This window comes from Mesoplodon densirostris, chromosome 15, assembly GCF_025265405.1.
Source record: "Mesoplodon densirostris isolate mMesDen1 chromosome 15, mMesDen1 primary haplotype, whole genome shotgun sequence".
Classification (NCBI taxonomy): domain Eukaryota; kingdom Metazoa; phylum Chordata; class Mammalia; order Artiodactyla; family Ziphiidae; genus Mesoplodon; species Mesoplodon densirostris.
Window position 1 is genome coordinate 18,809,021 of NC_082675.1, and position 115,227 is coordinate 18,924,247.

The 115,227-nt window shown below is 48.2% G+C and overlaps 1 protein-coding gene across 3 annotated transcripts; it reads left to right on the forward strand.

Annotated features, from left to right (window-relative positions):
- The first annotated feature begins 61,736 nt into the window (after positions 1-61,736).
- Positions 61,737-102,432, forward strand: CMKLR1 (chemerin chemokine-like receptor 1). Of its 3 annotated transcripts, none has more exons than XM_060119480.1 (3): positions 61,737-61,999; positions 97,931-98,006; positions 98,647-102,432. In XM_060119480.1, exon 3 carries the CDS (start codon positions 98,650-98,652, stop codon positions 99,745-99,747), a length of 1,098 nt encoding a protein of 365 aa, XP_059975463.1. In that variant the 5' UTR covers positions 61,737-61,999; positions 97,931-98,006; positions 98,647-98,649; the 3' UTR covers positions 99,748-102,432. The 3 variants fall into 3 exon arrangements, with proteins under 3 accessions (XP_059975463.1, XP_059975465.1, XP_059975464.1); XM_060119482.1 differs by lacking the exon at positions 61,737-61,999 and adding an exon at positions 70,138-70,246; XM_060119481.1 differs by lacking the exon at positions 61,737-61,999 and adding an exon at positions 70,263-70,340.
- Positions 102,433-115,227: the final 12,795 nt, after the last annotated feature.

Sequence of the window (115,227 nt, forward strand, 5' to 3'; positions counted from 1 at the left end):
CTAACACATATATATGGAATTTAAGAAAAAAAGTGTGATGAAGAACCTATGGGTAAGACAGGAATAAAGACACAGACCTACTACAGAATGGACTTGAGGATATGGGGAGGGGGAAGGGTAAGCTGTGACAAAGCGAGAGAGAGGCATGGACATATATACACTACCAAACGCAAGGTAGATAGCTAGTGGGAAGCAGCCGCATAGCACAGGGAGATCAGCTCAGTGCTTTGTGACCGCCTGGAGGGGTGGGATAGGGAGGGTGGGAGATGCAAGAGGGAAGAGATATGGGAACATATGTATATGTATAACTGATTCACTTTGTTATAAAGCAGACACTAACACACCATTGTAAAGCAATTATACTCCAATAAAGATGTAAAAAAAAAAAAACCCCATAGGATCCAAATAAAGCCCATATATTATGTTTGGTTGATATGTCTCTCAATCTTTTAAAATCTATAGATCCCTCCTCTATAACTTTTTCTGTCCTTGCAATTTATTGTTGAAGACACTGGGTTCTTTTTCCTATAAGTTTCCCCCAGTCTTTATTTTGCTATATCCTAATGGTTTCTTTAAAGTATTCTTCTGTTCTTTGTTTTCTCCTGTAAATTGGTAGTTGGATCTAGAGGCTATATTAAATTTATGTTCATTTCTTTTTGTAAGACTACTTCATAGCAGGTACTTTGTATTTTTTGATGATATTAGTAGCTATTGGTGCCCAGTGCCTAAATCTATTAATTCTCTAGGGGCTGCAAAAAGGGTGATATTCTAATTCTATAATTTGGTGTTTGTTCATTATTTGGAATATATCTACAAAGTGTCATCTACTACTTGGCTAGCCTGAGGTACAGTTCTTTTAGAAGAGCCAGGATAAATGCTGGCTTCTTTCCCTTTGTCTTCTATTTCTCACAATAAAGAGTTGGTTCACTTGCATCCTCCACCCATGACCAGTGAGTTTCCTTTTGAATATAATTATGAAATCAAGGATTTCAGCATATTTGCTGTCAAACCCAGATCTATATTCTGGTTTTAGAACAACAGTTCCCAAATTTCCTCTCACCAAGAATCCAACTATTTTATCCCCAAGACTCCTTAACTGAAAATATTTTGCTCACTAAATCTACTGCAGAAAATAATAATTTATAAGTTGCTCAAATTTTAATAAATTAAAGATATAAGTGGGGCTTCCCCGGTCGTTCAGTGGGTAAGACTCTGTGCTCCCAATGCAGGGGGCCTGGGTTCGATCCCTGGTCGGGGAAGTAGATCTTACATGCAGCAACTAAGAAGCCTGCATGCCGCAACTAAAGATCCCACATGCTGCAACGAAGATCCTGAGTGCCGCAATGAAGACCCAGCACAGCCAAAATAAATAAATATTTTTTAAAAAGGTATAAGCAAGAGTCTGATAACGTGATGATTAGCTGGGGAGTCCCAATGTGACTGTACACTGCGTTGCCAGCATTCCGGCCAAAATAAAAGATTCTTTAGTCAATCTGGTCTTGTCCCATACCATGAACCTCTCTACAATACCCTTGCTCCCATTACTGGCTATGAGAAACCCTTGTTTAAAACTATTGACTTAAAAACAAAACAAAACTGTTGACTTAATAACAGCCAACATTACTGAGTTCTTACTATGGGATGGGCAGTGTTCTAAGTACTTCAATGTAACAACTCATTTAATTTTCAGTCACCCTAAGAGGCAGGCATTACTATCATCTCCATTTTGTTAATGTGAAAACTGAGTCACAGAAAACCGAGAGGTGAAGTGACTAGACGGAGGTCACACAGCTGCTAAGTGATGGAGTTGGGGCTCATACTCCCATGTGGCAGTTATTGGCTGAGTAGTAGCCACCTCCTTGAGACTGGGCGTGTGCCCTACAATTCACTCGGTACCCGTCTGGCCTCTTCATTCATTGCTAGTACTTGCCTGGCCTCTGCAGACATCTGAGTTTGAGATCTCTGACATGCATCACCACCCCTTTACAAGTCTTGGGATTCTGGGGAACTTTAGTTGGGTTGGTAGTAAGAATGGATGCCTCGTCCAAACCTGTCCGGGGAATAGAGTTTTATTTGTCCTGGATCCCACGCTGGGCTGGATTTATAAACGCAGAATCCCAGGGCCAAATTTAGCAGAGTGAATTATTTTGTTTCCCCAGTGTAGGGCACAGCATCTAATTTGAGCTTATCTTAGTAAATGCCTGTGCAATTACCCAGCGAGGTGATGGGTGATGGACACAGTCAAGATGGGATCTGGGAACACTGGACCAAATAATTTCCTTTTTTTCTTTCTCCTGCCACAGGAAACAATTTTCTTCCCTGTAGACTGTCTTGGTGGATTCAGTTCTTCCTTTGGTCCCTGGAGACCACATTGAAGGTGTGGCTCAGAGACCAGCCAGCCAGAGAGAATGAAACTCAAGCCCTGCACCATGGTTATTTCTGTGTGATTTGGGGTTATTTCCTCAGGCATCCTGGGCCTGTTTCCTAAGTAACATAAAGAGCTGGGGGCCTCCCTGGTGGCGCAGTGGTTGAGAGTCCGCCTGCCGATGCAGGGGATACGGGTTCGTGCCCCGGTCTGGGAGGATCCCATATGCCGCGGAGCGGCTGGGCCCGTGAGCCATGGCCGCTGGGCCTGCGCATCCGGAGCCTGTGCTCCGCAACGGGAGAGGCCACAACAGTGAGAGGCCCACATAACGCAAAAAGGAAAAAAAAAAAAAAAAAAAAGAGCTGGAAGTGTTTCCCAGAGACGTTTGAGTGTATGCATAAGTGGGGGCTCTGGGACCAGGTCTATTTCATTTCCATACAAGTGATGGTAACTGCCTTTAATTGAGCACTTACTACCTATCATCTCATTTAGAACATACCACAATGTAACACGCATAAATTGAGGTTTGGGGGAGTGAAGTGTTTTTTCCAAAACCCATGCAGCTAATAAATGGCAGAGCTGGTCAAAACCCACAAAAGCAGATTCTCTGGGAGGCAGAGGACTTCCCACCTAGAAGGCTGGACAATGTCTTGGCAGGGGCTAGAGGATTTTCTCAGCAGGGAGGGAACTGGTCAATAAAATCCCTTCTCATTATAATATTCTGTGAGTTCAAAGCCCTGTGACAATGGAAGCAAAGTCTTTTTGGCTACTTCAGAGCTTTGTTTCCAGGTGCTGGCATGTGAAATGTCGGACACTTGTATCATTGAACTAACTTGGGCAAAAACGAATGACAGGAAGAACTCATAGAACCAAAGAATAGCTGAACAACAGATTCCATGGATGAAAAGGATTTGGGCATTCTGGGTGGAGCTCCAGGCAGCAGTAGAAACCAAGGGCTTCAGGTCTTGGTGGTAACGATGTATCAGCTCCACCTACTTCTAATCTGTCTTCACTGTGCTTAAGAGCCAGATTCCTAGGAGAGAATACTCGGTACAGATTGGGTCATGTGCCTGCTTCTCAATCAACAGATGATGGGGTACTCTGACAGCTCCCAAAGAACAGTGTTCAATGTTGATGGGTGGGCGGGAACAGGTCCCTGTATAAAAATGAAGGTGCTGGTAGCAGCTGAAGAGGAAAGGACGCCAGCCAGGCAAAATTCAGCAGAGGTCCACTGCAGAGGTTATCCCGGGGAGGGACAGGGTGCCATGGGGTCCTGGGCAGCTATTTTAGGAGCTGGGATTGCGACTGCTGCTTCTCCCCATCTGTAGAGTGACCTCACTCTTGCCCCTTAAGACCCTCTGACTCCTTCACCGAACCCCACTCCACCAGGGAGTGTTAGTTTTTTTCAACTCCTGCCCAGGTGTAGTCCTGGGAAACACAGCTGTGTCTGTCACTTCGTTCTTCCCCTCTCCCTCTGTTTACCAAAGATCTCAGTGAGATGCAGGAAAAGGATCTTTACCACTGGACGTTTAGGGGCTGTCATTACACGCGCATGGAAATCCTCTTCTCACTTTCCCTCCATCACTGAGTACCCATCTTAATCCTCGTCAGGCTTCATTATGCATGGATAATAAAGAGACCTGGGGATTGTACAGTGATATGGCTGATAAGCTGAGGAAGTGTGGGGACCGCCTTCTTGGCCACATCACACCTCTCTCCTGTTGAGTCTTTTGTTTCTGTCAATTGCACCTTCCCCCTTAGCAGTCAGAGCTCAGGCCCTAAGCCAGCGATTCTCTTCCTTGGCTGCAAATTGGAAATATTTTGGGGGAGCTGAAGATACTGAGATCTGGGGCCCTACCTCCGGAGATTCTGATTTAATTGGAAGTGATTGTAATATGAAGCCAGGAGTAAGAACCACTGACAGGTTAAGGGCTAGTACTTCAGGCTACTGGGTCTCCCTCCCCTAGGAAAGTGCAGATTCTGGGACAGCAGCCTTGTCATGGGCCTTTGGAGACATTTCATAGTGGTGAAGCATACACAGCCAGATATCCCTGGGTTCAAATCCCAGATCTTCCTCTCACTAGCTGTGTGCCTTTGGGCAAGTGTCTTAACCTCTCTGAAATGTAGCTCTTCATCTATAAAGTAGGATTAGTAATAGAACCTCCCTTATAAGGGTGTTAGGATTAAATTAACTAGTGTAGAAGAAAGCTCTTGGCACAAGGCCTGGAACAGAATAAGCCCACAATAAATAGTAGTTGCTGTCGTTATCATCATCATCATCATCATCATTAATTATCTGGCAGTTCCTCACACTTAAAGCCTCAAAACAGCTCTATATGATTGGTACTATTATTACCTCCACTTACCATATAAAGAAATTGAGACTCAGAAAGGTTAAGGAACTTGCCTAAGGTCACACAGCTTGTATAGTATAGGGTCTTTTGCAGCCTGCTCCAGGGCTCTGGCATGTCCGCCTCTGCTCTTAGCTGCTTGGAATCAGGCAGTAACCTCCAGATAATCCCCTATTCCCACTCTAGGCAAAAGGGAATGTGACCATTTTGCATCCCCTCCTTCCTTCTATTCTCTTTCCAGCTGGAGCAGAAACATGCCGATGAGAGACATTCCCAGGGGCTGCTGCTCCATGCTGTTGTACAGAAACAGCTTGATCACAGTGACTTCTCTCCTCTCTATTAAGTTAATAGATATTCACATGGAGGCTTGATCCTTATGAGTGTGCAGGCTGAGTGTGTATGCGACCTGACAAGAGCACAGCAGAGATGGAACAGAAGCGCTCCCCAAAGCACGAGGGCTGTCATGCTTTCACCAATCTTTCTTTAAGCAAAGAACAAAAACCTCACACCATCTCAGTAGAAGGGCTGAAGGGTCCTTTAAGGCACAAGGAGTATACAGTGAGGGCTGCCAGCCTTCTCCAAAGGGGACTCACATCATTTGACTTACAGGAGTATTAACGGAGTTGGGGGTGAGAGAGAAGTAAACCCACAGCAGATGACAACAGTGGAAGAGGCTGAACAATGGTGTCAATCATGATTAGGGCGTGAGAGAGAAGCTGGGGACCATGAGCGCCTTGTCCCCTGCTGTTGGGGGAAAAGCAGGGATGATCCTGAACAAAGGGGAGAAGTAGATGGATTTTTTTTTAATTGAAGTATAGTTGATGTACAAAATTATATGTTACAGGGCTACAATATAGTGAGTCATAATTTTTAAAGGTTATACTCCATTTATAGTTATTATAAAATATTGGCTATATTCCCCCAGATGGACTTCGATGATGATGAGGCTGATGATGGTTAGTTCATACAGAGAGCTATTCTGTGCTGGGTGTCATGTGAGTTCTTTATAAGCACCATCCCACTGAATCCTCTAGACCTGCACCATTCAATATGGCAGCCACTAGCCACACGTGACTTTTCAGATTGAGGTTTATATCAATTAAGATTAAAATTAAGTTCTTCAGTGACACTAGCCACACTGCAAGTTTTCAGTAGCCACGTGTGGCTAGTGGCTACCATACTGGACAGTGAAGATACAGGGCATTCTTGTCATCGCAGAAGGTTCTACTGGACAGTGCTAGTCCAGACCCTATCTACTCGTCAATATCACCTAGGAGCTTACCAGAATGACAGAATCTCAGCCCTTCCTATGGACCTACTGAATCACCAATTTGGAAAGTTTGGTGTTTCTTCAAATACATTTTTTTCTGCCTCATTTTCTCTCTCTCTTTTCTTCTGCGACTCCAACTGCCCTTATTTTAGACCTTCTGATTTTGTTCCACGGACCCCCTGAGGCTCTGTTCATTTTATTTCTCAATCTTTTTCTCTCCTTACAAATGGTTCATTTCCACTGATCTGTCTTCAAGTTCCCTTATCTTTCCTTGCGTATTTCAGTTCTAAAATTTCCATTTGGTTCTTTTTCCAATTTTCTATTTCTCTGTTGAGATTCCCCATCTTTTCATTCGTTATGAGCATATATTTTTAAAACATAATCAGACATAGTTTTATAGTGGTTTTAAATCCTTGTCTCATAGTTGCAACATCTGGGTCATCTCAGGGTTGGCTTCTATTGTCTTTTTCCTTGAAAATGGGTCACATCTTGTTGGTTCTCTACATGTTGGGTAATTTTGAATTTCATCCTGGATGTTGTGAATGTTTTGTTGTGGAAGATTATCAGTTCTGTTATATTGCTCCAAAGAGTGTTGCTGTTTTGGTTTTAGCGGGCAATTGCATTTTGTTAGACGGCAAACTCTGTCTTACCTGCATGGGCAGCAGTGGAAATCTTAGTTGAGGTCTTTAATAATTAGCTGTAAGAAGCATGCTTGTGCACGCGTGGTCTAGGGGTCAGCCAGAGATTTGGATTGAGCCTATATCCAACCCAGAATTTTAAGGTATCCCTTCTCTGTTCTCTCTTTTCTAGGATTATCCCTCGTTTTGACTGTGGTTGCCAGAAATTTGGCAAGATTTTCTAAGCGTTTGAGCTGCCCGGTGTTGGGCCACAAGCGTGGCCTGCCCTCAGACCAGGATAACTCAGTGAGAAACTATCCTGTGCTAGTCCCTTCCTCCAAGATGTGACTTCCTCCTAAATCTACCTGGTTTCCCCACGACCCCACTCCCCACGCAGAGACCTAAGGTACCTTTTTGTATTTTGTTCAGAGTTTACAGTCATTATATATGGCATGGTTAGTCTGTTAGGCTCTAACTCTGCTGTATGCCAAATAGAGCCCTAGGCTTCCTGAATCAGATTCATCTTAACAAGGTCCCAAAATGATTCCGGTGCAGCTGAGAAGCTCTAAATCACCCTAAGAGGAAGGTACTTCTCTTTCTCATTCTTGTTTTACAGATGAGGAAACTGAGGCTTAAGAAGGTTTCTTAAAATGGCAGAGGACACAGAGTGAGGACATATCGGATTCAAACCCATCAGGAGTCTGACTCCAGAGCTTAATCACAATGCTGTAGCCTCTCTCCTCCCTAGAAACGGGGGTGGAAGTAGGGGCTTGAGATACAATACTTTGAAGTGTGGTAGGAGTCGAAAGATCAAAGAGGCAAGGAGAAAGCTGTAAGTTACTGCATTTGGTCATGCATTGGGAGACAGATGACCCATCACAAAGTTTGAATTAGATGGATCTCATTCATTCATCAATCTCTGCTTGGTCCTGGATCATGGGGATTTAATATCTTTGAGTCCCCAAATCTGGCATGAGGTGATATCAATCCTGGGAGCCTTGTGTCTTGAAAACCTCAAGCTGGAGACCTACTTCATTTTTTAGTTGATGCAAGTGACTTGCTCTCCATACAAAGTAGACATTAGGCATTAATTGAACGTGAAAATTAAATTTCATTTTTATCATTTCAAGGAGTTCCAATAGGACTCCTGCCTTGCAAGTTAAGAGGACTTTAGTATCCTAAATGATCACCCTCTTCTTTTGCATTTCACAGCTGACCTGTCAACTGTAAAATGGGGTTACTGTTTTCAGTATCCTATGTAGTGGTCCAACTCATCAGCCAGAAAATGTGTAGAGGGCATGAAATATATGTCAGCAGCCTTGTGGTCTTCTCTCCATCCTTCCTCTAAGTTTCTGTCCTAAATAGAAGCCTACTGACAGGTCATCTGGATTGGTATTTAAGTAACATCTAGAATCTATGGAGAAAGATGGGGTGTGAAACTGGCCTGGACATGACTTCAGAAATTATCTGCTCCAAACATCTCATTTTATGGACGAGGAATGGAGGCCAAGAGAAGGTAAATGTCTTAGCCCAGGTTACACAGCTGTTAATGGGCAGAGCCAGAGGCTTAATTCCAGTCCTGGTCCTGCCCACCGTAAATCAGACGAACTAGGGCTTGGGGAAAGATGTGGCTGTTTGGGTAGGAGTCAGAACTGACTGTTGATGCTGGCAGGAAAAATACATTGCCAGGGATTTAGAACAGGGGGTGGGAAATGGGCATCCGGGTGGGATTGTGGCAGCTGAGGAAAAAGTCAGGAGCAGCTGGAGAAAAGGAGTTTCACCCTCGAGAGCTCCAGGACACACAGACCCAGAAGCATGGATAGTACCAGGGATTGTTGGGACCATAAAGAACAGATGGGCATTTGGTCTGGAGGATACTGAAACTATCTTAAAGGGCCAGACCCCAATTGTCTGTGGCCCTTGATGTTCATGGTTGGAGCAAATGCCATAACCTCTGGGAGGAGCTTTCCTTGGAGACTTGGGTGTCCCGTGGACTCAAGGGGCCTCAGCTCCTCCTAATCTGCTCTCTGGTCTGGGGTTTTCTTCTCCTTTACATTTCCCTTGGTGCCTTGCACAGTGCTAGACTGTGTGCAGATCTCAAGTTTTTCTGGAAGGTCAGAACTGTACATTTCAAGTTTTCTCAAATGTCTGCCCTCGTGCACACACTCGGACACCAGATAAAAGCAGTTAGATGGACCAGTATTGTAGTGGGTGCTCATGTCCCTTAGTCAGACCACCTGGCTTCAAATCCTGGCTCCACTACACACTGGCTGTGTGATCTTGGAAAAGTCACTTAACTGCCCTGTGCCTCAGTTTCCTCACTGTAAGATGGGGAAAATAATACAATCTTCGTACTTGAGAAGGTTGTCCACAAAATTAAGATGGGTTAGTTTATGTCGAGTACAGTCCGTTCTCATGAGCTGTGGCAGTTACATTCTAGGAGTCCCTGCAAACATCGAATTAGTGAACACTGGACCATTGCTCCTGGGGGAAATACAGGATTGGGTTCTTGCAAGTCTCTGGTCACGACATTTTCATCAACCGATGAATACATAACCTTGTTTGATGTATGTTTCTGTTTAAAGACACCTTATTGGGGACTTCCCTGGTGGTCCAGTGGTTAAGAATCCACCTTCCAATGCAGGGGACTCGGGTTCGATCCCTGGTCAGGGAGCTAAGATCCCACGTGCCGTGGGGCTACTGAGCCCGCGTGTCATAACTAGAGAGCCCATGTGCTGAAACTACAGAGCCCACGTGCTCTGGAGCCCACGCGCCACAACTAGAGAGAAGCCCGTGCTCCGCAACAAAGAGCCTATGCACCACAACGAATAGATCCCGAGTGCCACAGCTAAGATCCGAGGCAGCCAAAAATAAAAAATTTTTTTTTAATTAAAAAAAAATAAAGATACCTTATTTAATATATATACTTGATTCATTAACATTGAACTCACAGCCAACGACGCTATAATTCACGCCTGAAGGAAGCTTATGTAACACGTATTTTCCTCCGAAGGCACATCGCAGCTTTCTTGTACTTAGGAACCCTGGATGGCACTTCAGCACTGCGCTTGGGGCCATTTTTTAAACTCAAAATCACCAAACAGAAAGCACAAAATGCAAAATTGTCACATTAAGCGGACGGCAAAAAAGAACACTTGTTTATAGTATGAGAGCAGATACAAGAAGGCAGCCGGGAACATGCATGTCCGGTGACTCAATTTTTTTGCTACTCGGTGCATGCCTGTGAAAGTGCTGCAAATATTGATTTTGGGGTTACAAATAAATTTTAGCAAGCAGGCGAATTTTCAAATATGGACTCCAGAAATAATGAGGATCAACTCTACTTAGCTAGCGCCTGGCATACAGCAAGTACTCAATAAAGGTTTCTTATAATTATTAAGAACTGGAAAGTAGGTGGCTCATGGAGTTCATGTCTTTGTGGGAAAAGAAAGGGCGAAATGGAGAAAAACCTCAAGGCAGACTTCCTGACACCCAGAGGAAGGGGTGGCTTATAGTGGAGTCACCTATATATCATTTAGCCTCTAGAAATTCAACTCTTTGGGTATGCCAGCTAGGCATCTTGATTCCCTTCCTGCTGGGGAGGGAAGGGGGGAGCAGCATCAGTGAGTTAGAGCAGTGGTTCTCAAAATGTGGTCCCTGGACCAGCATCAGCACCACCTGGGAATGGTTAGAAATGTGACTTCTTGACTGTCACCCCAGACATCCTGGATGGACAACCTGAGGGCATCATAACAAGTCCTGCAGGCGATTCCGGTACTCAAGTTCGAGACCCCTTGCTTAAATAAAGGGCTGGTGTTTGCTGCCTGGTGGCAAGCATCAACTGTTTGTCATCCTCTGCATTATTTATGAGGTTTCGTTAATGTGTAAATTTCTGCCAGTTGACTGGCTTGCCTGGCATGGTTCCATGCATCTCATAAACCAGAGGCTGCTATGCTTTCTTGTTTAGTAATTCTCCATCTGTGGACCATTCTGTAGCTGCCATGAGATTAACAAACCCTCCGCTCTGAGGGAAATGAACCAGGCTGACTCCCATATTCCCAGAATTCCTGCCGCCTTTAAGCTCTGCTGGGGCCCATGGAATTACAAAGAGGCTTGGGCTCTGGAGTCCATGGGTTGAGGTTTGCATTTCAGCTTTGCCAATTCCTGGCTCTGTGATGACAGCAAGCCCATTTCCGCATCTGTGTGATGGAGGTGGTAGGATCTTAGGACTTATTTGTATAAAAAAGATTGGTTCTTGACTTTTCCCAGTCTTGGCCTCCAAGGAGTTCGGTGACATGCCCAAGGTCACACAGCTCTCTTGTAGAATCAGGCTAGAAACCAGGTGTCCTAGGTCCTTGTCTAGCTTTCTTTCTCCCATACAAAGACTCCTAGCCCTTCATTAATTCATCTGGTGGCCCGTGTTGTACGCAGCATTGCCGATTCAGTTGTTCTGCTGCCAACCGTTTGGGGCAAGGGGTCAGTTTCAGGAGTCTGGACACGTGGCCACTAGCCTGGCCCTCTTTGGAGACTGAGGGACTGGGCAGGTAGGACACAGAGCTAGCTGATGAAAGTAGTTATGGCCTCCACCTTGGAATATGAACCCTGGACATGTGCTTTGTTCTCCACTTGTCTGCAAGTTGCCTGGTTGGAGGGGGTAGTCAAGCCCCCCGCTTTGCATGCCCCATTCTGTCCAGAGAGATATTTCCAAGCTGGTGAACTTGTGGTTAAGAGCACATATGTTAGAGTCAGACAGAATAGAGTCATATTGTCTGTGTGTCCTTGGGAAAATTGCTTAACCTCTCTGAGACTCAGATTCCTCATCTGTAAAGTGGGACTAATCATAGTATCCACCTTACAGCATGGTGATCAGGATTGACTGAGACAATCCTTGGCACAGGGCCCGGCCCAGAGTGCCCACTCAGAGGTAATCATACATAACTTTCAGATGGGCATCCACCCTCTCAGTATTTCCCAAAGGGCAGGATAGACCCCAAACGTGGAAAAAGTGGAGGAGACGGAAGAAACTGTTCGGTCACATAGAGTATCTGTCGAGGTTGGACCAGAGAAGCAGAACCAGTGGGAGGTCTATATTAAGGGATTGACTGCAAGGAATTGGTTACATGATGGCAGGGGCTGGCTGGCGGGCTGGGCAGGTCTGAAATCCACAGGGCAGGCTGGAACTCTCGGGAAGAAGCTGGAGTTGCAGGCCACGCGCAGAATTTCTTCCTCCTCCAGGAAACCTCGGTTCTCCTCTTAAAGACTTTCAATTGACTGAATCAGGTTCTACCCAGATGATGAAAGATAATCCCCTTTACTTAAAGTCAACTGGTTATGAACACTAATGACATCTACAAAATTCCTTCGCAGCAAACGGCAGGGCTTGGGACACCTGCCACCCGGGCACCCAGGCTGTCTCTTGACTGACAGCTCCCCAGACTACTCAGAATGAGGGAGAGTCATTCCTCAAAAAGGCCAATGCAGGGTTCCACAGAGGATTGAATTTGGAGCAAAGAAACAAACAAGAGTTCTACTACTAAAAGCAAAAAGAAATGATTCCCAGAGGCCTCTTATATTGTGTAGAGATAAATAAATTAGGAAAGGAGAAAAACAAAACCAACAAGCAAATACCTTCACAGCAACACCTAGACTGGGTGCTACTAGATTTGGTCTGAAATAATGAAGTACTGTAGCTTAGCCAAGTTGACCCATAAAACTGGTATCATATGTCAAACACTATATCTGTATGGATTACATGCAGGCAAACCTGCAATGGATTTATACTCTGCCTCTTACCCTACAACTTGCCTGTTAAAAAAATCAGCGGTGGGGCTTCCCTGGTGGCATCGTGGTTGGGAGTCTGCCTGCCAATGCAGGGGACGTGGGCTTGATCCCGGGTCTGGGAGGATCCCACATGCTGCGGAGCAGCTAGGCCCGTGTGCCACAACTACTGAGCCTACGCTCTGCAGCCCGTGAGCTGCGGCTGCTGAAGCCCACACGCCGAGAGCCCGTGCTCCGCAACAAGAGAAGCCACCACAATGAGAAGCCTGCGCACCGCAGTGAAGAGTGGCTCCCACTCGCCGCAACTACAGAAGGCCCGCGCGCAGCAATGGAGCAGCCAAAAAAAAAAAAAAGAAAAAAATCAACGGTGCATTATGGCTATTTTTCCTAACTTTTTTCATGTCAGCACTACCTTATTCTTTCTATATTAGCGTAATCTTCCTTGGGAAAGTGATGGATTCCAGCCCACCCCAGACTCAGTGTTTTCATCTGTAAAATCGGGGTAATGACAGAACCTGTCTTAAAGGGTTTGCTGTGATTCTCGCTATTGTTAAGGCTATTCCATTGTTTGGATGGGTCCTAATTTGTCACCTAGTCCTCTATGGGTGGTCCTCTGGGTTGTCTCCACTTTTTGCTAGTACAGCTCCACAACCCCTTATACAAACCTTCTGGGGATGCCTGTGTTCTGGGACTCGGGGTTTTTTTTTTGCTTTGTTTTGTTTTGCTTTTTAACTACTGGAGTATAGTTGATTTACAATGTTGTGTTAGTTTCAGGTGTACAGCAAAGTGATTCAGTTATTTATATATATATATATGATTCTTTTTCAGATTCTTTTCCCCTGTAGGTTATTACAAAATATTGAGTATAGTTCCCTGTGCTATACAGTAAGTCCCTGTTGGTTATCTTTTTATATATAATAGTGTGTATATATTAATCCCAAACTCCTAATTTATCCCTCCCCCTCCCTTTCCCCTTTGGTAACTATCAGTTTGTTTTCTACATCTTGGGACTCAGTTTTTTAAAACTTCAGACAGGTTTTGGGTACATATATCACACACTATGTAATACTACTAGGGGAGCTTGGGGCAGCACCCTATAATCCAATATGCTAATAAATTCTTCAGTGAAACACATAAATGTTCCCACCAAGTGTGATAAATATAGACTATGAACAGCCTCACGTTGGTACAGGGCCAGTTTTGCTGCCAAGTGAGTGTCAGCTCCAAACTTCCGGAAACGTGTTCAGTTTTCAAAGCCTCTTGGATTTTCGAATTACAAATAAATACAAGACCATGAACTTGGGCAAATATTTCTGGAAGATAAATTTCTAGCCAAGATGTTGCTGGGTTGAGGAGTCTGTATGTTTTAAAACTTTAAAACTGAGGAGGAACCAAGATGGCGGAGTAGAAGGACATGCTCTCACTCCCTCTTGTGAGAACACCAGAATCACAACCAGCTGCTGGACAATCACCGACAGGAAGACACTGGAACTCACCGAAAAAGACACCCCACATCCAAAGACAAAGGAGAAGCCACAGTGAGACGGCAGGAGGGGTGCAATCACAGTAAAATCAAATCCCATAACTGCTGGGTGGGTGACTCACAGACTGGAAAACACTTATACCACAGAAGTTCACCCGCTGGAGTGAAGGTTCTGAGCCCCACGTCAGGCTTCCCAACCTGGGGGTCTGGCAACGGGAGGAGGAATTCCTAGAGAATCAGACTTTGAAGGCTAGCGGGATTTGACTGCAGGACTTTGACAGGACTGGGGGAAACAGAGACTCCACTCTTGGAGGGCACACACAAAGTAGTGTGCGCAATGGGACCCAGGGTAAGGAGCAGTGACTCCAGAGGAGACTGAACCAGACCTACCTGCTAGTGTTGGAGGGTCTCCTGCAGAGGTGGGGGGTGGCTGTGGCTCACCGTGGGGACAAGGACACTGGCAGCAGAAGTTCTGGGAAGTACTCCTTCACGTGAGCCCTCCCAGAGTCTGTCATCAGCCCCACCAAAGAGCCCAGGTAGGCTCCAGTGTTGGGTTGCCTCAGGCCAAACAACCAACAGGGAGGGAACCCAGACCAACCCATCAGCAGTCAAGTGGATTAAAGTTTTACTGAGCTCTGCCCAACAGAGCAACAGTCAGCTCTACCCACCACCAGTCCCTCCCACCAAGCCTCTTAGATAGCCTCATCCACCAGAGGGCAGACAGCAGAAGCAAGAAGAACGACAATCCTGCAGCCTGTGGAACAAAAACCACATTCACAGAAAGACAGACAAGATGAAAAGGCAGAGGGCTATGTACCAGATGAAGGAACAAGATAAAACCCCAGAAAAACAAACTAAATGAAGTGGAAATAGGCAACCTTCCAGAAAAAGAATTCAGAATAATGATAGTGAAGATGATCCAGGACCTTGGAAAAACAATGGAGGCAAAGACCGAGAAGATGCAAGAAATGTTTAACAAAGAGCTAGAAGAATTAAAGAACAAACAGAGATGAACAATACAATAACTGAAATGAAAACTACACTAGAAGGAATCAAGAGCAGAATAACTGAGGCAGAAGAACGCATAAGTGACCTGGAAGACAGAATGATGGAATTCACTGCTGCGGAACAGAATAAAGAAAAAGAATGAAAAGAAATGAAGACAGCCTAAGAGACCTCTGCGACAACATTAAACGCAACAACATTCGCATTATAGGGGTCCCAGAAGGAGAAGAGAGAGAGAAAGGACCAGAGAAAATATTTGAAGAGATTATAGTCGAAAACTTCCCTAACACAGGAAAGAAAATAGCCACCCAAGTCCAGGAAGCGCAGCGAGTCCCATGCAGGATAAACCCAAGGAGAAACACACCGAGACACACAGTAATCAAATTGGCAAAAATTAAAGACAAAGAAAAATTATTGAAAGCAGCAAGGAAAAAATGACAAATAACATACAAGGGAACTCCTATAAGTTTAACAGCTGATTTCTCAGCAGAAACTCTACAAGCCAGAAGGGAGTGGCATGATATACTTAAGGTGATGAAAGGGAAGAACCTACAACCAAGATTACTCTACCTGGCAAGGATCTTGTTCAGATTCGATGGAGTAATCAAAAGCTTTACAGACAAGCAAAAGCTTAGAAAATTCAGCACCACCAAACCAGCTCTACAACAAATGCTAAAGGAACTTCTCTAGGCAGGAAACACAAGAGAAGGAAAAGACCTACAATAACAAACCCAAAACAATTAAGAAAATGGTCATAGGAACATACATATTGATAATTACCCTAAACGTGAATGGATTAAATGCTCCAACCAGAAGACACAGGCTTGCTGAATGGATACAAAAACAAGACCCATATATATGCTGTCTACAAGAGACCCACTTCAGACCTAGGGACACATACAGACTGAAAGTGAGGGGATGGAAAAAGATATTCCATGCAAATGGAAATCAAAAGAAAGCTGGAGTAGCAATACTCATAACAGATAAAATAGACTTTAAAATAAAGAATGTTACAAGAGACAAGGAAGGACACTACATAATGATCAAGGGATCAACCCAAGAAGAAGATATAACAATTATAAATATATATGCACCCAACATAGGACACCTCAATACATAAGGCAGCTGCTAACAGCTATAAAAGAGGAAATCAACAGTAACACAAAAATAGTGGGGGACTTTAACACCTCACTTACACCAATGGACAGATCATCCAAAATGAAAACAAATAAGGAAACAGAAGCTTTAAATGACACAGTAGACCAGATAGATGTAATTGATGTTTATAGGACATTCCATCCAAAAACAGCAGATTACACTTTCTTCTCAAGTGTGCACGGAACATTCTCCAGGATAGATCAAATCTTGGGTCACAAATCAAGCCTCAGTAAATTTAAGAAAATTGAAATCATATCAAGCATCTTTTCTGACCACAACGTTATGAGATTAGAAATGAATTACAGGGAAAAAAAACGTAAAAAACACAAACACATGGAGGCTAAACAGTATGTTACTAAATAACCAAGAGATCACTGAAGAAATCAAAGAGGAAATCAAAAAATACCTAGAGACGAATGACAATGAAAACACAACGATACAAAACTATGGGATGCAGAAAAAGCAGTTCTAAGAGGGAAGTTTATAGCTATACAAGCCTACCTCAAGAAACAAGAAAAATCTCAAGTAAACAATCTAACCTTACACCTAAAGCAACTAGAGAAAGAAGAACAAACAAAACCCAAAGTTAGCAGAAGGAAAGAAATCATAAGGATCAGAGCAGAAATAAATGAAATAGAAACAAAGAAAACAATAGCAAAGATCAATAAAACTAAAAGCTGGTTCTTTGAGAAGATAAACAAAATTGATAAACCATTAGCCAGACTCATCAAGAAAAAGATGGAGAGGACTCAAATCAATAAAATTAGAAATGAAAAAGGAGAAGTTACAACAGACACGGCAGAAATACAAAGCATCCTAAGAGATTACTACAAGCAACTCTATGCCAATAAAATGGACAACCTGGAAGAAATGGACAAATTCTTAGAAACGTATAACCTTCCAAGACTGAACCAGGAAGAAATAGAAAAGCTGAACAGACCAATCACAAGTAATGAAATTGAAACTGTGATTAAAAATCTTCCAACAAACAAAAGACGAGGACCAGATGGCTTCACAGGTGAATTCTATCAAACATTTAAACAAGAGCTAACACCCATCCTTCTCAAACTCTTCCAAAAAACTGCAGAGGAAGGAACACTCCTAAACTCATTCTATGAGGCCACCATCACCCTGATACCAAAACCAGACAAAGATACTACAAAAAAAGAAATTTACAGACCAATATCACTGATGAATATAGATGCAAAAATTCTCAACAAAATACTAGCAAACAAAATCCAACAACACATTAAAAGGATCATGCATCACGATCAAGTGGGATTTATCCCAGGGATGCAAGGATTCTTCAATATACACAAATCAATCAATGTGATACACCATATTAACAAACTGAAGAATAAAAACCATATGATCATCTCAATAGATGCAGAAAAAGCTTTTGACAAAATTCAACACCCATTTATGATAAAAACTCTCCAGAAAGTGGGCATAGAGGGAACCTACCTCAACATAATAAAGGCCATATACGAAAAACCCACAGCAAACATCATTCTCAATGGTGAAAAACTGAAAGCATTTCCTCTAAGATCAGGAACAAGACAAGGATGTCCACTCTCACCACTATTATTCAACATAGTTTTGGAAGTCCTAGCCACAGCAATCAGAGAAGAAAAATAAATAAAAGGAATACAAATTGGAAAAGAAGAAGTAAAAGTGTCATTGTTTGCAGATGACATGATAATGCCACCAGAAAACTACTAGAGTTAATCAATGAATTTGGTAAAGTTGCAGGATACAAAATTAATGCACAAAAATCTCTTGCATTCCTATACACTAATGATGAAAAATCTGAAACAAATTATGGAAACACTCCCATTTACCACTGCAACAAAAAGAATAAAACACCTAGGAATAAACCTACCTAGGGAGACAAAAGACCTGTATGCAGAAAACTATAAGACACTGATGAAAGAAATTAAAGATGATACCAACAGATGGAGAGATATACCATGTTCTTGGATTGGAAGAATCAATATTGTGAAAGTGACTATACTACCCAAAGCAATCTACAGATTCAATGCAATCCCTACCAAATTGCCAGTGGCATTTTTACAGAACTAGAATAAATCATCTTAAAATTTGTATGGAGATACAAAAGACCCCAAATAGCCAAAGCAGTCTTGAGGGGAAAAAACGGAGCTGGAGGAATCAGACTCCCTGACTTCAGACTATATTACAAAGCTACAGTCATCAAGACAATATGGTACTGGCACAAAAACAGAAACATAGATCAATGGAACAAGATAGAAAGCCCAGAGATAAACCCACGCACCTATGGTCAACTAATCTATGACAAAGGAGGCAAAGATATACAATGGAGAAAAGACAGTCTCTTCAATAAGTGGTGCTGGGAAAACTGGACAGCTACATGTAAAATAATGAAATTAGAACACTCCCTAACACCATACACAAAAGTAAACTCAAAATGGATTAGAGACCTAAATGTAAGACCGGACACTATAAAACTCTTAGAGGAAAACATAGGAAGAACACTCTGACATAAATCACAGCAAGATCTTTTTTGATCCACCTCCTAGAGTAATGGAAATAAAAACAAAAATAAACAAATGGGACCTAATGAAACTTAAAAGCTGCACAGCAAAGGAAACCATAAACAAGATGAAAAGCCAACCCTTAGAATGGGAGAAAATATTTGCAAACAAATCAACGGACAAAGGATTAATCTCCAAAATATATAAACAGCTCATGCAGCTCAATATTAAAGAAACAAACAACCCAATCCAAAAATGGGCAGAAGACCTAAATAGACATTTATCCAAAGAAGACATACAGATGGCCAAGAGGCACATGAAAAGCTGCTCAACATCACTAATTATTAGAGAAATGCAAATCAAAACTACAATGAGGTATCACCTCACACCAGTTAGAATGGGCTTCATCAGAACATCTACAAACAACAAATGCTGGAGAGGGTGTGGAGAAAAGGGAACCCTCTTGCACTGTTGGTGGGAATGTAAATTGGTACAGCCACTATGGAGAACAGTATGGAGGTTCCTTAAAAAACTAAAAATTGAATTACCATATGATCCAGCAATCCCACTACTGGGCATATACCCAGAGAAAACCATAATTCAAAAAGATACATGCACCCCAATGTTCATTGCAGCACTATTTACTATAGCCAGGTCATGGAAGCAACCTAAATGCCCATCGACAGACAAATGGATAAAGCAGATGTGGTACATATATACAATGGAATATTACTCAGCCATAAAAAGGAACGAAATTGAGTCATTTGTTGAGACGTGGATGAATCTAGAGACTGTCATACAGAGTGAAGTAAGTCAGAAAGAGAAAAACAAATATCGTATGTTAACGTATGTATGTGGAACCTAGAACAATGGTACAGATGAACCGGTCTGCAGGGCAGAAGTAGAGACACAGATGTAGAGAACAAACGTAGGGACACCAAGGGGGGAAAACTGCGGTGGGGTGGGGATGGTGGTGTGATGAATTGGGCGATTGGGATTGACACGTATACACTGATGTGTATTAACATTGATGACTAATAAGAACCTGCTGTATAAAACAACAAAAAAACCCACCTAATACTAAACTTTCTTTGGGTTACCTGTATGGAAATATGTTAATATAAATGTTTCAGATATTACATGAAATTTCTAAAAATCTTATATGTGCTGGTATAATGTTATAAGTCATAATTCTAGTTATTACTTTAAAATGTATATCTCAGAAATAACTAAATTTCCTTGTAAATTGCATTATTATGAACTTTCATCAAATCTTTAACTGTGGTCATTTTTAAGTCTTTTGTCATTTACAGACAGTTCTGGGTGTACTCTGATGCTTCTGCAAAAATGTTCCTATAAAAGGGTTTCATCTTCAAGGAATTCATGGAAAAGACTCTGACAAGTACAGGTTTCTGGTAACTATGTTACTGATGAATTCATAAAAGTGCTAACAAAAGATCAAGATGAAAAAATAAATTAATTACATGGGACTGAGTGAACTGATGAGGATGATTATAATTTTTGTGACTTTCTGTTTGAATAAAAACAAACAAACAAAAAACTTTAAAACTTGTTTATAAATTTCCATCCCCAACTGTCCTCTGAGCCCTTGGTTCTGAGCTGGGACTGCTGTGGAGCTGGAGGCCTGGCTCCTGCATCCCCGGCTGAATGGAGGACTGTGGGGTGGGGTAGGGGCTTGGAGAGAGAGTGGCGGCCGCTCTGTGCACCTGCCTGGGAGACAGACGGAGCTGTGCCAGCAGAAGGAGGCGCGAGGCCTGGAGCAAGCAGGGCTCAAGGAAATAGAATGTGAGCTCCCCGCAGCATGCCGAGAGGCAGGAAAAGTCTCCAGGGAGCTAGCCGCAGAGCCTGGAGCCCGGGAGAGGCAGCTGGTGTTAGAATTAGCTCTGGCCCTCTTCCCATCCCAGAGCCATGAGTTCCGGGACAGGGCGGGGCTGTGTTTCCCTCCAAGTCTCTCCATCTGTCCTCATCTGAGGGAAAAATGATCGTGAGTGGAGACGGAAGGCCTCCTGTGGCCACAGCTCTTGGAGCGGGTGGCACAGGGATGGCGTTGGGTGGGAGTCCTGGGTGAGCTTGGCAGGTGCTGGGCACCCCTTGAATTTGTGGCAAAATGCAGGGACGTGAAAGAAGTAGGAGATGGTGCTTGATCTTCTTCGTGGTGGGGTTGGAACCGGCACAGTACCTAGCGCTTAGTGGGAATTTCATATGTGATTAGATGGAAGGAAGAACAGAAAGAAAAAGAAAGTAAAAAAGAAAAAATAAGAACAAAGAAGAGGGCTTCCCTGGTTGCGCAGTGGTTAAGAATCTTCCTGCCAACGCAGGGGACACGGGTTCGAGCCCTGGTCCAGGAAGATACCACATGCCGCGGAGCAACTAAGCCCGTGCGCCACAGCTACTGAGCCTGCGCTCTAGAGCCTGTGAGCCACAACTACTGAAGTCCATGCACCTAGAGCCCGTGCTCTGCAACAAGAGAAGCCACCGCAATGAGAAGCCTGCGCACCACAAGGAAGAGTAGCCCCTGCTCGCCACAACTAGAGAAAAGCCCACACGCAGCAACGAAGACCCAACGCAGCCAAAAATAAATAAATAAAATAAATAAATTTGTTTAAAGAAGAAAGAAGAAAGTAATTTTAGCAGGTCAGAGTGAAAACGATCTTTGATGATCGTCCTATGTCCCTGTTCTACAGGTAGGGAAGTGGAGGCCCAGAGGGTCAAGGAACTTGCCCAAGGTCACCCAGCTCATGGGCCCCTCCAAGCCTCCCAGCCTCTTCTGTCAAACAAGTGTTTTGCTCTTGACCTGCTGTTTCTACTGGGTGGGGTAAGAATCAAAGTTCATCACATCCCTCCCCTGCTTAAAACCCTTCTGTGGCTCCCCACTGCCCTCAAAATAAAGACACGTGCCCCTGATGGGACAGACGCATCCTGTGTGGTCTGGCCCCAGCTCCCACGCTCCTTCCTCCCTGCATCAGCGTGTACCCCACCTCCTCCATCTCTGCCTCCAGCTCCCCTGCCTGCTGGCAGCTCCTCCACCCCTCACACTCCTTCCTTCCACAGGGCCTTTGCACAGCCTCTGCCTGCTGGCCAGGCACCTGGGTTGGAGCACCCGCTTCAAATCCCAGCTCTGTGGCTTCTCTGCTGGGTGACCTCGGGAAAATCACTTGCTCTCTCTGGGCCTGTTTCCTCATCCACAAAATGGAACTGACAGTAAACAACAAGGTCCTACTGTAGAGCACAGGGAACTATATTCAATGCCTTATAATAACCTATAATGGAAAAGAATCTGAATAAGTACACATATATCTGAATCACTTTGCTGTACACCAGAAACACAACACTGTAAATCAACTATACTTCAATTTTTAAAAAAATTTAAAAAGTAAACTAAAAAATGGAACTGACAATAATAAAACCTGTCTCATTAGGTTGTTATAATGATTAAATGAGTTAATATATGTTCGGGACAAACACTCAGTTATTACTCTTCCTCGTGGCCCTAGGATCTCTTCCTTGCTGCTTGGCTGTGATTGTTATTTCTTTTCCCATGTGATCATTTGGCTAATAACTGTCACTCTGATAGACTGTCATCTCTGGGAGGGCAGGGACAAGTCAGCTTCATTCACAGCCGTGTCCTCAGTGTGCATCACAGCATCTGGCCCATAGCAGGAGCCCTGGAAATGCCCAGTAGATCTTGGCAAACTGGGACATGACTTCGTGATTTTGTCCATGGAAATCTGATTTCTCCAGGTTATGTGTGTCCAACAAGCCTCAGCCACACTCCCCCTGGCCCCCACCCTGATCTCTTTTAAGAAAGACAATTATCTCAGCAGAGACCACTCTGGGTCCCTAGGCATCTGGCTGTGGCCTCCGTCTGCCAGGCCAGTCCATTTAGCCCGCTCACAGCTTGTCTAATTAGATCCATCAAGATGAGAACAGAGCAATGGCTCATCCTGCGTGCTCCCAATTAAATCAGGAGCACCCCCAGCGGCCACCTCTAGGTCTCCCTCATCTGGGTTGGCTGCCTGGGGGAACCAGGAAGATGTGATCATTTCCTGGTGATGTGGCTGAAGGGAGGTCGGTGGCCTGAGCCAGCCTATCCCATAGGTCACCCCAGGCAGAGCCCTGGGTAGGGAGGGGGCACAAGAAAATGGACCAACGTCCATTGGCCAACATCTCCAACACGAATCTCCCCATCGCCTATGCTTTAGTTTATACAAACAATTATGACCATGGATTTAATTGATTCTCCCTGGACTGGCTGTTGAAGGGCGGGATCCTCTGGCCACCTTGCCATGTTCTTCCAGCCCTTCGCCACTCTAAGCTCATCACCTCTAACTGGCTGTGCTGTCTGCACTGTTGCCGCCTGCCATTCATGCTCCACCTTGCAGCCAGGGTGATCTTCCTAAGGTACACGTTTATCCCTCTGTCTATACCCTTCCACGGCTCCCCACTGCTCTGGATAAAGCCCAAACTTCTGATAAAGGTCTATGAGGCCATTGGTGATCCAGCCGCTCCTGACCTCTCCAAGCTCAATTCTCACCCTCTCTCCACCTTGGCCCCAGCTCCTTACATTTTAAGAGTCAGGCAAACAGAATGTCTTCACTTGGACTAAGCTCTGCCCATTGCCACCTCCAGGCTCTTTGCACCTGCTGTTCCCTTTGCCAGGAACAGTCCCCCCGTTCACCTGGCTGAAATCAATTCACCAGAAGCTTTCCCTGATGTCCCAGCGTCTCTCTCATCACGTCACACACCACTGAATCACCGGTTCAGGGCTCTGTCCTGTTTCCGACTTTAACTTCGCAAGGTCAAGGGTCAAGTCCAGGTCAAGGATCAAGTCCAGGTCAAGGATCAAGTCCAGGTCAAGGATCAAGTCCAGCTTATTCATGCAAATATCCTCAGTGCCTGGCACACAGTAGGTGCTCAATAAACATTAGTCAAATGAATGAGTGTGGAAAATGGACGTTTTGCGTTGTATGATCGTGAAGGGTCCTGAGGATGATGATGATAAAGCTAAGGTGGGTGTTATCAACCCCATTTTACAGTCAAGGAAATGGAGGCTCAGAAGCGTGGAGTACTCCAGTGCAGGGACCTTACACAGTTAGGGAAAGGCAGGAAATTCACAGAGCCAGTCCCACCTCCTCTGGACATACTGATCTGGGAGGTCCCTCACCACCATGGTGCGGGTGAGATCTGTAAAATCAATTGCCTAGGGTCTCACAGCTAACAAGCTGGAGGAGGTCGGATTCGAACCCAGGTTTGTTTGACCACAGAGCTCCAATGCATAGGCGCTACCAGCATCATTCCTTTTCCTGGAACTTAATCTCCACTGTCCCTGTCAAGGTCTGAAGCTGTGCCCATTTCTTCCTTGAAATTCTCTGGGAATCAAGCTTTTGGCTTTCCCCTGTAGATGCATATTTCTCAGGCAGTGCTGAATAAAGTTGTGCGTTTAGGAGGGCGCCGGTGGCCAGCACTGTTTCTCACATGGGGGCTTTGGGAACTCCTCACAAGACCTCACTGTCCCCCCGTGCTCTACTCGCTAAACAGGAACGTTGGAGGTGTCCTGAGCGTCCCCTTGGGAGGAGAGGACCGTGGCAGCTTCTACCGCAGTCAAGCACCGAAGTCATTGACTTTTGAAGGACGCTTGGGGAAATAGACAACAATTCAGGCAGAAAAACTAAATTCTGTGGTCATAAATCCTCAGGAAATTGCTATTTTTCTCTCTCCTCCCCCATACCCTGCCATCTTACGAAGTCACAAGATGTTCTCCCAAGCTTCGTTAACACCAAAGGATCTAGGGGCATGATACGTGCTTAAGGGAGCACAAAACTTGTTCCCTGGAGGCTGTAAAATGGGCTGCAACTCCTTGATCTTGACCTTGGGTTAGAAATACGGGCATCTTTCATATGTTGCAGAAAATCTGTTAGTTTTCTGAAAAGAGGAAGGCAAATGAAAGTCTTGAGAGCAGCCTGACAAATACTCATTTTCAGCTGCATATGTGGGATAAGCCTGCAACTTTTGCAGCTGTCCACAGTGCAGAAAGCCTGAGGCTGATGCCTATCAGTTTTGAGGACACAGGATGGGAGCCTCTCACTAGCACCTTCAGTTTTCTGCTGGGATTGTTTGAGATACAACCTGCTTGCCAAGACCCTGAACGACCAGACCCGTCTCCTGCTCATGCCTCATCTGCTATTCTCCCCCCTCTCTCTGCTCCAGCCACACTGGCCTCTTTGTGATTCTTCCAACATAATAGGCTCTTTGCAACATCAGAGCTTTTGGACCTTCTGTTTGCTCTGCCTGGAATGCACTTCCCCACTTTGTTCTACAAGTAGTTTCTTTTTATCCTTCAGATGTCAGTTCAATTGTTACCTCCTCAGAGGAGCCCTACACAACCACCTTATTTAAGATGACACATGTTCTCCTGTTGTCTTTTTTTTTCTTGTGATGAGAACTTTAAAGATCTACTCTCTTAACAGCTTCCAAATATGCAATATAATGTTGTAAACTATAGTCACCATGCTGTATATTACATCCCCAGGACTTATTTTATAACTGGAAGTCTGTGCTTTTTTAACCCCTTCACTCATTTCTCCTACCCACCATCCCCTGACTGTGGCACCCACCAATCTGTTCTCTGTTAGTTCACTTAGCATAATGCTAAGTGAGATCCGTCCACATTGTGGCAAATGGCAAGATTTCCTTCTTTTTTATGAAGGAATTACATATATATATATATAAAATTATATATATAATATTCCATTCCACGTATGTACCACATTTCTTTAACCATTCACCCACTGATGGACACTTAGGCTGTTTCCATATCTTGGCTCTTGTAAATAATGCTACAAGGAACATGGAGATGCATATACCTTTTTGAGTTAGTGTTTTTATTTTCTTTGGATAAATACCAAGAAGTGGAATGGCTGGGCCATATGGTAGTTCTAGTTTTAACTTTTTGAGGACCCTCCATACTGTCTTCCATAGTGGCTTCACCAGTTTACATCCCCACTGGCAGCGCACAGGGGTTCCCTTGTCCAATGCACATGTTCTCCCACTATCTTTAGATCATATCCCCTGTGTTTTTTCATAGCACTTATAGCAGTCTTTAATTTTTTAATTTATTTTATTTGTTTACCTGTTCTTTAACCTGTTCACTACTGCGTACCAGAAGAGAGAAGAATAGAGGCCTGTCCCTGGGCTCTTCAAGTCTAGAAGGATAGTTTCAGGACAGGGACTATGAAGGTGACCTCACACATGCACAACTCCAGGGAGTGCTATTCACTTAGGTCAGTGGTTCTCAAGTGGAGCTATCTGGCAATGTCTGGAGATATTTTTGATTGTCATGACTTGGGAGTAGGTTGAGGCAGGTAGAGCCCAGGGATGCTTCTAAACATCCTACAATGTACAGGACAGCCCTCTACAACAATTACCTGGCCCAAAATGTCAACAGTGCTGAGGTTGAGAAACCCTGATTTAGACTACAATGTGAACGTTACTCTTAAGTGTACCTGGACCTTCACACAGATGCAAGCAATTTCCCCATATAAGCCCATTGGTTTGGCGCTGTCTGTGGTGCTGAAGAGGACCCACCCTCTTAGCTCAGTCCCTACAACTTGTTCAAAACCCCCCCTTTCTTGGTCCTGTTTGGATCCCTGTTTCCGACTTCAGATGGTTGTACACAGAATTATACAATATCAGAGCTGGAAGATTCTTAAAGATCAGTTACTCTAACCGTCCTCTTTTGTACAGAAAGGAAACCGAGGCCCAGAGCCCAGATTTGTCATTGCAACAGAAGAAGATGGTGTTGCAACAGGATATCATTTACCTGCAGCTTATGAAATGCAGGTATCATTTACCTGGGGCCCTCCCTGCCCAGGACAATGTGGACAATGACATTTTGCCAACTGAGGATTGTTAATGGAATGGTCCCCTGATTGAGAAGCTCTGTGAAGCGATTTGTCCCTTAATCAGGTGGGAACTAGAAAGAAAACCACTTGGAAGATTTGCTCCCTTGGTGCCCTGAAGCGGACATTATTTTCCCCATTTTAAGATGAAAAATATGGGTCTCAGAGAGGCCCAGTAGCTTGCCCAAGGTCACAGAGCAAGGAAATGGCAGGGCTGTGATTTTAACTCCATCTTGCTCGCCTTCCCTCTGGATTTGTTGTTCTCAAAGTCTGTTCCCCAGGCCAGCAGCATCAACATCAGCTGGAACTTGTTAGAAATTCACATTTTCAAACCCTTTCCCACACTTAATGCATCAGGAACTCTGAGGTGGGACCGGCATTTGTGTTTTAAGAAGCCCTCCAGGTGATTCTTTTTTTTTTTTAAGTTTCTGCTTTATAACAAAGTGAATCAGTCATACATATACATCTGTTCCCATATCCCTTCCCTCTTGCATCTCCCTCCCTCCCACCCTCCCTAGCCCACCCCTCCAGGTGGTCACAAAGCACCGAGCTGATCTCCCTGTGCTATGCGGCTGCTTCCCACTATCTATCTACCTTACATTTGGTAGTGTATATATGTCCATGCCTCTCTCTCGCTTTGTGACAAAGTAAGAAGCCCTCCAGGTGATTCTGATGCTTATTCAAGTTTGAGAACCACTGCTCTAGTGCTTTCCTCCCTTTTACTCCTCAACAGAATTTCTGCTATGGAGACAAGCCAGTAATAAGGAATTATCTGCTATTTCCTGAGACAGGAGAGTTTGGTCATTCTGCACCCCTTTGTCCCAGGAACAGGTCACTGGGAGTCTTAGCCTTCTCTACCTTGTCCTGAGGGGGAAGCCTTAGAGTCACTAAGCTGCCTCAATTTCCCCAATGTGACTAGCTTCTGAGAACAAAAGGAGGCCTTGCCTGAGCTCCCTGGGGGCTGAGAACATCCTTGCTTGCTTTGCCCACCACTGGGTCTGGCTCATGCCAACGTTCAATAAATAGCTGATGGATGCAGGTGGGAAAGACCAGCCTTGGGGACTCAGGGGGCTGCAGCCACAAGGATATTTGGCCCCTATCAGAATGGCTTCTGACTCAGAAATCCTACAAGTGCAGTGGCCCCAGCCAGTACATCATTCACTGTGTGACACATCGCCAGAACTGCAGTGAGCGTCCCTCAAACCTTGTTCTGTTGTATAAATCAAGGAACCTCCCACTTCTCTCCTCCTTCACGGAGCCCAGAGGGTTTGTGGTGGCAGCTCTCCCCTTCCTGGCCAACACAAACCCTCCCTAGGTTGGGGAAAAGGTGACCATGCAGATCTTCCTATTTCTCAGGCCAGCTTCTCATCTTCCAAGATCCTTTGCAAAAATGATGGTAGCAAATGGAAACTTCGATGCCTAATACTAACGGCATCCACTTTTTCATGTACCTGGCCCTGGGCTAAGGGGTTTTCCAACATTAACTTTTGGGATCCTCAGCACCAGCCTACAAGGTTGGGATGATGATTTCCCATTTTATAGATGAGGAAACTGGCTCAGAGAAAACCACTTGTCCAAGGTTCTGCGGCCGGCAAGCGGCAGGGCTGGGGATCAAACCCCGGTTACTCATACCCAAGTCTGCTCTTGATTCCTGTGTAACTGGCTGTTTCATCCTATTTCACAGCCAAGGAAGCTGAAGTGAAGGACCCTCCTCTACTCACACAACTGGGGAGCAGCAGACTCAGGATGTGAAGCCAGGTCTTTCTCTTGGAAGCAAGGTCTGTGTTTTGGAGTCTGTTTGGCCTACAGAACTTGGGACTCACTCTCAAGAGCTCCGTTAGGGGAGCCTAAGTGGATGTGAAGACAGAGCAGTGTCCTTAGTATAAATGTGTACAGCCTTGGGCAAACCATTTACCTCACTCTCTGCCTGTTTCCCCATCTATAGTTACACAAGCCCATCAACCTCACCTGTTGGTTGTTATACTCAAATGAGATAATGACCTTAAAAGACATTTTAATAATAACAATAGCAGTGGCTGTGCTTTATTGAGCACCTACTGTGTGCCAGGCGTAAGGTCAGGAGATCTGTAAGCTCAATCTCCTTTAATTCTCACCCTATGAGATAGGTGCTTTGATTCCTTGGGGTGAGCTCCTGGGCCTCAGTTCTTTCACCTGTACAGTGGGAATGATGTTGTAAGTACCATGTAGGGTCATTTGGGTATTAAATGAGTTAATGTATACGTGATTAGAATGGAGCGCTCTCTCTCTCTATATATATATATATATATATATACCCAATCAAAAAATGGGAAGACCTAAATAGACATGTCTCCAAAAAAGATATACAGATGGCCAATAGGCACATGAAAAGATGCTCAACATTGCTACTTATTGGAGAAATGCAAATCAAAGCCACAATTAGGTACCACCTCACACCAGCCAGAATGGCCATCATCAAAAAGTCTACAAATAATAAATGCTGGAAAGGGTGTGGAGAAAAGGGAACCCTCTTGCACTGTTGATGGGAACGTAAATTGGTGCAGCCACTATGGAGAACAGTATGAAGATTCCATAAAAAACTAAAAATAGAGTTGCCATATGATCCAGCAATCCCACTCCTGGGCATATATCCGGAAAAGATGAAAACCCTAATTCCAAAAGATACATGCACTTCAACAGCAGCACTATTTACAATAGCCAAGACATGGAAGCAATCTAAGTGTCCATCAACAGATGAATGGCTTAGGAAGATGTGGTATATGTATATATACAATGGAGTATTACTCAGTCATAAAAAGGAATGAATAATGCTATTTGCAGCAACATGGATGGACCTAGAGATTACAGTACTAAGACAAAGACAAGTATCATATGATATCAGTTGTATGTGGAATCTAAAAAAAGTGATACAAATGAACTTATTTCCAAAACAGAAACAGACTCACAGCCACAGAAAACAAACTTATGGTTACCAAAAGAGAAAGGGGAGGAGGGGTAAATTAGGAGTATGGGGTTAACAGATACACACTACTATATATAAAATAGACAACCAACAAGGACCTACTGTATAGCATAGAGAACTATACTCAATATTTTGTAATAACCTATAAGGGAAAAGAATCTGAAAAAGAATGTATCTATCTACATCTGAATCACTTGGCTGTACACCTGAAACTAACACAATATTGTAAATCGACTATACTTCAATTAAAAGAAAAGAAAAAAGTGATTAGAACCAAATCTGTCACACAGTAAGTACTTATGTAAGTGTCCTGTCACCAAGCACATCTCATAGTTGGGGAAACTGAGGCTCAGAAATGACTTGCTCAAGATCACACAGCTGAGAAGTGGCTGATCAGGTCTTAAACCAATGTCTTGAGACTCCAGTGTCTGCTCCTTTTCCCCCCTGTTCAGAGGCCCCCATTTGGCAGTGCCCCTTGTTTGGGTCCCCTGTCGTGCCCCAGACATCTGGGTGGGATACCCCAGCCTCTATGGCTTTGGCCTGTCCTGTTTTGGTCCATGGAAGACCCATGCCCAGTCTGAGCCTCCAGGGGCATGGAAATAAACCGCAGAGCCTGAGAAATAATAAAAAATTAGCTTCACGCTCCCAGTGTCCAGAGGCTGAGGCGGGTGTCGAATTATTCAGGCTGTTTGGATGAAGTGTTAGTTTTCTGCTACTCTCGCCTTGACGGCTGCCCTGACAGACTGATGGATGAGCCAGTAAAATACTCGGAGCCCAGGAGGAAAATTCATAATCATAACTCACTGACGGGAGTGAGCGTCTTTTCTGCACTGGTAGCTCCAGAGGCTCAGCCTGGACTGGACCCTCCCCTGTCTTCCTCTAATGAAGCTGGAGATGCCAACTGCACAGTCATCCTCGGTGATCAGGTGAGCACTTAAAGGAGGCCTTTTAAGAATGGAGCTCTTCCTTCATTTGTTATGTTTGTATTTTAAAAAGGAAGTAGTAATTTATGTAAAAGGAACAAAATCTTAAGTGTTGAGCTCTATGAATTTTCACCTTTGTGAACACGGTGTAACTACCCACTCAGATCGAGATATGAAACATTCCTATTCTTCTCGAAGTTTCCCTCATTCTCCTTTCCAGCCAATACACCTCTGCTCCCAGACAGTGCCTATCCTGATCTTTATCAGATTAGTTTTGTCTTCTCTAGAGTTTCATACAAATGGAATCATATAGCTGGTGTCTAACTTCTTTCGCTAGCATTTTTTTGCGATTCATCCATGCCATGGCATGCCTCAGTCATTTGTTCATTTTTATTATTGAGTAGTATCCCACTATATGAATATACCACTATGTCTCTATCCATTCTCTTATTGATGGGTGTCTGGAATTCTCCAGGCTCTATTATAAACAAAGCTGGTATAAACACCTGTGTACCAGTCTTTGTATGGACGTGTGTTTTTCTTTCTCTTGGGCATACACCTGAGACAGAGATGGCGGTGCCTCAGCAAAGTGCTTGTTTAGTTTTAAAAGAAACAGCCAGACGATCTTCCAAAGTTGTGCCATTTTACAGCCCCCATCAGGAGTCCATGAGTTTCGGCTGTTCCACATCTTCACTGATACTTGGGATGACCAGTCTTTTCAACTTCAGCCATTCTGATGGGGATGCAGTATCATCTCCTTGTGGTTTTATTTTTGTGTGATTAGTGCTGGCGAACCACTTTACATGCACTTAGTGGTCATTTGCATATGTTTTGGGTTTTTTTTTGGCTGTGCTGCATGGCTTGCAGGATCTCAGTTCCCCAACCAGGTATTGAACCTGGGCCACGGCAGTGAAAGCCTGGAATCCTAACCACTAGGCCACCAGGGAACTCCCTGTATATCTTCTTTTGTGCAGTATCTTTTCAACTCCACCCATGTAACTCTGCTTCTCTGCATGAGGTCTTCTTCCTGGACCTGGGAGCCTGCAGTGAAGTCTGGAGATGTGAGAGACATAACACCCCAGGGGCAATCTTCAAACAGGAGAGATGGAATTTCATAGATAAATGACACAGCTCTCATCCCTCCAGCAGGCTGATTCTAAGGTATGATTCTTAGAAGGGCCCCAGTGGAACCGAGCCCAGTAGTCCATCAAGGTCACCAGCTAATTCACATACTCTTTATTAGCTTTGATTCCTTCCCCATCTCACTCCCTCCCTTGTTCTTCTGGGGTTGCCTCCCAAGTAAACTGCACGTACCCAGGTCTTTGTCTTGGGATCTGCTTTGAGGGTAACCCAAACGCAGATGGCAGGTACCCCAGAGATGAGCAAGGGCAGGAGGCTGTTACCTCCCTGGTCAGGAGCTGCAGGAGCACAGGGAGGGGCTGGTGTGACTGGTGTCCAAGGGCTGGGGCCCCGGCAGAAGCTGGAATAACAGTGGCCTTTTCAGGGGAAACTGATGCCTCCCCTTAAGGAGTCCAACACTGTCAGACACGTGCCCAAATCGGAGACGGAAGGGGAGAAAGGCCGTGGCTCCTCCTCTGTCCCCCACCCTCCAATCTCCTGCCCGAGCTTCTCATTAGTGGAGTCCAGACAGAATCCAGGTGAATCAGGAGCCTGGGAAATGCAGCCTGCAGCGTCAGGACCCTGAGATTCAGAGCTGAGCCAGGGAAGGACGAGGCACGGTTACAGGGCGAGCTAGCCCAGACCCAGAAGGAAGCAAATGGGCGGGGGGCCTCTTAGGTACTTAGGGATGACCCACTCTCCTTTTTCCAGTGGATACCCACACCAGATCCAAGAATCATCCTCTTTGCTGCTTTCTTCTCCCCAAGGCTCTGTGTGGATGCTCTTTCTCAGTCACTTAGATCCTGAGCATGACAGCTGCCCCTTTTGCCCAGACACAGGGCATGATCTGGAGCCCCTTCTTCCGGGGCACTTTGAAATTTTGCTTCCTCCGGGGTGATGGGCTGCATAGGTATCTGTTGTCTGCAAGATTAAAACCTACCCAGGTGGAAAATGGCAGATGGGATGCTAAGCAAAAGGATTCCTTCCGTCCGCAGCGGGAAGGCAGTCCTTTGAACCAGTGCCAGGGATGTCGGATGCCACTGCTGGCAAGGCCCGCCCTGGCAGATGGAGTCTACAGACCTCGGTGCCCTGCAAGGGAAGTCAGACCGAGGAGGAAAAAATCCAGACTGGAGCCTGCATGCTCATCCAGCCCATCCACCAACTGGACAAGTGACCTTGGGCAAAGCATCTCAACTCCCCCAGTCTCTGCTTTGCCGTCTTGTAATACAGGATCATGATACTCTATTACATTTCTCATGGCATGTTGAGTGGACTCATGTCCAGAGAAAGTACCTGTCAACAGGATGAAGGGAAAGAAGCTTGTTTCTGCCCCTACACAGTCTCCTGCTCAGAAAAGGGGACATTGAGGACGTACACCGGCAAGTCCAGTTTGTCTTTAGCACAGACACGTGATGGGAAAACCACTAACGTGGCCCCCAGTGATCAATGATCAATTAAGCAGGTGCTTAATAAATGCTTGCTAAATGCATGAATACATCAACGCCAGCCCCTTACCCCTTATTCAATCAGATCTAAACTAATATCTGGTGGTCAAAGCTCCTAGGTCTTGCCACAGCCCTTCCCACCTAACCTCCTTTCCCGCTGCTTCCCACTATGCAGCTTGCATCCTACTGATGCCTGTCTTCTCATCCTCCTGCTGGCTTGTGACTTGGCTACATCCCTCTCCAGAAGGCCACGGCTTCTGTTACACAGTCCTCTGAGCTCTATACCGCTTCCCCCATGCCTCCTACTTTTTCTGCCCTTTCCCAGGCCACCTCGGGCCTCTGGACCCCTCTAGCCCATCCTGGCACCTGACAACTGGGGAGGATTGGGGAGCACAGCATAAGCAAGGGCCCAGGGGTGGGAATGAGCAGGCCCTGAACAGAGCAGGGAGGCGATGGACCTGATTACAGGGGTAAGTTACCGAGCACATGTTCTGTGCCAGAAACGGTGCCAAGCTCATTACACACATTCTCATTTAAGCTGCTTATGTGTCTTATGACCCCTGCTTATGTAGCTAAATCCCAGGCTCTGGAGTCAGACAGCCTGGGCTCAGAGCACAGCTCCCCGACGTCCTGGTAGATTGAACTTGTTAGAATGTAACCTGGCTGCCCCTCAGCTTCTCCAGAGGGAGCACCGGGGATCTAGCACCTACTCATGGGGTTCTTATGAGAATTAGGAGTTAATACATGGGAAGTGCTTAGAACAGGACCTGCCACACGGTCACTGCTCGGTAGATGTTATCATCAGGGTCTCCAGACTCGTGCTGTCCAATACGGCAGCCACCAGCTACATGCAGCTAATTTAAGTGAATTAAAATCCAATAAAATTCAGAACTTAGTTCCTCAACACATTAACCACAGTTCCAGCGCTCAATAGCCCATGATTCAGAGAACATAGGTATGGGACATCTCCATCACTGGAAAGTTCTTGGATGGAGCTGCTTCAGAGGATGCATAAGCAGTCCATATTAGTGGTTACATCTGGTGTGGGGAGGAGTGGAGATGGTGGAGACAGGGGTGGGAGAAAGACTTTCCTCTTTTGTACATTTGGAGCTTTCGTTTTATCTTGAGCACTTATTTCTTAGCAAAACAAAAAAACACCTTATGAAGCAACCCTCTTTGTAGAGGAGAATATGAAGCTCAGAGAATGTCTAAGCCCACAGCGCTGGAAAGTGGAGGGTCCGAGGGTGGAACCTCCTGTCTGACCTAGACCTTGAGCCCTTGACCACCAGGCAGCCGGGATGCAGATTTGAAGGGAAGTGGGGAAGCCCCAAAGGCAGGCAATGTTTCAAAGGGGTCCAGCCCTGGAGACTCCCAGGACCTATTTCCCTCATTTAGTCTTAAACAGGGACCACCTTGTAACACCCCTTAGAAGGATGAGTCAGATTCGTGGAGCCCATATTACAGGGACTGTGGTAAGAGCTCTGGCTCTGGTGTCAGGAGGTTCTGGTTCAAGTCCAGCCTCCTCCACTAAATTGCTGTGATCTTGTGCCTTGGTTTTCTCATCTGCAAAATGGGCACAGTAACTGTTCCAAGCTCACAGGGCTGTTGCCAAGATGAAGTGCTTGGCTCACAGCGAGCCCACAATATGGGTGAGTAATTATTATTTTATTCAACTTTTCAAGCTGGCCTCTGAAGAAGGAATACGTGAAGAGGGAGCCATTTGTGGGCCCCCTGAAGCAGCTTCTCTTCCCACATCCCTGGGAAGGGCCAATGGAAAAGGGAGGAGGGAGCCTGAAATTCTCTTAATTACCAATGGGGCCCATTCCCTGGCATGTTCCCCTCAGCCTTGCAAAGCGTGGACAGAAAAAAACTACCTTCTGATAACAAAGGGTGTGGCAACAGGCAGGAGTGGCCTCGAGGAATATTTATGAGGCTGTCGCACAGGTGTTCTCCAGGTTTCCAACAGTTCCAAGGTGAAGCAGCAATTTTGTATCTACCATTAATCTGGCAAATAAATGCATGAAGTGGCCGCAGCTGGGAGTTTTCCTATTAATTGATGGTAGCTTCAGAACCGAGTTCAGAGCTCATTAGGCAGGGCTTTTGCAGGTGGTAGTTGCCACGTCGCATGTGCAGCCCGCCGTGGCCCTGGCTTAGGGGTGGGTGATGCTCGGGGCTCCCCACAGCACCAGGACTGGTATCCAGGAGCCCAAGGGGAGGAAGAAGGGGCTGCGAGGGTGGAGAACAGTGTGGTTTCACGGAGTGATCTTGGGGTTGTGAGAGGGTATGAGGTTTGGGAGACAGGGGTCACGTCTGGGCGCCCCACTCCCCACTAGTCAGAACTCGGTCACTGCCCCCTCTGAGGCTCAGATTCTTCATCTCTGAAATGGAGGTGATACCAATGCTTCATATAGAAATTTACTCTGAGGGTTACGTCAGTGCTACCATTATTGTGAGCAGCATTTACTCTGACCTAGGATGTGACTACTGGGTTCTAGAAGAATCTTTCCTTTAAACCCCAATCCCATCTGCTATGTTTCAGGATGGCTGAAATACTCCCCTTCATGCTCCGTCTCTCAAAGATATATATTCAAACACGCTGAGCTGTGATCCATCACTGACAGCCCAGGGTGAATAAAGGATTGAAGAGCACGTTGCTCGGGGGAAGGGATGGCGGAAACCAGGAGGCGCTGGGAGCCTGGGGAGGGGGTGGGGGTAGGAGAGGACCCCTGACGCGCGTAATGGGCTTTACAGCTTTTATAGGATGCGATGCGCATTTGTTGCCTCATCTGCTCACCTCCCAAGCCAAAAAGGCAAACAGGCATCTGTTGATGTCTCTTTGCTACTTTTCCAGCCTTCAGTCCGAGTACATATCACTTCCCCCTCCGTGCCACAGGCCATCTGCTTGGTGCCTCTTCCCTCAAATGTCCACTTCACGTCTCAGAGCCTTCTCCAGAGCACTACCACGTGAAACCCTCATTGGTTCAACCAATCAGTGAACCAACCAACCATCTAATCAATCATCTTATCAATGAACTGGCCATCTAACTAGCTAACTAACCACTCAACCCAAATAATGGAACCAACCAACCATCAACGGACTGACTAACCAATCAAGTAATCGGCAAACTAGCCAACTGATCAGTGAACGAGCCAACTAGCCAACCAACTACTCAACCATTCAATGAGCAACTAATCAATCATCCAATCCCACAAACCAACCAACCAAACAACCAAATAACTACTAACCAACAAGTCAACCAAAATTTACTAGTTTCAGGCAAATACACACGACAAGACTCTGGCCCAGGGCGAGGGCTGTCTGCCTCCTGTCTGGGCTTTCAGCAGCCCTCCTGGTTAAGGGGCCTCACCTGGGCACTAACCTCCCTGGGTAACCCTGAGCCAGGCATTATCCCTGAGCCTGACTAGAACTTTGCCAACGGGGTTCCTTGGGGCCCGGGGTTCTGTGGAAGGGCCCTGGGGCTCCCTTGGGAGGCAAGAGGCAGCCATGTAGGCAGGGACCTGGATTGTCATCTCTTTTTTCTCCTTTTATCCATTTTGTGTTGGGATTTTGAGTAAGTCTTTCTTTGAAGAAAGTCTTACATGTCTTAAAAACCATTGCGTTGGGTCACCTTTTCAACTGTAAGGGGGAAACGAGAGTTTCCTTGTGGTTGTAGGGGGAGGCGCGAAGGAGACCCTGGGCTCCAGACCTGGAGTTTCCAGTGGGAAGAATGCAGCGAAAGCACAGAGGTGGCCGCGTGGGTCTCCCTAGGACGTGGGACTGCCGAGTTCCGGGATCCCGGACAGCGCCGTTGGGAACCCGATGTACTTAGAAGCATTCAGAGACCACATATCAGTGAAGGGCTGAGTATAAACAACGGCTAACTGCATTTTCTCACCTGTTTCCAAGCAGAGCTGCTTCCCATGACCCAGGGTCCGCTGCAATTTCCAAACAGCCCGTGGCAGGGCGTGGGATGTCCTTGGACGCACCACCCACCAGGAACTGACTCCAAAGGATCTGGATCCACGGCTGCCCATCTGCCTGGTTCTCGGAGTCACCACAGTGGGAGGGACGCAGAGCCGGGGCGTGTAGGAAGATGGTGTGTATCACAGCAGCCCACGGCAACCGGCCCCCAGAGGCCCCACGGTGGGCTGTGCAGCTGGGACTTCCCAGGGGCTTCAGCCCCCAAAAGTGAAAAGGCAGCCAAAGAGTTCCCAGGGCTCCCATGGTGGGAGACAATGGCGTCGGGGGCTCGGGCATTTGCCTGAATCCCGATTTGCTGTGAGACTTCATCTTTCTGAGCCTCTATTTCCTCTTCTGTATAAAATGGGGCCGGTCAGTGGTTACCACTGAGACGTGCAAGGTCAAGAGTAGCACACGTCTTTGTTTACTGGGACCCCCAGTTTCTAGATGAATAAACTGGCCAAGCAGCGGATTCTGAGAGGAGCTGGGATTGTAACTGAGGTTTCTAAATTGATGTCTTTCCATAATCCCATGTTGGGCTGCACCCCGTGGGCCCGCGAGCCTTGGCCCAGTCTCGAAAACGAAGAAAGAGCCTGGACACAGTGACAGGGACGTCAGTGGTTTGTTGGACGGGGGTCTTACACGTCTGAAGCAAGGTCTTGGAGCGACACCCCACCGTTCGCAGCAGACAGCGAGCAGAACATGGCGGCACTCTTTTCACCACGGGGAGCGGGGGGAGGGAGGCTGCCATTTATACAGGGAACCGCCATCACGTGGGCTCATCAGTTACCCGGGAAACCAGCAGCTTGGGCACGCCCCTCAGGCCCTCAGGTTAACGACCATCACGAGGCCAGGTGTTTCCCTTTAATAAACTAGCAGGTGGAGTCGCTCTGGGCTAAGGATTAGGACAATCACTAGCTGGGGGCTGGTGGGGCAGGTACGGTCACGTGAGCAGGCGCAGGTGAAGCAGGGGCTGGTCGATCAGGGGACATACAGAGGCCAAGAGAACAGCTACCTTGAGTGGCCTGACCACACACCCTGGGACTTTTTTTCCCTCTCTCTGGGGGATGTTTTCCTTTCAGGCAAGGTAGAGCGAGCCGTGACTGAGAGAGCTTGGGTCTGGTTCTGTCCAAATACCCAGGGATGACTCCAGGGGCCTCTTGATCTGCTCACCACACTCCCTGACTTCTTAGCCTCCCACCCCAGCAGAGTGCGGGTTGAGCTCTCTCCCAAGGTATGTTAAACAGCCCCAGCTCGCCTGCGCACTGATCAGAGGGGCTATCATTTATTCAAACGCATCACCGGGAGTTTCTGATTTATTGGTGACGGGTCAGCTACGGTCTTCAGGCAGCTTATGGTTGTGCCATTAAATTTTCAGAGAATAAGAGCATGACGGGGAAGATAAATAGTGATTCTGGGGATCCTGGGAGAGCTCCTAGGAGGCGCCCCACGGCCCTTCATGCTCACTTCATGAGTCCCTTTCTGCCGCCGTCATGATGAAAGGCATCCCAGAAGGAGATTTGCTCCCAGAACAGGAGAAGGTCCATTCCTGGAGTCACAGGCTAGTCTCATGCTAGAATCATGAATATTTGAATCGGAGAATCACAGATGGTTAGAGAAAGACAAGCTCTTAAAAATCACACAGTCCAGCCCTCTCATTTTATTGATGAAGTAACTGAGGGCCAGGGTGGGGAAGTGACCTAAGCAGGAGCATTGAGCCAGAAGGCTGCATCCTGACCCTTTTTCCAGTGCTCCTTTTGTGGCACCAAGATACCCTTCTCCTAGAGGTAGGGATTAGCTGCACCGTGGAGGAAAAGGACTTTTGAGGGGGACTTACATCTTCATCAGCACCCCGACCTTACAGAAAAAGAAGCTGATGTTTAGAGAAGACATCTGACCTCCTGACTGTAAATTTCACCAAGACCCGTTGGTTTTGCACGGCTTCCTTAGCAACCACCTCAGTGCTTAGAATATAACAGGTGCCAAAAATATTTGTTGCATGAATGAATGAGTGAATGAATAAATGAATGAACGTTTATCAGCAGATCTGGAACTAGAACTATGTGATTTAAAAGCCTGCATTTTGGGCCTCCCTGGTGGCGCAGTGGTTGAGAGTCCGCCTGCCGATGCAGGGGATACGGGTTCGTGCCCCGGTCTGGGAGGATCCCATATGCCGCGGAGCGGCTGGGCCCGTGAGCCATGGCCGCTGGGCCTGCGCATCCGGAGCCTGTGCTCCGCAACGGGAGAGGCCACAACAGTGAGAGGCCCGCATACCGCAAAAAGAAAAAAAAAAAAAAATAAAAAAAAAAAAAAAAAAATAAAAAAATAAAAGCCTGCATTTGGTGCTGGAGAGGGTGTGGCGAAAAGGGAACACTTCTACACTGTTGGTGGGAATGTAAGTTGGTGCAGCCACTGTGGAAAAACTTTAGCCTCAGAAAACTAAAAATAGAATTACCATATAATCCAGCAATCTCATTCCTTGGCATATATCCAGACAAAACTCTAATTCAAAAAGATACGTGCACCCCTATGTACACAGCAGCACTGTTCACAATAGTCAAGACATGGAAACAACGTAAGTGTCCATCAATAGATGAATGGATAAAGAAGACGTGGTACATATATACAAGGAAATACCACTCAGCCATAAAAAAGAATGACATTTGCAGCGACAAGGATGCAACTAGAGATCATCATACTAAGTGAAGTAACTCAGAAAGAGAAAGACAAATACCAAATGATATCACTTATATGTGGAATCTAAAATACGACACAGGGAATTTCCTGGTGGCCCAGTGATTAGGACTTGGTGCTTTCACTGCCGGGGTCCTGGTTTCGATCCCTGGCTGGGGAACTAAGATCCCGCAAGCTGCACAGTGCAGTCAAAACAATGAAATAAAATAAAAGATATGACACAAATGAACCTATCTATGAAACAGAATCACAGGCATAGAGAACAGACTGGTGGTTACCAAGGGGGTGGGAGTTGGGGGAGGGCTGGAGTGGGAGGTTGGGATTAGCAGATGTTAAGCTTTTATATATAGGATGGGTAAACACCAAGGTCCTACTGTATAGCACAGGGAACTATATTCCATATCCTATGGTAAATCATAATGGAAAAGTATATATATATATATATATATATACACACATATGTATAACTGAATCACTTTGCTGTACAGCAGTAATTAACACAACATTGTAAATCAACTACACTTCAATTAAAAAGGAAAGCCTGCATTTGGGCTCAGTGGCCAATTTCTGCAACAGCAGCTGCATTGCTGCGCAGCCTGTCCTATTTTATGCGTTTCCCGTACGGTAATGAGCAGCAGGTGGGGAACTGGAATTCCCACGGGTGGACACTGCCTTCCAGACAGTGAAAATTTCCATCTGAGGGCTTTAAATGTCCCAAAGGGAAATTTTAAAAGGCTTCAACAGCCCCCACAATGCTTAGCCTTGTGCCGACGACCCCCTCCTCCTCTTTTAGATAAATGCCACTGCCAGAAAAGCGACTCAGAAGGCTCCAGTGCTAAGACAGACTTCTAGGGATATGTCTGAAATGGATCTGGAAGTTGAAGTCATAGCCCAGGACGGAGGCAGAGCCTGAGAGCTGGAGTAGGGTGGCCAGGCTGGAGACATACTAGAAGCAAGAGGCTGCAGAGTCAGGCGTGGACAGTTGGAGGGGAGGACGGGTATTCCTTGTCTTTACAGACCGTGCCTGGGTGATTTCACACCATCACCTGGGCAAGGACCCCATCCCAGCAGAAACCACAAACCAGTTCTTGAAATAGGAACACAAAATCGGTCGAAATAATAGCATTGGATTCTAGTAGGTCTAATTCCCAGAGACTCTGTTCAATGAAACAGACATTTTCTGAGCACTTACTGTGTGCGCGGAGCTCTGCCCAAGGCTCTTTGGGACTTAGGATAGGCAGGGCTGCCTATAGTTAAGAGAATGGATTCTAGAACCAGACTGTCCAGGTCTGAATCCCGGCTCTACCACTTACTAGCTGTGTGACTTGGGTAAGTCACTTAATGGAACCTCAGTTTCCTTATCTGTAAAGTGGGGCTAATAGTCATACCAACCTCACAGGGAGGTTGTTGAGGATTAAATGAGTAAATACACATAAAGCACTTGGCATGGTGTCAGCACATAGTATGTGCTCAATAAGTACTGTTGCTCAGACGTACATGGAGCAATGCAAACGGGGTTGCAGGGACCATAACTCTCAAAGTACAAGGGCATTCAGTCCCTACCTGCAGGACCTCACTTTCCCCTCAATGTCTCTCCCAGTGATTTCCAGAGGCCTTCCGGGGTACTTCCCTTGTGTTTTGGAAGTTGTCCACTCACGTTCTCCTGCTCTGAGCCCCATGAGGACATCCACACCCACAGGCCATTTAATTTCCCACATAATTCCTACAGTCCACTCTCTCAGAGGTTACACCTTGGCAGTCTGCACTCCGTATGTGGCTCCAAGACATATTTGGATGGATGGCAGGATGTTTCAAAACAATTTGAGCCAACTTCTATAAGCCAGGAGATTTCATCTTTAAAGAAAACATATTTTCAAAAACAAAAAGGAAGCCCTAGCACATCTTCCAGAAATGCAGAAATAGGTCTACATTTCTGCTTGGCAGTGGAACTGAGTAGCTGCCAACCTACTGGGTGGTACAGTGTCCACTTGGCCCTAGTCCCCAGGGCGGCCTCTCCTAACCCCCCATCCCCCCACCCCTCCAGTCCACTGAGTCCTATGACCAGCCTGGCCTCTGCAAGCATTCCTGTCCCCTGATCCATTCCTTTCTGGCCCTGCTGAATAGGTCAGGGCTGACTCCACTGTCCCCTCCCCACGAATTCACTACCCTGGGAGTCAGCTCCAATGACCTCTGCTCCAGCTCCCACCCCACCTCTCGCCCTTGGAGTACTGCTTGTGAAACAGGCACAATTGATTTGCCAAGGATGGGTGATTAATTAGAAACAAGGGCTCGCAGCAGGAGAGCCTCCAAGGCTGTTTTTTTTTTTTTTAAAAATAAATTTATTTATTTATGGCTGCATGGGGTCTTCGTTGCTGCACGTGGGCTTTCTCTAGGGGGCTACTCTTCTTTGCGGAATGGATTTCTCATTGTGGTGGCTTCCCTTGTTGCGAAGCACGGGCTCTAGGTGCTTGGGCTTCAGTAGTTGTGGCACGCAGGCTCAGTAGTTGTGGTGCATGGGCTTAGTTGCTCTGCAGCATGTGGGATCTTCCCAGACCAGGGCTTGAAACCGTGTCCCCTGCATTGGCAGGCGGATTCTTAACCACTGTGCCACTAGGGAAGTCCCCATAGTGATTCTTAAATGACAGGGTATTTGATTCTCACCATCCACCACCCTCCACCCTGCCCCCTGCTCAACGTCTGGTGCGTGGTAGGTGCTCAGTATGTTTTTCTAGATTTGAATCCCCCATAAGGCTAGGTTCCCTATGTGGTTCTGAGCCTGGGCCACAAGTTGGACTCCTCTGGGGAGCTTTACACTTTACTGGTCACCAGACCCCACCCCCAGGGAGTCTAAGTTAATTGCCTGGGCATGGCTTGGTTGTGCCTGAGCCTGGCCTGGCTTGCAGACTTGAAAACTTCCCAGAGTTCCAAGTGCAGCCCTGGCTGAGATCCACCATGTTGTTGCCTAAGATAAAAGTTCTGAGTGGTCAGAATCACTCTTTCAAATCCCACAGGGAGGCTGGTGTTGGAGACCCACTCACCATCTCTGTTTTTCCTCAGTGTTGGGATTGGATAGCCGTTTCCCCACTGAAGAACAGATACACTTGCTGGCTTGCATTTAGGCTCAAGACATGAAATACGTATCTTTGAATCCAAGGATCACGCTTGGGTGATGGCACCAGGGTGAGATGCTCACTTTGGGAGGGGCACGTGGGACCTGAAAGTTCTTCCACGTACATGGACACACCTGCCCTTTTATCCCTCTCTTCTCCCACCTCCCGTAGTTAACTCCTATTCCTTCTTTAGGTTGCAACTTGATGGTCACTACCTCCAGGAAGCCTTCCCTGACTACCCATAGGGTAGGCAAGTTCCTTTGTTACTTGTTTTCAAAGGACGATGTGCTTTTCAGAGCCCACTTGGCAGTTAGGCGCTCAGGCATGTGAAGTTGGGCTTCATGTCTGGCGCCCCCTTCTGGACTGGAGGCTCGCTGCAGTCCTTCCTTGTATTTCCAGTGCATATCACAGGGGCTAGGTAAACATTGCAATGAATGGTTGAATGACTGAATGAGTGAGTGAATGAATAAATGTAATTCCACATACACAGGTGGTGGAGGGTGCCACAGTTGGGGGGGAGGGTTCTTCCTTTCCACATGGCTTCTATGTAGATGGGGCTAACCCAATTACCATGAGGTGTTCGGTCAAACCTGTAGTGTGCAGTGAGGCATAGCTGTGTTTCTTAGGTCTACAATTTTCCAATAATTAGACATAGGTCTAGTGGTTTGAATATGATTCAGTTATATCTCTGTTGCTACAGAAACTGCATACATAAGCCCTCAAAAATCTGCTTTAATCGTGATGGGCTACTGTGAATTTGTGCTATTTAGGTAACTTGCAATATACTTTCAGGACAATAAAATTACATGGCTGGGTTATTTTTAATTTCATGGGGCAGTGTTTCTCAAGCCTCAATTGTTCCAACGCCACCTTTTTTATTTTTGCCCTGCTTGTATACCACCTCTATGGTGTCATGAATTTAATATTTTTCTTTAAATCTACTCATTAAAAAATGTGAGTAAAGTTATTCATTAAAAAATCAGTAAATGTAGCTCAAAAGGAAAATTTATATGACCACAGTAAATAGAAAACCAGTTATCACTTTCCTCGAATAGGAGGTAACCATAAAATATCGCCGCCCCCCATAAACAATAAAACAATATTATTAAATGTTAGCTGGATACTGTTGCCTGTGGGCTCTGAGCCTGAAGCCTGCTCTTTCTTTGTTATAGAGGGAAATTGGCAAGTGTTGGAGAAGATGTTGAAGACCTGTTAGCACCAAATGGAGACTTTTTCCTAGGTGTAATTAGAAGGGTTGAAAGAGAATTGGAAAAAATAATTTCCTCACGTTGTGATTCCACATGTATTTTGTGTCTGTTTCATATTATCGGGTATTTTTTATCATGTAAATTCATTTGTACAAGCTCATAGCTTGCTCTTATAAAGTCAATAGCAAGTCTGATGCTTCAGCGTCAAGTTTATTGTAACATTCTGTTTTTCTCCAGGTCTTTCTTACGACATTACCAAGGTCGAGATCAGGTGGGTCTTAGGGTCTTTTGTTCTGCCTAAACAGCAAAGTTAAGAACCACCGACAGATATAGGGAACAGACTTGTGGCTGCTAAATCTGGAGAGGGGTTGGAGGAGGGGTGGATTGGGAGTTTGGGATTAGCAGATGCAAACTATTATATATAGGATGGATAAACAACAAGGTCCTATTATATAGCACAGAGAACTACATTCAATATCCTATGACAAACTATAACGGAAAAGAATATGAAAAAGAATATATATATGTATAACTGAATCACTTGCTGTACAGCAGAAATTAACACAACATTGTAAATCAACTATACTTCAACTAAAAAAAAAAAAGAAAAACCACTGATAAATCACAGGTACCTTGGACGTATAACTGACCAGGGTTGGAACCTTGGTTTTACCATTTGTTTGATCTGTGACCTTGGGCTGAGCACTTCACTTCTCTGGCCTCAATTTTCTTACCTGTACAATGTGAATAATGGGATCAGCCTCCAAGTGTTGATGTGAAAGCTTATTAAGAAAGTATTGTGGGCTTCCCTGGTGGCGCAGTGGTTGAGAGTCCGCCTGCCGATGCAGGGGACACGGGTTCGTGCCCCAGTCCGGGAAGATCCCACATGCCGCGGAGTGGCTGGGCCCATGTGCCATGGCCGCTGAGCCTGTGCGTCCGGAGCCTGTGCTCCGCAACGGGAGAGGCCACAACAGTGAGAGGCCCGCATACCGCAAAAAAAAAAAAAAAGAAAAAAAGAAAGTATTGTACGTGAATCCCCCTCTGGAGCAGGAGACAGCGTCTGTAATTGGTAGTTATGGTTGATCCTATATGCTCCGAGAAAACAGGACAGTGTGTGTCTTACTCACTGGCACAGAACCAGTGCTGGTTGATGCTCAAGAAATATCCTCACGCTTGACCAGGTTCAGGGGTGCAGAGGGTGGGGATGCCATTTGCTCACACTGCCTTCTTTGGAAAGTCTTCTTCAATTAGGTGGATTGAAAAGTGTCACTCAATTTAGAGATTGCCTTTGGGGGCAGAATGGCCCTCGAGATTCCTGGGGCAGGGGCTGTACTGGGCTGTCAGTAGGAAGAGCTTCCAGTTGTTTGTTACATGGATGGTAGAAGGAGAGATGGCAGATGTGAGACCACAGAATCACAAACCATCAGAACTAGGACCCAGTGGCCTCATTTTAAAGAGGGGGAAACTGAGGCCTGGAGAGAGATGGTGACTTGCTTGACTAAGGTCATCCAGCCTGTTGGAGGTAGAGCAGGAGCTCGAACTCACATCTGTCTCCTGGCGTCCACCCAGTTCAGAGCTCCGTCCCTGACATCTGGTCCAGTCCTTATTTACTTCCTCCAGCTGTTGTCACATAACGATGATCTTGCTTGTCTTTATTCCCAGAACTTTGCAAAGCTTCTGGTCTCATCTCTCCTCTGGAAAGAAGTCCATATTCTCCGCCAGCACCTGCAGAAAGCAAGGGATGCCGGGAGCCTCCATGACGGCATGTATTATTCCACTCGGCCCAGCTCTGATCCCAGGGGTGTGAGTGTGCTCCCACCAGAGGGAGGGCCAGGCCAAGCATCCCCAGAAAAACATTGCCTGATGTCTTCCCTCCCGGGTGTCATCTGTTGGACTAAAAAAAAAAAGTTTATTCTTTAATATTATGCAACATCCACTGTGAATATGGAAAAGGAAAAAAGGTGTCAGGAAGCTTTAAAAGATTGCAATTCCACAACCTGGAGATAACCACTGCTAATACATTGGCATATTTCCTTCTAGTCTTTTTTCTCTCCAGACCTATGCATTTCTGTTTCCCCCCCCCCCTTGTGTACTCCCATCCTGTACATAGAGCTTTATATCTGCTTTTATCATGGATTTGGAGAAAATAATTTTTTATATTAAAATTAACATGGCCATATTTTGAAGTGGAAGGCAAAATGTGCTGGAATTTTGTAACTAAAATATGAAGCTTCTGAGAAAAATGTTCCAGTGGCTTAAGCTCTACCCCAGACCCTCAGAGCTGTGCATTCATTCTTCTTTACCATTTGATACATAGGTCTGAGAAGTTATCAGTCTGCTATTTCAAGAGAGTGTTTTTATATAATATTCACCAAGCATCATTTACTTAATATATATTTACACATTACATATATATACTTAATCTATATTTATATATATTTATATTATCAATATACATTTATATGTGATACACTTAATAAATGATATTCATTGTGTAATAATACAAATAAAATAGCTTTGTTGAGATATAATTCACATACAATTCACCCAAAGTGCTTATTTCACTGGTTTTTAGTATGTTCACAACACATACTATTTTGGTGCAACTATCACCAGAGGCAATTCTAGAACATGTTCATTACCTCAAAAAGAAACATTGTATGCATTTGCTGTCATTCTCTGTTTTCCTCCAGCCCCTGACAACCACTCATCTACTTTCTGTCTCTAGATTTGCCTTTTCTTGATATTTCATATCAATGGAATCCTACACTATGTGGCTCTTTGTATCTGGCTTCTTCCACTCAGCAAAATACCTTCTAAGTTCCTCCTCATTGTAGCAGTTATCAGTACCTCATTTCCTTTTTATTGTTAAACAATAGTCCATTGTATGGACAGACCATATTTTGTTTATTCTACTTTTCAGCTATTATGAATAGTGCTGCTGTGAACATCTGAGTCTAAGTTTTTGTGTGGACATACATTTTCATTTCTCTTGGGTGTATCCCTAGGAGTGGAATTGCTGGGTTCTATGGTAACTCTGTTTCTCCTTTTTAGAACTGCTAGACTATTTTCCCAAAGTAGTTGCATCATTTTATGTTCCCATCAGCAGTGTGTGAAGGCTCCTTTTTCTCCACATCCTCTGCAACACTTGTTATTACAGTCATCCTAGTGGGTGTGAAATGGTATTTCCCTGTGGTTTTGATCTGCGTTTCCCTAATGACTAACGATATTGAGCATCTTTTCATGTGCTTATTAGCGATTTGTATATCTTCTTTGGAGACATGTCTATTTAAATCACTTGCCCATCTTTAATTTGGGTTATATATAAATATAAAAGACACGAGTTATAAAAGCTCTTTTAATATTCAAATACAAGTCCCTTATCAGGTATGACTTGCAAATATTTTCTTCCATTCTGTGGGTTGTCTTCACTTTCTTGATGATATCCTTTGAAGAACAAAATTTTTAAAATTTTTATGAAGTTTCAAGAGTATTTTCAAGACATGACTTTACTTGATTTAATGTTTCATATTAGTATGCTACAATTTGTTTAACACCTGCTGCTGAAGACTTGCATTGTTTTCAGTTTCTTTGCTGTTCTTAATCATGTTAAGCTGTATGTTTCCGTGAAGAAATCTTTGTCACAAGTCTGATGCTCTTCTTGGGACAAAATCCTGGAAGGGCAGTTATTCTGCCTAAGACTGTGAATGCTTTGACGCCTCTTACAAGATTGCTTTCCAAAAAAGTAGTGGTCCCGTGTACCTTCCTCTGCCCACCACCCATCCCTATAATGCATACGAGTGCCTAGTCAATGCAGCCTCTGGTACTATTATTTACAAAGGAAGACTTCTTTACCAAATTCACTGAATTTTAAGATGTGTATTTTCTAGCTGGTCTGGGGAAAAAATTTGGGGGTTGATCAGAGGCAAGTCTAGGTAGAAGAGATGGCTAATTAGATCCCAGACTGTCTTTTAAGAGATGCAGTTTCATTACTTTTGTGTGCACACAGCTGTCTGGGACGAGAAAGCATCTTCTTTGTAAAGTTCCTTGGGGAGCTGCTTCAGTGCTTGGAGCAGGAAATGGCAGCTCTGAGAACACTTGGCTGGCCGGCAGTGGGCACCCTTTAATGTCACTCGATGCTCATTCTTCTTTGCATCATTAATGTACCTCTCCCTTCCTGGGACAGAAAAAGAATCCATTCAAGTGATTCCCAAATTCCAGATTGGAAAATTGGAAAAATCTGATTATCAGTTTGGCAACCCGTGGTTTGAAATGGTCATTCAGTGAATGATTCGTTCAGCCAACATGTCTTGAGCACCTATCACGCACTGGCTACAGTACGAGACAGTACGGATGGAGCTATGCATCAGATTTATGATCTCATATTTACAACCATTTCAGGTTCTGGAACTCTTTTGAAAATCTGATGAAAAAGCTGGACAAGCACCCCCCCCAAGAAAAATCTGTGCCCACACACACGTGATTTTATGTGTTTATGTCCACCTGAGAGACCACCAATGGATTTCCTAGGGGGGGCCATGGATCCCAAGTTCAGAGTCACTGTTATATTCCAGTAAGTGAGAAAAAAAAGATGCCGTGTCATATTTGTGTTATTATAATTATGTAACACCCTGAAGCTTGACTCCGGATCAAGGATTTCCTTCCTCATACTGCAGGACTTGTAGACTTTGCCATCTGAACATCGGTTCCTAGGTTCTCTGCTGGGGTTGCTTGAGATGCTCCAGCTTTAGCAGGAAGTTTGACAGACGTGGTCCCGGCCCTCACGGAGCCTGCGATCTGGGGGAGGAGCTTCTGTCCTTACTTGACCTGGGCTACCCTGGGGACATCTGCTGAATCTCAGCAGGGTGTTTGTCCTCTGGCTCTCACTGACAGCATGTCAGGAAGAAACAAGGGTGACAGAGCTGAAGAGGGGACATGTAGGCGGCGGTGGTGTCAGGGTGCACCAGGTATGATGACCTCCAGTCAAGGCAGGGGCTGCGGGTTGCTGAGTCCAGCCTGGTATTTTAGATGGACATCAGAGCCCAGTTAGGGTTTTGGGAACCAACACGCCTCAAAGAGTGGAAACCAAAACCAATGCGTTACATCTGTGGGCATGAAACAAAGCCAAGGGGCGTGGCCACCAAGATCCTCCAGATCTGGGAGGTCCACAAATTACTTTGTGTGCGGTTTTCCACACCACATCACCAAAATCCTGTTCCACCGAAGAGGAATGGCAGGTTCTCCCGTCTGCCTCCAAAGGAGTGAATCCAGTCAGACATAGGAAGACATCTTTCTGGGGTGAATAATTCACAGGTGTCCTCTGTCAAATTCCAAATGAGCTCTTGGGCCGCCCTTTCTTTCACCCCAACATCACACAAAAGGAACACGAAGGGTTCTGAACCAGGGGGCAGCCAGTTGCTTCAGAACAGGCAATAAAGCAGCACAAAGAGAAACCCTAGTAATGAAGCCTCGATGTCTTGGTGCCCTGGAGCAGGACTGTCTGAGAACAGGCAAACCCGGGAAAATAAAGGAGGGCGTTGATTTAGACCCGGGCCAGCTCCTCAATGCTCTTGATCCTGTGACTGTGTCCTTCTCATGGGTCACAGGCTTTGAGTAGCCAATGAAAACTATGGGACCCTCTCTCCATATGTTACTACTTCGAATAACTTGATGAGGTTTTTGACCACTGGAACCCAACCATGGGTTGCTATGTGATCCCTGGAAAGCAAATCTTAACATGTATCGTCCACTGAGGGAGACCAAATGTATTTGTACTGTAATTATTGCTGTTAAAGAAGGTATGAATGACACACATCAGGCAAACTTTCTCTTAAAGGGCAAGATAGTAAACACTGTAGGCTTTGTGAGCCATTCGGTCTCTTGCTGCAACTGCTCAGCCCTGTGGTTATAGCATCAAAGCAGCCAGAGATGATCCATAAATGAATGGGTGTAGCTGTGTTCCATTAAATGTTTATTTACAAAAACAGGCAGTGTTTTTGTAAATAAACAAAACCAAAATCTGTTTATTTACATATTTGGCTTATGGGTAATAGTTTTCTGACCCCTGATAATAATAACAGCCAGTGTTTAGGAACACTCATCATAAGCCAAGATCTGAGTATGTTTTATTATATTATAATAATATAATATATTATGGGCTATTATTATCCCTATTTTATAGGTGAGAAATTAGTGTTGCAAGTTGCCCAAGGTCACTCGGCAGGTAATTGATGGAGACAGATTCTGATTTTATTGCTTTGTTCCTAAGAGATGGTCACAAAAAGTGTTATGAAGGATAGGAGGTAGGAGAGGATGATGACGTTGATGATAATAATAATAAACATTTATTGAGAGTCTGCGATGTGCCAGGTACTATGCTAAGTACCTTATTTGGGTTAACATAAGTCATCCCCATCACAACTCACTGTCACTATTATGACCCGTGAGAGGGAACTGAGGCACAGAGAGGTTAAGCCACCTGCCTTAGGTCACACAGCTCATCAGTGGTAGGGCAGGATTCGAACTCACACTGTGCTCTCAACCTCCGTCAGTTGCTGTCTCCAAGTCCTTAGGCTGAGAGGACGTGGGCTCTGACCAATTAGAAGGCAGCTCTGAGTCAAGATTCTGGGCCCACCGCTTGCCTGTTGTTACCCCTTTAGTTCTTGGATCAGAGGGTGGTCCTAGGAGAGGGTCCTGTGTAGCTGGGGTTTCCCAACTGGCCAGGAAGTATTTTGATATTTACAGAACCAGCTCAAGTCGTCCAGCTGTGCTCCTACAAGGTGGGCTGTTCTGAAGATGCATTCCTAGGTGGGAGCCTGTGGATGAACACGGTGGGGGAAGCCCCGGGGCTGGCCAGGAATGTCAGGGGCATCTGGGTGCCTGGAGGACATGCCAGTTGAAGGGGACCTGAGGCTGGGGCTCCTGAGCGTCAGCAGGACCCCCAGCCCTCCCTCAGAGGCGGCAGACTGAGTTCCGGGCTTGCCTCTGAGTCAGAGGCCCCAGCAGGAAAATAAACTTTCTGTACTAAGAGGAGGAGGGAAGAGCTCACTTTTTAAAAATAGGAGAGGCAGCCCTGTTGCTATGACGAATTTCTCGTGTTGCTCCATGTTTTTAAATTAAAAAAAATTTTTTATGACCCACATAAAAAGGTACATACAGCCTCTTTGTAAAAATACATGGAAAAATCTTCATTTTATGCCCAATTTGAGTAAGACTCAAGGGACTATGGACCAAGAGAGCTTGTTTTAAGGCCTTTGAAGGTTCCGGGACCTCTGACGTTATGGGGACCACACCCCACACCATGGCAAACCTCATAATGTCGCTACGGATCCCATTACACGTACGCATTTTTCCTAAAAGTATCTGAAAAGGTATTAAAGTAATTCACATATATGGGGTTTATGAAGAATAAATTATTTTTTGTGTCCTTGTGATTTGAGCTTTTCTATTTCTAAACACAAGTGCTGTTGGATGGCAGTTGACTCACTAACATGTTGTAGACATTTAATCAGACATTTATTAATTTTGACTTTGCAGTTGCCTTTTGCTGTTCTGGAGTCGATTTGCTTGTGAGTTCAGGTTTCAAATATCACTGCAGGCCCTTGACAGGTTTGTAGATCTCAAGGTTCTGGGCCTCTAATGTGGGACCATAGAGGTAGGGGCCAGAAGCAACTCCTTGGGTCTCAGTTTTCCCATAAGCAAAATGGGAGTGGTTCAGGAAAAGATGTGCAGAGAGAGAGAGAGAGAGAGAGAGAGAGAGAGAGAGAGAGAGAGGGAGGGAGAGGGAGGGAGAGAAAGATAAAGCAAATGGGGCAAAATATAAATAATTGGAGAATCTGGGTGAAGGTATAAGGGAGTTCCTTGCACTACTGTTGCTACTTTTCTGCAAGTTTAAAAGGATATCAGAATGATGGCACATATTTGGAAAAGACACAAACTCTAGTCCGAAAAGATACATGCTCCCCAATTGTTCACTGTAGCACTATTTACAGTAGCCAAGACATGGAAGCAACCTAAATGTCCACTGATAGATGAATGCATAAAGAAGATGTGGTATACACAATGGAATATTACTCAGCCATAAAAAAGAATGAAATAATGCCATTTGCAGCAACATGGATGGACCTAGAGATTATCATACTAAGTGAAGTAAGTCAGACAGAGAAAGATAAATATCATACCATATCACTTATACATGGCATCTAAAAATATGATACAAATGAACTTATTTATAAAACAGAAATAGACTCACAGACATAGAAAACAAATGTATGGTTACCAAAGGGGAAAGGGCAGGTAGGGATAAATTAGGAGTTCGGATTAACAGGAACAAACAACTATATATAAAATAGATAAATAACAGGGACCTACTGTATAGCACAGGGAACTATATTCAATAACTTGTAATAACCTACAATGGAAAAGAATCTGAAAAAGAATATATATATACGTATAACTGAATCACTTTGCTATATACCTGAAACTAACACATTCTAAATCAGCTATACTTCAATTTGAAAAATGAAATGACATTATATCAAGATGAAAAATGAAGAAGTCCCCCCCTCCCAAGGTGGGAGGGGGCAGGGTCAATGGATTAAATGGAAGTTTGGGGCTGTGCTCAGATGGAGCCTGGGGACAACCAGGGAATTGAAGGGTGTGTCTCCCTGTCCCCTGACTCCTCTAGCCAAGCACGTCCATTTTCATGTGCCTTATATTTTGGGGATCCAGATTCTTCTGGAAGAAGAGGGTTCCCTAAAGAAAAAGCCAGATACCAGTGGCCATGGAAGTGCTTGAGGACGGAGGCAGGTTTAAGGACATGAAGGATCTTGTCCAGCCATCTCGGAGGCCTTGGGTTTTCCTAACAGTGAAGGGAAAACAGGCCAAGTCATTGGCTGTAGATTGTGGGTGAGGCAGGAGGAGGAGGTGGGCAATGGGAGGAGAAACACATGGAGCAAGAAGTGGCAGAAGACGATGGTGAGTTTGAGTCTTTACCAGCCAGTGCTCAGTATGTGCCAGGTGCTAATCTAGGTCCTTTACAAGCACTAACTCCTTTCATTCTCAGAATACCCTGCCAGGTGGGCACTGTTACCATCCCTATGTAACAGAGGAGGAAACTGAGGCTCAGAGAGGTGAAGTCACTTCCTCAAGATCACACAGCCAGGCAGTGGCAGACCCAGCGTGGCTTTACCTCTTCCCTGTTAAGAAAACAGCAAGAGGGACTTCCCTGGTGATGCAGTGGTTAAGAATCCGCCTGCCAATGCAGGGCACACAGGTTAGAGCCCTGGTCTGGAAAGATCCCACATGCCGCGAAGCAACTAAGCCCGTGTGCCACAACTGCTGAGCCTGCATGTCACAACTACTGAGCCCACGTGCCACAACTACTGAAGCCCACACACCTAGAGCCCGTGCTCCACAATGAGAAGCCACCACAATGAGAAGCCCATGCACTGCAATGAAGAGTAGCCCCCGCTCGCCGCAACTAGAGAAAGCCCGGGCAGCAACGAAGACCCAACGCAGCACACAAAATAAATAAATAAATAACTCTTCCTTTAAAAAAAAAAAAAAGAACACAGCAAGAACAGGGACTTTGGTGAATGACACAAGGCCAGAGCAAGGAGGGAGGATGGAGGGAAATGGGCTTCCAGAAATAACTCACAGAGTTATGGCAACACTATGTATTAAGCACTTGCTCTGAGCCCCATGCCATATATACAACATGTATCATCTCGGAGAATTCTCCTAACCATGAGGTGGAGATTATGTTCTCCATTTTACAGAAAGGACAAGGGAAGCCCAGAGAGGGCAAGTGCCTTACCCAAGGTCACACAGCAAGAAAGTAGCAGAGATGGGATTCAAACCCAGATCTTTCTGACCTCAAAAGGCTGTGTTCCTACAACATTGTACATCAACTATACTTCAATTAAAAAAAAAAAAAGGCTGTGTTCCTGAACACTAGGCTGAACTGCCCTAATATGCAGTGGCTTTGAGGTATCTGATCCATTTCTAGTAGCTCACATAACAGCTGGCCTTGGGGAGGGATGGGCAGGCATGGGGGCTACCTCAATCCATCAAACATTTCCAGTAAGGGTCAGGTCTAGTGTCGGGAACTGGAGTGACAGAGTCCAGAGGCTGAGACAGGTGTGCACATGGCAGAATGAAAAAGCGGTGTGATTTGAGAAAGGACGGATGTGTTGGCCAAGTACAGACCCACCTGGCAGAAGGAGCAATCAACTTTCCCAGGTAGGTGGGGAGAGAAGGGACAATCCTGGAAGGCTGACTGAAGGAAGGGGCAATTGAGCTAGGTTTTGAAAGATGACCAGGTTACCAGATGGCTGGGCACAGGGCAGTGAGAGAGAGCATTACTGGCAGAAGGGGCAGCTCAGGCAAAGGTGCCAGGATTTGAAACTGCACGATGGGGTCAGAGTAGAAGGAGGGGAAGAGGTGGGCCATGTGGCTGGGGAGATGGGCAGGGGCAAGGTAATAGAAAACCTGTGTGTGTGTGTGTGTGTGTGTGTGTGTGTGCGTGCGCCATGTGTAGCAGAGGTGAGAGGGTTCTCTGGGAACTGGGAAGCTTGCCTGCTCAGGACTTGCTGTGTGGCTCTGAGCAGCTGCTAACCCTCTCTGGGCCTCTGTTCTACCCCCTGGAAAATGGAAGCTTTCCCAGAATCAAGCTACATGCTGTCAGGCACCACCTGAGAGCTGGGGAATTGCAGGCAAGGGGGCTCCAAGCTTCTCCCATCCCCATCCTGGAGAAATGGGCCGGAACAACCTTGCCGGCTCTCCCAGCCCTCCCAGGCATCCGGGGTGGTCCCCCACCTCCACTGCCAGAGGCAAACTGTCTCTTCCAGCAGAAGGAGCAGGGCGGGTGGGGTCTCCATGGCTCACGGGGGAGCGGTGGGCCTTATCGACCCCTCACCAGGACAGTCCCCTCCCCTGGTCTCAGAGTTGAGGCTTCCTCATTCCTTATCCCACCCAGGCCCCACTTAGCGCTGTTAACCGTTCCCAGCTTGGATGAAAGCCCAGGGCCTGGATGCTTGCTGAGTGGACAGAACCCTGGGCTGCTAGCATCCTCCCATCTCTTCCTCCTTTTCAGCCCCCCCAGTTCAACATCTCACCTCAGACAATCTCCGACAGCTCGAGGGACCCGCCTTCACGCAAGAAGAATTAACTCTTGCTGTTACTTGAACCCAAATCAAGTTTGCAATACAATTTTTGGCTGAGGGTGTGACAAGTGTCTGGTGATGCTTGGCCCAGTGCTCAACTCTCCTGCCTCGATAACTCTGCAGCCCTCTCAGTGGTTAAGAGCCAGAACTTGGCTGTCAGGAAAAACTCTGGGTCCTCAGCCCAGCTGGCCTGGGAGGTTGCTGACTGGTCATCCATCTCTTCATTCATTTAACAAGTCCTTATTGAGAAGGGACTACGTGCCTAGCACCAGTCTCTGCCCCCATGGAGTTTACATGTGGAGGGGGAGATGGGTGGTATATTCCCAGCACAAATGATCATCACATTAGACTGAGGTTGGTACTGCTGTGGAGGTCAGGATGCTACAAGAATGAACAACAGGGGTGCTGACCTGTCTCAGGGGGTCTGGAGAAAGTGACGTTTCAATTGACATCTGAAGGTTTGTCTCCTCAAACTCTTTTCAGTTTTGCCATCCCTTTGTTCTCTCCTTCCTGGGAGAGGAGGCTGGCAAGAGCCCAGTTATGGGGGATTTTGATCAACCAGATTAAAGACATTGTACTGGGGAGCCATGGAATGTTGTTGAGCAGTGGATGGACACTGAATGAAATGGAGCATCAGGAAGGTGGCTCTAGCAGCATCCCAGGGGAGATTAGAGGGCCTGTATTTGGGAATGTAGGCCTCTTAAGGCCCAACAGAAGGGGGAAAATCCAACATTTATTGAGGGCTGTGTGCCAGACTCTGTTCTAAGCATGTGGTGTGTATCAACTGATTTCATTTTCCCTACAGTCTGAGGTTGGTTCCTCTTTTTTTTTTTTTTTGCGGTACGCGGGCCTCTCTCTGTTGTGGCCTCTCCCGTTGCGGAGCACAGGCTCTGGACGCGCAGGCTAGGCGGCCATGGCTCACGGGCCCAGCTGCTCCGCGGCATGTGGGATCTTCCCGGACCGGGGCACGAACCCGTGTCCCCTGCACCGGCAGGCGGACTCTCAACCACTGCGCCACCAGTGAAGCCCGAGGTTGGTTCTTTATTACTCTCATGTGCACAGTAGAAAGCTGAGATTCAGAGAGGTTAGGAATTGCACAAGGCCACACAGCTAGCAAGTGGAGCAGGGACTCAAGCCCAGATCTGCCTACCACCAAGGGCAGTGTTCTGGTCTTCTCTGGAACAGCCCTATATTCATTTCCTATTGCCACTTTACAAATTACCACAAATTTAGGGGTTTAAAACAGTACATATTCTCCCACAGTTCTGGAGGTCAGAAGTTCAAAATGAGTATTAAGGGGTTAGAATCAGGATGTTGGCCGGGCTGGCTCCTCCTGGAGGCTCCAGGGTAGAATCCATTCCTTGTCTCTTCCAGCACAGAGGCTGCCTGCATTCCTTGGCTTGTGATCTCAGATCTCTGCTTCCTTCATCACCCTACTGCCTTCTCCTCCCTTTTATCTCCTCCCTTCCTCTTCTGAGGCCCCTTGGAATTATACTGGGCCCACCTAGATAATCCAGAATAATCTTCCCATCTCCAGATTCACAACTTAATCACATCCGTAATTTAATCTCACGAGCACTGAAGGAACCAGAGAGGATAAATGACTTGCCCAAGGCCACACAGCCCAAGGCTGAAGTGGAGTTCTCATTCCGTGTGGCTTGTTCATGCCTTAAAGAAAGTCCAAAATAGGCACAGTTTGGTTTTATAGAGAATCCTGCATGTCACAGAAAGCATCTATGAAGGCTCCCTTTGGTTTGAGAGCCTCTCTGGTGAATCTGCTTTAGCAACTGATGATCAGGAAGATAGAGGAATCATTTAGCTTTAACTAGGATATTAGGGATCCATGAACTGTAAAGATCAATCAGAAATACCAAGGAGTGTGGGAATTGAGATACAGATTAGATATACACTAGGATCTGCCAATTCCTGGAACAAATGGGGCAGAGCTGGAACCAGCCCCTGAGCCTTCTAGTCCAATGGGATGGACTTTTGTTGGAGGACAGAGTGGGATGAGAAAGCCAATACGGCCCCACCCCACTCCCGGCCAGGGCAGGCATTGCTAATCGATCACTGTGCTCTTCCCAGCCAGGCCTGGATGTGGCCTCAGAGTCCCTTAAACAGAGAGCTCCAGGATTCCAGAACCAACCAACTGGAGTTGGGCATCAAGATGAAGCCTGATCGGGCTTCCCTGGTGGCGCAGTGGTTGAGAGTACGCCTGCCGATGCAGGGGACACTGGTTCGTGCCCCGGTTCGGGATGATCCCACATGCCACAGAGAGGCTGGGCCCGTGAGCCATGGCCACTGAGCCTGCGCGTCCGGAGCCTGTGCTCCGCAACAGGAGAGGCCACAACAGTGAGAGGCCCGTGTACTGCAAAAAAAAAAAAAAAAAAAAAAAAAGATGAAGCCTGATCTGACAAAACTATAATTCAAAAAGATACATGCACCCCTATGTTCATAGCAGCACTATTCACAATAGCCAAGGCATAGAAATCAACCTAAATGTCCATTGACAGATGAATGGATAAAGAAGATGTGGTGAATAGTACTCAGCCATAAAAAAGAATGAAATAATGCCATTTGCAGCAACATGGATGGACCTAGAGATTATAGTAAGTGAAGTAAGTCAGAAAGAGAAAGGCAAATACCATATATCACTTATATGTCGAATCTAAAATATGACACAAATGAACTTATCTATGAAACAGAAACAGACTCACAGACATAGAGAACAGACTAGTGGTTGCCAATGGGGAGGGGGTTGGGGGAGGGACGTATTGGGGGGTTGGGGGAAGGACGTATTGGGAGTTTGGGATTAGCAGATGCAAACTAGTATATATAGAATGGATAAACAACAAGGTCCCTCTGTATAGCACAGGGAACTATATTCAATATCCTGTGATAAACCGTAATGGAAAAGAATATGAAAAAGAATGCATATGTATGTATAACTGAATCACTTGGCTGTACAGCATAAATTAACACTATATTGTAAATCAACTAGACTTCAACAAAATAAAAAAAAAGAAAATAAAAAAAAAAGAATGAAGCCTGATCCACCACCTTGGAACAACACAGTTTCTATGGGAATAAACAGAGGCGTCTTTGCAGGCCCTGAAGAGCACCACGTCTCTCTCAGGCCCCAGTATTCCTATATCAGGCCTTAGATTTCAAAATCCTATTTAAAAAAAAAAAAACACCAAAAAGTCAAAAAACTCACCAAAAGGCTTTTCACTCCAAGGAAGAAATAGGCAAACTTTGCCGCCATGTTCAGAATGCTGGCCCAAGACTGTGGCTTCTGATTGGTCGGAGCAGCGCGACTCCGCCTGTTCCTCGCCGGGCCGGGTGGAGCTGTGAGCTCCGACCTCCACCTCTGACCTCCGGCCTCCACCTCTGACCTCCGGCCTCCGAGGCCTGGCTGGCTGGGAGCCCAGCGTCCTCACTCAGCCTGGTGTGGTTCCCAGCTGATAACACCTGAGCCTCATTATTATAGCCTTGGGTTGGCTCGGGAGGCGAGAGGCCTCCGGGGGGCCTGCAGTAGCCGCACCCAAGGAAGGAGGAAAAGGCAATTTCCATAAATCCATCCAGAGGCCAGATTCTTCCAGCTCCTCTTTCAGGATCTCCCCTCCCCCACCCCCAGCGTGCTCCATCTTCCTGGAAGGCTGCTTCCTCCCTCTCCTTCTCCCCTCCATCCTCTACTTCCTCCCCCTTCCTCCTCCGCCCCCCCGCCCCCGTCCCCTGTTCATTCATCCAGAACAGATGAGGAAACTGAGGCTCAGCGAGGTGAAACGACTTGCCCACACAGCTTCCAGGGGTGGAGACAAGGATTCAATCAAATCGGGTCTGTCTGATCCCAAGGTCTCTGTTCTTAACTACGATTCTGTGGATTGAGAAGGTGACCTATCCTGGGATCCAGAATGTATTCTTAATGGCTTTTCCATTCAGAATACAGACATTTTCTGTATCAGTGGTTTTTAAACTTGAGCCAGCATCAGAACCCCTTGGTGGCTTGTTAAGAGCCTGCATTTCTAACAAGCTGCCAGGCAAGGCTGCTGCTGCTGGTCCAGAATCCATGCTTTGAGTACCACTGGTCTGTATTAGTGACAAACCTTTAGATGGTGATGTATAGGATCCCCCTTGCATGGTGGAAATGTCCTCTCCTTTGGACCAGGAGACTTGGGGCTGCTGCTCTACTGCTAACTGTTGGGTGACCTTGGGCGAGTCCCTTGCCTTCTCTGGATCCAGTGTTCCCATCTGTACAGTAAGGATTTGCATGGGCTAGCCTGGCAGAGTGGGGAGGAGAGGAGTTTGGAGTCAGGCTGGGTCTGACTTCTGACCCTAGGAAGCTGTGTGACTTTGGGCAAGTGACTTAACCTCTCTGTGCTTCCAGTTATTATCTCTGAAATGAAAGCATTAAACCAGATAGTTTCTAAGTGTAAACCTCACTGAATTAAGGGTTGAGGATGGTGGGGAGAGAAGATGAGGTTCTCGGGCTGGTCATATGGTGAAGGACATGTTTCCCCACTTGCCAAAGTTCTGGAGGCCCAAGAAGAGCACATGTCCCTCCTTCCCCCTCCCTCCCTCCCTTCCTTCCTTTTTTCCTTTCCTTCTTTCCTATGCCCCCTCCTTCCCTTTTTCTCTGTTACCTTTTCTCATCCCCTCCCCCACCCCTCCCCTTCTCTTTTCCTTTTTTCACAGGTTATTTTCAGCAGCCCCAGCTTTGGAATCAGACAGACCTGGGTTCAGTCATGCCTCTGTTGGCATGATCTGGGCACTCTTGGCAAGATGACTTTCCCTCCGTGGCCCCAGAATGCTCATCTGTAAAATGGGCAAGTGTCACCTCCTGTAGCGTTGTTGGTTCACTACTTACTCCACGGAAAGCACCTGGCACAGGGCAATGCACACAGTGGGCCCTTCTGTTAGTTCTTTAGTTTGGGGGCTAAAGGCGGGGCTCTGGAGCCAGGTGGCCTGGTTGGAATCCCAGCTGTGCCCCCTACTAGCTGTGTGGCCTTGGGCAAGCGACTTAACCTTTCTGTGTCCCAATTTTCTCATCGCAAAATGGGGGCAGAAATAGTGCCTGCTTCCTTCCTTCATAAGGATTAAGTATCAAGTTTCTAGCACACTGCCTGGCTGTCAGCTATTTAGATTATTCACTGATGATGGTGATGTTGCCAGGCACCGTGCTTAGCGCTGGGGATAGAGCAGGGGACAAAACACAGACCCTTCCCCAAGGAGTTCCTAGTGCAAGGGAAAGAGACACCCTAACAAGCTGGGACAACATTGCATCAGTGCTGTGATCGGGGGGAGCCCAGAGCAGTACCCCAAGGGGCAGGGAAGTCTTACCTGGGAGGTGGCTCCAAGCTGAGACATGAAGAGAGAGTGGGCGACTCTTTGAATAATAAACATGTTCATAGGAAATTTGTATAATAAAGTAATTGGACAAGTGTGCAATGGTGTGCTCACTATAATCGAAAAGTTGAAAGTAACCTAATCATCCACCCTCAAAGTATTGTATTGATTTAATAAACTACGGTACACTGAGTAAATGAAATAATTAGCAACGTTTAAAATATGGTAAGGGGCTTCCCTGGTGGCGCAATGGTTGAGAGTCCGCCTGTCGATGCAGGGGACGTGGGTTCGTGCCCCGGTCCAGGAGGATCCCACATGCCGTGGAGCGGCTGGGCCCGTGGGCCATGGCTGCTGGGCCTGTGCGTCCGGAGCCTGTGCTCTGCAGCGGGAGAGGTCACAACAGTGAGAGGCCCGCGTACCGCAAAAAAAAATAAAAAAATAAAATAAAATAAAATAAATAAAATAAAATAAAATATGGTAAGGTATATATACATATACACATATATTTTATATATATAATCATTGAATGCAAAAGCAGGTTACAATATGGTACACAGAGCATGACTGAGCCATTTTACATTTATATATAAAATATATATGTGCATGTGTTCATACCAACATGTTAATGATATTTATCTCTGGGGAGCTGGGTTTAGGATGAAAACAGAATTTATATTTAAACAACACAAGGTCTGAACATAGTTAAAGGTCTGATGTAGTTTGTTAGCTTTCTAGAAGTGGTACATGAATGTATGTATATTCCAATGATGGATAAGATTTTGCTTCCCTGTAACATTGACTAAAATCAAATATTACAGAACATTTTAATCTTTGTTCATTTGATACTTAAAAAAAAAGACCACATCGCTATTTTAATTTAACACCCCCCCCCCCCACCGAAAACAAAAGGAAGCAGGAGGTCATCAGGCCACGAATAGGGGCAGGAAGCAGGAAGGGCATCCAGGTGGAAGGACGTACAGACGCCTGGGGTGAGGAGGTGACCCAAGGTGGTGGGATATCCGGCAGCTAGTCTCCCTTGTACGTAGTCTGTCTGGAGCTCCGGAGGCCCTTGCTGGGAGCAGACGTGCTTCCCACAGCTGCCCGGGGCCCACATGTGCTCCTGGTTTGTGCTCAGACGGTGAGCACAGCTCCCAGCTCCCAGAGGGGCGGGTCGTCCCCAGCAGGCCTCGCCACCAGCCACCACCCACGACAGGCAGGCTCCCCTGACAGCCCCCCTCCCTGCAGCTGGCTGCCCCCGCCCTCGGGTCAGCCCGGTTTCCTGCCCCTCCTTCTCTCCTCCCTCCAGCTGTTTCTCTGGCAGAGGCCTGTCCCATTCAGGACAGCAGCCCTGGTGAGCAAAGAGCGCAGGACAGACTGGGGTCTCCCTGGGAGCCTCCGGGGGATGAGAATGTTCTAGTGGGGCTGAACTCTGGGCTATTTGAGGGGCCCTTGAATGAATGGATGAACTGCTTTCTGGGCAAACGGCCACAGCCAAAGGACGGTGTGATTTCAAGAAAGAAGTCGGGGAACACGGGTCTCCTGCAGAACCTTGAGTGGCCTGAAGTCACGGAACCCTTGGGAACACCTGGGCGGAGACCAGCCACAAGGTATCACGCTCCGCTCTGACATCACCCAGAGGTGCCAGGAAAGGGGAAATGGTAATAGAGAGAGAAGTTCTTTGGTTCTTGGTAAAATGTAATTTTTGTCAAAATGGAGATAGCTTTATTATGGTTTTCAGATTTCCAAAGTAATGCATGCTAATTGTAAAAAAACCAGCGAGGTCACCATAGTTATAAAAGCAGTGAGCTCAGTGTTTCCCTTCGGTTAATGCTCACAAAAAACCCTACAAGGGAGATGCTTTCATTGTCCACATCTTATAGGTGAAGAAACTGAGAGTCAGATTGGGGGTTGCGGGGCTGGGTGCTGAGATCCAAATGACATGAGGGTCTGCATAGCCCACCTTCTTAGCTGCTGGACTGTCCTACCGCTCAGCTATGGAGAGGAAAGAAGGGGTTCCTAACCCAGAGGTGAACCTTCGGGTGCCTCTCACTCACCCTCTCACTACTTGACCTATGATGTTTGTTGAGTGCCTACAACGTACCAGACACATAGGAGTATCTAAATGTGGACACACACATGCTTTTCCAACATCTCGTTTCATACCTTACCTTGTCCTTAACCACGGGTCATGAACCTGCATCTGTATTTTCTATGTTCCTCCAATATACATTTTAATGGCTGCACAGAGAGGGTGACTTGGGATTTATTAATCATTCCTCCATGTGGTTGCTTCATTCTTCTTCCTCTTTTTAATTTTTTTCATTATTATAAACAGCACTGCAAAGGCTGCTCCTAGTACATCATCTTTGCGTGTTTGGGCCTATGGATACCTTTCCTAAGGTGAAATTGCTGGCTCAAATGTTCGCGTGTTTTTAAGTCTTTTGAGGCTGTTGCCCTGGAAGGTTGTGCCGGCTTGCACTCCCCCGGCACAGTATTGGGGTGTGATATTCTCACAGCCTCACCCACACTGGTTGCTACCCATCTCCTAAAACTTCCCTGATGGGAAAGGTGAGAATAACATCTGGCTGCTTGACTTTGCATTCCTTCATTCATGCTGAATAACCTTTATAATCTTATTGTTCATTTTATGACTATCCTGGTCAAGTCTATTCCCATTTGTTCCTTGCTGGCATGTTTCTCTCCTTTCTTATTGATAGTTAAGAGTTCTTTGTATATGAAGGATACGCACCCTTTGCCAGTGGTATCTGTTGAAAATATTCCACTCCCCTCTCTGCTTTCAAATTAGCACCTTTTAAAGGGGTGAGCCATTTGGACCAGCATTTGGCAAAGTTATGAGCAAACAGCACATTATTATACTCAAGTAACTGTTACTTGATGTCTGTCTGATCATTCAGACCTATGTGGTTCAGAGAGGCCAGCGAGCAAGTGGCTGAGCCTTGGGTCTACCTTCTCTCTCTATGCAAGGGCCCAGCCCCCAGCTTCCTTTTTGTCATCCCTGACCTCCTTTTCAAGACCAATCTTCCCTGTAGTTCTTGCTGTCGAATTAGACTCAGGACTTCTCAAAGGGCAATCCTGGGACCACGAGCATCAGTTTTTTGAGTCAGAATCTCTGAGGATGGGGTATAGGAGTCTGCATTTTGAATCAGCACCCCCAGTGATTTTGACACACCCTAAAATTTGAGAACCACTGAGCTAAGTGTCTTTTCTTTTTGCCCTTTGTCCAAGTTTCTGGGTTCTTTGTTGCACGCTGAGGCTTCTTTTTTTCCTTTCTAAGCAAATATCTATGCCCTTCTGCGAGTCTACATGCCCTGTGTCAGCAGCTGAGGCCAGGAGACAATGGTAGAGAAGAAGCAAAACTTGGTCTTGTACCACAGAAAGTCAGACCACATCACCCAGCATTCGGGCTTTGACGTTAGTTTAAGCCACAGAGCCCTTTCTTCTGATGAAAATATATGGAGAAGTGCAATTTGAAGACAGATAAAAGTGCTGTTTTTCTAGTAGAAACAGAAGTGGAGGACTGCAGACGGCAGCTCACTGAACTTAAGTCTCACTGCTGAAGGGCCTCTCGGAATCCTCATGGCTCTCGGGGGCAGGTTGAAAACTGCAAAATCTACTCCAAATTGTTAAGACACCAAAGTTCTGAACCATTGCTGAATTTGCTGTGTGACCTTAGGCAAGGTACTCTCATTCTCTGGCCCTAATCGTCTCATTTGTAAATAAGGAGGTTGAATGTTGTATTAGGGTAGTAGGTGCAGTAACAAATAGACCCAAGCATGTATCATGGCTCAAACAAAACAGATGTTTGTTATAACGCAGGTATTTGTGAGTGGAGGGTTGTCGTCTTCCACACAGTGATTCAGGGAGCCATCTCACCTTCCGACTATCCCTTGGATATCATCACCAAGGAAAGAAAGCATGGAGGGGGCATGTTTGCTTCTTAACTGTTTTCTGCCACACATGAGAACTAGTCATGGGACCAATCTAGTTGCAAAGGAGGCTGTGAAATATAGCGCTTGGCAAGGGTGGCTCTTTCCCATCTATGGCTGTGTACTGTGGAAGGGAGAACGAATTTTTGTGGACAGCTAGCTGTCTCTGCCACAAATACGGTGACCTCTTGAGTCTCTTCCAGCCTCTGATTCTAAATTCTAAATTTTCATTAGTTAATCTTAAAGTTAACATGGTGATGTTGGACCCACAAATACTTTCCTATCCTCAAAATAATCCCCATCAAATAGACTGAGTAAATTCCCACATTCCAGGCCCCCTAAACATGGATTTCCTTGAAACCTAGGCAACTGCCATTCTCTTTCCCTCCTGGAAAAAGGAAACAAAAATAACAATGTTGTTGAGCAAATCACATTTACGAACCAAAGGTTTTTGTATCCACTGTCTCATTGAATCTCCCTACAACACTACATGGAAAGGCTTCATGATTAGCATTCCCATTTTATAAAGGAAGAAAATGAGGCTCAGAGAGGTAAAGGGACTTGCCCAAAGTCACACAGCTTATAAGCAAAAGAGCTGGGATTTGAACTCAGAAAATCCAACTTCTGTCCTAGGGTCCTACTGCACATTGGAGTGCGTGTGTGCAAGCGTGCGTGTGTGTGTGCCAGTGCATGTGTGGGGTTAGGGTAGGGGTTTTCCTTGGGCTGTATTTCCCCAGGACGGGGTATAAGGAAGTGGAAGTGAAGGAATCATTGTCCAAGTCCCCAGAATGGGCCAAGCTTGATGTTTAGAAGGCAGCTGGGTCGTTGTCTTGGGCCGAGGAAGCCCACTGTGACTAAGTATTATAGTCACTGGCCAGAAAAAAGAGAAGGGGGTGGCGTGTGAGGACACAGCTGGGGCTGTGTGTGGGTCCTGGATGCCACCGAGGCCTTGACTGGGCCAGGCACGTAGTAGGTGCTTGTGGATGATTTCCTGTGTGAATAAACCCACGGAGGAGTGAAAGCTGTACCTGTGCGAGAACCTAAGATGGGTCAGCCCAGTCCCTGTTTTTAAGGCCTTTGGGGGAGGGGAGGCAAACTTGTCACACAGACTTTTATTCAGTCACTCAACAAACATTTATTACCACCTGCTCTGTGTCTGGCATTCCACAAGGCAGGGTGATGAAAAAGACAGGATTCCTGCCCTCGTGGGACTGTGGAGGGGCTGTAAGGGTAGTTACATTGGCCCCCGTATTAGATCTGAGGAAAGTGAGGCCCTGATTGGTTGAGCGACATTCCCAAGGTCACCTGGTAGGATTAAGACCCGGGGCTCTGGTTCCCAGCTCAGGACTCCTTATGTGCCCCTGGCTGAGGGCAAGGCCCTAGCCTTGGGCCTGGGATGCAGGGTTGGCTTCTGGCTCCCAGGACGTGCTGTTTTCAGGCAAAATTAGGACACCAGTTAATTTACAATACTTCCCTTTTGGAACCTCTATATTTTTGCAGCTTTGGGCACAAGCATGATAGAGGAAGAGTAGAATTTCTTGCCCTGCTGGATGGAAGCCAGAGGCCATGTTAATTCTACACGGTGCTGTCAGAGAAAGAAACAATGTCAGGCTGGCATCGGCTGACAGCATGACATGGCATGAACTCCACAGCCACCTGCTCTAGGGTTCAGACCCCGTCTCTGCCCTTTAACCTCCTTCCCCCTCCGAGTCCTCATCTCTAAGGGGGGAATACTCTCAGGGTCTACTACTTCACAGGGTTATTGGGTGTTAAATGAGTTAATATACGTAAAAATATACATGAGCACAGCACATGGCCAGCTCAACAAAGGCGCTTCTATTTTTATTCCCGGGGAAGTGGGCACTGATATTCACGTTTGTACGCAGAGGGTGATGTGGGCATCTTGTGCCCTGTGACCTTGGGTTCCCAGCACAGGAAAGGTCATTTCAGGCAGTCTCCTGGCTTCATGCCTTGCCCCATGGGGGAGTCCTGGTCTCTGTGGGCAGTGGGGGGCGTCCCACCCACCATAGACACACTCTGGCAACCTTGGAAGTATCAGCAGCTGACTCAGCAGAGGGTCAGCTGCTATCCAGGCAGAATTCAGAATCGGTTCTGCTTTCTTGGGGTATGTGACTTGGGTCCTCTGATCTTGGCCCTGGGATCCCACTGAGAGCAGCTCTTGTGCAAGAAGGCGGGTTAGGTGGGGGGTGGGGGGCGACTGGTGCAAGAAGCAGTGGCTAGCATGCTCAGTTTTTCCTCCTGGAGCTCAGGGGTCAGAGTCACAGGAGGCCTGGTGGGGTGTAGCCAGGCAGACCTGGGTTCTGGTCTCTGAGCCTCAGTTTCCTCTTGTTTCAGAGTTGTTGAGTTCTGCAGTGTTCAATCAGTGATCTGGGGGTGGTGATTAGGGCCAGGGGACATTTAAAATATGCCCATCCCTTGTTATAAGAATTTGTTTGAACAGTTTCAGAATCTATGAATTCCGGGGCGTGGGATGAACGAATTGCTCAAATAGATAGTCAGTGTATGAGCCTGTTGCTGCTATAACAACCACTGCAAACTTTGTGGCTTAAAACAATACACATTTATGATCCTACCTTTCTGGAGGTCAGAAGTCTCAAATGAGTTTCACCTGGGCCTTTTTGACCGAGGCCTTTTCGATTGTTGAAGACACTCCCATCAGTGCCTGCCTGGTGCATTCAGCACCCAAACTACCACGGGAGCAAAGAGGGGGTAGCTTTGATCGGGGAAGTCAGGAAATAGTGTCTGGAGAAGGGAGCATGCACCTGAGCTGGTTCCAAGGATGATTGGCCTTGAGCGCCTGGAGGACAACTTGGCCAGAAATAAAAGATATTTCTGGCTGGGAGAGCAACGTGAGCAGAGATTTGGAGGCTTGACGAGTGAGGAATATCTGATGTGGCGAATGGAAGCAGGGAACGGCCGGAGGGAGCCTGGATGTTCTGCAGGGCCTTGAAGGTCCCATGCAACTTGCTGGGTGGTCCAGTATGCCCCATTTCACTGGAACAGCATCTTGTTGCCCCCAGACCTTGCCCTCTCCAAACTTGGTGCTTAAACTCGAACATTTGGACGAGTGAAGATTCCAGACAATCTCAAGTTAATTGAGTTTGAAATTCCAACTTGGCAGAAGGGCATGTTGGTTAGTGGCTTCATCTCCTGGGTTGTCTGGTCCAGAAACCAGCTCGGAGGAGAGAATATTTCTTTGCATTGGTGGCTTTCTTGGCTGAATGTTGGGTCTCCTCTCCTAGCACATCCAGGACTTGCTGACAGCTGTAGGCGCGGAACTTGGGAGAAACGAGGTGTTTCCTTCAGGGTTAAAGAGAGTTGGCTTAGGGTGGCACCTGTGGCCGGCCTGGGATACGTTTACTGCGGGGAGAGGGACTTGGCCACGGCCCGCTGGAGCCAGATGAACCGGGCTGGGCGTTGAAGGGTCCGCTGGCCCCCGCCATCGCCAGGGTGTAGAGCTGACTGACGTCAAGAGCAGGTCTTCGGGGAGTTCAGGCAATTTTCAGTCTCTTTTATGACAGATGCGACTCACAGGGGGCCTTCTTCAATGGTCAGGGATTTGGGTCAGGAAGAAAAATGACATCCCTTGAGTAAGAAAGAAACGGCCCCCCGGGGTAGAAGCGGGACTCTGCCAGCTCACGGACCTGTTTTGAAACCCACCTCTGCCCTCGCTGGCTGTGAGACCTCGGAGAGGACACTTAACTTCTCTGAGCCTCAGTTTCCTCCACTGTAAATTGGGGGTGATTAAAGGGTTTTCCTCACGGGGTGGAGGGTGTTGGCTGCCTTACGTGAGATGCAGAGTGGCACAGAGTCAGGGCTGAAGACCAACTGTGGCCTGAGCATGAGGGGCTGGCTCAGGTGATGGGCTGAGCAGCGGGGGCCAAAAGTCCTGAGCTGTGAGAGGCTAGAAATGCCAGGTGTGGATGGTGCCAGGGTCGGAGCTTCACCCCAAGCTTCCCCTCCACTTCCCGGCTTGGCCTGAAAACACGGCAGGGTCTGGGTAGAGACCCCAGATCACAGGTCTCTCTTTTCCTGGGACCAGTGGGGCCTGACTGGCTTAAATGAGCCTTTCTTTTTCTGTGTTTCCCTGCCCTCCTGTGAAAAGCCTCAGACACGAGGGAAGTCAGAGCCAGGACCCTGGGGAAGGGTAGGGCAGCTCCCCGGAGCCGGGCTGGACGACGCTGCTCATCTGCCCCGTCCCACTGGGCTGGCCCTGGCTCCACGCATCCTGTCTGCTCCATATTCTCGGCCCTCTCCCAGCTCTGGCAGCTCTGGCAGCTCACGCTTTCCAGGGGCTGGGAAGCCAGCAGCGCCCCCAAATTCCTCCTTCCAAGAGCTTTGTGTATTGTTTCCACTGTCTGAAGGGACAGGGAGCTTTCATTCACCGAGACCACGCCGGACTTCTGCCCAATCCTGCTTCCCACCGCCAAGATCCTCTTCGGGGGCCAGTCATTCCTCTCCTGATGTCACACAGACCCATCAGGAATGTGGGAGGTGGGGCAAACTGTCCCATTTTACAGCTGAGGAAACTGAGGCCTGGAGAAAACATGTGTGCTCACCCCTCCTCCATTCCCTAATTCACAGCCTCCCTCTCTGCCTTGGGAACACGTCCCATCTCCAGTGGCCCTGGCTTTTTGTGCTTTGATGGGGCCCTCTGAGTAATGATTCAGTTTGGAGTAAGGCAGACCTGGGTTCGAATCCTGAGTCGCTTGATGACCAGCTGGGTGATCTCGGGTCGGTTCCTCTCTCTCAGCCTCGGTTTCCCCACTTGTAAATGAGAGTGTTGGCAGGTTCTGCCCTGAGTTGTGTGGTGAGAATTAAAGGAGATAATCCATGTAAAGGGCTTAGCACTGGGTCCCGCACTTAGTGGGTCCCTGCAAAGACTTCTGCGCCCTGAAAATGGTATGTGGCAGGTCCTTGGTAAATACTACCTGAAATGAGATTGAATTCTTTAATCACCCCCTTCTGCTCCAACCCCCAGACTGTTGGCAGTTATTTTTTTCCTGTGAAGGATGAGGCTCAGATATTGAGGATCAGAGAGGTTAATTGACTCCCTAAGGCCACACAGCTCACAACGAAAGGAGTCAGACTCCTGAGCCTTGCCCTTCGTTTACCTGGACACCACAAGGGCTGTTCCTATTCTCCTGGTCCCTTCTCCAGAGCTCACCTACCCTCCTCCTCTGTGATTTCCAGGCCTTTCCACTGATGGCACAGACTCTCCCTACGCCAGTCAGGGTTATCTCATTTATCTTTGAGAGCTCGATCAAAACTTATGAATCTCATGCCCCATCCCTCAGAAGACTCTTCTCATCCAGATGTTCTACTGAAAACCAAAGGGATCAACTCCTTCACCCCGAGGTGTTTGCAGCTGATGACAGCTCGCAGGAGAGGGGTTTGTGAGCCTAGTGCCTTAAGCCAGCACAGCGTGTCCACAGTGGTGGACCCTCAGGCTTTTGGACACGGGTGAGGGGAGCCTTTGGCCCGGGATCTTCCTGGAGGTTAGTAAGCAGCAGCCTCCCCTGCTTCAAGGACCTGAGGACAGGCAGTGACTGAGTCAGTTCCGTAGACGTCTGTGTTACCACTTCCTCATACCTCCACTGGGACCTCTCTGTTCCTCCCTTTTCTTGTAGAATTGCGTTGACTTTTTTTTTTTTTTAATGTGACAAAGCTGCACATCAGCAGAGCTCAGAGAAACCGAACAGGTTTCTGGGAGGCCATGAGGGTAAGTGTTGCAATCTTGGCACACTCATGTCTACACTGCCTGCCTGCCTGCCTGCCTGCGGCTTTCTGCCAGAGCCCACGGGCCACGGTGATTGAGGGTGGTTAAGGCTGTGTCCTGTGACCTGGATGAAGAGACTGGGGTCCCTGTCACCTTCTGCTGAACTGGTAAAACTGTTCCCTCACTCAGGCATCCTTCCTTCCCTGTGTGGGCATTGGAGCCAGTGCCGGGAGACCAGGGAGAGAAGCACGGCTCGTCAAGGTGTGTTTGGAGAGGAGGATGGCACGGTGGTCGGAGTTTCTGGAATCCGACTGCTTGGCTTCAAATTCCTTGCCTTCCTAGTTCTGCAGCCTTGGTTTCCTCATCTGTAAAATGGGAATGACACTGCCTCACAAGGCCTTTGGTGGGGGGACATGGATCTAGGGGAGGGCACATTTTATTTTAATTTTATTTTATTTATTTATTTATTATTTTTTTGCGGTACGCAGGCCTCTCACTGTTGTGGCCTCTCCCGTTGCGGAGCACAGGCTCCGGACACGCAGGCTCAGTGGCCATGGCTCACGGGCCCAGCCGTTCCACGGCATGTGGGATCTTCCCAGACCGGGGCATGAACCTGCGTCCCCTGCATCGGCAGGCGGACTCTCAACCACTGTGCCGCCAGGGAAGCCCTATTTTATTTTTTATCTTTGTTATTTTGGTATTTGCCATGCCATTTGTTTAAAGGAAAGAAACTGGGGTTGGGGAACTTGGAATTGGGCGTTCATGTGGGGGACACACTTAGCTGGGGGCCCAGAGCTCGGTAAGCGTGTGGCGTTCACGACTTTGTCTCTAGGTGTCCGTGTCCCCGGCGATGGGGCAGATTTAGTGAGAAGCTCTGCCCCTTTCTGCTTTCTCGCTGTGGCGCTTTGGCAAGTTGCTGTGCCTCGCTGAGAGCCGTGTTCTTGAAAACTGGGGCTGCGTCAGCTCCATCTCTGGTGGTTGTAAGGATGCAGGGCTCACGTCAAAGGCGGCCCTGGCCCTGGAGCAGCCATCAGTTCTGGAAGCGCCTGAAAGGCCTCTTTGGGCGTCATCTGGCTTCCCCGGGGTGGGGGCGGGGGTGGGGGCTGGCTGTTTTCTCCCCTAGGATGTCATATGGAAATGCTGGGGGCACCCCAGACACTCAAGTTCCTTAGGGGGCTCTGAAGCTCATGGGATGTGGATCAGGGCCACCGTGGGGCGCTGAGTAGAAGGCCGGCTGCCTGGTCCCTGCCTTCTCAATGCACCTCCTGCCCCCGGGACCCCTCCATCCCTTCTGGCTCTCCCTCCACTCCTCTCCCCTTCCCCCTCCTTTCTTCGACAGCCAGTGCTCTGAGCCAACCGACATCTTCCAGAGCTGGAGTGGATGGAGCATCTTTGGGCAAAACCAAGCACTTACCTGCACCCTGAATCATGGGCCCTCATTAACCCTTAGCGAGGGAATGAACACATGTGCCCCAACAGCAGAGGGCCACCCCCTGATATTTTGGGGGACAGGATCTGGGGCATCACTTGAAGCACCCTCTTTCCCTTACAGAAAACCAACCCTCACTGAAGTTATTTTGAGGTCGTGTGCCTTATTTTTAAAACACACATAATTCTTTTGAGGGCATACGCTTTGTAAAAAAAAAAAAAAAAAAAAAAAGCATGGGACTTTTGTGTTCAACACCGTAATATTCCCATCCATTTAAAGACCAAAATTGTGTCCCTTGGAAATCTTTGGCTCAGCTCCAGGGAGAGGCCCCTCACCTGATTCCTATCTCTGTGGTTCATTTGGAGAAATTTGGGGTAGAGAATGAATGGATCGTCAGGTCTGATGGGGGACACTCACAGACAATTGAGTCCTCTTCCCTTGCTTCTCCGCTGTGTAGGTGAGGAAACAGAGGCACAGAGAGGTTAAGTGACTTGCCCAAGGTCACACAGCTGGTAAAGGCAGAGCCAGAGTTTGAACCCAGACAGCATTAACCACAACACTTGCATTCCCAGAAGAGGAAACTGAGGCCCAAACGTGATGTCAGAGAAAGAAGCCTGGGTGTCCAGACCATTTCTTCAGCCGTGCTGGCTCCTGAGCTCGGGCAGGGTCTGAGCCCCATGTCCTCAATGCTGGACCAGAGGGCATCTTCAGGGTCATCTGAAATATCTACAGGTTCGAGGCTCAGAGAGGGGAAGAGATTTGTGCAGATTCTTTGAAAATTAGGAGCAGAGTTGGGCCTGGAACCCAGGCCTCCTACCTCAGCGTGGTTTCCCTCTGGGGAAGACTCAAGGACGTGGGTTTGGATGGGAAAGACAGAGCTGCTCTGTGGGTCTCAGTTTCCCCTGATGTCAAAAGGGGGGTTGAGAACCCCAGCCCACTGGAACCTGTCTGGCCAAGTTTTTATCAGCCTGCGGAGAAACAAAAAGAGAGAACACAGACAATCGAGTGATTTTTTCATAAAGTGAAGTATTTTCAGCTGAGAAGGATGAGTCCATGTCCCATCCATATTTGTCAGTATTAACATACTGTTTGTTTTCTGAAATGATGAAGATGGTCAAAGACAGTTTTAATTCTGCCGTGCCCTTACTTGGCAAACCTAGAAAAGTGGTAAGTCTAGGACAGTCTCAGAAGCGTTTGGGAAATGTAACTGGTTCAGGAGTTCGCTTGAGCTCAGAGCGTCTCTTGGGCTCCTTTGAGGTGAGGGAGGGCACGGGTGCAGCTGAGGTGGGGCGCCCAGAAAGAACTGAGAAATTGGGTGTGGAGATGAAGGCTGTCGCTGCCAGCGCCAGGGCTGGACTTCAGAGAGGAGGACGTACCTGGCATACCATGGGTTCCCCACGGGGGCAACAGGATGCAATGGTTGCCATGTGAGGCCTCCGTCATGACTCAGAGTCCAGGCAGTGGGTGGGGAGGGAGAGGACTGGGGGAGAGAGAATGAAAGGGGGAGATGCTGATCGTGGCTCAGAAGGACACAGGAGGGGGCTGGGAAGGGGCGCAGGGAGCCTGCTCTGGCTGGGACAGAGGGAGAGATTTTGGTGGGAAGGGGGCTGAGTGGGGAGGAGTTGAGAGGGGGTCGTAGGGCCTCTATCAAGGTGGTAGATAACAGGAAAGGAATGAGCAAAAGACAGTCCCAAGAGGCTTGTTGTGGCTTCTGAGCTGGATATCTGTCTTAGGCAGGGGCTCCCCAGAAGCAGAGCCTGAGGTGAGGATTTGGTGAATGGGAGGTGGTGAGGGTGTGTCTCAGGCAGGGCTGGGATTTGGTGAGGGAAGGGAGGCAGGGTCATGTCATTTCAGGGTTGGATCTCATCTTTATTGAACATTTTGATATTTTGCTCATCGTGCCTTTTGTGCATTAGCTTTGATTTTTCAATACTGCATGAAAGTATTATTTATCCTAATTAGCGGGTTTTGGGGGGCACACCCTTAAATTTGCATTCAAGGATCGGGCACAGGGAAGATGTCAGCAAGAATATGGTCTCAGGTGGTGACTAGCCTCAGCCTGATCCCGGGGGGTGGGTGCACTCTGGAGCCTGAATTGTACCCCATGGCAGTTGGGGAGAAGCAGCTCCTGCTTGGCTGAGGGCAGTTCTCAGGAGAAGGAGGCAGCGGTGAGCTGTGATATCTAGCGTCCTCTGCAGCTGTGGGATGGGTGCCCCCCTCTGGTAAAGGGGATCTGGGCCACCAACACCTACTACAATATTCTTTGTGGTTCTTTGAGAGATGGCAGTAAAATTTGAATTATTTATAAGTGCTTATGGCTGCTGGACTGTTTCTTTGACTGTGCTAGAGCTTCCAGGGCGCAGCTTCTATTCCTGTTATATAATGGATGAATGAATGAATGCTTGCAGCAGGGAGGGTGTCCGGGCTTGGGGGGAGGGGAGCAGGATGGTGGGCGGAGCTAGTGTGGCTGTGGACCTCACCTGAGGGGTGGACTCATTTCAGGTTGCTCGTTCATTTCCTTAGAAGGTGGGAGCTGGGGAGAGGAAGGCCAAAGTGGAGTAAGTATCTATGATTCTGGCCATGGAAAGAGGAGCAGAGGAAGGAGGAACCTGGCTTTGGGTTTCTTAGGACTTGGAATTATATCTTTGTATTTCTAGCTGCTTGCCTGCTACCTGGCAGATAATATGGGCTCCGTGAGGTTTCCTGAATGTATGAATGAGAAATATGTAATCTGTGAGCAGATATTTACACCTCAGTGTGAAGGAAGCTCTGAGAGGAGGTTTTGTATACTGACACTCCCTTATGACTGTACCACATTCACGTCTGGGGCAATGTCAGGCAATCGTACGAATCGTAATCATACTTGACAACACTAATAACAGAAACAGCGATAGATTATTTACTGAGAACTTAACGTGGACCAGGTATTGTTCTGGATGCTCTGTATTCCTTCTCTTATTTAATTCTAATACCAACTCTGTGAGGTATGTACTATTACTGTTCAATCTTGCAGATCGGGAAAGTGAGGCACAGAGAATTTAAGTGACAAAGAAGTCTCACAAGTCGTAAGTGGCAGAACTGGGATTTGAACCTGGATGGCCCAGCCCCAGAGCCTGCCCTCTTCACTATCACACATTGAGCATGGCTTTGGGTTCAAGTCCTGATTCCTCCATTTTTTAACTGTGTGACCTTGGGCAAGTTGCTTGACCCCCTCTGAGCTTTAGTTTCCTCAGTTGTGAAGTGAGGGTAGTATCAGGGCTCTTGGGAGGCTGGAGCAAAGTGAGGGATGGGAAGGATCCTGAGGGCTCACGGTGATGGTTCCCACGGCTCAGCACCACGGCAGTTTCAAGAGTCCCCACTTGTGGCTACAAACTGCAGGGGCCCTTGGAAACCTACACCAGTGAGACGCTGCCAGGATTCTTGGCAGGAGGGTGAGGAAGAGGGATGAGGGAGACAAAGGCTCTTCTGTCAGCCACTTGGGGCCCGTCCCAAGTTGGGAAGATGTGAGTCTTACAAGGGAGAGATGAGGAGTGCCTGGGCGTGGGGTGGGCACTCTGTCACCCGCCAAGATTTGTTCTTCATGAGAAATGGGTGGAAAATTATTTTGGATCCTTTCCTGAGGGGCAGGGATGGCCAGGGCCCGTTCATGGAGGGGAGAGGTTTCTCCACACCCCAGGAATGCGATCATGGCCTTATTTTAAAACAGAATGAAAGCAGAAAACAGCTTCAAGTCGGCAGCTGCTGTGGGCTGCTCAAGGCAGCCAAGCCAGCTCCAGAAACTGGCTTCCCATGGGCTCAGGCTCCAGGCTCTGAACTCGGGGTCGACCCCAGAAATCTGCTGACTGGTCCATCACTACCCTGTCCTGTGCCTCCTCCAGCCTGAGTGCCTTCTTCTCTGGGAACCTACAGGCTCCAGATCTACCCTTTGGGGTTGTTGAGGGCGCCTCGGACCTAAATCTGTCTCCCACACTCTGCAGATAGTTTCATACACCACAGAATTCATTTCTGATCCCAGTCTACACGGCTCTGAAGCTTTTTTTTTTTTCTTTTTTTTTGATGGAACAGCCCGTGCAAAGGAAGGGCTTAAGACTTGTTTGCTCATCATAAAAGAAAGGGTTTGAGAGCCCCAGACACTATTAAGAATAAGTGGGGAATGACACACACACACACACACACATAATGATTTCATGTAATACTGTAACACATACATGATGATGAACTCTAACAGTAAGAGACTGGAAACAAGCCAAGTGCCCGTGCCCAGGACACTGGTTAAGTAAATGAAGGCAAATCCAATAATGGAATACTATGCAGCCATCAAAAAGGCTGGGTGCTTTTTACGCACTGATATGAAATCATCTCCAAGGTATATTGTTAGGTAAGAAAGACAAGTTACAAAATAGTGTGTGTAATAGACCAACTTTCATGCAAAACAGGGAAGAACTTGGATATATATTTGTATTTGTTTAAAGACACTCTGGAAGGAGACATAAGAAACAAAAGGATTTGGGTGCAGTGGGGACTGGGTGTATGGTGGCAGGATAGAATGAGGATTTGCATTCTAACCTTTTTATAATTTTAGATAGTTTTGAACATCACCAATTCGATGGAGTTGTGTAGCCTAGTCAAAAATTTAAATTAAAAAAGCCAACTTAGAATTGTGAATGGATGCCCATTAGGCTAAAGCAAGTGCCACTGTGAAGAGATATTATAAACGCTAATGTCCGTGGCTTTCATCACTGTTATCTCTTTGACCACCACAGGAACATATTTGGGATTTTAAGCCTACTCTACCTGACTCCAGCTTCCTCGATGTCACAAGGAGAAAGTTCCTTCTGGTCTCCTTGAACCTGGCCTGAGAGGGTCCTGTTTGAGCTTTTTGTAGGACCCACTCTTTCCTCCAGCATCCATGTCATCCTGGTGGATGACACGTGCTCCCAGTGGCCCCCTGTGGCCACGGCCGGTCCAGCCGATCTCTCACAGTGGATTTGCCATCTCATTCCAAGAGAATCCTTGAATGCTTGACCCCTCGATGAAGTGTAGGGAAGAAATATGTCCTCATGGGCTAATATTTAGTGGACACAGAGATCCTCTGGAGAAGGTAATGACTGAAAATGCATGCTTGTAGGAGTCGTGAGTGTCCTTGTCAGCATCGTTTTACCATAGAACAGGGTAACAGACAAGCAAGCCCAGGGCAGTGAGCGTCGTGACACCCCAGGCCCATCTCTGGCTGGTGGAGAGCATGGCTGGGTTCTAGCATTTGTCACAGAGAATAATGTCCTGCTCTCTGCTGCTTATAGTATCAAGACTTCAGTTCAGAGAAATGGCATCAGGGAGAAGGCCCTGAGGGCCACACACTTCAGGCCCTTTCCAAGACATTCTAGAAATTTCTTCCCATTAAGCCAGCAGTGCATAACCCTGGATGTCTAGACCAAAGCAAATAGTCACTCCTCCCCTGGCATGTCTGGGGAAAGTAGCTCCTGCGGAATGGCCTTTTGGGGCAGAGCTGCCAGCTTATAGAAGGGGGTGTTGTATTCAGGCAGCCAGTGTTTGGAAGCCTCTCCTGAAACATCTGGAACCTCAAGCCTGCATCTCCCGTTAGCACATCACTGAGGATGCTGGCCTGAACATCATGCTGGGTCCTCTCTATGCGGAACTCTGGACAAGGTCCTTCTGCTCCTGGTCCCCGAAGGTTTCACCTTCCCCGAAGTGGGTTTGTTTTGAGCCAAGGGGCACGTGACTCCTGTAACTGGTTTTTCTTTTCCAGACTAGGAGTCTGTGAGTCCACTGTGTGGCCCACCCAGGCTTAGTATTTAGGACATTACTTATTGTCTGCATTTTTCCCCTCAGCCCTGGCTCCGTTTTCTGACTCCACCCATGTTTCCCTTCCTCCTTTCACTCTCACTTTTAATTTACGTTCCCTTGGATACGTGAGCCTCTTTGGAGCTTTATCCCACCCTTGGGACCAAGCTGGTACATAAGCAAACAAAAAATTTGACAAAACCTGCAAGCAAAGGCAGCCTGTGAACACCCTTCCCCCTGCCCGGGGAAAGAGCGGTCCCAGCTGTAGGGACCAGCAGGTAAGGGGTTAAGAATGATGCAGAGGAAGTGCTGGCCAAGGTTAAAGTGAGGAAGTGGCCGCTGCCAGGGGAAGGAGGTGGCCGGCTTATCCTGTGTGACTCCAGGGGGCTGACCCAGGCTGAGGGGAATGTGACAGGTTGCTGGAATTCAGTTTAGTAAAAAAAGGAAGAGCTTTCTAATGACTTGATGGGTTTTTCTAGAAGTTCTGCTGCGGGGATGGGGGAAGAGAGAGAAGGGCAACCTTCTCTGGAAAATAGCAGAACCCAGGGAGAGGTTTTTTTCTGATGATTTTATTTCTAAGTGATGACTCGAGGGCCCAGGGGATGCCCGAGAGGAGGCTCTAAGTGGATGGTCCCCCATTTTGAGGTGAAACCAAGCTTCAGAAACCAAGCAACTTACCAGGAGGGCTCCTCTTCCTGCTGCCTGTGTGATGATGTCTTGTGTCTTTCTAAGCTCTACCAGGCACCGGTTTTTGCCCACTCTGCTCTCCACAGCATCCCCACGCCTAGCACAGAGATTTGTCGAATTTAACTGAATGAAAAAATAAAAGTTTTTTTTTTTTTAAATGATGACAGAGCTAGAATAACAAACTCACTGTTATCTGACTCCAGAAGTAGCTTCCTTTAAACATCACAGCCACTGGGTGTGTTTGTTGGAGCTGGGATTTTCATATAGGCAGGGCCACCTACCTGTCCTGATTCGCCTGGAATGTTCTGGTTTTAGCACCAAAAGTCCTATTTCTCAGGACACCCCCAAACTGGGATGACTGGTCAACCTATATACCCTGCATTTGTGATCTCATGTAAGCTTTACACTGGCCCGCTTTGCAGATGAAGAGACTGAGTCATGACCTGAGATCTGAGGGGTCAGGCTGGCCTTGGCACCTGGCTTTGCTGCAGCTGCGTGAGCCTTAAGCCCTCCGCTGCCCTGAGCCAGTTTCCTTTTTCTGTAACATGGGGGTGGCAGACCCCTCGATCCTATAGCCTCTCCAGCAGTGGCTTTTAAGGATTCTGACATTTCCTCTGGGCTTCAACTGTCTGTTTTTTCCGCTGAGGGTGGGGGGCAGTTTTCCCAGTGAGACCCTTTCTGGGGCAAGGCTGAGTTTTTCCTTGGGAAAAGGTGACAGCACAGTTACAGGGTCAAGGGGGAGGGCAGCCTGTCCCTCCTCCCCCCAAGCCTGGGAACAGGGTGGGATCTCCTACATACTCCACCAATGCCAGCCCTTCCGTCAGCTGCCTGGGCTGGAGCCAGGCAATTCCAGGGGGCCAGAGCCTGCCTGAGTGCCCCAGGGGCCCTGTGCCTGGTGCTGGCAGCCTGGGCGGGGCGCGGCTGGGGCGGCTCAGGCCTGCAGGATCTCCCAGGGGTCTTCCCGGCTGGACGTGCCTCTGCAGCCCCCTGTCTGCCCTGGAGCCTGGTGTGTGGCGACTGCACTGGCCAGAGGTGGGTAAGTCGGGTCACTGAGGGCTCTTTGAGGTGGGGTTGTGGTTATGTGAGACACGGCTCCCCTGCCTGCCCTGTGCACGGGGGAGTCAGCGGGTGCAGGAACGGAGGGCCTTGCACACAGTGGAGTCCCCAGCCAGCAAGTCACAGAACATCAAGGGCAGTCACAGTGATTGAAGATGTGGGCCCCCGTGTCAGAAGAGCCCAGGTTCAAATCTTACCTCTGCCTCTTCCTAGGTGTGGGATCTTGGGCTAGCGGCTTTGCTTTTCTGTGCCTCGGTTTCCACATCTGCAAAATGGGAATGAAAATACCCACCTTAAAGGTTTGTTCTGAGTAGAGGCACTGGGTACACAGTTGGCACCTGACAAGTAAGGGCCACTGTTATCACCACCTCCCACCCCCAGCCTCTCAGTGGTTTAGATTCCTCCCCTACCAGGGCTGCACCTGGGAACCCGGGGAAGAAGGAGGGAGAGGAAGGGATGCAGCCTGAAGGCTTGTCACGGCCTAGCAGTGAAAGAGGCCAGCAGCCCACCCAGGACGCTTAGAAGCGCTGTGATGAGGACAGGAGAACATTTTAAACAGCTGTGTGGATTGCAGCTGGGGTGCACTGGAGCACGGGCTCTAGAGACCACAGATCCAAGTTCAAGTCCTGGCTCCACCAGGGCTGTCTGGTGATCCTGACCAGGTTCCTTTCAGAGCCTCAATTTCAACACCTGTTAAGTAGGGATAATAACCATCCCCGTCTTGGGTGGGGAGTTGGTCAGGCTATAGGGAGATAAGGAAGGCAAACATCCAGCCAGACGTCTGGCACATGCCAGCAGGATCATTCTCTGTCTTCTTACTATTTGCTCTCCGTTCTGCCTGTCTTTTTGTCCAGTGTGTAGCGAGGCTGGGGGGAGCAGGAGGACAGGAAAAGGTTCCTCTGACCCCCAGCACAGCAACCTGTAAGAGCAAATGCCCAGAGGCCTTGACCGCCACGCGTTCAAGGGGCACTGGGCTCCTGGGGGCACAAGGGAGTGGCTCGTCTTGGAAGGACTTGGGGTCCAAGGTTCCCCCTGTGGCCCCTCCCTGAACCCAGCCAGCGGCTTCCCATGAACCCTGCCGCCCTGTCCTGGGTGGGTGCGTGCATGTCGCTGACCTCTCTCGGGCTGGCTAAGGCGAACAGAGCTCAGTGCTCACAGCCAGAGGCCCTCCCTTCCTCTTTTTTGCAGCTTATCTCCACCCAGCCTCCTGATCTGGGCTGCCTTTTCCCCTTAACATCCCTTCCCTGGAACTTAGTAACGTCAGGATCAGGCACACGTGCGCACATGCCCCCACGTAGATGCTTTTAGCCTTGTTCCATCAATAGTGAGATAACAAGAACCAGGATCTATGCTATGCGCTCTACGTATGTCAAGTTATTTAATCCCAGAATAGTTCAGTGCAAGAGGTATTACTATTTTCCCCACTTTGCAAATAGGGAAACTGAGGCAGAGGGCAGGTAAATGATCCTTCCCTAGTCCCACTGCTGAGATTAACCCCAGGTAGCCTGGCTCCCCACCTGGGCACTCAGCCCCTCCACCATCTGGCCTCATTGAGAGCCTGAGCTCGATGGGCTGGATGTCTAAACGTTCCCCCAAATCCTATTTCAAGGAATAGCTAATGATTACATAATAGCAACATTTCTGCCTTTTGTCTTTCATAGCCCTGCAACCCCCATAATTCCTCCACACTGCACCCCAACTTTCTTTGCTTTCCTACTCTCTCTTTCCTCCACTCCAAAGTCTTCCTCTCTCAGTCCAACCTGTCCATTTTAGAGATGTGGAGACTGAGGCCTGATCAGAGAGGGAAAGTGTTTACCTAAAGTCACACAGCAAACCAGGGACACAATGGGAGTTTCTGTCAGTTTGTTCTCTAAGCTCAGTCCTCCATGCACTCCTCAGGTTTGCTAGAGTGGAAGACAGGGATGGGGGATCAGGTGGCATCCTTGAGATGTCCCGCCACCCCCATCATTTAGCATAAACTATTCTCTCCCTCGCTTCTCTCCACACCCACAACCGCTCCAGTCTTGCCCCCAACCAGCCTGAGCCAGTGAATGGTGGTGGTGGTGGGGGGTGTTGGCCCCCAGGCCATTATTACTTTTACTGCAGTTAATTGTGCGGGAGTTAAAAGTAGAACTCTAACGGTGGAATTCAAGGCCTAGCAACAGGGTTTACCAGGCATCAATTTTTGGGTAGGGGATGCCTTTCTGAATCCAAAAATCAGACCCCAGAGGCTGCTCTTTCATCTGCACCTGTGTTCTTCACTTACCTGCCTCTCACACCCATCCTAGGATTAGCATACCTTGTAAGCTACTGGTCTGGCTGCCCCTTGGCATTTCCCCGCTCCTGTCTCTCCCCATCCCCAGTGATACCCAAGGATGGGGAATCAGTGTTGCCATGGTGACTAGATTTCATCTGTGGCATCAGGGATTCTGAGGCTGGGGTTGGGTCTCAGCCCCTGGGACTGGCCAGTGTGACCTGGTTTCTTCCATGAAGACTCATTTTGGTGTATCCTGTCCCGACTCCCCTGCTCATCCAAGGTTTTTCTTGGAGCATTGGCAGTTGCCATGGAAACGGCTCTTGAGGCAAATGTGCCCATGCTGGCTAAGGAAGAATTCCCTCAAGAAAATGGGGAGATTGCCAGACTCCCCGGCTCTGTGATGGGGCCCTTGATTTCTGAAGCCTCCAAAAACTGCCAGTTCTGAGTGGACCTGGAGCTGGTAGGGGATTCTCACTCAGCTCATCAGGTCTCTTGCTAGCCTCTTGCCTCCAGTCTCCCCTCTTCCAATGCAGTCTCCGTATGAGCCACCTGGGTTAGAGCTGGGGTTGTTTAGAAAAATGGACACCCCTCTGATTAAAAACCACCCATGGCTCCCTATTGCCCACAGGATAAATTTGGTACCTTGCAGGAGGTCTCATAATCTGAACCCCTCTTCTTTTCTCAGCCACATCTCCTGCCATTCCCCCAAAATCCCTGCCACACACACACAGACACACACACACAGACACCCACATACAATCTAACCTCACGTTACCCAGCCTCTGTACCTCTGCACACAGTTTCCTCTGCGGAGATGCCTTCTCCCTCCACTGCTCCATTAAGCAAAGGCTTCGTACCCCTCAAGCCTCAGCTCAAGTGTCACTTCCTCCCAGAAGCCTCCCCTGATTTCCCTGGCTACCTTTGTTTTGTACAGAGCCAGGGCCACAAACTCAGCCAGCAACAAGGTCAGGCAGGAGACACGACTGACTAACATCAGAACATTCTCCACTTCCACAAAGAAATCCACACTCTCCCATTAAAGCTGAAAGTGAGAATGACTTTGTTCATCTTTCTCTTATCTTGCTCTTGTTTTGAAAACAGTAGAGAGCCAGGGCAGGCTCCATGGTGAATCACAGCAGACTCATTGCCCCAGAGTCAAGGGGGTTGATAGGGAGGCTGCCAAGAACCTCATCCTGTCTGTGATGCAGGCCCAATAGGGCTGGTTTGCTGGAAGTCTGGATTTTAGGTGACATCTCAGAGCACTGACTATGCCATGTTCCTGCACCCACCTCCCCTACTTGGGGGCATAGACTCCCACAGTCTCCAACAAGGAGTGTGACACTTAGAAGGTATTCACTAGTTGCTTATTGAATGGATGTTTGAATGAATGGATCCATGCTGTTTCTTGAACCTGCTAAACCTGCTCCTGCCTCAGGGCCTTTGCACTTACCCTTCCCACTGCCTGAAGTGCTCTTCCATCAGATAGTGATATGTCTCCCTCTCCCTGTATTCAAGTCTGCTCAAAGGTCTCCGTATCAGAGAGGCCTTCTCGGAACACTCTGCCTAAAATAGCACCCCGCCCCCGTCTCTATGCCCCACTCCTCTTTATATTTTAGTTCATAGCATATATCACCATCTGTTATATTCGTTTCATTTTTCCAGCACTTACATAGTGCTTCCAGTGAACCAGGCATGCTTCTAAACATTACCACCGTAAACTCATTTAATCCTCCTAACAACCCTATGAGGAAAGAGCTATCACCCCCATTTTTCAGATGAGGAAACTGAGGCACAGAGAGGTGTGGTGACTTGCCCACAGTAATACAGCTGATGAGTGGCAGGGCAGGGGTTCAAACCCAGGCAGTTTGGCTCTAGAGGTGTTTGTCCTCTTTATTACAAATTTGTTTATCTGTTTGTTACCCAATCCTCACCCTTGAGAATGCCAGCCCCTCCAGGGAAGCAATGTGTCCATTTTGTTCCCTGCTGTAGCCCCTGGATCTGGATCTGGATCTGGGCTTGGCACACAATAGGTGTTTAATAAATATTTCTTGGAAGGATGGAGGAAGGGAGAGAGGAGGATCGGAGAACTGGAGGGAAGAATCCTTGGCCTTCTGAGCTTTCCGTTAGCCCAATGTCAAGGCCATCTTGTCGGAAGTTTCTCAGCCTCCTGGAGGGTTTGAGTCAGCCTGTCTGGAAGGGACCCCACCTCACCCTCCCTTCCCCTCCCTCACCCTCCAAGAGGGCTTCTGTTTTCTGACCTCTCCCAGGCAAAGGTGCCAAACTGCACTCCTGGAACCCCAGGCCCATGCTGCGCGCACTTCCTCCTGTGACAGGGCCATGGAGGAGAACGTTCCAGGCCAGAGGCAGGAAGTCTCCGAAACAAAGTGGCCTGGAGTGAACAGGGCTGTTGGGCAGACAGTGAGGGGCCTGGGCGGGGCTGCTCTCGTCTAGATGTGCTGGGGCCTCAGGGCTGCTCAGGCGACGAGCAGATGGGACACAGGAGAAGGCTGGAAAGGGGTCTGTGACCTGACGCTGCAGCCTCCTGGTGTCTCCAATTTACCCAATGTTCCCTGACATTCTGGGAATTCCAGAAAAGGCTGTGTCCTGCCAAGTTCTCCTTGGATCCTAAAATAAAGGACCCCACCAAGAGGGTGGAAACATATTTTCCAGTTTCACTGCTGTGAGATAAATCCCCCCCCCTTTCCTGTAATATTACTAATTACTGGTATTAATAGTATTGGTAATTGTGATCATGGCAGGCACAATGCCAAGCACTTTACCAGCCTTGTTTTATTGTATCCTCACAACTCCCAGAGAAAGATGCTATGGATGAGGAGCCTGAGGCTCAGAGAGGTGAAGCAACCTGTACAAGGTCACACAGCCTCTAAGTGCTGGAGCTGGAATTGAAATCTAGTTCTAAGTGATATGGAACATGATTCCAGGGAAAACCAGGAAAGGCAAAGCCCAAAGTCCAGCCTAGAGCTCCTGGTTATACTCATTGCTCACTTTCTGGGTAACTGTGGGAAAGACCATGAAACTTGTTTGAATCTCAGTTTTCTTATCTGTTAAATGGGCATAAGGGGAAATTGGCATCATCTGAGGCCCTATGAGCGGCTGGCTGTTTTGCTAGGTGCTTCATATAGATCATTTTCCTTCATCTTCACAGTATGTTGGGCCATCTCTATGTGACAGGTTGGAAACGGAAGGTTGGAGATGTGGAGAATGGGCCCGAGGCCACATAGCCCGGGCACCTCCTTGTTATGTTTTAATGCCCTGTGCAGCCAGAAGTGGGACAATGCTTGTTTTAACCTAGGGACTATAGTCAAGTTGAAAAATGCTTTGCAGAAGCTCTGGCAGAGGATGTGGGGATGCCAGGAAGGGAGAAGGGGCCGAGAGTGGGAGGGAATGGCAGTAGCCACCGTTTCCTCATCCGGCCCCAGGCGGCATCTGGTCTGGAAGGAGGAGGCTGAGAGCAACCGCTGGCTGGCTCCCAGCCCTCCTCTACTTCCAGACACCATCCAGGCTCATCGTTGAGCTCCGTGGGTTTCCTGGTAACACAGCCCCTTGCTTTGGTTCAGAATCTGCAAACATGGATATTCGGCCTGGCTTTCTCCCCTCCCTCCATGAGACAGGGATGCTACCGGATCTCACAGGCACGTCACCATCTGATTTTTCTACACAAACGTTTGCTAAGCGCCTGCTGTGCACCAGATACCACGTTCACCTCATCATTTCGTGACATGCTCACGGTAACCCTAGGAGGGAGGTAATATCAGCCCCATTTTACCAATGAGCACACTGAGCCTTGGAGAAGAGAGGTAATATGTCCACAGTCACTGAATGAGGAAGGGCCTTTAAACCTGGTCTGGCTGACTTTCAAGTATGGGCCTTTAGCCACGCGCAGCTGGGAAGGGGGAGGGCGGCGAGTCTGAGACAACACTGTCACAGTCAGTAAGGGCTCCAGACTTGGGTCTTGGTGGGGGGGAGGCTTGTAAATTAACCTTGAACTTCCATCCCAGAGATCTTAGGCCTGCAAGGGGTCCCAAGAGATCTCTTCATCCAAATCCCTGGATTTTCTGAAAGGAAGGTTTTATTATTGCCATTTTATAAGCAACCCTACTATAGCTCAGAGAGGTAAAGCAACTTGTCTGGGGTCACACAGCGTGGAGCTGAGCCATGCTGTCTTCTTATGGGCACAAGGCTGGGAATAGACAGACACTTGGCCCATTCAACTATGACATATTTTAAAGCTGGAAGAGAGCCTTTGACGCCATCAACTCCAACCTCCTTGTTTCATAGTTGGGGAAACCAAGGCCCCAAATGGTCAGGGATTTATCTAAAGACGTTTGCCAAGTAGATCCTGTAAGGTATAAAAGAAAGAGCACTGTATTCTTAATCTGGGTTCAAATCCTACCTCTGCCTCTCACTAGCCACGTGACTTTGGGTAAGACTCTTAACCTCTCTGGCCTTGGCTTTCTCAACTCTAAAATGGCCATAATAATCCCCCTGGGTTTGTGTGAGATGATACACATAAGGTGCTTCTCAATGTCCTGGCATATATAGTAGGTGCTCAATAAAATATTGATATTTTGGTGATTATTATAATATTTAACCCTGGCATTCTAGGGTCAAAAGCTCTTTACCAGAATGTCCAGGAGTGACTTTCAGGGGCCTGGTAAGGTTCTCAGAGTAACAGAGAGAGAGGGAGGGGCTGCAAAGAAGGGTTGCAGAAGCAGATGAGGCCGGTCTTCTGCTTCCTTGCCCTTCTCTCCTGCAGCAGGTTGGGGCACTAAAGATGGGGACAGTTCCTTTGGCTGCTCCCTTCCACGCGTCTCAAGGTACCCAGAGGAGAAGCCATGCTCTGGGGCGGTATCAGATGCAGCCTGGCCCTCAGGGCTGAAGGTGGGCTGTGCTGGCCTGGATTTAGGGGGACAGGGCCTGGAACTATGACAACTCGCAGGGCACCCAGGAGCCACTCAAGCGTCTGGGCTCCAAGCCCACGCCATGAGCAGAGCACTGAGGGCATTGCCAGCACTGGGGAGACAGTGACCAGCACTGGCAGCCTCCTCCGACCACATCCTGAGCAGCTCACGTAAAACCCCTGTGACTGCTGCTTTCCAGATACTCTGTGTACACAGCTTGGGGATTATTTGTGTGAGTGGACTCAAGGCTGACTTCAGGGGATTAAGCGAATGGGATGCCGGGCCTCCCAGTCCAGTGGGTTATAAGCACGGGAGAAAATCTGTTTACAGGCCACCTCCAGGGGCTGGGGCACTGTTTATGGGGGAGAGACCCAGGCTATTTCCCTGACCGCTTTGGATGTAAGCTGAGTGGCCGGGAGAATTCGTAGTGTTTGTGCATTGGACCCACAGTGGGGGCCAGAGTAGCTTTTTGGCCTGGAAAGAGAGATATACGTCCAAACAAAGAGAGACATACGTCCAAACAACATACGTCCAAACAATCTTGGACGTATGTCCAAAGAGAGACATACATCCAAACAATCTTGGGGGTCTTTTGTGGCTGGAATAGCTGCTGGGTCTGCAGTAAAATAGTGGGGCTGTGTTTGCAAGGAAGAGTCCGCACTCTACCTGGGCCAGGAATCTGCTTCCGAGTCAGGATTCTCTCTGGGGCTGGGGTCCAGCCTCAGCTCAGCCCTAGGGTAGGCAGGGCCCAGACTGCTTTGGGCCTTTGGGACATTGGTAAGGAGTTAGCAGTTCTAAGAACAAGGAGCTGCCAGGGGCTTTTAAGCAGGGAGAGCTGTGATGCGGTTTGCATTTTGAAACGGTCTCTCCAGCTACTAGGTGGAAAATGAAATCATAGTGGAAATGACATGCTGGTTAGGGGTCTCTAGCCCTCACCCAGGCGGGCAGAAATGATGGACAGATTTGTGAGCTGTTTAGGAAACAGACGTGTGGGTGTTGGAGGGGGAGACACGGAGAGTCTGGATTCTGGGTCAGGGTCTCAGCGGGAAACAGATGACCCACTCAAATGGGGACTTGATGAGTGCTTAGGCAAGGGAGGACTTGGAAAGTGTGGACAGCATAAATGATGTATCCTTGTATCTTAGACCCCAGGTCTAAGATACAAGGAGACCTTCCTGCCCTTAGGCCGAGGGGTCAGGGAGGGACTGGTTACTGGGACCCAGGTTGTGTAGCTGTGACCGACTCATGGAGACCCTGCAGGGAGGGCACTGGGACAATAAACACCCGACCTGCTTTCTTCCTGTCCTGCAGCCCCTGCTGGGCCTTCGTGGATTAAGTCAACTGGAGGTCAGAGGGCAGGGAGTTAATAATATTATTCCTACAGCTCAGCCTGCAGGGCACAGAGCAGGGAGCAGTGAATTTGAGGACAGCACATTGGGGAGAAGGCATGGATCATTCTAATGGGGGGGATCCAGGCAGTGGAGTGGACATTTGGCGGGGGTGGGGGGCGGGGGCAGTCTCCTGCTTCAGTGCTCCCATCAGGCACTGGAGGTTTCCTGGGGCCTCTGGGCAAGCAGGTTGCCCACATCGAAGGGCATAAGCTCCTTGCTTTTTGCCCACTGCTGCAGAGTCCTAAGCCCAAACGCAGCCCTATCCCAACCCAAAGAAAATGGGGCAGGCTGTTAGGCAGCCAGCACCTTCGATCCCCACTACAGTGACTCAGGCAGAGCTCCCGGGTGTGGGTGTGGGACCAGGGAGGAAATTTTCTCCCGACACAGAGCTAATTCTGTCCCAGCGCTGGCAGCCAGGACTGTGGCTGGAACAGCTGCTGCTGTGTGGTTTCGAGATTCTTGAGTCTCTCAGGGCTAGGGATCCAGGGATGGTAACCCCTGAGTATCTCTTGGAGCCGGCTGTGGGGCTGGGAGGCCCCCTCTCTCTGCCCTGAAGGATGAGGGACTGGTGGATGGGACCAGCCAGGGGACTATGGCAGAGGCCAAGGTATCAGGACCAAAGCTGGCTGGCAGGGCCTGGGGGTGGGGGGGACACTGCCGAGGAGGGACATTTTGACCGGGAGAGTGGTGCCTGGAAGGCCCCATTACGTTTCACCTGCTGGCTGAGGCTGTGATCTTGGACAAGTAGAAATAGCCAAGGTTTGGGGGTCAGAGAGTCCTTGGTTCAAACCCTGGGCTGATGCTTAAAGGCTGTGTGAGCTGGGGTGAGTCACTTCACCTCTCTGAGTGAGGCTACATTTGCAAATCTATGCCACAAGGGGAGGGTGGAGTGGTGAGGCCTAAGGTATGTCAGGCACCAGGCCGGCTTCTAGGCTCTGGGATACATCACATGCAAGACAGGCTAAGGCCCTCTTCTCTGAGGCTTAGGGAGGGTCAGTCCCTCTCCTGGACCTCCGTTTCCCCAGCTACAAAACAATGCCCTCTGAGGGGCCTCTCAGCTCCTGAGAGCCTGTTGGAGGCTCCGAAAGCTGGAGGAGAGGCATCCGGGGCCGCCCAGCCCAGACTGTCAGGGTGGGCCATGGGGGAGGTGGGAGACGCGGACAGGAGCCAGGGCAAACATGGGGGGAAGAGTTTCTAGTTTCCCCGATGGGCTCCCACGCCCACGGGCCCTGATAAAGCCCCTGCACTCGGCCTGGGGCCTGCAGCCAGGAGACGGTTAGCCATAGGCTGGAGAGGCAGCAACCGGAAGGCAGCAGGCTGGGAGACAGGGTGGCAGCCTACGGTGTAGCCCGCTAGGCACATAGGTGAGTGATGCCGGAAGGTGAGGGGTGGCTTGGCCTCTCAGGGGGGAGGGTGGGGAGAGAGGGAGGGAACAGGGAGACAAAGAGAAGACAGGGAGACTGCACAGAGAAGTGAGAGGCAGGGCGGGACACAGAGACAGGGACACACAGAGAATACAAGACGAGACAAAGGGGGAGAGACCAAGATAGAGGCCGACAACAGAGAAGCAAGCAGGGAGAGAGACCAGACCTGGACAGAAAGGGAGCGAGTCCTTTGCACACTCTGGCAGAGGGGCGTGGCAACGACACGGAGAGGAAGCTGAAGGCCACATCTGCCGCCCAGATGGCTCTCAGCCCTGCTGTCCCCTGAGTCCAGGGGACATAGGCCAGCAGGTGGCAGCTGGAGGAGGTGGGGCCCTGGATTCCTAAGGACCCCTGTTCAAATCCCTGCACTGCCACTAACCAGGTGTGTGACTGCAGGCAGATGACCCTTCTCCCACTGAAGCCTGGCCTCAGACATCCCCTCAGTAAATCAGGACTGATGACAGTGACCCTGCAGGGTTAGGGGGAGGTCCAGGTGGGAAGAGCCATGCTCACGGCACCCTGGCCTCCTCTCCAGGGCCAGGGGCCAGCGGGCTCCACACATCCTTGAAGAATGGATGAATGAATGAGCCCCCCTCCAAAGGGCTTTTCCTGCAGCACCTGGGATGTGACATGTTCCCCTTAGGGCCATTACCTAGAGGCAGGGGGGCTTGGGGGAAACCCAGGGGAGCCTCGTCTTGCCCCACCTGGAAAATGCACACCCTGACCTCCTGGGGACTCTTGGGAGGTTCCACTGGGGCAATGACTAGAGGATTCTGGAATGTCCCGAGGAGGGAAGGCAGTGGACAAGGAAGGAGAGTGGGTCTGGCAGTTCATCAGGCTCTGAGCTTCCTCCTGTCTGGAATGACAACTTGGCCTATCTTGCTTACCTGAGCTATCTGTGTGACCTTGGGCACTTAACCTCTCTGGCACAATTTCCTCTTCTGTAATCGTGCTTAGAACCGTGCCTGGAATTTGGTGAGGGCTCTATACATGTTTGCTTAATAAAAACTAAGCAAAGAACATCTGCCTGAGGTTTCTGCTCTCTGTGGTGGGAGGAACCAGATGTGGCCTTGAGCTCTCCCCCCCCTCCCCCAGCAAAGGTCTGTCTGCCCTGGCCAGGTGGGCAGGGCAGGACCATCTGTGCAGTGTCTTCTGCCTGGTCCATCTGGTCTCCGGCAGGAGGAATCGGGCCTTGGCCACCGCACAGTCACCTCTGACTGGGTTGATGCTGTTCCTTTTGTGGGCTCGTCCAAGTTCATTCCCAGCCTGATGGAGGAGGCTGGCAGGGCGGGGCTCTCAAGGCCCCGGGCAGGGACAAGGCTGCTTGTTTGGTCCTTCCCCTGCCCAATGTGGCTTTACGAGGGATTCAGTGACCCAGGCATGGGCTGGTCACTACCCAAGCCTGAACCCCGGGCAGGAATTTGGGGTGTGTGTTTGTTGGCTTTGGGTTTTTCTAGACCTCAGGAGGGGAGGGAAGGCTGACATAATGACACCCCTCCACCCATCCCCATCTGCCTCAGAGGCCTCCGAAGCCCCCGCCCTTGTCTTATTTTCATTAGTCTCTGCATGCATTTCCTTTTTCCCCTTTTCCTTCTCCCTCTCCCTCCCACCCCCGCTCCCAAAGCCATTCTAATCTGTTCAGTGTGTATCTCGTTATTTGGCCCTGTTCTTGCAAAACGTGTGTTACTGTGTTGCTGCTTTTGGATGCTTGTTTTCAGTGTACTTATGTGCGATTTGGGTAGGTGGTTTTAAATTGCTGTGTTCTTTTGCTGTGTGTACATTTGCTAATCTGTTGCTTCTAACAGCTGCGTAGCTTTTTGCCTCTCCCACACCGGACGTAAGCAGCTTCCAGCTTCCAGCCGTCAGCAGATGCCCCTGCGCTTCCCGAGACCCCTGGATCTCTGACTGTTTGGGGGCACACAGCCTCCCGGTAGGCTCTCGCTACTGACAGCCCGCGCCTGTGGCTCTTTGTCTGAGGACTGCCCTCAGGTGCTGGGAGGGCCTGGGACTGCGCCCCTCCTAGGACTGGATGGAGGGATATAAATAGCCTCCTGGAATTCAACCTCCATTGTTGCCTGGCCCCGGCATGAACCAAGCCACCTTCCCGGGGATTTTGCCTGGCATTGCCCCCTTGTCGGACCTCCTCCCTTTCCTAATCCTTAATAATCACCTTTGCAGGAAGGCTCATGTGAGGTTTGCTTCTGGAGAACCAAAGCTAAGGCATGCCCCTCCAAACACCGCACATGGGCTGCGGGGCACACAGGGGTTCACGGCTACCTGCAGCAAGGCATGAAGCCTGTGCCAACCCCAGGGGATCTCCATCCCAGCTTTCTAGAACCTTTCCACAGTTCTCATTCGCATGTCTTTGATGATCAGTTTGTCTAATACCTCATTTTGGAGGTTTCCCTCCTGTAAATTACCTGTTTATATCATTAGCCCATTTTTCTGCTGGGGTTGCTGTCTTTTCGGAGTTGCAGGAAGGCATTCCCTGTACATTACAGATGGCAATCCCAGTATAGAGGGAGCGATCTGGAGGAACAGCAAATAACAATGTTAAGTTCTAACAATAATGACAACTATGTAGGTGTTGTGGGCTGAATTGTATCCCCTCCCCCAAATTCATATGCTGACGTCCTAAATCCCTGTACTTTGGGAATGTGACTGTATTTGGAGACAGGGGTTTTTTTTGTTTGTTTTTTTTTTATTTTACAAATTTAATCAGTTATACATATACATATGTTCCCATATCCCCTCCCTTTTGCGTCTCCCTCCCACCCTCCCTATCCCACCCCTCCAGGCAGTCACAAAGAACCGAGCTGATCTCCCTGTGCTATGCGGCTGCTTCCCACTAGCTATCTACCTTACGTTTGGTAGTGTATATATGTCCATGCCGCTCTTTCACTTTGTCACAGCTTACCCTTCCCCCTCCCCATATCCTCAAGTCCATGCTCTAGTAGGTCTGTGTCTTTATTCCGGAGACAGGGTTTTTAAGTGGTGATTAGGGAAAAGTGAGGTCATTAGAGTGGGCCCTAACCCAATCTGCCTGATGTCCTTATATGAAGAGGTGATTGGGACACGCACAGAACACAGGGAAGACCATGTGAGGACACAGCAATATCCTGAGGACCCACTTGGTGCCCACATTCTGCTCTGACCTGAGATACGGAGCCTGAATAAGACCCAGTCCTCCCCCTCAGGTAGCTTGCAGTCTAGTCAGATGGGTGAAGCCAGTAATAATCATATAAATACTGCATGCCCCGCAGTGGGGAGCAGGGTGCCGTCGGAGCCAGAACGGAGGGTGTATTAGTGTCCTAGGGCTGCTGTAACAAATTACTGCACACCGGGTGGCTTAAAACGGTAGAAAAGTATATTCTCTTGTGGTTCTGGAGGCCAGAAGTCTGAAAACAAGCCATCGCAGGCTGTGCTGCTCCCTCTGAAGGCTCTAGGGGAGGACCCTTCCTTGTGTCTTCCAGCTTCTGGGGCTCTGGGTATTCCTTGGCTCGTGGCTGCATCCCTTCAGGCCCCACCTCCCTCTTCACATGGCCTTCTCTGTTTCTGTGTCAAACCTCCTTCTGTCATTTCCTCTTATAGGGACACTTGTCATTGGATTTAGAGTCCACCTTAATCCAAGATGATCTCATCTTGAGATCCTTATGTTAATTACATCTGCAAAGACCCATTTTTCCAAATAAGGTCACATTTGCAGGTTCTGGTGGACGTATCTTTTTTTTTTTTTTTTTTGAGGGAGGACATTTAACCCACTGCAGAGGGTGGAGGGAGGGCTGCCAAGGGAAAAACGGCTGGAGAGGAGCCTGGTTTTCAGAGATGAGTTTGAATTTGTAGAGGAAATTTAAAAGGGAATAGAAACTCTTACTCTCTGAAAAAAAGAGTGATTTTGATTTTTGGCAGATGCCACGTAGCAAATGTGTTGCTTCACTTCGGGAAGCTTTGTCTCTCCACAAAGTGGAGCTCTCAGACCTCCCAGGGCGTTGACTCACACTGGGTCTTTCTCCATCATCCTCACCAAGCATGGGACAAGCTGAAGGGCCTTAATGCGTGCTCCCAGCAGTCCTGAGAAGTAAGCAGGGCGGGGGTTATTATCATTCCCATTTTGCAGATGGCACAACCGAGGCTCAGAGATGGGGAAGCAACTTGCTCTGGTGTCATAGCGGGTCTCCTGCCTCCCCTACCATCTCCTCCCTGGCATCCCCTTCTGGGGACCTATGGGAACTGTCCCAAAGAAGACTGCCAAGACGGGCTCGGGGAGTCTGTCTCAGAAGACTCAGAGCAGACCAGCTCTATGCCCCGGTTCCAAATGGGTGTAAGTTTGGGATCACAGGAAGAATCTGGGAGCCGAGCCAGGACAGCTCATCTGTCCCCTGGGCTCCCTGGGGAGCCGAGGGCAGAAAGAAGGACAGTCTGGCTACAGGCTCACTTGCCTTCCTGGGCTGTGATGGACAATGTCAGCTTTGGCAAAGGATTCCCATCTGTGCCCCAGACCTCAGCCAGATTGTCCTGAAAACTGGGGAACATGGGTTCCTTGAGGGGCTAAAAAAGGGGAGCAAAGAGGAGGTTTCCCAGGAGGGTGGAGCTGGGGACCCTGGGGCATCAGCAAGGGTGTGAACAGACATGGAAAGATGTGCTCCACTTCCTGGAAAGCAAGATGGTTAAGAGCAGGGCGCAGAGTCACAGCAACCTGGGTGTGAACTGGCTGCTAGCTGACTGTGTGCCTTAGCCTTGCTTCCTTACCTTTACGTTGGGAGTAATAGCAGTACTACTGCTGGGGTTTGTTGGGGATGTGTGAGTGAATGTCATTAAAAAGCTTGGTACAGTGTTTGGGCTAGAGTGTGCCCCGATGTATCTATCACAAGGAACTAACCAACATAAAGTATAGCTAGATGTAGACATCAGAGCCAACCAACGCAGAAATTGCAGACCAGCAGGATGAATGGGCTTGCTGCCTCTGACCTGCAGATGTGACTCTGAGCTTCCTTATGGCCACATCAAAAAGGGAAACGTGATCCTTTGTAGAATTTTGTTTATTAAGGTTGAGGAAGCAGCCTAGTTCCTCAGAGGAAATAATGTTTTCCCTTACCTTGAATTCTCCAGGGCATTTCTCACTGGGCAGGGAACTTCATAAAGGGCATCTTGAGAGAGGCAGTGGGTAGCATCATGGTCCAGGACTAATACAGCATCACAGATGTGATTTCCCTGTGGTAGCTGCTTGTAGGGACCTTGAAGGCAAGGCAAAGGGAAACCGGGGAAGGCAGCTCCATGGGAGGATCAAGAATGTGATGAAGGTCTGGGATCTCAGGGTTCAAAGCTAAGGCTTAGAGAGCTCAGAGAGGTGGGATTGGGACTCCTAATCTCTCAGGGAAGCAGGGGGAACCCAAGAGACTTTTCACTTGGGATCCTTGGAAGTCAGGCTCTGGAGTCAAATTTCCCAGCTGTGTGGCTTCGGGCAAGTTGCTTCACCTCTCTGAACCTCAGTTTTCTTACCTGCAAGCTGATGTATCCTTGTAAGGCTATTGCAGAGCACAATAGCATATAGGGAGTGCTCAAGTAAATGTTAGCCATACACGTATTATGTATGCAATGTTAGTATACACATAACGTATACTAACATTATGTATACAATGTTAGTATACACATATTATGTATGTATAGTTATACTTATACCCTTTTTAAAAACTTTTTTTTGCGGTTCGCGGGCCTCTTACTGTTGTGGCCTCTCCCATTGCGGAACACAGGCTCCGGACGCGCAGGCTCAGCAGCCATGGCTCACGGGCCTAGCCGCTCCACGGCATGTGGGATCTTCCCGGACCCGGCACGAACCCGCGTCCCCTGCATCAGCTGGCGGACTCTCAACCACTGCGCCACCAGGGAAGCCCTACTTATACCCTTTTTTCCTAAGCTTCCTGGTTACAGAGGGTTTAAGGAATCTGAACAATGAGAATCTTACAGCTCTTTACAATTGGCAAAGGAGTCATTGTCATTTCTTATGACCCTTCCAACAGCAATGAGGGAAGGGTTCTTACCCCACTGGAGAGATGAGGAGACTGGAGCTTAGAGAAGCAAATTCTTGCCTGTATCGCCCTTGACCTGCCCTTGAACCCAGAGCTGGGGAGACAAGTGGGCAAGGTGCACAGGTCCTCTGGCCTTCCTGGCCCCTCCCACCATTTTAGAATGGCAAAGGCCATTTTAGAAGGGAGTTAAGAGTAGAAGACTGAGGGGGAAAAATGATGATGATAATAACAACAGTAACAATGACAGTAAAAACATAGTGCTTACCCCATAAGAGACCCTTTTCTCAGTACTTTGCATGTGACATTTAATCCTCTCAACCATTTGAACTATTACGATCATACCCATTTTATAGATAAGACAACTGAGGCACAGAGAAGACACCTGAGTGGCTCAAGGTCACAGGGAGTTCATGAAGGAGGAGGATTTGGACTCTGGTAGCTAGGCTGGGCCCCAGGGTCTGTGTCCTTGACTGCTCTGCTGTACTGCCCAGGCAGTACAGGAGGCAGTACAGGACGGGAGGGATGTACATCGGGATAGAGCAGAGGTCGAGGCTGAGGGCAAACCTGTGACTGGCGCCCCCCTGCAGGGAGACCCCAGGGGCTCAGGCAGGGGGGAGTGGAGGGGAAGGGCACACACCTATGGGGGACACTGACATTCCTGGGGGGATGAGGGGTGAGGAGTAGTCGGACAGACATGCCGGGGGATGTCAGCACCACCCTGTGCAGGCCCAGCCTGGCCTCCACCCTGCTCAAAGATGAAAAGACCTGTGACCTCTGACCCCGAGCTGCTTCCAGCCCAGCGGGAGAGCCAGACGTGACGTCGCATTTCTGTAGCTGCTTCAGTGCCAATTGCTGGGTCCTGAGACCCTGCTACTCTCCTCCCTCCTCTGGGGGCTCAGACACCGCCCTCTGCCCGCTAATGAGGGGGGATGCGGGGGCGGGGGAGACAGCCTGGCATGCTCTCCCTCCTCCCTCCTTCCCGTCTTAACTCACAAGTGTCCTTTAAAACTCAGTCCACAGCCCACCTGCCACAGGAAGCCTCCGATGCCCAGGTTAGGGGATGCCCTTCCGCGGGGCTCCCTGGGGGCAGCCTGGCCTCGCTCAGGACACAGCACTACCTCTGTCTTGTCCCTGTGGGAAGGCACCCTGGGAAGCCACGGCCTCGTCCTTGGATCCTGCACAGCCCGGAACAGGGAACGTGGACATGCTCATTCCTTCCTCGAGGACACACTCGATGGCTGTCATGAGATCACGATTTCGCAGCGTGGAGTGGCGGGCAAGATCCCACATTCTGCAGACCTGGTTCAAATCCAGGCTCTCCCACCCCCTGCCCAAGAAGACCCTTGGGCAAGGGTCTTCATCTCCTTCAGCCTCGCTGTGGCCCCTCCTGCGTCAAAGTGAGACCAGCTGAATCACATGCTCAGCACATACATTGTTACCGTGAACACCTGTCACGTTTCCCCCAGTTGTGGGAGTCGGGGGAGGGGGCAGCTGCTGTCTCCCCATCTTCTCTCCGCATCCCACAGGAAGTCCTTGGGGACCCCTGGCTGGACACCTCTGGATGCTTCTCCCAGGCTGCAGAGTGGGATGATGCCCACTCCTTTGAGCCCAGAGTCCTCAATGGAAATTTCCAAGTGGCTTTTATTTAATAAAAAGCACAAGATGACTTTTATGCAATAAAATACAACCTCAAGCCCATCAAGCAGCAATGATGAATTTATATGGAGAAGGGTTGGACTTATTTATAATGAAGTGTCGATTGCCAGTCTCGCCAGGCTGAAACATCTGGTTTAGAGCCCATTTGTCAGATGGGGAAAACATGGGTGGTGGAAAGTGCATGGGCTCTGGGTTGTCAGCACCCTGGGTTCAAATTCCAGCTCAGAATTCAGCTGTTTACCCTTGGGTTGCAATGTAATCACTAATATTTATCGAGTGTGCCAGCACGGAGCCAAATGCTCCAAATTCCTGATTGCCTGTAATTCTTACATCCTTTCTGTGAAGTAGTGAGTATTCCCATTTTACTGATGAGGAAACTGAGGCTCAGAGAGGAGAAATCATGTGTCCAAAGCCACAGAGCTGGCAGGTGGCCAAGGCTGGGTGTGAACGATGCATGAGACCACCTCCTCCAAGACCTCCCAAGCTTGCGAACTCTCCAATCTTTGTTTCTTCTTCCATAAATTGGGAAAATACCCAACAAGGTTGTTATGGGGATTGTATGAAGTACCAGTTCAGCTGTCTGGCATACAGTAGATGCTCAGGGAATGTATTTGTGTCTGTCTCATTGGACCGTTGTGACACCAGGGCCCAATTCTTGGTACCAGAGGGCCCAGAGGATGCCCGGTGAGAAGGATGTTTCTCTCTAGCCTCAGTTTCCGCAGCTCCAAACCAAGAGTAGTATCACCTGCCTGGAAGAACCTCTGGGAGGATTTGATGTGATGAGGGAATTATAGTTCTTGGCACATAGTAGGTGCTCTGGGCAGTTCCCCTTCTTGTCTCCTATGTCCCCAACACTGCCTGAAATGGTGTTTTCTGGGTCCTGCCCTGGCAGTGGATTTGTATTGAGCCATCCATACTCTCTCCCCTGCACACACCCCTGAATCGGGTTCTCATCTCTGGATGTGCTGGGATGGGGGGGTCGGTGGAGATGGGGGTTGGGATGAAGGGTTCAGCTGTTGATCTGGGTTCAGGGGTTCCCAGCTGGGTAACCTCGGGCACATCACTTAGCTTCTCTGAGCCTCTGCTTCCTCCTCTGGAAAGTGGGAGTAACAGCGATATATTCAACCTCTGGCTCTGGGTCCACCCAAACCTCTGGTTCTGAGATCCAGAGCCAACTGCTGTTCCTCATTCTTCCCTGCAGGTGTTTCCAGCTGTGTTTGGGGACTGATTGGCCAAGGACCCATATTGGAGAGCTTTGGGCATCGTAACAGTGAACGGTAAGGGACACGGGATCTGAACTCATCTCTCCAAAGGGCATCAGTGGGGGACGAGGATGAGGTGGGTGCACTGTCAGTGCAGCTGTCCCTGGGTTTTGGAAATATGGTCAGAACCAAATATGGTCAGAACAGCACTACGCACCTCTCCTTTATTGCGCTTAGCATTGTTGCGATTTTTCCATGATTTGAGGAGTTTTTTTCCTGAATATTTGTCTTCCACTAGACTGTAAGGGAAAGGGGAGGGTCCCAGAGAGGCAGCAAAAACATGGTGGTCCAGAGGGACCACAGACTCTGAAGCTGGGGCCTGACTCCTGGCTCTGCCTCTTCCCAGCTGTATGACTTTGGGCACGTGACTTAAGCTCTCTGTGCCTCAGTTTCCTCATCTGTAAAATGGGGTTTGTAACAACTTCATTGAGTTATTCTGAGGATGAGAAGAGTTTACATACCTCAACCCTTTAGAATAGTACCTGATATATAGGAGGTGCCTGAGAGGTGTTAGTCAAGTAAATAAAGTAGCAAAGCCACCCAGTTGGCCTCGCTCACAGCCCGGGAGGACATTGTCAGTCGCGCTGGCAGTGGTCCACCTCTTAAAGCCAGTTCTCATCAAAGTTCCCCTAATGACCCCTGCCTCCACTTGCAGAGAATGGAGGATGAGGATAACAACACCTCCCTCACCTATGAGTATGTGTACTCTGATGATTTCGACCCCATCGTGGTTTTCGAGGAGTTATCTCCCCTGGAAGGCAGGGTGGTCAGGATCTTCCTGGTGGTCGTCTACAGCATCATCTGTTTCCTCGGGATCCTGGGCAATGGCTTGGTGATCATCATTGCCACCTGCAAGATGAAGAAGACGGTGAACACCGTCTGGTTCCTCAATCTGGCCATTGCGGATTTCCTGTTCAACGTCTTCCTCCCAATCCACATCACCTATGCCGCCATGGACTACCACTGGGTGTTCGGGACAGCCATGTGCAAGGTCAGCAGCTTCCTGCTCATGCACAACATGTACACCAGCGTCTTCCTGCTCACGGTCATCAGCTCCGACCGCTGCATCTCCGTGCTCCTCCCCGTCTGGTCCCAGAACCACCGCAGCGTCCGGCTGGCTTACATGGCCTGCGTGGTCATCTGGGTCCTGGCTTTCTTCTTGAGTTCCCCATCCCTCGTCTTCCGGGACACAGCCCATCTGCACGGGAAAATATCCTGCTTTAACAACTTCAGCCTGTCTGCCACCAGCTCTTCCTCGTGGCCCACTCATCCCCAAATGGACCCTGTGGGCTTTGGCCGGCACATGGCGGTGACCGTCACCCGCTTCCTCTGTGGCTTCCTGATCCCGGTGCTCATCATCACTGCCTGCTACTTCACCATTGTCTGCAAGCTGCGGCGCAACCGCCTGGCCAAGACCAAGAAGCCCTTCAAGATCATCGTGACCATCATTATCACCTTCTTCCTCTGCTGGTGCCCCTACCACACGCTGTACCTTCTGGAGCTCCATCACAGCGCCATGCCTGGCTCCGTCTTCAGCCTGGGTGTGCCCCTGGCCACTGCCATCGCCATTGCCAACAGCTGCATGAATCCCATTCTGTACGTCTTCGTGGGTCAGGACTTCAAGAAGTTCAAGGTGGCCCTCTTCTCCCGTCTGGTCCATGCTCTGAGTGAGGACACAGGCCACTCCTCCTATCCCAGCCACAGAAGTTTCACCAAGATGTCATCCATGAACGAGAGGGAGACCAGCATGCTCTGAGCCTCACCTGGAACACGCCCCCGTGGATACTCCCAACCTTGGAGGCTCAAAGCTACGCCTTCTCAAGACCACGGCAAGAACACCTTGGGCACCCACAGATGCCCGCTGTATTTTGCATGGGGCTGAACTGTTTGGAACTGGGAATCCAGGGCTCAGAACTCCTTTCTTCCAGGGGCACGGCGGACAGAGCATGCTACGGTGCTCAGCCTTGGACCAGCATCCCGTGCATCCTGGGAGACCAGCCTTGACTGATGCAAAGCAAAAAAGGGAGAATTCTCAAAAGCACTGCCATGAACTGGGATGGGCATAAGACAGAGGGATCAGTTACCTACCTGAGTGCTTCTCAGGAATGACACAAACACTTTTCAAGGTCCATTCCTGGTGTGAGCAGAGGAGGTCAGAGCAAACCCAGTGTGATGTAGGTCACGCCTTGCTCATATCCCTCTGTCAGTAGCTGGCCAGAAATCTTGCCACTCAAGCCATTCCTCTGGGTTAGGGTGTGTGGAAATGCACACACCTTCTCCAGGTTCCCTGGGAAGAGAAGGTGACATATGAGCACAGGAACTCCCAGGACCATGCATTTGACTTTCAGATCAGCTGAAAAGACAGACAACAGGTCCTGAGGAGCCATGGGGCTCTTTGTGAGGGCAAGAGAAGCAGGGTTATGATGAGGACTCGGGGATTTGGGGGAAGGAATGAAGAAAGAAAAGACCTTTCAAAGGGGGCGTGACATGAATCAACTCACCCTCGAACCTCCCAGGGCAATGATGCTTTGGGTCGTAGCTATTTTGGGGGTGGGGGTGATGCCAGCTCCTTGCCCAAAGCCCTGTTCTCACTTTGCATTTGTTACCCTGGGCTGGTTCGAGGTGGGCAGCTTCACCAGCAGCCTCCACCCCATCACAGGGTCTCCTCCCTCTTCCCTGATCCACTGGTTCTGGTTGGAGATACTCAGAAGAAAACACTCCAGGGCAGGAGGCAGATGGGAGGATGGTGGGGGACATATACTCCTTCCCAACTTCCTCAAAGCCTGGCTGGAGGCTAGTCCAAAATCAGCTGCAGGAAGCAACCTGGGAGCACCTCACGGGCTGAAGCTGAGTCCGAGGGCTCAGTCCCCGAGCTCGAAGCAGAATCTGGAGCCTGGCTCGCTGGACTGTGCTCCTGAGATGCAGGGCCGAGGGGGGCCCACAGCCTAGGGCCCCTCCTATGTGCAGTCACATTGTCTTTTCTGGGGCCCACACCTCCCTGTGCTGCAGTGTCATTGTCCCATTTACAAACGACACAGCTGAGGCTCAGAGAAGGGAAGTTACACACCCAACGTCACACAGCTAGCCAGGGGCACAGTTACCCGTCTGAACCCAGCTCCGTCTAGTCCCAGAAACTCTGTTCTTTTACGGAGAATGTATCTACTGAGAATATTCTAGACTATCTTGGTAACCTACATTTATTTAGCACTTCTATGTTAAGCACTTTACATGTGTATCTCATGTATCCCTCACAGCAGCCCTGAGTTAAGTACAATTATCACTTCCCTTTTATGGATGAGGCATCTGGGGCTCAGACTTTAAGTAACTTGCCCAAGGGCACCCAGCAGGTCTCTGTTAGAGTCTGGCTAGGTTTGAACCTAGGTCTGTCTGGCTCAGATAGGTCCGCAGAGGCTTGGGGTTTTGACCATAAATATATATGCATCCCTCAGCAGATTAATGTAAACATCTTAAGGGCTCTAAAGGCAGCTTTGCAAATAGTTTTCAAAAACGATCCAACGTGGCAAAGAAAATGTACTTGGCTCCCAGCTCCCTTGGCATCCATTCACAGCCACCCACCCTGGCTCCCACCTCCTGTGTCCCCACCAGCTCTCCGGGGGAGGGCAGTGGGGAGAGAGGCCTGGCGGGAGGGCCCTTTGGCCTCCAAGTGTCCATATTCAGCTCTCTTCCGAGTTTCTTTGTTGCGAAGCCACTTCAACAAGATACAGCGAACAGATGTAATATCAACACTGCGCTGGCGGCAAGTTCCCGAGGCCGTGGGCTGTTTGGAATCACACCTCATTAAGAGACAAACTGTTCCTTCCCTTGTTGGGTCATTGTGTTTGTGAGGCAGCTCTGAATTGACCCCACTGGGGCTCCGATTGTTTTGAGCAATCTGAACTTTGCTTGAGCTAAGGGAACTTTAAATATTGCCCAGCGCCCCCTGTCACCCCCCTTTCCAACTTCACAGGGAAAGCATCCAGGGCACGAGATGGAGTGGGATGCGTTCCAGGCCCCAGAGACAGTCACCAGCCCCTCGGGGAGGACCGTGCTGTTTCTTGGGGCTCAGTTTCTCGTTCCTTCCGGGCTGCGTGCAGGTCAGGCCAGGCTGGGGAAGCCAGGAAATCATTTTGTCATTGGAAAAGCTGATGAACAGGAGCAAAATGAAAACCAGCTGTTTTCCTCCTCGGAGCCAGGGCTCGCTCTTTCTGGCTGCCCCACCAAGTCTTCCTGTTCCGATTGTAGTTCCCCATCAAATGCTTAAGTGCAACCATAACACCCTTTTCAACCTTGTCCCTACAGCTTCTGACGACCCCACAGGTCACACATACAAAGGCCCTGCAGTTCACAAAGCGCGTTCACCTGAATTACTCCACGGGCAGCCAACACACTTTGTGCCCGAAAGCCCTCCCTCCAGGGCCAGGACCCGCCAGTGGAGCCTCAGTGCTGCTTCCTGGGTTTGGTGGGTGGGTGGAGGGGGCACGGGGCTGTGGGCAGAGGGACAAGCAGAGAAGGTGCTGTCTGAGGGTGGGGGAGAGGGAGGGAGGAGGGAAGCACAAAGGAAACAGAGAACGACAATGAAGAAAAGAGATCTGGCATTTATCAAGCATCTACCGTGTGTGTCGGGCACAAAATCTCATCAAACCCTCAGAAACGGTCCTGTGAGAAGAGGACCATCAGACCCGCCTTGGGGGGTGCAGAAAGGGAGGGTCAGATTGTGGACCTCACTTGTTCAGGGTCACACAGTAGTAAACGGAACTGGGTCTGCTGCCTGAATTCCCAGCTTCTTCAGCCCTTGGGAGGATGGAGAGGGAGGGGGGAGGGGGAGGGGAAGGGAGCAAAGAAGAAGGAGCAAGACAAGAGGGAGGGGCTCAGAAGGGGGGACCAACCCAGGCGCTGGCTGAAGGAGGAGTTTGCCTTAAGCCCTTAAGCTTGGAGCGCTTAGGGGCCAGGATGGGTGGGAGAAGAGAGAATCCAATCATGAGAGCCACAGGGCCATTCAAACTCAAACCACCCAGGTCTTTCCCATTTTACAGATGAGGGAACTGAGGTCGCAAGAGCTGCCCTTCGAGAAACCTGCAAAATTAGGTGATGCTGGCTTGGATGGAGTGGTCACTGATTCCCCAACTCCTGCCTCTGGCCTCCCTCTCCCGCTCCTCCCTGACACGCTGTGATGCTCTGGCTTTGGAAAATTGCTACTGGGGCTGGTATCCAAGACCAGGGGAACCAGGAAGCTGCTTGTCAGACCTTGAGGTAGGGGGCTTGCTTGCTTCCCCTCTTTGAGGACAACATTTCTCTTAAATAAAGAAACTGAAGCAAGCGTGGGGCTCCATGCTGGGGGGGGGTCCGGACCCTTGTCTTCCCCGCCCAACTTGTGGAATACCAGCTGAGGCTCAGAGAGGTGAAATGTCCTGTCCAAAGTCACACAGCTATGTTGTGAGAGAGCAGGAGAAGCCCTGAAATTCCCGAGCTTCCATTCCCCAAATTTTGAACTTCAAGAAATCCACATCTCGAAAAATATTCCCTCCACTCATGTAACTTTCCTAGAAACCAAGGATATGAGATAGGTAGTGACTTACCCAAGACAAAATAGCAAGCCATGGCAGAGAAGGGACTGAAACCCAGGACTCCTTACTCCTAAGTCCAGGCATCGGGCCACCCAAGGACAGATGCTGCCATTTACACATTCATCTAGCCATCCTTTCACACACCCGTCCATTTCCATAACCGTCTGTTTATAAATCCACCCATTCATCCACTCCACAAGCATCCATTTTATACGTCCTCTCCGCCAGGCCCTGCGGGCACTGGGAATGCGGGGATGATCAGTACATACACCATCTCTGTCCTCCTGAGCACATTCATTGGCCAGTGGTGACAGCCAATTAAAAAAAAGCATACCCCAAATGGAAAACAACCCTAGTAAATGCTACCCACATATTATAGAGGGATGTGACCCTGTCCAAAGGCCAAGGAAATTTCCTGGGGGAAGAGACACCTGAGATGTGAAGGATGGGTAGGCACTGATTCAGTGGGTAGGTGCTGGAGAGGGTGTTTCAGGGGGAGGAAACAGCATGGGCAATGGCATTGATGCGGGAGGGAGCAGAATGGCTCTGAGCCACTGAAAGGGGGTGGACGCTGCAGCAGGGCGAGTAGAATGAATAGGGACCAGATGGGATGGAGAGGAGACAGGGCCAGACGGGGGGATGGGGGTGAAGGGGAAGCCACGTTTAAGGGAGTCATGTGCTCAGACCTGCCTATTAAAAGGATGCCCGATGCCCAGGGCTGCTCTGGGAGACAAGCTAGAGAGGGGCGAGAGGGGAAGCGGGAGGCTGCTGTGGCATCCAGGCGAATGCCCTGGTGCCTGGACTTTGGGAGCCAAGGTGGAGCTTGAGAGAAGTGGACTATTCCAAAGATAGTTAAAAGCTACCCAAGCTTTCTCCAGGGACCGGTTAGCGGGAAACCAACCCAGGGCTCATTTCAGCTGCACAGAGACCTCGGTGCATTGCTTTATTGACGGAAATTAATTGTAAATATTATTCAGATGTACCTCCCAATGCACACTTATATTTCTCAGGGGAGCCCTCTGAGCAGTTAATAAAGCCCTATAAATAATACATATATTAACCTAAGAGGAATGGAAGCATATTAATGCAGCAGTTGTGGGTGGTGGCTAAGGGGAATTTAAGCAGATGACACTCCAAGTGCTTGAAGTTGGGGTTTAACCTTGGAGGTCACCGAGTTCTGCCCTGGGGGATCCTCCAGACACCCTCCAGGCACTTTCCTGTCATTAACTCATTGAATCCTTACAGCGATCTTTGTGGTAAGGACCATTACTATCTGCATGTACAGATGAGGAAACTGAGGTCCAGAGAGGTGAAGTGACTTGCCCAGTGTCACACAGCTAGTAAGTGGTAGAGCTAGAATTCAAACCCCAGTCTCTTTGGACCCTAAAGCAACTTGCAAACATAAACTGTCCTCTGAAGAGACTCCTCCCTGGACAACGATGGCAAGCATGTGCTCTCTCTCCAGTGTCAGATTTTGAGGCGGTGAGAGTGGGGGAATCTGAGAGACTGGTTTTTCATTTGGAGGGAGGAAGTGGTGTCTGGGTGGCCTTGTCACTTCCTCCCGAGCCTGAGAATCTTAGGGTTGTTGAGTTTGGAAGGAACTCTGTTTCATCAAGTTCATCCCTTCCCCTCCTCCCATTTTGCAGATGGTGAAACTGAGGCTTTTTTGTAATAATATTGGGACCTCACTGACTGCTGTGAAATGAGATGTGTGTGGAAATGCTCATGTGGATCATTTTTAAATACCATTATTCTACAAACCTGGACATTCACCAAGCTACCCTCTTCACTTCTTAGTTTGTTGACAAGGGCTTTGGTGCTAGTCTGCCCTGAAGGACCACTGCCTAAGATCTGGGAGTCACTGGGAGTTTCCAGCAGAGTCTTCTTTCCAGGGGAAACAGGAGATCTTGGAAAAACCTGGTACAGGGCAGAGACATACTGTGTTTGGGGCATAAACTTTACCCTTCAAAATTGTCCTGGGTATGGACGAGAGATGATCTCTATCTTGATGTAGATGGTGGTTCCATGGCTGTCTTCAAATGTAAAAACCCATTCATCTGTACATATAAGACTAATGCAGTTCACAGTAATTAAGTTATGCCTCAATTAAAAGTATTTTTAAAAATAAAATAAAACAATTCATGGTGTCTGCAGGAATGACTTCCCACTTGCATTGGCAGCATAGAAAGACCCAGGTTTGGGGGCTTCCCTCTGATTCAAGGGAGCAACTCAGAGGGGGGTAATCCCTGCAGGGTCTATCCAAAGAGGCAGGACCTTAGGAAAGACTGAGCACACCCTGCCCAGCTCTGTCCCCTGACTCAAAGGGCTTCTGATGGTTAAGGTCCAGGATCACATGGGCTCAGGAGTCAGACTGGGTTGGAATCTCAGCTCCACCATTTACATCAGTTAGGGTTAGGGCTAAGGTTAAGGCTCTATGACCTTGGGCAAGCTACTCAACATCTCCGAAGCCTCAGTTTTCTCATCTGTACAATGGGTATAATAGGAACTTGCAGCTCACGGGGTTGCTATAGGGATTAAAGGAGATGTGGCATGTAAGCATTTAGCAGGCGTTGGGCTCACACTCACTGCCCTCTTTCATCTAGACATGCATCCACCCCATCACTGGTCTCCCCACTTTCAGCCTTGCCCCCCGACAACCACTCACCACAAAGCAGCCAGAGTTAGCATCCATCCGTCACAGAGTACAATAATCCAAACTTTTACTGTGGCTTACAAGGCCCTAGAGGACTGACATCACCTCCTCCATCTTCATCTCGTGATGCTCCCCAGTCAGGCATTCCTCTCTGAGTTCCCAAAACAAAAGAGGCAGGTTAACAGCGGCGACAACGCTAACACATCCAAGGCTGTTCCCACTTCTGGCCTTCGTGTCTGCTATCCTGGGACCTCTGTTTGCATGACTGGTTCCTCCACCTCCTCCAGATCTCAGCTCTAGTGTCACCTCCTGAGAGAGGTCCTTCCTGACCCCTTCCCCCACTTAAAGTAGCCTCCATCCCCATTCACTGTCTATCAGATCTCTTGTTTCATTTTCATCATGGTACCTCCTGCCATCCAGAATGATTTATTTGTTTAGCTGCCTTAAGACTGTCCCCCTACTGGGCAGCGAGCTCCATTAGGGCAAGGACCGTGCCCATCTTGCCCACCTGTGTATCCCCAGTGCCCAGAGTGATGCTTAGCACAGAAAAAGCGCTCACAGTATTTGGTTGAACGGATGAAAAAATAACGTAAGCTGATGTTATTTTTATCATCATCATCATCTAATTTCATGACAATCATTATTACAATACATCATTTCCAAAGTATTTTCACATTTTTTCCCATATTGATGGAACTTGGAAAGGGTAGGACTATCCCCCATTTCACAGACATGGAAACTGAGGCCCCAGGTCACCTAGTTTGGAAGTGGAGAAGCCACGGTTCTTTCCCTTGTACCATTAGGAGTGGTCACAAATGAAGGAGGCTTCCATTAAGTGCTTCTACCTCCCTTGGTTTTTTCCCTTCCCTTTTGTCTGATTAATTGCAGCCTGAAACTAAAGGAACCAGATACCTCCCTCCTCCTCTTTCCCCTCCTCCTACTGTTTTGTAGTTCTTTTCCGGACCAGGAGTCTGTTAAGGATTTGGCTGGTACAACCATGACCACAAACTTCCTCTTAGAAATCATGGATAGAGCAATCAACTGGGCCCCAGGTCTGTGTCGGGCACTGGGTGATACTACAGCAAGAAGCACAGCCAGATAATTATTCCCTGATTCCCAGTGTCCCTGGAGCCCAGATGCCTAGCTTTGGGAGAGGTGGATCTGGATTATCTTCTCCCTGGCTTCCATCATACAGATGTTTGACACCTATAGTGTAAACATCTGGATAATAGAATGAGTTTCTGGTTGGCTCCCAGATGCTGGTGCCACAGAGCAGGGACACACACAGGGAGGTGGGAAAGGGGGCTCTCAGCCTTGGCTTGTGGCTGGTAACAGCCTATGAGCCCCTGGTTCATGGCAGGCAGTTTACGATGCTCAGGGTCCAGTGCTTTACTGGGAAGGTTTGACTCATGATGGGATTTCAGGCAAGTCCACATCCATCATCCCATTTCATCCTCATTAGAAGCCTGAAGCGTAAAAACGTCTTAACTTTGGAGATGAAGAAGTTGAAACTCAAGAGCTCAAGTTTCCTAGAACCACACAGATATCCATTAGGGTACTTATTGCCATCTGGAATAATTTCATTTATTTCTGTGTTTAACTGCCTTAAGGCTGTTCCCCTACTGGGCGGTGAGCTCCATGAAGGCAGGGATTGGTGTATATCTTGCCCACCTCTGTATCCCCAGCACCCAGAGCTGTGCTTAATACACAAAAAGTGCTCACAGTATTTTTGTGCAATGAATGAAGAAATAAGCACAAGCTGATGTTATTTTTATCATCATCATCATCATCGAGTTTATGACAATGGCTATTACAATTCACCATTTCCAAATTGTTTTCACCTTTTTTTCTATATTGATGAAACTTGAGAAGTTTCATTGATTTTTATTGAGCACCTACACTGTGCTGGGCTCTGGGGATATGACGGCAATCACTATCCTCACTTTCCTGAATCTTACAACATATTAGTATGGAGAAGAGTTGAGATTTGAACCCACGCCTGTATTGCTTGGTGGCTCATACTCTTTCACTAGATATGCTGCTTCTTGTGTTCAATAAATGAGGTACGAAGAAATTAGTACAGAAGGGAGAGAAAGGCTTTCTGTTATAAAGCCTTGAACCTCCCAGGAGTTAGAGAGAGAAGACTCACATCTTGGCTGCGAGTTGCTGAACTGGGATTGATTCTGGGGGCCAGGATGCATCTGTCAGCAACCACTCCCCCATCTCTCACTACCCAAAATAGGAGAGTGATTTGATCCAATATTCCTTCCCTCCTTTGAAAGAGCATCAGGGAGCTGGCATTGCTTAGCCCAAACGAATGGCATGCTAAAGGTGGAATTGCAGGAACCGAGAAGGTTGAAGGAACAAGAAGTTGGGAATGGAGTGGGGACTTCCCTGCTCCCCTAGCAAGCTCACCATAGGGACAATGGGTTTTCAGCTTGTTGGAATCTCAAATGTCACCCCTTTCTTGTTCCTGGATTTCCCAGGTGTGTCACCTGCTTATAAACCTCATCCAGGTCTCCTGCCCACAGCATCTTCAAGGATGCAGATAGTTCTGTGGAAACGGCTTGCTCAAGCTGAACATGTCAAAGCTGACAAGACCCTTATGGTCAGTCTAGTGGAGCCCCTCCACTGGATCCCTGATGGGACTCCACAGTTCATTGGAGGTGAGCCAGGGTGAGAACCCAGATGTCCCCACAGCCAGCTCCACTGTTCTCTGCTCTTCAGTGTGGTTGTCCATCCCCTTCAACAGCTCCATCTTTTTCTCACATTTTGGTTCAGAAACATCAATCTGAGTCAACCACATATTCCTTTATAGAGCATTAATTGCTCAGTTGATTTCCTAGCAAACCTAGTAAAAGAACCACAACTTATTTAGGCAACCCCCCATTGAGGGACATGTAGATTGTTTCCTTTTTAGAAGTGTCATTGTTGGCCGTTGTTGTTTTTGTAACTCCCTGATGGATTCTCCCCGGAGAAGCTAGATATAGCTGAGCTTCTGAAGCCTGACCCTCAAGCCCCGGGAAATCTGAAGATCTGACTAATCTGAGCTTTCCACACACCAGCCCCACCTCAGGTCTGGACCCCACTCTCTTCCTTGGAGGAGAGGGACACGCTCTTTGGAGGCCTTAAGAGGAGGTCAGCCAGCTCAGGAAAGAGAGGCGGGTGCAGTAGGCAGTGATCACACGCATAGTCTCTGGAATGAGGCCAGGTTGATTGGGCAAATAACTTTTCCTCTCTGAGCCTCAGTTTCCCCATCCATACGACTCGGAGTGTGGGGAAAATGTCTTGCAGGGTTGCATGAGGATTCAATAAAATAATCCATGTCAAGAGCTTATCACAGCATCTGGAAAATATTACATGCACCCCAAAGTTGCTAGCTCTCGCTGTTGTAATGTTTTATTCCATTTTTTCCCTTTTACTGGAGCTACAAGACTGCACTTGCTTTGTTATCTCTGGGGGCCGTGCCTAATCCAGACCATTGTTTCAGGAGGCTGCGCAAATCTGCTTAAATTACGTATTGGGGTTGCACCTCGAATGCTTGCTGCAATGTTGGTGTGTGAAGAAAATGTAATTTCTTTGTCTGCAGCTGATCTGGTCTTCCTTATGACATCTGTCCCAACTTCTCCCACCCCCCTGCATTGGCAGAAAACAAAACAAAAAACAAACAGTTAAGCTTTACCCATGTTGTGGGTTGAAGTGTACCCCCCAGGTTCATGTGTTGAACTCCTAACCCCCAGTACCTCAAAATGTGACCTGCTTTGGAGATAGAGTTTTCACAGAGGTAATAAAGTTGAAATCGGTCATTAGGGTGGGTCCTAATCCAATATGACTGGTGTCCTTATGAAAAGGGGAAATTTGAACACAGACACATACAGAGAAAAGACGACATAAAGAGACAGAGGGGGAAACAGCCATGTACAAGCCAAGGAGAGAGATGTGGAGAAGATCTTCCCTTCCAGGCTCTCAGCAGGAACCAACCCTGCTGACACTTTGATCCTGGACTTCCAGCCTCCAGTTGTGAGACAATGTGTTTCTGATGTTTAAACCGCCCGATCTGTGGTAATTTGTTACAGCAGCTCTAGCAAACGAGTCTAACCCCGTTTTGACATTTTAGTCTAGATGATAGTTATACAGGTTCCTGAGGTTAAGTGTCCTCCTGCTTTTCTCCTGGGGTGGTTTTGGGCATGTGGAGGGCAGGGCTTGGTCTGATGGTTCCAGGGGAGTGTGGAGGAGTCCAGAGCTCCTGAGGGCTCCCTGACCCAGTGCGTGCGGAGAAATGTCTCCATTCTCCCTGGTCCTGCATGTGTGAGTATAAGACCATGGAAAGAGGATCTTGCCCTGGGCTTGGCTGGTTAGCTTCCCCGTGGCTCCCCTGAATATAAACCCCAGCACCCCTCCTCTGCCCTCCTCCCAGTTTGGACTGAGGTGAGGCATCCCAGCTTGTGTGAAGGTCACCTGGTCCTGCCCCACATCCATACCACGTGAGAACTGAGGGTGCTGAGAAAGCCAGTGAGATGAGGCTGTGATCTAGAGAGCCCCGCTGTCCTCACTGTACCTGGGGCAAAGCTGCAAGAAGGAAGGCCAAGCAAATACCTAGGCAGTCCTCTCTCCTGAATTCTTCTCCCCTTCTCCTTCTATGACTCCTCGTTCTGGAAAAAGCAGCAGCTTTTCTTTTCCTCTCCCTATGTTGTATTCCCCTATCATCTGGCGGTAAGCCTCGGAGTTGTAGCAGGAAGGGGGCCTGCTCTGCACCCTGGCAGAATCCAGGAGCTAGGCTCTCTTTTGTGCGTTAAAAGAAGAGAATAAAGGAAGTTGGAAAATCCTTCCTCAAGACAACAGCCCGCCTTTAGTCCATAGCTTTCCTGCAAATCCCATTGCGTGTGTCAGAGCAGAATATCCCATCATTCTTCCTCTTATACAACAGGTCCAACTCTCCTCCCACGCACACAGCCTCTTGGGGCCAATTGGACAAAGATCTTGCATTTGGAACACTAATAATAAAAGCTTCCTTTTATTATCATTTCCAGAAGAGCCACCTGTTACCATTACTTCTTGACTTTCTGCTGCTCCCAACAGGGTTTGCGTCTTAAAAAGTGGAATGAAAAAGTCATAATGATCACTATTAAGATCATTGTTAACAACTTGCAACAATTATTGACAATTATTCTACATTTCACATTTGGAGGAGGAATGGAGGCTTGGAGAGGTGAAGCCTCTTGCCCAAGGTGACTGGGATGGGGAGATAGTATGGCGACGGGAGTTGAACCCACCTTTGTCTGACTTCAAGCTGTTTATCCTTGCAGTAGGAAGAGTGCATCATTGCAGCCCAGGAGGTTTTGGTGTTGCTGTAATCAGGCTCCTGTGAACAGCCACATGTGATTTTCTGACCACTTAGGTGAGCTGCTTCCCAGATTTCTGAGACCTGGGACTCAGCCAGTGACACGGTTGGAAAAGCTCCATGGAGAGGATGGTGCTTTATGAGATCCCCTTAGTCTCCTAATGCATCGGTAATAGGATTAATGTTGCGGAATCCTGGCCATCCTCTCTCCCTTCCTGAGCTCTCTGCGTCCCCTGGGTCAGAGGGTTACCAGGAATTAGAGACCCATCCTGGATCTTTGGAGACTACAAGAACAGATGCTCAAGCCATTCCCCAAATGTTCCATGTGCAGTGCTGTTTGCAGCCATTCTGGCTTACAAGAGGCTTTCACCTGCCTGACCTCACTGCACCCTAAATGTTCACTGGGACAAGGGGGATGAGCCCCAACTTTAATAAGGAGGAACCAGGTGCTCAGAGAGGTCAAGACATGTGCCCAAGCAACACAGCTAAGGAATAGCGGTGCCAAGACTAGAGTTTAGGACATGGCAGCTGCCAAGTTCTTAGGCTCAGTATTGAACTTGATGACCTGGCCACCAAGTGCCTTCTACACTTTGTGCCTCAATTTCTTTTTTTTTTTTTCATCTGCAAAATGGAGAAGCTTCTGAAATGAGGTGCTAAGTCAGAAGGCAAGAGACTTGTGTTTGAGTCCTACCTCTGTCACGGGGTCTCTGTAACTTTGAGGTGGTCATGTTCCCTTTCTGGATCTCAGCCTTTCTTTCTGAAAAAATAGGGAAAGGGAAGGAGATGGGTTTTGACAGGAATGCAGTTATCAGAAGTTAGCGTATAACAGGTACCTACTATGTACCAGGTACTTAAGACACACATCACTTTATCGAATCCTCCCCAAACCCGGGGAGGCTAGCATGGCTATACATGTTTTATGGATGTGGAAACTCACGTTTGTGTGTTTCCAGAGGCTTGCTCTTGGCCAGACGACCTCTAAGGACCCTTTAAGCTCTGACATTCCAAGATTCTAGGCAGAGGGTTTAGACAGATCAGGACTCAAATCCTGCCTTTGCCACTTCCCAGTCGTGGGACTATTAGCTTCACCTCTCTGAGTCTCAGTTCCTTCATCTGCAAAATGGGTCCATCGTGTCCACCTGTTGGAGTTACTGACATAATTAAACGATATACTACATATAAATCCACCATCCAGCATGTGGTAGACGTGGATCTTTTTGCCCTTTTCCTGCCCACACTCACAGAATGTTTGAAAGGAGTAGGAAGAATCTCTCCTCTCCCCGGCAAAATCGTTTCCCTCCCTCCCTCCCTTCTGTTCTGCTCTACCACACTCATGTTCCAGCAGTTGCGCTTAATTGGATTTAACTTAATAGTTTTATTGATGCCTTTTGGTTCAGAGGACGAAGAGGCCTCTGGGTAATTTGCACATTTTTAACAAACCAAATAAAGGGCTGATAAGCATAAACAAGTGCGTTTTAATTGGATTAAGGGAAAGCTTGGCTTGGGGACTGCAAACCACAAAGGAGCTGGAGAAAAAAGGGCTCTTGGATTTCAGACTTTCTGCTTCCTTTGACCTCCAAAGCACTCTGCACAAGGCTCTGGTTTCTTTCTAATAAACTGCGTTCTGGTGTATTTGTGTCCATGTCTTACTTCCTACATTAGATGGCAGCATCTTTCCCCCACCATCCTTCCCCACCTGCTGCTTTGTGCCATGTGACAAGTGGTTCAACTCTCTGCCTTTGGTCTCAGACCCACCAAAGTTCAAGTCCTGGTCCTGACTATTCCATGCTTCTCTTGAGCAATTCATTTAATCCTCTAAGCCTCAGTTTGCTGTGAAAGGGGTTAGTGGTGTTCTCTGAACTGTAAGGTTAGTGTGAGAATTACATGCTGGGAAGTTGCCTGCTTCTGAATAGATCCAGCAAAATGGCAGCCGCTAATAGCAGGGGGAGGGATCAAAGTCCCTGTTCTCATGGGGGCTCACATATCTGTGAGTCAGATATTCTAATACTTATTGTCCAAAACATCCCCAACTGATGGGGCAGGGGATTGTTTTGTCATGTGAATCTCTGCACAAAATTTAACTATGTAAACAACTAAATTCTCATACACTCCTGGAGGGAATACAAAATGGTGCAGCCTCTTTGGAAAAGTTTGGCAGTTTCTTTTATTAAAGTTAAACATCTATTTACCTTGTGATCTGGCAGCAATTCCATTCCTAGGTATCTACTCAAGAGATTGAAAACATTATGTTCACACAAAGACCCACATGTGAACATTTGTAGTAGCTTTATTGATAATAACCAAAAACTGGAAAGAAGTCAAATTGCTATAAATTGGTGAATGGGTTAAAAAAAAGAGTACTCGGAGTACTACTCAGGAGTGAAAAGGAATGAACTATTTACATATGCAACATTGAGTATAAATCTCAAAAGCCTTATGTTAGCTAAAAGAAGCAAGACTTGTATGACTCCATTTACATGAAATTCTGGAAAATTATAATGATAGAAAGCAGACTAGTGGTTGCTAGAGGCTATGGGGTGGGGGGCGGAGGGAGGGAATCGACTGCAAAGAGCATCAAATAATTTTTGGGGGGGAAATGGTAATGTTCCATAGCACGATGGTGATGGTGGTGACATGATTGTATATGGTGATGGTTAAAATTCATCAAATTGTTTGGCTGAAATTGGCAAATTTTGTTATATGCAAAATATACTTCAATAAAGCTGATCAAAAAACAAAAGAAAACATTGAGCCCACGGTGGAAGACATAGATATTGACAACAATAATAATTAAATCCCTTCAGTGGGTCAGGCTGTCCACATACACATCTCACTTTCTAGACCAGAAAACTGATGCTCAAGAACATGAAACAACATTTCTAAGGCCACACACCTGGGAAGTGGCAGAGCTGGGACTTGAACCTGGGAAGGTGAAGTCACCTCATCCAGGCTCCAAGACCTAAGAGCTGGCCATCCTGTGGCTTGGGAATCAGATCATTTGCTGGGGAAAGATGCAATCCTAACACCTGAGGGGGCGCTGGTTTCTCCTTGGGGATTAGCTAACAGTTACCAAATCCATGCTGTTAATGAGGTGGAAAGCAGCCTCTGATAACAATAATTAGCACTGAAACATTGCTTTTTAACATTAGCTTGCTTTGAAGGTGTGTTTATTATTTAAACACTTTCCACAGCCCTGGGAGGCAAGAGAAGGGTGGATGGCTGGCTTTCCAGGGCAGCAACCAAGAGGAGGAAGAGGGTGTGATTTCCCCCAGGTCAGGCTCCTGCCAGCCTCCCATCAGGACCCAGTGGCCTTAGTCCACTTAGCCCATCAACACACAGAGAAAGGGCACATGGTGGGTGACTGTTCTCCGAACAAGAGTTTTGACAAAAGGGAACATAGGTGTGAAATACAGTTTGAGCAAACCTCTTTCCCCCTCCAGGCCTTGTTCCCAGTGGGTTGGTTTGTGTGATTCTAAGTTGTACATATGCCCCTAGTTGTCCCATCCCAGGGATGATTGGATCGTTAGGGGATCGCCCAGTTCAGTGCCCTGGTTTTACAGAGGGGCAGGAAACTGGGAAGTCCAAGAGCAAGGTATCAGCAGATTTGGTGTCTGTTGAGAACCCAATTCCTGGTCTGCAGATGGCTGCCATCTTGCTGTGTCCTCTCATGGCACAGAG

What these genes read in the sequence shown, in the direction of transcription:
- CMKLR1 (XM_060119480.1), top strand. Translation starts at nt 98,650, where the DNA reads ATGGAGGATGAGGATAACAACACCTCCCTCACCTATGAGTATGTGTAC.